Source organism: Eumetopias jubatus, unplaced genomic scaffold, assembly GCF_037043125.1.
Source record: "Eumetopias jubatus isolate StellerSeaLion01/CBP00866 unplaced genomic scaffold, mEumJub1_p1.0 scaffold_10, whole genome shotgun sequence".
NCBI classification, from domain to species: Eukaryota; Metazoa; Chordata; class Mammalia; order Carnivora; family Otariidae; genus Eumetopias; species Eumetopias jubatus.
In genome coordinates, this window is record NW_028274816.1 from 60,231,285 (window position 1) to 60,353,180 (window position 121,896).

General features: G+C 41.9%; 3 protein-coding genes and 1 pseudogene across 3 annotated transcripts; all 4 read right to left on the reverse strand.

Annotated features, from left to right (window-relative positions):
* Positions 1-2,170: 2,170 nt before the first annotated feature.
* Positions 2,171-10,656, reverse strand: LOC148163275 (uncharacterized; annotated as a pseudogene).
* Positions 10,657-26,540: 15,884 nt separating this feature from the next.
* On the reverse strand, positions 26,541-27,843 carry LOC114202396 (KRAB domain-containing protein 5-like). Its single transcript, XM_088027818.1, has 3 exons — positions 27,817-27,843; positions 27,145-27,271; positions 26,541-26,650 (listed from the first exon to the last, which is right to left on the reverse strand). The coding sequence occupies exons 1-3, from the start codon at positions 27,841-27,843 to the stop codon at positions 26,541-26,543; spliced, it is 264 nt and encodes an 87-aa protein (XP_087883944.1).
* Positions 27,844-58,047: 30,204 nt separating this feature from the next.
* On the reverse strand, positions 58,048-79,922 carry LOC148163276 (uncharacterized). The gene is given in 5 exon segments (XM_088027782.1): positions 58,048-58,143; positions 58,146-60,509; positions 76,110-76,205; positions 76,699-76,825; positions 79,838-79,922. Coding segments are annotated over 5 exon segments (2,628 nt in total). The 5' UTR covers positions 79,853-79,922; the 3' UTR covers positions 58,048-58,117.
* A 21,840-nt stretch (positions 79,923-101,762) lies between these two features.
* LOC148163277 (uncharacterized) lies at positions 101,763-121,083 on the reverse strand. The gene is made up of 4 exons (XM_088027783.1): positions 120,934-121,083; positions 114,834-114,960; positions 114,016-114,111; positions 101,763-103,993 (listed from the first exon to the last, which is right to left on the reverse strand). Exons 1-4 carry the CDS (start codon positions 121,048-121,050, stop codon positions 101,841-101,843), a joined length of 2,493 nt encoding a protein of 830 aa, XP_087883909.1. The 5' UTR covers positions 121,051-121,083; the 3' UTR covers positions 101,763-101,840.
* Between the last annotated feature and the right edge of the window lie 813 nt (positions 121,084-121,896).

Here is a 121,896-nt window from a genome sequence, read left to right on the forward strand (position 1 = left end):
GGGCCTGAAGCACATAGGACTCATCACTGCTGCGATATTGGTTACTAAAAAAAAAAAACAAAAAAAAAAACAAATAGGATTTCAAATGTGAAAATATAGCAGTTATGAAATTTCAAGCCACAGATTGTTCCCATGTCCTGTAATCTTTATTTCAAAGTCTTTCTTTGAAGCAATCTAGACAGCAAGTTTCTTTTTCAGAACATTGACTTATCCTGGGCACAACAGCCACCTGGTTTGTTCATGTTCATCTAGTTTCCAAAGACTCAGACCACACCCAGACAGAACCTAAATATTATATATTCTCCCCCTTCACTGGGGTCCTGAAACCCAACACATCCCCAAGTGAGAATCTTGAGTATCAACACATCCTCTTGTTGATCTGTCATAGTGGGAATATTTTCAATAGTACCATGTCATGAATTCATGGTAGGAATTCTTCATGCTGCTTAAAAAGCCCAGTTGGAGAAAATGGAGAGACAGCCCCAGGGATGTAAGAGAGAAATATCCTAAAGAGTTCACGTTGACTATCATTAAAAGGATAAATAGTCCAAAACAAAATCGTTAGGAAGGACAAACAGAGGTAGAGAAGTGTACGTGCAAATTTTACACACATGGCATTTGGGTAAGAAATGGGGACACTGCCCTGAGCTAAGTCAAGACAAAACTTACCTGAGAAGCAGCCATTTCTTCCTCTCCCTCCTGCTCTTGATTGTTTTCTCGGGTGAGAGTGTGTAGAGAAATCACACCTGTAAGCCTTTAAAGGCCTCAACACGGCCTCATTACCTGCTATCATCAGCTCAGAGGCAGAAGGATCTTGAACTGCACAAACGGCCGACCTCTCCTTTGTCACAGGAAAGATTCAGAAAAAAGGAGCTCCTATGTGGACACTTGTGTGTGTTTCTTCTTCCCGGTTTCAGATGTCCTCCCCTCCCACAGAAAACCACAAGTCCTGCCACAGCATGGGGAACGTGGGCTGCACTAACCTGCCCCTTCCAATCGCAGACCAAACAGTCTGTTATCTTCTCTTCACCAGAAAGCCGGACTCAGCTCTCACGAGTGTGTCTGCGAATCCTTGGGCTTCACCCTGGTCTACCCGAGAAGCACCTGAAGCACACGGTTAAAGCAGCACTGATGTCCTCACCCTGACCAATAGACAGACTCTGGCAGAGGGCCCAGGTGATGGTGGTTCTTAAAACTCGCCATGGGATCTTCTCTGTAAACCCCGGCTGATAAGCACTTAAGTGCTTTCAAGTTTTAATGTGCATAGAAATCATTTGGTGTTCCAGGTTCCATAGAAGAAATGGTGATTCTGAAGGTTTGGAATGGGGTCCGAGAATTGGCATCTATCACAAGTTCCTTGTTAGTGCTGATGCTGCTCCTGGAGACCCTCGTTTAGTGGCTACACTAGAGAATGCAGGCACAGCACACCTGAGCCCCCCACACCCACCATCTTACGTCAACACAAAAAACTCCTGGTGAGTTCCCAGGGAAGAGTTTACTATTTACTTTTCACTGTTGTGAGTTTACTGTCGGTTCCCAGCAAAGACCACCATCACCACCCTGAAGGACCACATGCTTATATAGCACCTTAAGGTTTACAGAAAGAAGGCTAGTGAATGCACTGATGTCTGAGCAAGTCTCTATTTGGAAAACAACGTGTATACACTGATTACTGCAATGTTGATTGAGCACTAATTTTGTGTTCACAAGGAAGTTATGGTGCACCGTGTTGGCAACTTCACATATATGATATTATTTCATCCCAATAATACCCTGCGAGCTGGGTAGGCACTAGGGGTCCTGTACTAACCATGAAGATGTAGATACTGGGCCCCACCTATCTGCCTCATCTTCTGTTTCCCTATTGATTAAAAAAAAAAGCGTTCGTATACTATAAGAGTGAAATACGGAAGAACAGAAAAATACAGAAAGGGTAAATTAGTAGTTCTGAGAGTTTTTGTTGTTGCGTTTACATTTTTTTAACAGGATAGAGAAATTTTTTTTTTTTTTAAGATTTTATTTATTTGAGAGAGAGAGAGAGAGCACAAGCAGGGGGAGCGGCAGGCAGAGGGAGAAGGAGACTCCCCCCTGGTTTTGAGTGATGGGATGTCTCAGGTCCGTGATGTTTCCTGTCTTTGTGCAATTCCATCTTTTTGCAACTTGAAACCCTTTACTTCTCTACCTCTGAGGTGTCCTGCTCAATGGGCTTCTTTTCATTGACTTGTTTTTCTTGTTCTGCTGAAGGCTGGCTCTCTGAATATTCCTCCCCTATATCATAGAATCTCCTGTCGGTTCTCACTTCTTTCTCCTCAGGCTTTTTACATGCCCTGAACAATTTTCACCATGAAATAATGACCTAGAGCTTTTGAGATGGTTTGCGATGGGGGTGGGTCAGCTTTGATGCCCAAGATCCTTTGGGAGTTGGCAGTTTCTGGATATCGAAGAGGACGACCACCTGTCGTGCTTAGTGGATGGACACTGGATACTCGGGCTGCTCCGTGTAGACCGGGATTAAAGAAACTGCACATGTAATCCAGGCGGGGTCAGTGGCCCCAAAAAAGTGCAAAGTACTGAAAAATGCAGAGTACTTGCCTCTGCCAGAACTTAAGAAACTCATTAGAGGATGAACGAGAGCATTACTGAATACCAAATACCAAATACAGGTGTTATAGGGAATAGCATAAATCATTCCATAACCTGCAATCAGTTCTTACCAACACTGTCTTTAAAATCATATGACAAACTTGATTTCTTAAAGAATAAAATTTTGGGGGCACCTGGGTGGCTCGGTCGTTAAGCGTCTGCCTTCGGCTCAGGTCATGGTCCCAGGGTCCTGGAATCGAGCCCCGCGTCGGGCTCCCTGCTCCGCGGGGAGCCTGCTTCTCCCTCCCCCACTCCCCCTGCTTGTGTTCCCTCTCTCGCCGTGTCTCTCTCTGTCAAATAAACAAAATCTTTAAAATAAAATAAAATAAAATTTTTAAAAATAGAATCAACCTAGATATCTAAAAACTGGAGGTCTGTCAAATAACATATACTACATGCATTGAACTGAAGGCCAGTTGTATATCGAATAATTGTTCTGGAGCATTCATTATAAATGAGAGAAAAATGCTTACAATTTAACTAGGAAACAACCTAGAACTTTGGCTTTGTGATCAGATGGACAGTTTCAAGTGTGGTTCCAACAGTTGTTACCAAAGCAACATTTCTTCTTGGGTAAATATTTCAAACACTTCTGAATGAGAAATAAATTATATTCTTTACTATTATATGTGCATTATGACTCCGTCTCTACAGAAACATACACTCGGATTTTCTAGCTGTATAATGTTAAGTCTTTTATAAATATAGATGGAAATTTAGTTAAAAAGACGCACGCTATTTTATGTGCATGTTGTGTCATACAATGTGATGCAGCTTTTCTCAACATTTGTGTGATCTACTTTAGAGATTTTCTTTAAAAAGATTTATTTGAGAGAGAGACAGAGTGCAACGGACAGACCATGAGCGGGGGGAGGGGCAGAGGCAGAGGGAGAGCTACCAGCCGGCTCCCCATGAGCAGGGAGCCTGACGCGGGTCTTGCTCTGAGGACCCTGGGATCGTGACTTGAGTCAAAGGCAGACGCTTAACCAACGGAGCCACCCCGGCGCCCCTAGAGATGTTTTATTAGTAAAAATGGAATTAGGACATACCTTAAAATATCCATGTAAATATTTTCTTATTGATCACCTATGTCATTATTAATTTCCTCCATATAAAGAAAATGTGATTTCTGTTTCAGACAGATTTGTATATATCGCATTGAGCTGTAGAATGTAAACTGTAATTACTGCTTCAAAGGTGAATGAATTCAAAATTTTTATAGCTACTGGACAGGAGCTGTTCCCCAAAGTGACACTTATATCCCATTTTATACACAGTGTATGTTCTTCCCCCTGGCCTCACCAACGCTCCTTATTACCACTCATTTTAATCTTGTCTGTCGTGAGGCTAAAAGTGATGTCTCTGTATTTATTTGTATTCTACTTACTAGCTGTGAAATTTGAGCAATTTTCATTATTGAATATTCAAGTTATTCTATCGATTAATTTTTCCTATACTTAGAAAAATAAGCTTTAAATTGCAGAGGTATTTTTTGTCTTTTAATCCTGTTTAATAATTAAAATATTTTCTCCACTAATTTTTATTTACTTATCTAAGAAAATGTGTATGTTCTTTACTATATTGTTATATATCTACCATAATTCTAATTTTGTCTTTGGTTGAAGGCATGCACTAGTGCTTGCTTGAAAATGCTATATATTCCCATATATTTCGTCAAAATATTCTAAGATGATGTTTAACTCTTTTTAGAAATTATTTGTATTTTTTTCCATTTCAAATCGTTTATATTAAAGTTGTATGCAAATAAATCCATACCACTCACTAGACAGTCTATTCCGGAGAACATAGTAATTAACTGTATATTCCAAAGATGCTTTTTCCTACTGACCTATGTCTGTTTCCAGACTGTCTTCAGATTCTCCAGCTTCAACATCAGCTCCTCCCTAGCCCTCTAGCCTGCTGGACTTCCTTGCAGACATCAGACTTGCCATCTTTCACAAGTGGGTTAGCAAATTCATTAAAGAAGTCTTTCCCTCTCTCTATATATGGAGAGATACAGAGAGAAATAGAGATCTATTTCTACTTTATGATATGCCTATATCTATTTCTGTATCTCTAGGTCTATAGAAATATATTGAAGATACAAAAAGAGATACATAGATATCCATTCTATTGATACTGTTTCCTTGGAGAAACCCAGATTTTAGCATCGGTACATTTTCTTCATCCAACATCAAAGTGTGGAACATAACTCATACTAATGTGTAATTTGACAAAACATCCTTCCCATGTGCTTCTTTTAAACTGTTTTTGTATTATCACAAAATTTAAAACACAGGAGAAAGTTAAATCCTAAAATTCTCTTTGAACTCTTACACATATATGTGTGTTTAATAGTTCAACTTATGTAGTCTTGATATAATACTAGGTCTTCTTATACAGGCATTTCTTATTTGGGGTTCTTTTTAAACAGCTTTATTTGCATAGAATTTACATGCTGTATAATTTACCCATTTAAAATGTACAAATGGTAGGTTTTTAACTGATTCACAATAGGTGCAAGGAAACCATAGTCAATTTTACCTCGAATCACCTCTTAAAGAGACTTCATATTCTTTAACTGTCACCATCCCCATTGTCTTATCCCTGCGGCTAGGAAACCCCTAATCTGCTTATTTCACTTTTTATCAGTTTCATTGAGATATAATTAACATATAACATTATTTTAAGGTGCATTATGATTTATGTATATATTGCAAAACATAGTTATCACCTCAGAGTTACAAGTTTTCGTGTGATAAGAATTTTTAAGAGCTATTCTCTTAGCAACTTTCAAATGTATTGTTTTTTTGTTTTGTTTTGTTTTTAAAGATTTTATTTATTTATTTGACAGAGAAAGAGAGAGCGAGAGCAGGAACACCAGCTGGGGGAGTGGGAGAGGGAGAAGCAGGCTTCCCGCTGAGCAGGGAGCCCGATGCGGGGCTCGATCCCAGGACCCTGGGATCATGACCTGAGCCGAAGGCAGACGCTTAACAACTGAGCCACCCAGGCGCCCTCAAATGTATTGTTAATTATATCTAGTATACATTGTACATACGTACCATATTATCTACTCATCTGACAATGAACAAGGTATTTCCATTATTTTGGCTATTATGAATAATGTTGCATGTTTTTCACATATTTGTGAATTTTCTAGTTTTGAACTTATAACTGACATCTATTTTCATGCCATAGTGGTTGGAAAAGATTCTTGGTATGATTTCAATTATAAATTTATTAAGACTTGTTTTGTGGCCCAGCATATACTCTATACTGGAGAATGTTCCATGTGCATGTGAGAAGAATGTGTTTTCAGATGTTGCTGGATGCAGTGTTAGACGTCTGTCTGCTTCATATCATTGAAGTCTGAGGTCCCCTTATTGATTTTCTGTCTGGATAATCTACCCATTATTGAAGGCACAGTATTGAAGTCCCCTTCTAATGTATTGTTGTCTCTTCCTCTGTTCTCGTCTGTTAATAGTTGCTAAATGTGTTAAGTGCTTTTATGTTGGGTGTGTGAATAATTATAAAAGTTATATTCATTTGTCAAATTGACCCTTTTATTTTTTTAGGAAAAACAGGTTATATATATTTGAAAAAGTATAAAAGATTACTATAGATCAAACAAAATTTGTTAAAAGTGACTGCTATGTATTCAAATTCGAACGAAACAACACAACAATCCAATGCACAAAAAGATTATTATATAGCTCAAGGAGCAGAAAGCAACAAAAAGAAATGTCTTGTCAATACAGACACTACATGAACATACAAACCTACAGCTTTAATGTAACACAAACAAATCATAAGTACATGTGTTATCTACCTTTCTTCAATATTAAGGGAGTAAATATTTTATATTTAGTAAATGCATATATAATGTATACAACTATTAGTCACATGTAAGCTATGCTAAAAACTTTGAATCAACTAGAATGTAAAGGTTTCTTGTGGGAAGATGTACATTTCAGAAAAAACCCAGCTTCAACTAAATCCACTATCACAACTATGGCAAAAGTGACCCGTATAAAGCCTATCATTTACAACTGTATATAAAGAAATACTGCCCTGAAATAATATCAGAAATCTTACTGAAGGGCATTATGGTAACCTGCTTGAAAGCACAAGTAATTTATTTAGGGATTTTAAATAGCAGATAACAACAGGGGCACCTGGGTGGCTCAGTCAGTTAAGCATCTATCTGCCTTTAGCTCAGGTCATGATCCCAGGGTCCTGGGATGGAGCCCTGCGTCGGGCGCCCCGCTCTGCGGGGAGCCTGCTTCTCCCTCTCCCTCTGCCTGCTGCTCCCCCTGCTTGTGCTAACTCTGTCAAATAAAAAAAAAAAATCTTTAAATAGCAAACAATGTTAATTAAAGAACGTGAAAAAAATATGCACTGTATAATACCAAGAGGTTAGACAACTGAATGCTGTGGAAAAGATTAGCCCTCTACAAGTTAGTTTTGATAAATTATTGGCTACTTGTTATAGCAAATTACCAAGATTTTCACTGCAACTGTATTTTTTCCATACACATCAAAATCTGAAAGCAATAGGTTTTCCTCAAATTGTTACTCAGTGTTTTTTTTTCCCCCAACCCTCAAAACACAGAAAAAGGATTTTGTAAATCAACTACTTGTTTAGGGGAATCCTAAGATATCAATGTTCACAAACCTTAAACAAGCTACAATCGAAGTATGTGGACAAACACCACCATTTATGGAAAAAGGTGTTGGTTTTGAAAGAGGTTAAGTACTACACGAGTTACATAATCATACTATTCCTGTCCTCCCAGAACCAAACTGGGGGAAATCTTTTTTGACATTCTGCCAAACACCACATAGTTAAAAACACTGCACAAAGTGAGCCCTTTATTTTAAATGACCTTTGCCGTGTTTTACTATACTCTCTGGCTTAAAGTTTATTTTGACTGATGTAAGCACAGCTAACCTGCTTTCTTTTGGAATCCATTTGCATGGAATATATTTTTCCACACCTGTGCTTTCAGTCTACGTGTGTTCTTAAAGTTTCCTAAACTCAGGGCACCTAGGTGGCTTAGTCATTAATCGTCTGCCTTCGGCTCAGGTCATGGTCCCGGGGTCCTGGGATCGAGCCCCACGTCGGGCTCCCTGCTCCGCGGGAAGCCTACTTCTCCCTCTCCCACTCCCCCTGCTTGTGTTCCCTCTCTCGCTGTGTCTCTCTCTGTCAAAGAAATGAAATCTTTTAAAAAAACGTTTCTTAAACTCTTGAAGACTGTACATGGTTGGGTCTTGTATTTCTTTCCATTCAGGCGATCTGTCTTTGGATTGGAGAATTTAGTCCCTTTATATTTAAAGCAAGTATCAGTACAACTATGGAGTTACGGTTGTCATTCTTTTCATTGTTTTCTGGCTGTTTAGAATTATTTGTCCCTTTCTTATTCATTTGCTCTCTATCTGTGATTTGATGATTTTCTATAAGGGTATACTTAGGTTATTTTCTCTTTATCTTTTGTGTATCTACTACATTTTTTCATTTTGTGATTACCATGAGGCTTAAAGAAGACATCTTATAGCAGTCTAGTTTAACTTCTTACCAGCTTAAGTTTGCTACTAAAACACTTTCAGGACTCTGGTAATTCTCTAAAAATGTGGATGTAGGGGGCGCCTGGGTGGCTCAGTCGGTCAAGCGTCTGCCTTCGGCTCAGGTCATGAACTCAGGGTCCTGGGATCGAGCCCCACATCGGGCCCCCTGCTCAGCAGGGAGTCTGCTCCTCCCTCTCCTTCTGTGCTCTCCCTCCCTCTCTCTCTCTTTCAAATAAATAAAATCTTAAAAAAAATTAAATTAAAATAAAATAAAATAAAAATAAAAATGTGGATGTACAATTGTATGTCATTTTACGGAAGAGCTAGCTATTCTCTGATATCTAGGAGGATTTCTTCATTTCAGCCCCATCAACTCATACTCTCTCACGATTACTATTATGAAGATGTATCAATAGTTTACTGGACTGCCATCCCATTTTCATTAAAGACCAATTAGTAAAACATTTAATTTGTAATATTCAGAATTTTTTTTAGTTTTAATAAGTGGAGAATGAAGTTCTGAACACCTACTTCATGGTGACCTATATCAATGTTATAACAAGAGGAATATTCATTTAGATTTTCCTCATATATTGTATGTTACATTGTCCTTCATCTTCCATGGAAAATTAGATATGCATGAATCCTACCTAAGAAAGAAATATACTTAATGCAACAATAATCACCTACATAGTTTCACACACCCACTAGGAATAAATGAATTTTCTGAGAGTTATGGGAGTAGAAAAAACATTAATAATTGCAAGTTACAAATCTCATATAGGGTCAATGGAAATAAAAACACATTGAAATTATACCTATCCAAAAATCCCTCCCTTCTATATTTTGAAGCATAGTAACACATTATCTGTGTATTATTACTTTTTTGATGTAATCTCTGAAGTGACTGATGTACTGCTTTATACTGTGGATTCTGTGATATTTATGGACATTTGAGGTTCAATGAAATATGTTTCTATGTATTTTTATCTTTCAAGTTACTTTTCTTCTCTGAACTCTCTGATGTTTTCTGAACTGTAAGAGAACATCTTTCCTCATTCGTTATGTTTGTACAGTTTTAACCAAGACTGCATTTTGGGAAACCAGTAAGGACTGAATTCCACTTAAAGGCTTGGCCACTTTCTTTACATGTTACAGTTTTGCTCCTGTATGGTAATGATGATGTTGAGCAAGTTATGACTTCCAGCTAGAGGTTTGCCACATACTTTCCATTTGTCGTATTTCTCCTCAGTATGAACTCTGTGATGCTCCGTAAGGGTTAAGCAATCCAAAAGCTTTACCACATTTTTAACACTTATAAGCTTTCTCTCTTGTATGAATTCTGTAATGCTGGAAGCTTGAGCACTATGAAAGGGCTTGCCAAATTTTTATATTTGTAAAATCACCTCTACTGTACATTCTCTGATAAGGAATGAGGGTTTAGCATTGCTTAAAGGTCTTGTAAAAAAGGTCTTGTTAAAAAAAAAAACAACAACATTCTTTACATGTGTATAGTTACTCTCCAATATGAATTCTCTGATGTGGAGTCAGGGTTCAGCAGTCCTTCCAAATTCTCTCACAGTCTTCAAATTTGTAAGGCTTGCTCCAGTATGAATTCTGTGATGTACGGTAAGGTATGACTGATAGATAAAGGCCTTGCCACACTCTTTACATTTCTAAGGTTTCTGTCTAGTATGACTTCTGTGATGTACAGTAAGGTGTGACTGCTGGATAAACCTTTTGCCACATTCTTTACATTTGTAAGGTTTCTCTTCACTATGAATTCTGTGATTTTTTTTTAAAGATTTTATTTATTTATTTGAGAGAGAGAGAGAATGAGAGATAGAGAGCATGAGAGGCAAGAGGTTCAGAGGGAGAAGCAGACTCCCTGCTCAGCAGGGAGCCCGATGTGGGACTCAATCCCGGGACTCCAGATCATGACCTGAGCCGAAGGCAGTCGCTTAACCAACTGAGCCACCCAGGCGCCCCTCTGTGATGTTTAATAAGGCTTGATGGATGGTTAAAGACTTTGCCACATTCTTTACATTTGTAAGGTTTCTCTTCACTATGAATTCTGTGATGGTGAGTAAGGACTGATTTACGGATAAAGGCCTTGCCACATTCTTTACATTTATAACGTTTCTCTCCAGTATGAATTTCTTATGTTCAATAAGGTTTAAATGCTCTTTAAAGGCCTTGCCACATTCTTTACATTTATAAGGTTTCTCTCCAGTATGAATTCTGTGATGTTGAGTAAGGTTTGAGTGCTGGTTGAAGGCCTTGCCACATTCTTTACATTTATAAGGTTTCTCTCTAGTATGAATTATGTGATTTTTGAGTAAGGGTTGAGCGCTGCTTAAAGGCCTTGCTGCATTCTTTACTTTTGTAAGGTTTCTCTCCACCACAGGTTGTCTTATGAATACATATTACTGAAGACTGACTAAACATGTTCCCAGGCTTATTTTATCTCTATGGGTTTTTTTCCCACATGAATTCAATGATGATCACCAACACTGGAGGACTGGTTAAAATCTCTTTCACATTCATTAAATTTATAAGGATTCTCTCTCATATGCATACTGTTATATAGAAGGTTGGACCTTTGATAAAAGACTTCCCCACCCTTAATACATTGCAAATGGTTCTCTTGAAAATGATTCCTTAGATGTTTATTACCATTTGAACCTTGATGAAATTTTTTTCTCACATTCACTGCCTTGAGCAATTCTGTCTCCACTGAAAATGCTCTGGTAATTTTGGAGTGTTGAGTCCTCAGTGAAGGACCTCTCAGATGGATCCCATTTAGCAGTTGTTTCTTCGTTTTTATTTTTTAAAGATTTTATTTATTTGACAGAGAGACACAGTGAGAGAGGGAACACAAGCAGGGGGAGTGGGAGAGGGAGATGCAGGCCTCCCACAGAGCAAGGAGCCCGATGCAGGGCTCGATCCCAGGACCCTGGGATCATGACCTGAGCCGAAGGCAGACGCTTAACGACTGAGCCACCCAGGTGCCCCAGTTTCTTCATTTTTCAATCTCTGAAGTTTAGAAATATTTGACTGAAAGGTCCATCCAATCCTATTTTCAAAATTGTTCAAATCATTATTTTCAGCATGTACTAGGTAACTTTCCAGGTTTTCCACATTCTCTATCCATATATATATATATATATATATATACATATATATATATATTTGAATATTTGATTGGATTTTCCTTACAGAAACACCCTGCTTTGCAGAACTAGTCGACTTAAAAAGGAAGGTTTTACAAAATATTTTATATCTTTCACCATTGTGGGCAGTGAGATTCTTATTATGGGCAGTAGTCTCTATTTGGATATAACCTTTATGATCATTATCCCAGTCTATCATTAAGTGTAACTTCTCAAGGACACTATGTTTATATCGACCCATTGATACAGCTGAAAGATACTGAATAACAGAAAAGTAACGTCATTCCACTTACAACTTTCAAATATACTGATGAGGTCTAACATACCGATGACGTCTAACATACAACCATAAAATCAATCAGAGAACATCAGCAAGATGGCTGAGAAGGAATCATCAGGACTTCATTCCTCCAGGGACACATAAACTTGCACACAACATACTGACCACATAGCTTAACAGATAATTCTGTAGAATTGTCAGGGTGTAACACAAATCACTCTTCTCTACCTCAAATAATCATGAAAAGTAACATATGAGCCCAAAATCAGCAAAAGGAAGGAATTATTTTTAAAGACTTATTTGAGAGAGAGAGAGAGAGAGAGAGGAGAGCATGAGAGGGGAGGGCCAAAAGGAAGGGGCAAGTAGATTCCCCACTAAGCAGGGAGCCTGACACAGGATTCAGTCCCAGGACCCTGAGCCGAAGTCAAAGAGACTTAACTGACTGAGCCATCTTGGCGCCCAGTGGAGAAAAGGAAATTTAAAAGAGAAATGAAAAAAATGATCTAGCAAAAATAGGAAAATAACAATAGGAGGATTTGGTTTTCAGAAAAAACAGAAATCAAAATTGACAGACCTATAAATAAATTAAGTAAGAATGAAAGAGAAGACCGACTAAAATCGGAAGAAGTGAAACAGACACAGTATAACTGATACCATAGAAATACAAATAATTATGAGGCAATGATACATAATTATATGCCAAGAAATAGATACCAACAAATGGGTATAAATAGCAAAAAACATATAACCAACCTGGACTCCATAATGAAGAAATATTTTTAAAAACCTCCACTGATCTACAACTACTTAGTAGATTGAAAAAGTAATTTAAGGGGCGCCTGGGTGGTTCAGCCGTTAAGCGTCTGCCTTTGGCTCAGGTCATGATCCCAGGGTCCTGGGATCGAGCCCCATATTGGGCTCCCCGCTCGGCAGGAAGCCTGCTTCTCCCTCTCCCACTCCCCCTGCTTGTGTTCCCTCTCTCGCTGTCAAATAAATAACATCTTAAAAAAAGAAAGAAAAATTAATTAAAAAAAAACGCCCAACAAAGAAAAGTCCTGTGCCAGAGGAGTTCACTGGATTATTTCTACATATATATAGTGAGAAACTGCTTCAAATCTCCTCCAACATTTCCAAGGAATTAAGACAAGGGAAACGGTAACTCTCTCTGTGACACCAGCATTAACATGTTGTCAAAGCCAAAGGGCAGATGCTACAAGTAAAGGCTACAAACTACTACTTGTGAGGAAGATTCATGCAAAATTGACAATAAAATAAAGCAAACTGAATCAAAAGCACACATTACCATTTTACAACATAATCAAGTGGGAATTTTTCCTGGAATTCAAGGCTGTTTCAACATATGGAATACTATCAATTTGAGACAGCACATTAGTATCAAAAATGGCATGATTAGGAGCACCTGGGTGGCTCAGTTGGTTAAGCATCTGACTCTTGATTTCAGCTCAAGTCATGATCTCGGGGTCATGGGATGGAGCCCACGTTGGGCTCCATGCTCAGCGGGGAGTCTGAGATTTTCTCTCTCTCCCACTGCCCCCCCCCCCCGTTTGGGAACTCTCTCTCTCTCTCTCTAAAGTAAATAAATAAATGTTTTTAAAATAGCATGATTGGGACACCTAGGTGGCTCAGTCAGTGAAGCGTCTGCCTTCCAGATCATGACCTGAACCAAAGGCAGACGCTTCACTGACGAAGCCAACTAGGTACCCCTCAACTTCTTCTTTCTTAACATTACACCACAGGGAAATAGAAAAAGAAGAAACTTAGCTGAAAATCCCTAGGAGGGAATACCAAAGAGAAATCAGAAATAAAATATGCACCAGAATAAACAATAACATTGAAAGCAAGGCCCAGTTTTACAAAGCAACAAACAAAACTGGCAATGGTTTAATGACACTACCCAAGAAAAAAAGGAGAGAAGACTCAAAAACCAAAATGAGATATGGAAAAGAAAATGATACAACACATAACCACAGAAATGTATACTGTGATAACAGATTACTATAAACAATTATATACTAACAATTTAGAAAAATTAGGGAAAAAAAAAGATAATTCCTACAAATGCAGAAGTTACCAAGTTTGAAATATAAACCTTGAACCTAAGAAATAGCAGGTCTTCTTAGACCAATTACAAAAATAAGAGTTGAATTTGGAATAAAGATCCTCCCAGTATAAAAAAGCCCAAGACTACATGCCTTCATTGGTCAATTTGAACATATACTCAAAATAATAATAATAATAATAATAATAAAATAATAATAATAATAATAATTAATAAAAGTAATAATGACAAATCTTAGAAATAGCAGAATAGAGGGAAAATCATTCTATGAGGCCAGCATTATCCTAGTACCAAAGCAGGATAAAGACAATACAAGAACAAAAATGTCTCTTTTGTCCAATATAAGTATTGTTACTCCGGCTTTCTTTTGACATCCATTTTCATCCCCTCTCTTTCAATCTGCAGGTTTCTTTAGGTTTAAAGTTAGACTCTTATAGGGCTGCCTGAGTGGCTCAGTCAGTTCAGCATCTAACTTCGGCTCAAGCCATGATCTTGGGATCCTGGGATTGAGCCGTGTCGGGCTCCCCATTCAGCGTGGAGTCTGCTTGTCCCTCTCCCTCAGCCCCTCATTCTGCATATGCTCTAATAAATAAAATAAATCTTAAAAATAAAATAAAAATGAGGCTTCTGTATGCAGCATATAGATGGGTCTGTGTTTTTTAACCCATTCAGACAGCCTATGTGTCTTGATCGAATGAAAATGTACTATATACTCCAAAGTAGTTATTGAGAGATACGTGTTTATTGCCATTTTATTCCTTGTTTTGTCACCGTTTCTGGAGATTTTCTCTGATGCTTTCTCATCCATATCACTTTTGCTGTCTTATCTGCACTCAAAATTCTGCTTTAACATTCCTTATAGGGCTGGTTCATTGATCAAGCTAATTCTACCCCTCCATGGTGAATTTGATCAGCCACTCTTCTGTGCCACCTTTTCTTTTTCCTTCTTCCCACCACCATGTCAAACATATTCTTGGAAAGAGCTCCCTCTTTGACAAGTAATGCAGGTACAATCTGCTTCTGGTTGCAATGCCGGATTTCTTAGCTTGGACTCCAGTCAATCCATAGCCTTCAAAAATATCAAGTTTTTCTGGGCGCCTGGGTGGCTCAGTCGTTGAGCGTCTGCCTTCAGCTGAGGTCATGGTCCCAGGGTCCTGGGATCGAGCCCCAATCGGGCTCCCTGCTTGGCGGGAAGGCTGCTTCTCCCTCTCACATCCCCCCTGCTTGTGTTCCCTCTCTGTGTCTCTCTCTGTCAAATAAATAAATAAAATCTTTAAAAAAACAAAACAAAACAAAAATATCAAGTTTTCCCTGTACCTTACTAGTTCCCACTGTTTCACGGTACAGGAGCTCTTCTGTTTTTAACTCAGTCTTCCTCCTAAAATTTGACTTTGCCTAATATGAGCATGGACAAAAAAATCCATTGCACTTTCCAGTATTCCCCAAAGAATCCACTTATAGAGAGAAGCCTGAGCGAACCATGTGGCCATTATTACATACACTTTAATGGTGAGAGATTAGAGAGAGCACTCTGCAGGGGAAACAAGTTAAGAAGCTCTCACAGAAATTACTGTTCTTCATGTGTCTTCTGGGCTGCTCAGCCTGTGAGGACTCCAGCATTCACTTCTGAATGCTGGGTTCCTGCTGGGAACTCTTACCTCTCTGCCATGTCTTCCCCTTTCTCTAGTGTTGTGTTACAGATTAATTTGCTTTCCTAAGTTTACATCTTACTATGAATACATAGGATTACCTTGATGTGCAGGGTAGGTTAGCTTGCGTTTACATGCAGCTTCTTAAAAAGTAGTTTAAGTGATACATGCTTGGGTATATCTGTATCTAGTTTTCTTTCTTTTCTATTAAAGTATACTCGACGTTCAATGTTACATTAGTTCAGGTGTACCACATAGTCATTTGACAACTCTCTAAGTTCTGCTACGCTCACAAGTGTAGCTACCATCTGTCACCATAGGACATTGTTCCCATACCACTGACTTTATTTGCTATGCTGTATGCATTATCCCCACGACATATTAGTTCCCTTACTAGAAGGTGGTACTTCCCATTCCCCTTTACCCATTTTGCCCATCCTCCCTCCCCATTCCACTCTGGTAGACAGCAGTTTGTTGTTTGTATTTATGGGTCTGTTTTTGCTTTTTTTTTTTTTTTTTTGGTGTTATTCTCTCCCATTTGAGACAACGTGAATAGACCTAGAAAGGTATTGTGCTAAGTGAGATAAGTTGGACAGAGAAAGACATATACCGTATGATTTCACTTTTAGGTACAACCTAAAAAACAAAACAAATGAACAAACAAAAGCACAAAAAGACCCATAAGTATCTACTTTGTTTTGAATAAAGTCCATGGATAGTGTCAAGAACTCCAAAAATTCCAAGATTCCACACATTCTATAATGTAACAAGTTGGCTTATAACAATTTTCCAATGCTCGTTGGAGACAGAGGACTCTCAGATCAAAGTCCGAAGGATCTTGTAGCTCATGACACAGCAAACACCATAAGCTTCTTCATCACACTAATTTCACTTGCCCCCTCCTCACCCCAAATCATACAGGTAGATGCTGCACATGCAGTTTGTATTCCATCTTTGAAATCCTGTGCATAGGAAACCCCAATATCTTAAAGGAAAGTCTATCTACCTGAACTTTTTTTTTTTAAAGATTTTATTTATTTGGGTGCCTGGGTGGCTCAGTTGGTTAAGCGACTGCCTTTGGCTCAGGTCATGATCCCGGAGTCCCGGGATCGAGTCCCACATCAGGCTCCCTGCTCAGCAAGGAGCCTGCTTCTCCCTCTGACCCTCCCCCCTCTCATGCACTCTCTCCCTCTCATTCTCGCTCTCTCAAATAAATAAATCTTTAAAGAAAAGATTTTATTTATTCATTTGCGAGAGAGACAGAGAGAGCACAAGCAGGGGGAGAGGGAGAAGCAGACTCCCTGCTGAGCAGGGAGCCCGATGCGGGACTCGATCCCAGGACCCTGGGATCATGACCTGAGCCGAAGGCAGACGCTTAACCGTCTGAGCCACCCAGGCGCCCCTCTACTTAAACTTTTGCCATGGAATGAGATATCTCTATTTTCCTGTACAGTAAACAAATCTGTGCTCTATCCAAGAGCAAGATACTATCACTATATTCCAAAGCTTTCTTATACACAAACATCAATGGAAAGACAAGAAGAAAAACTTACAGTGCCTCCATCCATAAAACATGGAGAAACATAAACCCATAGAGAATCGTCTCCCAACAATATCCACCACTCAGTTTGACCCCGGCCTGGCTCCTGCCTAATTTTCCCATGCGTATACCACCTCGTCAAATACTCCTTAATCTGACACAGGATCTGGGAGAAAATCTATTCAATTTACATCATGCACTGTGAAAGACTATGATCCACAGGATCCAATACAGAAGAATCGCATGAGCTGTAACATTCACTTCTCAATGTCCCTATAGGTCTTGCATGTGAACAGGTAAGGAAATCCCAATACTTACAAAAATCTACCTTAAATTTCTGTAGTGAGCTTTCTAAGGGAGAGGGGTGAAGAAACAACTGTGCAAAAGCATACAATTTACATGTATCTGAAAAGATGAGAGGATTTTATATCTCTTACCCAGGAAGAGTAAGCCCTGGATATAGTGGAATCATGGCACATTACAGTAAAAAGAGTGAGGATTGGGAATCACACATGAATTAGGGCAGAGGTGTTCAGGAACCGTCAATGGGGAATATTAACAAAAACAATGCAGACATAAAAGATTCAGGAGATGGGTTGCCTAGGTGGCTCAGCCGTTAAGTGTCTGCCTTTGGCTCAGGTCATGATCCCAGGGTCCTGGGATCGAGCCCCACATCAGGCTCCCTGCTCGGCGGGAAGCCTGCTTCTCCCTCTCCCACTCCCCCTGCTTGTGTTCCTGCTCTTGCTATCTCTCTGTCAAACAAATAAAATCTTAAAAAAAAAAAAACAAAAGATGCAGGAGATTGAATCAAATGAAACAGAAGCGTCACAATGACAAAAATACTTTGGGTGGCTCTGAACTTAGGTGAAGATCTGGAAGAAATGCTGATCTTATGAATACACTTGACCTACTGCTTCTGCCTCTACCGGATGAAAATCAAGGAAACACTGGTATAGACCATGAACTCACAACATGATTTCAAGGAATAGTAACAGTGCTGGATATAGCAAATGTATAATTTTCTTCTGATATCCACAATAGTATCCAAAATAGGTTTTCCTTCATGATGTTTTGCTGCCTGTTTGGCAGTGACATATGGAGGAAAATGAAAAGCTCATGTACTTGGAAACTTTTACTTTAGCTCCTTCCAAGCAGCGTACATATGGCTAATCCTAATGGTCTAGAAGACACCCAAGACCCACATTGCACTACAGTGGACACATCCCTGGTCACTCTGTAAAGATACCGAAGAAGTCTACATTTGAGATCATGACAGAAATCTCTTCACCCAAAATCTGTCACTCTTGGTGGGACTCCTTTAGAGACAATGACCAATGAGTTGACTATACTCATGTTTGGCAGTAAAATCTGTAGAACTTAACCTATGCCCAGTGAAGTAAAGAGAGAGAGGGATAATGGTAAAAACAGCTATCAGTTTGCCAAGATTCTAGCTACAGTTTATGACAAGTAGATTATTGCTATTGCCAAGCCCTTAGAATGCATTCTGCTATGGGAATATAGGAATAATCATTCATAGAGCAGATGGATGGCTCAGTTGGTAGTGCATGTGACTCCAAGTTTTAAGGTTAAGCCCCATGTTGATTACAGAGATTACTTACAAACAAAATCTTAAACAACAAAGACCTCAGTCACTACACAAACCACAGAAGACGTTGTTTAATACATTTCTGAACAAAACTGTAAGATAATTAATGATGTTATTAGAAAAACATAAAGGATTGTATTTCTGTGGTCTTGGTATAAGAGAATATTTCTAAAAGTGGCAAAAAGACCCTACCATGGGACGCCTGGGTGGCTCAGTCAGTTAAGTGTCTACCTTCAGCTCAGGTCATGATCCTAGGGCCTTGGGATCCAGTCCCGAATCGGGATCCTTGCCCCACAGGGAGCCTGCTTCTCCCTCTGCCTGCCACTCCCCCTGCTTGTTCTCTCTCTCTCTCCCTCGACAAATAAATATTTTTTTAAAAAAAGAATTTATCATTTAGAGAAAGAGCATGCGAGAGCATAGCAGGGGAGGGCCAGAGGGATGGGGAGAGAGAGAATCCTTAGCAGACTCTGCTGAGCATTGAGCCCAACGTGGGGCTCTTCCCAAGACCCTGAGATCATGATCTGAGTCAAAATGAAGAGAGAGATGCTTAACTGACTAAGCCACCCAGGCACACCTCTCTATCTTACCTTAATGTAAATAATGATTCCCTAAACACTTACTTCACCATGATTTATGTCACTCTTATACGTCAACCACAAATGGCATCTCCATAAAAAAAACCAAAAAACAAAATAAGCAAAAAAACCAAATGGCATCTCCATGTGGACTTTCCTCATACACTGCACACCATAGCCTCCTTAATCTTCCATGCAAAGTGGCATGAATGACTTCCCCATCATACAAGAGCCCCTCATGTCTCTGAGACAGCAACGACCAAACCACTTTGCATGCATACAAGCAATAAAGGCACAGCATGAGATTATTTAAGAGTAAAATAGTATTTGCCATGTAAAAAATCTCAAATATGGTTAAAAGAAAAAGAAGAGACACACTATTATCCCTCCCCAGACATCCATCCTCCCTCGATCCTTTCAGGCATATTAACAAATGCAGTTGAGGGGCGCCTGGGTGGCTCAGTCATTAAGTGTCTGCCTTCGGCTCAGGTCATGGTCCCAGGGTCCTGGGATCGAGAGCCGCATCGGGCTCCCTGCCCCTTGGGAGCCTGCTTCTCCCTCTGCCTCTATCGCTCTGTCTCTCATGAATAAATAAAATCTTAAAAAAAAAATACTTAAAAAAAAAAACAAAAACATGGCCTGGGTCCACTTATATATAGATTTTTTGGTTGTTGTTGACACATACTGTGCAGTATTGTAAAAATGTTTTCTGTTTGGGGCGCCTGGGTGGCTCAGTCGTTAGGCGTCTGCCTTCGGCTCGGGTCATGGTCCCAGGGTCCTGGGATCGAGCCCCGCATCGGGCTCCCTGCTCGGCGGGAGGCCTGCTTCTCCCTCTCCCACTCCCCCTGCTTGTGTTCCCTCTCTCGCTGTGTCTCTCTCTGTCAAATAAAAAAAAAAATGTTTTCTGTTTATGATTTCCTTAATATTGACTCTTCTTAAGCTTACTTTATTATAACCATACCGTATAAAATACAGATAACATGCTAAGAATGGGATATTGACTGTTTATGTTCTAGGTAAGGCTTCTGGTCAACAATAGGCTATTTTCATGGAAAAGCAGGTATGATTTTACTTCTGGGGACCCAAAAGTGAAAAGCAGATTTTCAACTGTGGGAGAGTTGACACCCCTAATATCTGCATTGTCCAAAGCTAAAATGTAATTGATTTAAGTGAATATTGGATTTTTCTCCATAATAAATTTATGGAGAATTCAGAATCATGTCTGGAAAATGAGACGGACTTATTGCGTTCTGCTGTGAATTCTGATTTTATATAAATTTCATTCCATTACGTAGTTTGCCAATTGTTCACGTCTTTAATGTTTTTAGCCTTCATGAAGACTTTTTTTCTGAAGTGTATATTAAAAACATAAGTTTTTCATCAATCATTACATTTCTGGCATTTCTATCCTGTATGCTTTCTGTGAGGTTGAGGAAGAGTAAGTTCCATGTGAAGACTTTGCCAACATTCTTGACATTTGTACAGTATCTCCACAGGATGTATTATCTCATGCTGAAGAGTTCTGATTATGAAATAAAAGCTTTGCCACATTTTTTATATTTGTAGGGTTTCTGTCATCATGCACTCTCTGATGTTTAGAAAGTTGTAGTGCTGCTTAAAGGCTTTGCCTTTTTTTTTACATTTTTTTAAAGATTTTATTTATTTACTTGAGAGAGAGAATGAGATAGAGAGAGAGAGAGCATGAGAGGGGGGAGGGTCAGAGGGAGAAGCGGACTCCCCGCTGAGCAGGGAGCCCAATGCTGGACTCAATCCCGGGACTCCAGGATCATGACCTGAGCCGAAGGCAGTCGCCCAACCAACTTTTTGTCAGCCTTCTAACCAGTATGTGTTACCTTATGTTGATAAATTTTGAGTGGGAGTCAAAGGCTTTGCCACATTGTTTACATTTGTAAGATTTCTTTCCAATATGAAATCTCTGCTGTTGACCAAGTTTTGAAGACCAGTTAAAAGGTTTGCCAGAGTTACTACACTTGGAAATCTTCTCTCCAGTAAGGATACAATGATGTACAGTAAGATTAGAGTTTTCACAAAAGACTTTCCCACATGTATTACTCTTATACTAGTTCTCTGGAAACTGAGTTCCCTGAGGCTTATAGGATTTGACCCTTGATAAATGTCTTTCCAAGATTCATTCCATTGATACATTCCGTCTCCATTATAAACAGCTCAGTAATTATGGAAGCTAGAAAGGCCTACAGTGAGGACTCCAAGTGCAGAACACCTAACATAAAAAAACTTGCTCCAGGGCGCCGGGGTGGCTCAGTTGGTTGGGCGACTGCCTTCGGCTCAGGTCATGATCCTGGAGTCCCAGGATCGAGTCCCGCATCGGGCTCCCTGCTCGGCGGGGAGTCTGCTTCTCCCTCTGACTCTCCCCCCTCTCATGTGCTCTCTCTCTCTCATTCTCGCTCTCTCAAATAAATAAATAAATCTTAAAAAAAAAAAACTTGCTCCAAGTTATGTATTATGGATAACTATTGAACAGTGATGTTTCCATAAAGACCTGCCCCCGTGTTTATCAAAATTAGAGACATTGGAAAAGGAAAGATTATGTGTTGACTGAAGGATAATGAACCTTCTGAAAAGGACTTCTCAAATCAATCACATTTAGAATTTTTATCTTCCTTTTTCAATGTCTAACTTTCAGAGGCGTTTCTGTGCATGACTGATCCAAACTTACATTTGAAATGGTTTGAATGATTATTTTCAGCATGGACTAGGGGGATTTTCCAGAATTTACAAACGCCCTTTCAGAGAATATGTATATGTATAAAAATGGATTTGGGTCTTTGGGTCAAAGACATTGTTCTGCAAATATAACTGACTTAAGGTGGGGTTTTCTCCCCCACCCCCCACTGAAGGTTTTATACCCTTGATCTCTTCTGGCAGGAGGGATTTCATTATGGGTAATTGTCCCAGTTTGGTTTTATCCATCATAACATCCTTTCTGCCCTTCCCTTCCCCCATCACATTCATAGTCATTCATTAGTATAAATACTCAGGGCCACAACTTCCATATCTTCCCATATCACAATCTTCTTTGCCTGTCTTTGCTAACAGGCCTAGGGTATTATGGAAAGACACAATTAAAAGATACAAAATAAGTTATCCCACTCACTATGCTCACATGCATATACACTAAAATGCTAATGTGCCCCATTAATACCTATCATAGGGCATCAGCAATGGAGGAATTGGAAGCACTTGGACTTTGCTCTGCCATGGAGACAAAAATGGACCAAATTACCTTTTAGAGTGCTCCAGAAGCCAGATAGGAGAACACAGCACACCCAGCGAGTACAAATGCAGAAGAGCCACATCAGAGAGACAAGGGAAGTTTTTGACACTTGCCCACTGCAGCAGCTCACCCTCCCTGACACTCCACAGCAACACTGTGAGAAAACTCTTACAAATGAGTGACCTGTGTGTTCAATGATCAGACTTCTTTGCAGCTGCCTGAGGAACTTGTTTCTGTCGTTAATGACATGGAAAAAAGAGGGAATGAGAGTACCCTTTGGAAGCAGTGTGGTAGCTACTCAGACAAAAGGTGAGTATTTGTTCAAACAATGGACAGCTAATAGAGCTGAAGGGAAACAGAGAGAGGAAGGTATCATGGGCTGTAAAGAAGTAACTGCACTTTTATAACCTGGGAAATTACAAAAATTTAGACATGACAAATGCCCAGAATGTATGTGACAGATGCCGTAAGTACTATTACCTGTGTTCTTTTCTACAAAGCAAGTCCATAAAACTGGCCCAGAGGCTTTTTTTTTTTTAATTCCAAAATGTCAATAAAAGATCACAAGCAAACAAAAGAAATAGAAAAATGTGTTTCAATCACAAGAACATAATAAATCCTACAAACTGACCCTCAATTAACAAAGCACTCTTACCTGCACGACAAAGAATTAATCATCATAAACGCGTGCATGGAGAAAGGAAGAGAAAACAGATATGTAACTAAATGATATCAGAAAACTGGGCATGACCAAAATGTAAACCCAAAGAGGCAAAGTATAACAATCAACCAACCACGAATTGGGAGCTGAAGAATTCAATGACTGAATTTAAAAACACACCAGTGGGTCACCCATAGACTTGCTCAAGCAGAAGGAAGAATCAGACAATCTAAAGACCCCTTGTTTTAAACTGTCTACTAAGAAGATGAAAGAAAAATGTGGAAAAGGACATGGTCTGGGGACTCATGGGAGACCAGTAAGTGGACCGATACGTGCACTAAGGGGACCCCATAAGGAGAGGAGAGCGAAGGGGGCAGAGAGTTGACGTGAAGAACTAAAGGCTTCTACTTCACACATATGTGGAAAGAAGAGACAAATTCAACAATCTCAGTAAATTCATAGTAGGATAAACGTCCAGACATGAACACCGTGACACATTATAATTAACCTATCAAAAATCAGAGGTGAGGGGCACCTCGGTGGCTCAGTTGGTTAAGTGTCTGCCTTCGGCTCAGGTCATGATCCTGGGATCAAGCCCCACATAAGGCTCCCTGCTCAGCGGGGAGCCTGTTTCTCCCTCTTGCTTGCCTGCCCCTGTCCCTGTTTGTGTGCACGCTCTCTCTCTGTCAAGTAAATAAATAAAATCTTTAAAAATCAGAGGTGAAAAGAGAACTTTGAAATGGCATGACAAAAGCAACTCCTCTTCTACAAGAGAGCCCGTATAAGATTATTACTGGAATGCTCAGTAGACCTTATAGGAAGAAGGGGATAGAATCATGTATTCAAGTACATGTAAGTTCAAGTACTGAAAGATTAAACAATCTACACTAAGAATAAGCTACCTGGCAGAACTGTTTTCCACGAATGTAGAAATGAAGACTAAGCCAAGTAAAAGACCCTCCGATTTACCAGCAGACCTGCCCTCAAGAAATGTGAAAGGAAGTTGTTCTAGTTGAAATAAAAGGATTCTGAAGAGTATGTGAAACCACATGACAACAAAAAACTCCTGCTAATATAAATATTTGCACAATTCTAGAAACCTGTAGTGCTGTAATGAGGTAGCACAAGTCACTTGTATTTCTGCTATAGAATTTTTTTAAACAAAAGCATAAAAATCATAAATAGATGTAATAAACTATACAACATAAAAGATAGAACTTGTGATAGTGGTAACATAAAGTAGGTTCAGGGGTGGAGAGCACTAAGTAGAAAACTTTCCTATAAAACTGACAATATCAGTTTAAAATGGTTTGTTATACATTTAAGATGTTCTAAGGAATCTCTAAGGTAACCAGAATGAAAATACATACAGACGACAGAAAAGTTAATGAGAATGGTGTCAAAGCATATCATGGGTGTAAGACCACAATTCAGATAAAATATAATACCTATACAAGATACAGAGGTATAGAAAATTTAAAAATTACTTTCGATTCACCAAAAGTGCTTCTCATGCAAAGAGAATATAAATTCAACAATGAATAGATGTTGAAATTAATGCTAGCAACTCACCTAGACATTGTAGAACATTCACAACCACTAACTAAGGAAAGAAATACACAAGATGAGTTACAAACTGTGTACGGGTAATATTTATACAGACACATACATAATGTTATTGGCAAAGGGCATAAATCTGATTCATATTTGAGGTCGCATATTGTTCAAAACTGTACTGTGTTGAAAATTGTCACCCTATAACAAAATACATAGGTAAAAACAAAACCACAACTGACTAATTTTGTGGAAAGTCCCAAACAAAAGGAAGCACATTATTATGGAATTGCAAAACCAGAATAAGCCAAAATTTAACTGAAACAATTCCACATAATAAAAGGAAACCTTCTATAAAACTATAACTGTAAGCTCTGTGTATCCATGAAAAACAGGCATTTTCCATTTTGGCATATGCTCATTGACAGTAAAATTGTAAGGCATATTCATTAAAATCAACCATGAAGAGGTGTAATGAAAAATTTTATGAATAAGGACTTAAGAAACATCAAAAAATGTATTCTGTTATTGATCTATTCCTCTTTTTACACAGAATTCAAGGGTATAATCCATTCTTTAGAACGAAGCAGAGAAGCAAAAAACTTTCCTTTCTAAATAAACAAATGCCATCAAAGTTGTAAAGTATGCTGACAATCATTTTATAAAAATAAATATTGGGGATTAAAACCAGATACATTCTGAGGAAAGTAGTAAAAAAAAAACCTTATGATTAATTTTTCCTGAAGTAAAATTCCATTTATGAACACAACATTTTTTCAAATTGGGAATTTTACTATCTACATCACTTCTTATAAAGCACATGCCCATGTCATATCAGAACTTTTGATCTAATAAATAAGAGATGAGTCTTACAGACAACTAATAAGAAAGTGAAAACATATGACAAAGTCACAGGAACCTCATATTATATGAGACAAAATTATAAAATGATGCAAGTATTAATAAGCTAAGAATTGAGACTTTATTGTAGGCTGTGGGTTCTAAAAGTTCTAAATCCCCAGGGCACCTGGGTGGCTCAGTCGTTAAGCGTCTGCCTTCGGCTCAGGTCGTGGTCCCAGGGTCCTGGGATCGAGCCCCGCATCGGGCTCCCTGCTCGGCGGGAAGCCTGCTTCTCCCTCTCCCTCTCCCCCTGCTTGTGTTCCCTCTCTCGCTGTGTCTCTGTCAAATAAATAAAATCTTTAAAAAGAAAAAAAAAAGACATCCCTTTTAAAAAATAAAATAAAATAAAATAAAAGTTCTAAATCCCCTATAACATTAATTTTTGTACTAAATCTAGGAAACAAATAGAGACATTACATTATTTCACCACCAAGGAATGGAAAATATGGAGGGAAAATTTCTTCTAGTTAATACAAAGGAAATGAATGTTTGAGGTGAAATAAAGGATTTTCTTTTCTCAATTTAGGGAAGTGTTTTGTTACCTGATGAAATTACTGAGTCTCAATTTTGTACGTTTAAGATTAAAGCCTCCATAACATTGGAAAGCATAAACCAGAAAACATGTGGCATCTGTCTCCAGTGTTCCGGGGGTTTCTGCACCAATCCCCAGTATGCCCACCACAACTCTGGCTCACTTTCTCACACGAAGCAAAACAGAACTTAGAAGAGGCTTAGCACAGAGACCCTCAGAAATAGGGAGATTTCCCAAGGCCCTCAAAGCAATGGAAAATCTCTCAGATTATGGAGGCTCTCCCACTCCAAGGCGAGTCTCCAGGCCCTCACTGTGGATGTGATGGGCCATCACTAGAGCTGAAGCAGAACCCTTAGAGAATATAAAAGCATGACAATGTTGGCTAGCAGATGTCCCTCTGAGAGAGACAGAGGCATGAAACTGGGCTTCTCCAACTGATTTTCATTCAAGCAGAGCGACTGGAACCACATTTTAAGGTCTACCTTCCTCCTTCAGACTTGGACCTCACCTCTGTCATCTGCTTCATTCATTCCCACCTACCTGGATGAAAGGCTACTGTCTTCTTTCTCTTCCCATCCCAAGGGTCCTTCGTTTGCTCCAAAAAGGAGACCAAATCAGGCTTTGACACAATGAGACCTGTTTAATAGAAAAACGGAATATAACTATTGCTGGAGATTCTTTCAATCCACTATTGTGCTCAGCAGAGACGACAGAACATTGTAGAATTCTAAAAGATGATTTCCCATCCCAAACACTGTTGACCAACAGCCCCTTTAGAACATGCAGGAGTTTCAAATATTCGCATCCTAACTTGCACTTCCAAGTACTACCGATGCAATAATAAGGACTAAAAATTGGAGTTTAAATGCGGGCAGTACCATTTTATGCCACTCCAGGTTTAGCATTGCCACTAATCTGCAGAAATGATGTTACCTTAAGGAAGGGGGAGCTAAAGCTGAAAAGCAAACATCAGGAAGATTTTTGTCTACAACTACAAATCCTTACTTTTGTTCCTTAGTGCAGTGATCTGAATTCCAGTTGTGCAAAGAAGAATCATCCAAGAGACAGTCTTCAAAGGAAGAACGAAACCCTGAGTGTGGTTTGGGAAATCTGGAAGGAGTCATCCTCACCCAGGAAGAGGAGGTGTCCGTAGTTCTCTAACATCACATCCCTGTACAGTTCCTGCCGAGTGTGGGTCAGGCATCCCCACTCCTCCTGGGAGAACTCTATGGCCACATCCCTGAATGTCAGCAGTGCCTGCAATAAATACCACAGTCACCAGGTGGCCATAGGCAGGGTTCATGATGGCCCCTAGATCAAAGAGGGAGTTAGTGTCACCGGCCAGACCCAAGACCTGGCCTTCACTGCCTGATTGTACCCACCAAACTTTATCCCACACTTGACTTAACCTCTTCTTTCCACCTTATCCTTTACTTCAACCAAAACACCCCATGGGCAGAGTCTCCTGTGGTGAAAACAGAAACTATCCAATAAAAGGTAATGACTGCCCAGGGGAAGTGCTTGGGCTGGCCCAGTTTGAGGCAGAGGGACCAAGGTGTAACCCATGGAGTGGTCTACAGTTACCTTTACCTCCTTATAGTACTAAAATTCTCCACCCACGGAGAAGCACAAACCTCATTTACGTAATGTGCAAAGGGATCAGGTTTTAACCCAGTTATCCGTCCCAGAGTTGATTGAAAAGGACACACAGGTCAATATACAGAGAGGACTCTAAACCATTGTTCATAGCAGGTGTCAAACATGACAAGAATGATGGAAACAAAAAAGTTATCCATGCAAACTTGATCTATCATCTTTTTGCGTTTCATGCACCCATCCATACATTTGGGAAGTGGTTACATACACATTAAAAGTGAATGAGTAGAAAATTGTCATGGTGATTAATTCAAGAACCATTTTCAGTGACATGACACTTATAAATCATGTTGTGGATGATGATGCTTCTGTCTTTTATTCACACGATCAACACAAACACATAGAGTGATACAGATGAAACAGCTATTATTTATGAGTCTAGTATGATGAAGGGTACAAGAAACATTAGAGTTGGTTTCTGGACAAGACTCCACCTCCTTCCCAAGTGGCCAGCCTCCTGAATAAACCTCATATTCCTTTTTTTTTTTTTTAAGATTTTATTTATTTGACAGAGAGAGACACAGCGAGGGAGGGAACACAAGCAGGGGGAGTGGGAGAGGGAGGAGCAGGCTTCCCACGGAGCAGGGAGCCCGATGCCGGGCTCGGTCCCGGGACCCCGGGATCATGACCCGAGCCGAAGGCAGACGCTTAACCAACTGAGCCACCCAGGAGCCCCCTCATATTCCTTTCTAATCAAAACTCATGCCTTGGGCGCCTGGGTGGCTCAGTCGGTTAAGCGACTGCCTTCGGCTCGGGTCATGATCCCAGGGTCCTGGGATCAAGTCCCGCATCGGGCTCCCCCTGCTCTGTGGGGAGCCTGCTTCTCCCTCTGCCTCTGCCTACCACTCCCCCTGCTTGTGCTCTCTCTCTCTCTCTGTCAAATAAATAAATAAAATCTTAAAAAAAAAAAAAAACAACTCATGCCTTGTGTATTGGCTTTTCATGAGACTGGCAGCCAAACTTGGGTGTTTCGGTAACAAAATTGTCATGGGATTGTTGAGTACACCCGTCAGGAAATAATTATTGAGGATGTTTTCTGGCGCAACTTAGTAAGTTTATTCAAGTAGCATGGGACAGGACCCAAGGGCAGAAAGAGCTTCATTTTGGCTGCATGAAGCTCATGGTTATATGTTTAGTGCTCAAGAGAGAGGGGTCATGTAGGGAGTATTAGATCATAAATGTTTCTTTTTTTTCTTTAAAGATCTTATTCATTTCTTTGAGAGAGAGAAAGCAGGGGTGGGGGGGGAGCAGAGGAAGAGGGACAAGCAGACTCCATCCTGAACACGGGCCTAATGAGCGGGGCTATCAATCCAAGGACCCTGAGATCATGACCTGAGCAGAAATCAAGAGTCAGATGCTCAACCCACTGAGCCACCCAGGTGCCCCAATCATAAATGTTTTTTTCAAATTTCTACTCATAAAACTATGGTATTATATTATAATACCATATCAATATCAATACCATAATATATTATGTTGTAAAATGGTATTGATATTAACTATGGGTGAGATACACAGGCAATCATGAGACCCTTTAAGGATGTACCAACCAGCATGTATTTGATCCTTATCAAAACTATGCAGGTTATAGGTCAGCCTTCTGGGTTAAAGGTGAATATTTTTCTGTTTCTATCTCTCATCCTTTCACCAATGACAATTTTTAGTCCTTCAATTTTTAAGGTTGTTGAAAGATGAAAGGCTCATCTTCTGTAACTTCTTCAGGGTGACAGGGGTTGTAGACATGTCCCTACATGTGGACTGAAATTCGTCACTCTCTGTCCCTACATGTAACTATTACAGAAGGCCACTCTTGTAGAGTCCAGAGGGGACCCTGGGATGAATTTGTTTTGAGTAGTAAGCATCATGTGTTCGGCTGGGTGACAGAGACAGGAACTGCTTGCATATACCTCAACAACAGAAGGGAACGAAGCAAAAGGGAGAACACATTACAATTATTACTTTAATGGAAAATCATGAGAGCAGTGAAAAGACCCTTTAGGTGACCATAATCCACCTCTCCACCAGGAATTTAAATCAATAAGTGACAGTGTAGGAAGAGAGACAAATCAAGAAACAGAGGCTTAACCAGAGAGAACAACCTTCAGGTTACCAGAGGGAAGGTGAGTGGGCAGAAGGCTTAAATAGGGGAGGGGAATTAAGGAATGCAACCTGTCCTGATGAGCATCAGGTGATGTATGGAATTGTGGAATCCTTATATTGTACATCTGAAACTAAGAAAACGTTGTGTGTTGACTGACTGGAATTAAAATAAAATCTTAAAAAGTAAAAGTGGTGGCAATCCGTGAAAACACTGACGTATCTTTATAATACCGAAAGCCACAAGTAGAGAATATTAGTTCGTGTGGTTCAAATAAAGAAAAGAAAGCAGGAGAGGTTAGCTCTTTCCTAAAGGGCATTGAAATGCACATTGACATTTCTTGATAATTACTTCAGGCCTGAAAATTATGGAAATTATTACACCTACGTCATTATATCAGAACAAGAATGCTTCTTGAATGCTTAAAATCTGTATTTTGAACAAGGATCCCACAGTGGATTTGAAATGCTTAACTTAGTCTCTGTGTGATCTAAATATATTTTAATGAATAGTGAGGCGCCTGGGTGACTCAGTCGACTAAGCAACTGCCTTTGGCTCAGGTCATGATCCTGGGGTCCTGGGGTCCTGGGGTCAGGTCATGATCCTGGGTTCCCTGCCCAGCAGGGAGTCTGCTTCTCCCTCTGCCCCTCCCTCGGCTCATTTTCTCTGTCTCTTTCTTGCAAAAATAAATAATTAAATAATTAAAGGGCGGGGGGGAAGAATGCTTCTTGAATGCTTATAATTTTTATTTTGAACAAGGATCCCTCGATGGATTTGAAATGCGTAACTTGGTCTACGTGTGATCTGAATGTATTTTAATGAATAGAACATAATGCTTTCTAATGTGTTAACACTGATATGTAATGAATGATGTATTATCCGGCCGCCAATAATTACCTACCTCACCTTATTTAAGAATGTAGACCACGTACAGTATCTGTCACCATCTGATAACAGAGTGACATAATACGACTAGTAATCCGTTTTCTCAGTGGCCTCAGACTTTATATGATGTATAGTTATATTTCCCACAGTTTATCTATTGCATCGTCTTCTCCTTCTTGGAACTCTTGGGACCTCAGGATAGATATATGACAGGTTATATCGGGGTGTTACTGGCCGTTTGGGTCAACTCCATGATGGTGCTACTTGGCATCCATTTTGTGTAGGCAGTTGGTTTGCAGGAGACTTGAACTGACACAAGACATTCTCACTAGGGCATCCCCTAAACAACACCCTGCGGAGTCACAAGTTAATATAACTTCTTAAACTGACACCTCAACCACGGCCCTTGCAAACGACCACCTCCCCTGGCACCTTAGGTATTCCCCCTGTGCGCACTTTAGAGAAGATCCCTGCAGAGATTACCTAAATGTGTTTTAGTGACAATGGCTCAATCTGGACTTCCAAGCACTCCACCCATGGATCCTAATAAAGGATTGAGCCCCGTGTCATAATGGAGGGGTTCTTTTGATGTTGCAATGAAGTGAATATACACACATGGCAGTACCTGGTGTGTGAGAGATACCCCTTGAGTAGGAGGAAAATATTTCAACATGAGGCAAGGCATGAGAGAGAAAAATTCCAGGAAGAAGACCTGCTTGAATTCTGCAGGTGGAGAGAGGACACCTGTTTCCAGTTGCACACCTGACTCTGAATACAGAAAGATAAATTGTATTTCTTTTATTTTTTTAGTTATCCCCAGTTCCTTAAAATAAAAAATAAAAAAATTATCCCCAGTTCCTCTGCATCTCCTCAATTTCATTCCCAGCTCCATATTCATCTCTGACAATTTTTTGCCCATGTTGTGTCTGGAGCGTTTGCACCGACCTCTGAATTGAGATTAGAGGGATGCAAGGCCAGTGGGCCAAAGATTAATTCAGATATTAAGCCCTGAGAGGGATGTGAAAATAGGTAAAACATGATGATGGAACACTCCCCTGAGAGAAAGATAAGACCTATTGCAAGCACCCCTGGAGAACTCTTTCGAAATGTTGGGAGGGAACTAGAGAGAGCCTGTAGTCACTCCAAAGTCCAAGTCAGCTCCTAATGGTGTTATCTGACAAAGAAACGTAATGGAAATGGAGACTTGGCAACTAGGATGAGTTCCTGAGGATCAGGGAATTCCAATTTTTCTTCATGACTTAACTGCATTCCTGGATGTTACTGACAAGCAGATGCTGTTGGGTGACTGAGATTACTGACCTTCCTCAGGCCTAGACTGGTGGCAGTGGATAGCGAGGAGGCATGAGATGATGGAAATGCTGTAGAGATTGCCTTAAGATGTCACACGGTAGAGTAGATGTGGGAGATGAAGAAACCTTTGGGACCCTGTAATAGGCAGGATCAGCAAGGCATGGGCTGTGGTTGCACAAAGCACTAGTATCCCAGGTGTGTAACCCCAACATAGGTTTGATCCCCTATAGATGGGTGCTCTTCCAGGGGCTGACTCATAGCTGACAGGTACCTCCCCCATTTCCACTTACCCCATGATAGGGTTGGCAATCACCTGCTCTGGGCTCTGTGCTTGTTACCGACTAGCGGAGTCCCAGGTCAGCGTTCAGAGACAGTGAGCATCTCTGCTTCAACGAGTCCACCAATTTTTGGCCAGAAATCACCATGGTCTTTCACAGCCCTTGCTGTTCTTACACTCATCCTGCTAGGAGTGGAAATAGGGTTTCTATCAGGTGTGGAATCCAGTACAACGAAGTTGGATAACAGGTTAATCACATTTAACAGTATTAGAATTGAAATATAATAATCCATATCAGGGGCGCCTGGCTGGCTCAGTCAGTCAAATGTCTGCCTTTGCCTCAGGTCTTGATCCCAGGGTCCTGGGATCCAGCCCCCCATCAGGCTCTCTAATCAGTGGGGCATCCACTGCTTCACCCTCTGCCCCTCCCCCTGCTTGTGTTCCATCTCCCTCTCACTTTCTCTCTCTCTCAAATAAATGTTTCAAAATAATAAAAATCCATTTCATTTTGTAGCTGTGAGCTTGTGTTCAGCTATACTAGGAAAGAGTAATACTTATAGAAAATACGATGTATATTTTATTTTAGGTACACATGAATACGTAGGAAGCCCATGTCTGATAAAATGGCATGGACATCATGTGGGTTACACTCTTTTTTTGTTTTGTTTTTGCTCTGGTGTTATCCATATGCAGCATTGTGCTCATCTTTCATCTCACATGGCCCCGAAATGGCTGTCCCACCACTAGGTACCAAACCATGATCTCGGGGCTGTGAGATGGATTCCACAGTGAGCTCTGTGCTCACCTGGGAGTCTACTTGACATTCACTCCCTCTGCCCCTCCCTCAGCATGCACTCCTTCTCACGCTCTCTCTCTCAAATCAGTAAATAAATAAAATCTTTTTTAAAAATGTAGGAATATGCTTAACCCAGATGCACAAAGATTTCATTTTGTATGCAAATAGGATGCTAATTTTGAGGTAGGCAGGTACAGATGTGGGAACCTGCACTTGTGTTATTTAGGACTTTATGGAAAAATTTGGAGGGAGTAATAATTTTCCTTTAACATTCAAGATTATTTTATCTGGACTAAATTTCAAATTGACTAAGAAATATTACAGGAGAAACAAATCCTAAACTATAATTACATGCACCCAAATCCCATAATGAAAGTGAGACCCATAGAAATAACTAAGGCAGATTGTTTTTATGCCTTTTAGAAAAAGAGAAAATACATCTGTGAGGATTTGACAGAAAAAGGAAAACCTCTTTGGGCCTTCAAATAGTATGGAATTCTGAACGGAATTTGGGTAGTGGTAGTAAAGTAGTGAAAAGTAACAAGGCTTGTTCATGCAGACTTCTCAGCTCTAAATTCCCTATCCCTGGTGATAAGAATACCGCCTTACCTTTCTGTGCAGGAAGTGTTTCTATTACTTGGCACACTGAGTTCCTGCTTTCTGGAGACAAATGGGGGTCAGAGTGTGGTTTGTGCATTGGCTGTTCCTTTTTTTTTTTTTTTAAGATTTTATTTATTCATCTGAGACACAGCGATACAGAGAGAGAAAGCATGAGCAGGGGGAGAGGCAGAGGGAGAAGCAGGCTCCTCGCTGAGCCAGGAGCCCGATGTGGGGCTCAATCCCATGACCCCGGGATCATGACCTGAGCCAAAGGCAGATGCTTAACCATCTGAGCCACCCAGGCGCCCCGCATTGGCTGTTTCTTAAGTAGCTTTTATTTCAGAACATTCAATACGACATGGGGCACATATTAGGGCAGCCTGCCATTGTCCCCAACACACACTCAGGAGGATGAACTGACAATCCACCATAGCAGGGAGATCAGAAGCCTAGGACCCTCGCCGTCCAAAGCCCTGCCCAGATCCAAGGTCTTCTGAAGATTTTCCAGGTCTGGCCCCACTCTGGGCTCCCCCCTCACTGAACAAATTAAAGGAGATCAAAATTTTGTTTGGCTGCTTATTCCCAGTCTAAATGTTAGGTGCTCACTTTTTGATGAAACCCCCACAAGGTATACGGGAGCAGAGAACTGCATGTTTCAGCGCCTAAATTTCTGTCTTTCTTATTTTTTTAAAAAAAATATTTATTTATTTGACAGAAAGAGAGAATGCAAGAGAGGGGGCACAAGCAGGGGGAGTGGGAGAGGGAGAGAAGCAGGCTTCCCGCCGAGCAGGGAGCCCGATGCGGGGCTCGATCCCAGGACCCCGGGACCATGACCTGAGCCGAAGGCAGACGCTTAACGACTGAGCCACCCAGGCGCCCCTCTGTCTTTCTTATTAAAGTCAGTGCTTCTTGTGTGTATGCATTCAGCACCTTATTTTCCATTTATAAACATTCAGTTATTGCTAACGGTTTAAACAGTGAATATCCATAGATATTGTGATGTTATACCTTGAAAATGATTTCACCTCTTGGATGTCGAGCCAAAGGATACCACCAAGCCAAAAAATAGGAAAAGACAGGTTTTACTTGCAACAAGTAAAGAGAACACCAGGGACATTTCCCAAACTAGCTCTCCAAACAACAAAACTGGGTGAATGTTAAGCTAAGGGCGCATGCATGTTGGTGAAGGCACTTGGCAAAGGATCTTTCAGTATAAAATCAGTCAAATGTCCTCCTAAATGGACAGAGTCTAGGTCCTAGTTGATTGAAGTCACAGGACCTGCAAGGGTGGACATCATCAGCTCTCTGGCTCCTTCAGTCAGTTACCTGGGTGCTCCTAGCACTTTAATTCCCACCAAATCCACTGGAGACTCTGTATTAAGGCAGTCTCTACTTTGGAAACAGCAGTGCCAGGTTTACCATGGATTTATTGTCTCTGATATGGTTAGACTATCTCCTGGCCTGGTAGTGGCTGTTTGTTTTTACATTCTTTTGCTGCCATGAACTACTGGTGTTTATTTTTCTGCAATTTGGACATACTGCAGGACATTCCCCAAACAGGTACTTGGGGAAATAGTGCTGGCATAGATCATAAAATAGATGGGGGGCTAAAGTGACTTCTCTTAAGGTAAGAGATCTTTGCCTTGTCTTCCTTTTCCTGTGGACCCTCAGCCTTATCTGCCTACAAAATGATTACCAAAAATCAAGCTAATGAACATATCCATCACGCCATATAGTTAAGATTTTTGTGTGGTGAGAATGCTTTAGATGCATTCTGCTAGCAAATTTCAAGTGTAGAATACATTAGCTATGGTCGGTGTGCTGTACAATAGAACTCCAGTATTTATTCATCCTACATAAGTGAGTCTTGTTATATTTAACATTAAAAATAGAGACTGCCAGTAATTTTTTTCACCAAAAGATGCGTTTACTCAGGAATAAGGAGAATTGTAATTAGGAACACACAGGCTGTGGTAAAACCATAGGCAAGTCCAGGGAACAAAGAAGGGGCATGCTTTTTGGAGCAGATACGGGGTAAGTTGAGAAGTCTGTTACAAATAAAAGTTCTTTGTAGTAAAAGGGTAGTTTGAAGGATGGTGGGTCTTCACTGGTGAGGCTGTTGCCTGGGAGCCATAAGAAAAGCCTCTCTTCCTCTGGCTGGAATAGTGGACTATAATCCTCTTCCAAGGTCACACTTGTGCAAGGTCAAGACCTTCCCTTCCTGTTGACCATGAGAGCTCCCCCTGCTGACACCTCCTGACTCCATTTCAGTCAGGGTTCCATTTACTAACTCAATCACCTTTAGACCAATATCTCAACATTTCCTTTACTCTCACCTGATGGCAGCAAACATTCTAATCTTCACTTTGATGGTGTTAACTTTTTTTTTAGATTCCATGTGATTTCATACAGTATTTTTTTTTCCCTGGGTGTGTTTTATTTAAATCAACCGAATATCCTCCATTTTGTGTGGGCCAAGTTCAGGCTGCTCCGTGATGGGTCACTTTGGCAGAAAGATTATTTTGACTTGAAAACCAATCAAAATCCAGCAGATTCAGGAAAAGTCTTTTCCACCCCCCTCACTACCTAAAAAGAGTTTAGAGAAAGAACCTGCCCTAGGATGAGAGCTATCCCCATATGTAACTACATTTATGCTATAAACTAGGTTTGAGAAACAGGGAGGAACCTAGTTAAGCCTGTTTGAGGAAAGTTCTCTATAGTCTATTGGGTTTTGTTTTGTTTTGTTTTTTTAAGATTTTATTTATTTATTTGACGGAGAGAGAGACAGCGAGAGCAGGAACACAAGCAGGGGGAGTGGGAGAGGGAGAAGCAGGCTTCCCGCGGAGCAGGGAGCCCGATGCGGGGCTCGATCCCAGGACCCCGGGATCATGACCTGAGCCGAAGGCAGTCGCTTAACCAACTGAGCCACCCAGGCGCCCCTAGCCTATTGTTTTTGAGTGGCCCAGAGAATATGTGTTTACCAAATATTTCCTCTTTTTCTTCTTCCTGTGAATTGTTTTCCCTTGAAGTTCCCAGACTTCTACCTTGTTCTTTCTCCTTCTTCTCTTCTCCTCATAGACATATATGCCTTACTTTGCCCGTCTTTGCAACTTTTCCATCTATGTGGAGTATCCACATGTACAGTTTAAATGTGATTTTCCTGTTTTCTCATGCCAATTTGATTTTTAGTCAACAATGAGAACTTCCTCTTATGTTTCAGTTCATGCTTTTGTATAATCTTCCAATTGATATTTAGCTTCTATTTTATACAGTCAATGTTAAGAAAGAAAAAGAAGGTGGCACCTGGGTGGCTCAGTTGTTAAGCGTCTGCCTTCGGCTCAGGTTCATGATCCCAGGGTCCTGGGATCGAGCCCTGCGTCGGGCTCCCTGCTCCGCGGGAAGCCTGCTTCTCCCTCTCCCACTCCCCCTGCTTGTGTTCCCTCTCTCACTGTGTCTCTCTGTCAAATAAATAAACAAAATCTTAAAAAAAAAAAAAAAAGAAAAGAAAAGAAAGAAAAAGAAACAGAAAGGCAGGGCCCAGCATTTATATTCTCAGAGAAAATATGAGATACTTAGTACCAAGTCCTAACGTATTATGAGGATTAACTCACCTACATATTCCTGAGGTCCCAGCACAGCACCATGGATCCTGTGTGTGTGCACAGAGTAAAAGCTCAATAAACACTGCATTAATGTATGTACATTATTATCCAAATACAGACTTTCTCAGACTATAACTGTTCCAAGCACTGTAATGACTACATACGTCTAACTCACTGACCTATGCTCTCTACTTTAAGGCTTGACTAATTGTAGCTTCTTTGAGTTTTCAACTGACCTCTGATGCTAGGGAAACCAGGAACCCAATGTTTCTAGAAGATCAAGCTTCACCATGCTAGAAAGTGGCCTTCCCTGAGTCCAGTGAGTCTCCTTGACATCATATTGGGAATGATGAAGCCCTGTAGCACTGCTTCCCCTGCATGTCAATGCTCACTACTTCTGTGTGCCTCCCCCTTAAGCACTTCCTGCATGGTCTCTGACTTTGTAGATTATCTGTGGACATGAATCTATCATGTTGCCCGTTGGCCAGCCTCCCAAACAAAGCAAATTTTCCCTTCCAGTTGTGAAAATTAGTCATGGGACACTTGTAGAATGGACGATTTTGGTGGGAAAAGCTCTCCTGCCCTCCCATTGGTAGTCAATTGCAGACCCAACAGGAAAGGAGGGACTTGATCTTATACGGACTTGATCTTGCTTATGGACACTAGTTCTCTATTCAGCCGAAGGAGGAGACACTTATGTTTGAGAAATACTTTCCCTCCTCATGGGCATTTGAACATAAATGGACTGATTTAACGAGAAGTAATTTAGAACTTCAGTGGCCATTACTGGATTCTTTGATGTTTCCAAAGGGAACTTTTATCAAAGATGAGTTGGACAACCATGGTTCTAAAATTGACAAAACTAAATGGGTCCCTACTTTTTGTTTTTAAAGATTTTTATTTATTTATTTGACAGAGAGAGACAGCGAGAGAGAGAACACAAGTGCGAGAGGGAGAAGCAGGCTCCCTGCTGAGCAGGGAGCCCGATGCAGGGCTCTATCCCAGGATCCCGGGATCATGACCTGAGCCGAAGGCAGAGACACTTAATGACTGAGCCACCCAGGAGCCCCTAAATGGGTTTCTATTTTAATTGGTATTTTGAAGGTTTCAAACCCTATCAAGAATATGATATTTCAAAAAAAAAATTTAAAAAGAATGTAATATTTCCTCATTACAACGTACCATTTTTCAAATAAATAAGGTAAGCAGATAATTACAAAGATGAAAAGGCAGATAATTACAAAGATGAAAAAAGCAAATGCTGGGGTGCTTGGATGGCTCAGTCAGTTAAGCATCTGCCTTCGGCTCAGGTCGTGATCCTGGGGCCCTGGGATCGAGCCCCAGATCCAGCAGGGAGCCTGCTTCTCCCTCTCCCTCTACTGCTCCCTCTGCTTGTTCTATCTCTCTCTGTCAAATAAATGCATAAAATCTTAAAAAAAAGAAAAAGAAAAGAAAAAAGCCAATGTAAAGAATTTGCTGAACTTTAATTATTGCTCAGACTTCCCTTGACATCAGAGTACACGTACTTGTGGAGAAACCCAACAAATGCAGACAATATGGCAAAGCCTTTAAACAGACTGACAACCTAAGTAAACACCTGTGCGTGCACACTGGGAGAAACCTTAAAAACGTAAAGAATGTGGCAAACCCTTGTCTGGATTTCAAGCCTTCCTTGACAGAAGACAATATATGCAGGGGAGAAACCCTACATATGTAGAGAATGTGACACAGTCATTAACTAGATTCACCACTTTACCACACATTAGAGAATACATACTGGAGAGATTACATACAAATGTAAAGAATGTGGTAATGTCTTTACCCTGAACTTAACACTTACTCAACATCAGAGACTGCATAGTAGATGCAGATAAACTTGTTTTAAATATACATGTTGGGGAAAAAAACAAGTTTATACAGGATAAAATCATTAAAGGTGTAATAAAAACGACAATCTATGTAATGGAAAGAGAAATCCAAATAAATTTCAGAGATTCACAGCAGAATGTACTAAGCCTATACCACTTTTAAAACATTAATCTGGGGCGCCTGGGTGGCTCAGTTGGTTGAGTGACTGCCTTCAGCTCAGGTCATGATCGGATCGAGTCCCGGGATCGAGTCCCACCTCGGGCTCCCAGCTGAGCGGGGAGTCTGCTTCTCCCTCTGACCCTCTTCCCTCTCATGCTCTCTGGCTCTCATTCTCTCTCTCAAATAAATAAATAAAACCTTTAAAAAAAAAAAACATTAACCTGGGGGTGCCTGGGTGGCTCAGTTGGTTAAGTGACTGCCTTCGGCTCAGGTCATGATCCAGGAGTCCCGGGATCGAGTCCCGCATCAGGCTCCCTGCTCGGCGGGGAGTCTGCTTATCCCTCTGACCCTCCCCCCTCTCATGTGCTCTCTCTCTCTCTCTCTCTCATTCTCTCTGTCTCAAAAAAAAAAAAAAAAAAACACATTAATCTGGTCCAGATTTTTAGTGGAAACTTGCAGGATTCTACATCTTATGTCATGATTTTTTTTTCCTTTACACCAGTGGAACCAGGGTGAGTTTGAGAGGTTTTTCTCAGTCATCTGAATGTGACCACCTATTGGTCATAATTTCTAAGTGGAATCCCAGAAACCTTGCAGCTTTAAACATTTTCTCCATGGTTTTGGATAGAGACTTCTTTTCTAGGTTCACCGAGAGTCCAGAGGTGTTTCCATTGACAACTTGTGGCCCCTCGAGTGGCTTCTAGGCCATTATCATCAGTCCTAGGACTCCAGGTGGGCAAAGCATTAAGCTACTGTGCCACATTCCATTGGCCCCTCCAGTATCCTGTGCCAGATTCTACATGAGCTGTTAAATATCACAGTTCCTATGCATGTACAAGACAAGAAAAACAACAGATACTTCACAAACATTATAGGCTTTGGATCCTGTTCTGATACACCCTGTGTGGAACACATAGACTTACCATGTACAGAATTCAGATGTACCACAGATGTTTTGTGTTTAGGACTCATTCTGGTTGTCATTCTGTGCAAGCACAAGCCTAGGAGCCAACACTCTCATAGAAAAAATATCTCCCCTAAATCCTCTCTGAGATAACAACTACCCCAAGCATTCTTGTCCTTGGGAGCACCTTTGGAAATTTTTATATCCTCTCTGCCATCATTGTAATTTTTCACTTTTTCATTAGACTATGTGGAGGAAGTGAACAACTCAGCCTTAATCAGTGCGTATTTCCCAAATGCCAGCCCCTTTTCTAAACAGTGTTTGTCAATTTTTCATGTATATACAAATCACTTGGGATTTCCATTAAAAACTGATTCTGGGGCTCCACACTCATTTCATGAATCCCTAGGTCTGGATGAAACACATTAATTCGTGTTTTTATTTTGTATTTTTAAAAAGATTTTATTTATTTTATTTGAGAGAGAGAGACAGAGAGAGCATGAGTGGGGGTAGCGGCAGAGGGAATGGGATAAGCAGACTCCCCATGGAGCATGGACTCAGACACGGGCTTGATCCCAGGACCCTGAGATCATGACCTGTGCCAAAGTCAATTAACCAAATGAGCCACCCAGGCATCCCTAATTTGTATTTTTAACAATCATTGAGGTCATTGTTCACAGACTTCATTTCCAGTAGCACTGAGCTAGAGAAAGCAGAGCACACCTGAGTCCTTTATATCCAACCACCCTATGTCAACACAAATACTGCCATTCCCAGTGAAGACTACTAGCAGCTCCAATAAAGATAAATTCTACTGATCTCCTACAAGGTGAGTTTGGGACTAGAAAAGGCAGTGGTGTCTAAGCAAGGCTGTTTGGGATAAAGAGTATGTGCTCATGCATCAAAGGAATGTTTATTGTGCATCTACTACATGCTCCGGACATATGAGGATGCACTGGGCCCAGGACACTGGGCTGGGAATCGTACATACATTATGTAAGTTAATCTTTCTAAAGCCCTGGGAATTGGATACCTTATGTGCCATTTTTTCCAGGAGGATTTGGATGCTGGGCATGGCACCCTGGGAGTAGTGTCTCCTTCTTTCTTCTTTATTATCAGTAATCTTAAAAGTAATGTTGGATGTGATGGCACATCTATAGAGAGAGCAGACTGGGAAAGAGAAAGGAAGAGTGGGTAAGAGGCTCTGAGGGAAATTTGATGCATCAATCATTCGCACTTATGTATTTGGTTAATTTTAATGTGTGGACTATCAGTGGACATCCCAGGAATGGAAGGTGGGATGCTGTGTGTTATCTTGGAAGCACTGTTTTAACTAGAAAGGCGAAACTGACCACCAAATTCTAAGTATTTTATTTTCCTTTATATGAGTCTGACCCTCAGGACAGTGGGAATGCCAACTTGGGCCACCCAGGAGATGGAGCTGACAGGAATTCTGTTTTCTGAACTGTTTTGAGAAGTGAGGATCGGGGATTGGCAGAGGAGCCGTGGAGAGCAGTTTTGTGGTCCGAGGTCATTTTCCACAGACTCTAAACTGACAAATCTCTGTTAGGCTGTGGCAGCCACCTTTAGCCAGAGGGACTATTCCCAGTGGAAATTCTGGGGCAGCTGAGCTCTGTGCCCATACTATCAGGGCCCAAAGTATGAAACAGGAATCCGGGGGCGTCAGAAGGTCTGCTAGAGAGGTGGGACTGACGGGCGCCTTATGCGTTCATATTGCGCAGGGTGAGGGTGGACGTCCAGTCCCTGATCCCCACCTGCTCTGGGGTCCTCTGCATTGTGGCAGGTGGCTGACTTAAGACCCTGAAGCGTTCACCTGCCTTCTCTTTCTGCGCATGTGTGGTTTTGGTACTAGGAAAGGCAGAAACTGGAGAGGCCATCCAAAACTCTGGATGTGATAACAACGTTGGCCAGCGGGAGGACCGGTCTGTCCATAGACTCTGGCCCCAGCTTGCCTGAACTAGGAACTCAGATGTCTGGGCTTGGTTGAGATGGGATTGGAGGCAGGTCCTCTGGAAACCCGAGAAGGTGAAGGGAGGAGCACATGACTGCGGGTTTTGGCCTTGAGAGGGGCTGTGTGTGTCACAAATCCTTTGTGCGCATGTGCCGCATTTGGTGGAAACTTCTCTGCCCAGGCCCGGTGAGGAGCCGTTACCGAGGGTGAACACTGAGGAAACAGGATGGAGTCGCGGTGGTGTGTTGTGTGTATGTGCAAAAGTGGGCAGAGCAGGACAGGGTAATATGTAATATTGGGTCTTCTGCCCTTTTGCAACATGGGCAAGATTTTAGGCCACATGAGAAAGTGCTCAAGATGAAAGGTGGTACTGTGTGGTGTTAAAAGATGAACTGATGTACATTCCAATATTCAGGAGTTACTTTGACCAGTTAATTGTCTATTCAAATGGTTAGGCATGCTCCACGTGAGCATGTTTACAGTGAGGTGTTTACAGACAGAATATGGAAGGAAAGCAAGGCCAGTATTTGATTGGATATACCTTAAGCAGTTGCCTTATTTCTGGAAGGCCTAGTTGACTGTAACCATTAAGTTCATTTTCTTCCATTCCAGTGCACTGACTGAATGAAGATATGGTTTGCATACAGAGGCTACAGAGAGACATTAGAGTCACTTGAGTCTAATGGCTTCCTTGTTTAATTTTTTTAAGAGTGGAAAAACAGTTGGTAGGATATTACGTTTTTGTTTCTTTGTTTTGTTTTGAATTGATTTGCAAGGGTAGTTCAGCAATTGTCCACTCACTGTAAGAATGCACAGTCATGGGGTACCTGGGTGGCTTAGTTGGTTAAGCTCTGCCTTAGGCTCAAGTCCTGATCCAGTCCTGGGTTGGAGACCCACATCTGGCTCCCCGCTCGGGGCGTCTGCTTCTCCCTCTCCCTCTGGCCCTCCCACCTGTTCATGCTCTCTCTCTCTCTCTCAAATGAATAAATAAACATTCTTAAAAAAAAAAATACAGTCATGATGGTGCAACAATCTCATGTCCCAGAACCACGCAGTTAAGTCACCTGTGTACAAATCAAAGATCTACATTTCATGATGTGTGTCACAGCAGGAGACGGATACATTTAACTAGGTTTGTGGATAAACAAGGGGGTGTTTCGCCAAGGGTGTTGTATTTACAATTACCATGGGAAATGATGTGTTTTAGGAATGCAGTAAATCCATTTATATTGATATGAAAACACTACCTTCATATAGCATTGGTTAAGGAAAGCAATTCAATTGACAGGAATTATGATATGACAATATTTATGTACACACTGAACCAAGAGCAAAATATTTTAGTGCCTGTGTGTTATACAATTTCAAACGGAACTGCACATATACTCTAAAATTGCAGAAGGAGGATACACCTTAAACTGATGAGTTGTTATGTCTAAAGATTAAATTATTACTGACCAGGGGCAATCAATGAGGATTTTTATTTTATTTAAATATTTTCTAAGTTTGTATTGTACAATTTTTATTTGACAATTAAAGTTATGCCTATGTGTAGATGTTTTCTATCTCTACTGTAACCAATTTTCACACATTTAGGAGCTAAAAAAGAAAACTTTGCTGTTTATATGTCTGCATTGCAGTGGGCTTGGCTGGGTTTTCTGTTTAGGGTCCAACAAGGTCAAAATCAAGGTTTCATGAGGGATTGGACTTTCTCTGTAGCCTCTAGCAGGGAATCTACCTCCAGGACTATTCAGATTGTTGACAGCATCCATCTCCTTCTCCTGGTTGACACATGCCCTCTCCATGGGGACCCCTTGTCCAGAGCATCCCCAAAGAAGAGAGGAAATATTGACTCTCATTGTTGACTCACAATTTTACCTGTGGTCCTTTACTGTATATTCCATTGAAAAGCTTACTGAGTATTTTATATAAGTAAGGCTGTTGCCTCATGGGCTGAAATTAGAAACTGTTGACAATTGTGAATCAAATGCAAATCAGGGAATTAGTGAGGAGGAGAATGACTTAGTGACCTCCAGTAAGACTCCTGGAACTTCCATCACCCCGGCCCCACCCCTCCCCACCCTCTGCCTCTGTCCCCCATGGTGACCTGAATCTCCGCACCCCCCGAGGACCTGCAGACATCCATGAACCCTGGCACTCTCCCTCCAAAAGACCCTTCTAGGCTTCCTCATGCTCTTCTCCGTTCATCTTGTGCATTTTAGACTTCCAAACCAATAAACCCCTCTTCACCTAATTCTAGAGCCCTCAGTCCAAACTTCCGCTGTCCCCAAATCCTCCCTTCTTTCCTCCTCCTCCATTGTCATTTATCACCCTCCCCAGAACATCATTCTAAGAACTTCAGCCTATTTATTCTGTCTTTTATGTCCGCTGCCCTCAATATCTCAGCCATCATTTATCAGGAGCCCTTAGTTTCCCCACGACCCTGAACCCATTACCCCCAACCCTACACTCCCTGACTCTTTCCCATGGGCCCTTAAGCCTACTGATGCCCACTATTCTCACAGCTGTGACGACCCCCTCCACCCACGTTAAAGCCCTATGCCCCTTGTGTTCCCCAGGCCTCAGCTTTGCTTCCCACCACCATTCATCTCTGCTTAGAGCACTGAATACCCCCAGGACTCCATTCGCAAGCAGCTATCTCCTTTGCACCCCCGTGTTCTGTAACCCTTCCTAGGCAATAAGGTTTGTACGCCTTTACCCCACATTGCCTTTTCACTCCCTTTTCCCAACGAATTCATCACCCTTATCCCTTCCTCCCCATGATTTCCTTCACTCTCTTATTCCCTCAACACACATATGCCTCACATCCTGAATACCCCTGCATACAGCCACCCTCAACCTTAAAACCCGTGGTGCACTTGAATCCCTCAGTGACATTTAACTCCCTAATGCCCTTCAGCCCTGTTGTGGGTTACATAGTGTGCCTCAAATAAATATGCTCAAGTCCTAATCCACAGTGCTGTAATTGTAAACTGACTGGGCAATAGGGTCTTTGCAGATGCAATCAAGCTAAAATGAGGTCATACTGGATTTGGGTAGACCCGAATCCAATGACTGCTGTCCTACTGAGAAGAAGAAAATTAGACACACACAGAGCAGTGTGTGATGATGAAGGCAGAGACAGAGCTGCATCTACTAGCTGAGGGCCAAGGACAGCTGACGGACCCCAGAAGGTAGAGGGAAGACTCAATTCCTGAGATGAAGTGTGGCCCTGCCAATAGCTTGACTTCAGACGCCTAAGAGCTTCCAGAACTGTGAGACAGAATTTTTTGGGTTGTTCAGCCACCCAGTTGTGCTAATTTGTGACAGCAGCCCTAGGAACCTAACACGGGTCCTATACTCTCTCCCCCTGCGGCTCTGTTACCCCGAGCGCCCAGACTCGGTGCCCTCCGTTTATCCCTGCGCCCCTCATCTTTACGCCACCGTGTTACTCCGTGTCTTCTTGCCACGCACCTCGACCTAAAGTGGCAGTGCTCCTTGTTCTTTCAGGGGCACATGTTGTGAGTATGGTCCCTGGGCAGGTTTGCTGTGTTGGAAGGAGGATAAAGAGGGCAAACAGCCTTTGTTTTCAGGCACCCAGAGTACTATGCTTGATCCCATTTCTTCCCTATACAAACGCTTCAGGGAGATACACTCCCTCATGTGACTAAATGAGGTTTTATTAATCCCAGTGTGACTCTGTGAGCCTATGTCCTCGCAAGTGTGTTTCATTATGAGTGCGTCTGCATGGGTGTCTGTGAATGTGGGACTGAGTGTGTTTGTATGGAAGTGACTGTGTGTGAGTATATGTGATTGTGTATTTGAATGTTTGAGTGTGTAGATGTGGTATCTGTGCGTGTGTATAGAATATAAGTTGTCCCCAATCATAGCTCTAATCCATGCTTTGGCAATTGTGGTTGCTCTGGGAAGGAGACAGGGGTCAGCTGTGGATCTGTTTCCTTGAAATATCAAAGGATCATGTAAGTTTTAGTATCTGTTCAATAATTAAGAAATTAATGCCTATTACAAAATTTAAAAAGTAGCAACCATGTTAACCATTCAGTGCTCTCTCCGTATAGAAATGACTTCACTGATATTTTTTTTTTAAAGATTTTATTTATTTATTTGACAGAGAGAGACAGTGAGAGCAGGAACACAAGCAGGGGGAGTGGGAGAGGGAGAAGCAGGCCTCCCGCCGAGCAGGGAGCCCGATGCGGGGCTCGATCCCAGGACCCTGGGACCATGACCTGAGCCGAAGGCAGACGCTTAACGACTGAGCCACCCAGGCGCCCTCACTGATATTTTTTTAAATGGCAGAATCTGCTTATTAAACTTTCTTCTCCTGGTCCTTTTGTTGTAAGAGGCTCTTTTATAACATTTGTGGTCTTCATGGATACTGTTCTGTTTAGAATTGCTATTACTCCTGGGATCGATATAGTGAGATTATATTTTCCCACCAAATTTCCTTCATATTTACTTTGCAAACTGATTTTCACTTATGCAAATTATCATGACAGAAATTATTGTCGGAACACTTGGGTGGCTCAGTCAGTTAAGCATCTATCTGCCTTCGGCTCCTGTCAGGGTCTCAGGGTCCTGGGATTGAGTCCCGCATCGGGCTCCCTGCTCAGTGGGGAGTCTGCTTCTCCCTCTCCCTCTCCTTCACCTGATGCTCACTCTCTCTCTCTCTGACAAGTCGATAAATTAAAAAAAAAAAGAAATTATTGTCATTTCATTTCAATTTTTCCATCACTGAGTCTATCAAGTGATTTGTCTGATTGCTTTTCTCTACTTATGAATTATGCACAACTTAGTGGTCTGAGGATTAGGAAGGAACGGAAATTACACTATAAGAATCTCTCAGGGAAACATAGAATGCAACAAAATACGCAAGCTTGGTGCCCAGCCCTCATGTGTCAGACTTGAGCACGGTCTGCTGTCCTCCATATGACAGCACCTTTGCTCTCCAGGGATGTTGAAAGAGAAACACTTTCTATTGAACACTCTTAACAGTCTGGTTGCAGGTGTATGACCTCATAATAGAAACTTGCAATTGGTGGTTAGCAAATGAGAAAAATACTTTAAAAAATACTCTCACCTCCACAAACCACCAACCTCATTGTTAAACAGGATCATAAATATATGTATCATATATATATATATACACATATCATTCTATCCTGTATATATATCATTATATATATCATTTTATATGTATATAATGTATATAAATATATATAAATATTTAGAAAATTACATAGATCAGTAGGTCAAAGTGAGCTGTCTACTTTCTTGAATGTTTAATATTTTGAATCAGGCTTACAATGTTATTACAGAGAGAGATGTATTAAAATGAATTCAAAGAGTGGAGGAAAATAATTCTGAAGAGTGGAGGAATATCCTTTATGTATGTTTATCACCTACTCCAAATTTAATGACTACTTCATTATAAACTTTTTCACCAGGTGGGTGAATCTAAAGGTCATAATACCAATATGGTCAATTGATATAATCACTAAATAAAGAAAAAGAATTACCTTTTATAGATCCCCAAATTATGCCTTTATCAAAGACTGTGTGTATACAAACTTTTCATGTACACTGGGTATCTTTAAAAGATCAGCAAGTACATCTTTTTTTTGCCCTCCACATTCAGTTCATATATGTCCATTTTCACATGAATTTAAATATACTAAGTTTCCTCCATAACTTCACATTTCAAATGAATACCATCTCTCTAGGATCCATTGTGCAAGGCTTGAAAGTAGACCCACGATTTCTCTGCTGCCCCAAACTGAATTTGCCATCCAGCTGCACCACAGCCTATTTCATTATTCTGTGCATCCACAGTTTTCTTCAGTTTCTTGAATGACCATCTCATATGTGCCTCCTCATGGATAAAATTGTCCTAAATTCCCATTTGTCACATTGAAATTTACACACTCCAATATTTCTCTATAATCTACAGATTGTTTTAGGACCTAACCCCCTTCATTAGCACATAGACTCTGAACTTTTCCACTGTAAACATTAATCATTTGAGTTATACAAGGCCACAATAAATACATAGCATTCCCCTTACACTTGCTATTACAGGTTACTTTTAATTATTGGGGCAGGGCTCAGTCTGCCTTGGTCACTACTTGCCTGTAATGTGTTGAATAACAGAGGTTAGGCCTCGGTGGGAGATGAATGAATAAACATTTTAACACTGTTAACATCTAGAATTTACATCTCTCTAATTATATTAAGGGTTTGTATTCCTTATCCAGTACCAGCAGAGCCCAGATAGACTGGAGTCATGACTCATGAGAAGAAAGGGGCAGACAGTTGGGAAACATGCAGCAAATAGTGCAGAGATGTTCGCCATCAACCAATTGGGGTTATTAGCAAGAGCACTACACACCTGGAAGATGGAGGGGAGAGCGTTCAGTGATACAAAGGTGCTCAGCACAACGAGGATGTTCTGGGTAACTGTGGTCTCCTGGGAGGATCTGGGGAAAACCCAATTTCTATGAATGTGTTGGACCCTTGCTTCTTTTTCCTGGGCAGCATGAAAATCAGGGAGCCACTGGCCCAGATCGTGAGCCCCAAAGGTAAAACACCAGAGAATAATAGCCATGCACAAATAGTGGCACTGTGATTCCTCCTTGAAATGTAGCAGAACGGCATCCAAAATCTTTCTTCTTTGTGATGTGTTTGCTGCTCAAATTGCCAGCCACATATATGGGAAAAATCACATCGATTAGCGTATATAGCATCCAATAAAGGAACATATTGAACTCAATGTCCTTGGGAGATTTCACTTTGAACTGTGCCCACCTGGAGTTCCAGGGACTGACCATGATAACCCAAAAGACACTCAGGAGGCAGGTAGTGCCAAGAGACACACACATTTTGTGAACAGAGAACACAAGTTTGTATTCAAAATCATTGAGAATGTCTTTTAGCCCCAAACCTGCCATTGTCTGGGTGACTCCTTTAGAAAGAATAAGCAAGGAGTTGGCTATGGTCAGGTGTTTGCGAATCAGATCTGTGGACCTTACTTGCGCCCAGTGGAGAGAAAAGGAAGGTATAATGGTAAAGAAGAGAGAAATTCCTTAGGTTTTCAACTATGCCCTGTAATAAAATATGTTACTCCTATAGTCAAGTGTCTGGAGGCTTCCTACTGGTTTCCAGATGACTGCTATTTATTCATCTTTGTCGCCAGAGATTCCTGCATGGAAATATGAGGCAGGAGTTATATGGAGCAGGTCAGCTGAAAGCCAATAGTTTGCATTTTTTACTAGTTCCTACACAGAGAAAATTATGAAAATATAGTTCCTTTTGTTAAAAGACTTACAAACCTCAACCACATTGGCCTTGAAAAAATAATTTGTATGCAACACTGATATGAACAATGTGCGTGTGTTACTTTTTCTTTTAAAAGATATTTTTTATTTATTTATTTGACAGAGAGGCAGAGAGCACAGGTAGGCAGAGGGGCAGGCAGAGGGAAAGGGAGAAGCAGGCTTCCCGCGGAGCAGGGAGCCCGATGCAGGGCTGGATCCCAGGACTCTGGGATCATGACCTGAGCCGAAGGCAATCGCTTAACCGACTGAGCCACCCAGGCGCCCCGACGTGTGTTACTTTTTAAAAATCTTCACGACTCTGTAATGTGGGCCCATACATAGTTTTAATTTGCAGAGAAAATTATGTGGACACACAATTTTAGCTACTGTGTGAAAATGTGCACACGGCTTAGGGGCAGAGTGCTGGGTTGTAACAGAGATGGTACTTTAACTGTGCTATACTAATAAATCATGACAGCTAGGTTTTGAACTAATTTAGATCTCCATTTAGTTTTGTTTCTTATACCTTGACATTTTAAATTAGATCGTATTTTTTAAATTTTGTTTTCATAATATTCTTAGGTAGAAATATTCTACAGGTCAGTATGAAGTATGAAGAAACAAAACATTTGGGTTTTTTATTATGTTAGGTGAACTACTGTAGTATAATAGGAAAAGGAATCTGCCCCAAGACCAACTTGGATTTCACGAAAACAGAATGACTTAATTATTAGACAGTACACATCTGTGTGTACAGCAGTGTCCAAGTGCGATGTGAGGTATCACAGTAAGTGAAGAGTATTCACATTATGAAACAATCAACGTGATACCGTAACTGTGAAACTTTAACCTTTGACACAATATTGGGTAGAAATGAATTTATTAGTGTTATCAGATCGCCTATTTCTCTATTCACACCTGAGTAAAATGAAACTATTATCAAAAGAGTGAGATGTGTGAAGTCTCGTGCATGGTAGAAAGTTGGGGAAAATGCACGCTGAGCTTGCGCTTGGTACTAAAATATTTTTTAAAGACAACAAAATGTCACAAAATGCATTTGAGCCTAACAGCTGCTCTATGAAACACACGATGCAAAGCTTTTTTAAATTTTTTTAAAGATTTTATTTATTTATTTGACAGAGAGAGAGATAGAGCAGGAACACAAGCAGGGGGAGTGGGAGAGGGAGAAGCAGGCTTCCCGCCGAGCGAGGAGCCCGACATGGGGGTTGATCCCAGGACCCTGGGATCATGACCTGAGCCGAAGGCAGACGCTTAACGACTGAGCCACCCAGGCGCCCTGATGCAAAGCTTTTTAAATACTTCTTACTTCCTCACATCAACAGTCTCTCGATAATCATGAGAAAGTGGATGTTAGAGTAGGGACAGTTTCAATGTCTCCCTGACATGCATCCTAACCCATAGTTAGAGAAAAATATTTCTATTTTTGAAACTTTCACTCAGAGACTGTTCTTTTTACAACTTGAAAACCTTTACTTCTCTTCCTCTGAGGTGTTCTGCCCAATGGGCTTCTTTTCATCGACTTGTTTCCTTATTTTCTCATTCTACTGAAGGCTGGCTCTCTGAATATTTCTTTCCTTTATCACAGAATCTCCTGTCAGTTCTCACTTCTTTCTCCTCAGGCTTTTCATGTGCCCCGAACAATTCTCACCATGAAATAATGACCTAAAGCTTTTGAGAAGTTTCACGTTGGGGGTGGGTCAGCTTTGATGCCCAAGATCCTTTGGGAGTTGGCAGTTTCTGGATATCGAAGAGGACGACCGCCTGTCGTGCTTAGTGGATGGACACTGGATACTCGGGCTGCTCCGTGTAGACCGGGATTAAAGAAACTGCACACGTAATCCAGACGGGGTCAGTGGCCCCAAAAAAGTGCAAAGTCCTGAAAAATGCAGAGTACTTATCTCTGCCAGAATTTAAGAAACTCATTAGAGGATGAACGAAAGCATTACTGAATACCAAATACCAAATAGAGGTCTTAGAGGGACTAGAATAAATCATTCCATAACCTGCAACCCATTATTAACACTGCCTTTAAAATCATGACAAACTTGGGGCGCCTGGGTGGCTCAGTCATTGGGCGTCTGCCTTTGGCTCAGGTCATGATCCCGGCGTCCTGGGATCGAGTCCCACATCGGGCTCCCTGCTCAGAGGGAAGCCTGCTTCTCCCTCGCCCACTCCCCCTGCTTGTGTTCCTGCTCTCACTATCGCTGTCTCTGTCAAACACACACACACACACACACACACACACAAAACACAACTTTAAAAAATAAAAAATAAAATAAAATCATGACAAACTTGATTAAAGAATTACTTAAAAAAATAGAATCAACCTAGATATCTAAAAACTGGAGGTCTGTGAAATAATCTATACTTCATCTATTGAACTGAAGGCCAATTGTATATCGAGTAATTGTTCTGGGTCATTCATTATAAATGAGAGAAAAATGCTTACAATTCAACTAGGAAACAACCTAGAACTTTGGCTTTGTGAGCAGATGGACAGTTTCAAGTGTGCTTCCAAGAGTTGTTACCAATGTTAACATTTCTTTGTGGGCAAATATTTCAAATACTTCCAAATGAGAGGTAAGTTATGTACTTTATAATTATATATGCATATGAATCCCTCTCTATGGAAACATACACTCAGATTTTCCTAGCTGTATAATTTTAAGTCTTTTATAAATATACATACAGATATTGAATTAAAAGTATGCATGCCATTTTACTTGCATATTGTTATATAATATGATGCAGCTTTTCTCAACATTTATGTGATCTATTTTAGAGATGTTTTATTCGTAGTAAAAATGGAATGAGGATATACCTTAAAATATCCATGTATTTTCTTATTGATCACATAGAAGTCATTTTTAAGTTCCTCCATATAAAGAATGGGATTTATGTTTCAGACAGATTTGTATCTATTTGTTTTTTTTAATTTGAGAGAGCGCACAAGCAGGGGGAGTGACAGACGGAGGGAGAAGGCTCCCTGCTGAGCAGGGAGTCAGACATGGGGCTTGATGCCAGGGTTGGGATCATGACCTGAGCTAAAGGCAGGTGCTTATTTGACTGAGCCCCCCAGGCGCCCCTATTTATTTCTATGAGTAGTAGAATGTGAGCTGTAATTACTGCTTCAAAGGTGAATGAATTCAAAATTTTTATAGCTACTGGACAGGAGCTGTTCCCCAAAGTGACACTTATATCCCATTTTATACACAGTGTATGTTCTTCCCCCTGGCCTCACCAACGCTCCTTATTACCACTCATTTTAATCTTGTCTGTCATGAGCTGAAAAGTGATGTCTCTGTATTTATTTGTATTCTACTTACTAGCTGTGAAATTTGAGCAATTCATTATTGAATATTCAAGTCAATTAACTTCTGTACTTAGAAAAATAATTCCATGGTTCAATTGCAGAGGTGTTGTCTTTTAATCCTATTTAATAATTAAAATATTTTCTCCTCGGCTAACACGAAATTTTTACTTATGCTATGAAAAATGGATATGCTCTTGATTATATTGTTAAACGTATACATCCTACCCTAATTCTGATTTTGTCTTTTGTGGAAGGTATGAACTAGTGCATGCTTGAAAATGCTTTATATTCTTACATTTAGTCAAAATATTGTAAGACGATGTTTAACTCTTTTTAGAAATTATTTGCACTTTCTTCTATTTCAGTTAGTTTGTATTAGTTATATGCCAGTAAGCCCATACCACTTACTAGACAGTCTGTCCTGGAGAACATAGTAATTAGCTGTATGTTCCAAAGGTGCTTTTTCCCTGTCTCCAGACTCTTCAAATTCTCCAGCTTCAACATCAGCACCTCCCTGGGTCTCCAGCCTGCTGGACATCTCTGCAGATTACAACTTGCCAGCTCTCAACCACCGGGTTAGCCAATTCATTAAAGAGATAGAGAAATAGAGATCTATTTCTATTTATGACATGCCTATTATCTATTTCTGTATCTACAGATCTATAGAAATGTAGATAGTGAAAATAAGAGAGAGATACACAGATATCCATTCTATTGACTTTTTCCTTGGAGAAACCCATACAGATTAGCATGTGTACATTTTCTTCATCCAACATCAAAGTGTTGAACATAACTCATACTAATAATTATGTGTAATTTGACAAAACTTCCTTCCTGTGTGCTTAAAACACAGAAGTTAAATCATAAATTCCATTTGAAATCTTACACGTGTGTGTTTAAGAGCTGAATTTATATAGTCTTGATATGTTATATTAGTCTTCTTATACAGGCATTTCTTATTTAGAGTTCTTTGTAACAGCTTTTGCATAGGATTTCCAGTGTATTAATTCACCGACTTGAAATGTACAAATGGACCGGATGGGGCACTTGGGTTGCTCAGTTGGTTAAGCGCCTGCCTTTGGCTCAGGTCGATTTCAGGGTCCTGGGATGGAGCCCAATGTTAGGCTCCCTGCTCAGCAAGGAGGGTGCTTCCCCCTCTCCCCCTTCAGCCCCTCCCCCTGCTTGTACTCTGTCAAAATCTTTTTTAAAACTGTGCAAATGTTAGGTTTCTGATTCACCCATAGGTGCAAGCAAACCAGTCAATTTTACACTGAATCATCTCTTACAGAGACTTGATATTTACTGTCGCCATCCCCACTGTCTTATCCCTGTGGCTAGGAAACCACTAATCTGCTTTTTCACTTTTCCTCAGTCTCATTGAGATATAACAGGTAACATTGTATTAAGATGCATTATGATTTGATATATATATTGCAAAACATAGTTAGCACCTCATTACAATTTTTCATGTGGCAAGAATTTTTAGGAGCTCTTCTCAAATGTATTGTTAATTATATCCAGTATACATTGTATATATGTACCACATTATTCATCTGACAATGAACAAGGTATTTCCATTATTTTGGTTATTATGAATAATTTCTCGTTTATTTTTCACGTATTTGTGTATTTTCTAGTTTTGTACTTCGTTTCATGCCATAGTGGTTGGAAAAGGTGCTTCGTTATCATTTTGTTCATAAATTTATTAAGATTTGTTTTGTGGCCTAACATATAATCTATACTGGAGAATGCTCCATGTGCATGTGAGAAGAATGTGTATTCAGATGTTGTTGGATGCGGTGTTGGAAGTCTGATGTCCCCTTATAAATTTTGTCTGGATAACCTACCCGTTACTGAAGGCGCAGTATTGAAGTCCACTTCTAATGTACTGCTGTCTCTTCCTCTGTTCTTGTCTGCTAATAGTTGTTTTGTGTTACGTGCTTTTATGTTGGGTGCACAAACAATTATAAGTTATATCCGTTTGTTGAATTGACGGCTTTATTACTTTTTATTTTTTTAAGGAAAAGCACATATATTTAATAGAAAAATGTAAATGTAAAAAATACTATAGATCAAACAAAATTAGTTTCTAAAAGTAAGTGATTCCTGGGGCGCCTGGGTGGCTCAGTCATTAAGCGTCTGCCTTGGGCTCTGCTCATGATCCCAGGGTCCTGGGATCGAGTCCCACATCGGGCTCCCTGCTCCGCGGGAAACCTGCTTCTCCCTCTCCCACTCCCCCTGCTGGTGTTCCCTCTCTCGCTGTGTCTCTGTCAAATAACATCTTTAAAAAAAAATAAAATCTTTAATAAGTGACTCCTATGCATCCGAATTTTTGAAAAAATCAACACAACAATCCAATTGTTTTTTGCTCAGAGAGCAGAAAGCAACTACTCTATATGAATATACAAACCTACAGCTTTAATTTAACACAAATCGTAAGTACATTAGCTACCTTTCTCCCAACATTAAGGGAGTGAATGCTTTATGTTTAATAAATGCATATATAATGTACACAACCGTTAGTCACATGTAAGCTATGCTAAAAACTTTGAATCAACTGGAATGTAAGGGTTTCTTATGGGAAGATGTACATTTCAGAAAAAACCCAGCTTCAACTAAATCCACTATCACAATTATGACAAAGGTGACCCATACAAAGCCTATCATTTGCAACTGTATTTAAGAAATACTGCCCAGAAATGATAGCAGAAATCTTACTGAAGGGCACTATGGTAACCTGCCTGAAAGTACAAGTAATTTATTTGGGGACTTTAAATAGCAGATAACAATGTAAATTAAATAACATGTGCAAAAACTATGCAATGTATAATAGCAAGAGCTTAGACAACTGAAAACTGTGGAAAAGATTTATTAGCCTGTACAAGTTAGTTTTGATAAACTATTGGCTACTTGTTAAATTGCCAAGATTTTCCCTGCACCCATACTTTTTTCACACATATCAAAATCTGAAAGCAATAGGTCTTTCTCAAATTGCCCAGTTTTCCCCCCAACCCTCAAAACACAGCAATAGGTCATTAAAAAGGTGTTGGTTTTGAAAGTGGTAAGTACTACACAAGTTACGTAATCATACTATTCCTGTCCTTCCAAATCTAAAATGGGGGAAATCCTTTTTGACATTATGCCAAACACCACGTAATTAAAAACACTGCACAAAGTGAGCCCTTTATATAATGACCTTTGCCGTGTATTACTATACTCTCTGGCTTAAAGTTTATTTTGACTGATGTAAGCACAGCTAACCTGCTTTCTTTTCGATACCATTTGCATAGAATATCTTTTTCCACACCTGCACTTTCAGTCTGTGTGTTAAAACTTGCAGTCTCTTGAAGACTATAGTTGGGTCTTGTATTTCTTTCGCTTCAGGCAATCTGTCTTTGGATTGGAGAATTTAGTCCCTTTATATTTAAAGCAAGTATCAGTACAAGTATGGAGTTACGGTTGTCATTCTTTTGTTTTCTACCTGTTTAGAGTTATTTGTCCCTTTCTTATTCATTTGCTATCTTTGTGATTTGATGATTTTCTGTAAGGGTATACTTAGGTTATTTTCTCTTTTCTGTTTTGTGTATCTACTACATTTTTTCGTTTTGTGATTACTATGAGGCTTAAAGAAGACTTCTTATATAGCAGTCTAGTTTAACTTCTTACCAACTTAATTTTGCTACTAAAACACTTTCAGGACTCCGGTAATTCTCTAAAAATGTGGATGTATCTCATTTTATGCAAGAGTTAGCTATTCTCTGGTATCTATGAGGAGTTCTTCATTTCATGATCCCGGGGTCCAGGGTTCGAGCCCCACATTGGGCTCCTTGTTCAGCAGGGAGCCTGCTTTCTCCCTCTCCCTCTGCCTGCCGATCCCCCTGCTTGTGCTGTCAAGTAAATAAATCTTAAAAATACTGACCAAATGTTTAAAAAAATCCCTCTCTTCTATATTATGAAGCACAACAGCATATACATTATCTAACTTTGTATTATTCCTTTTTCGATGTAATCTCTGAAGAGTGACAGATGTACTGCTTTGTACTGTGAATTCTATGACATTTACTGACATTTGATGTTTAAAACGTTTCTACATATTTTTATCTTCAAGTTACATTTCTTCTCTGAACTCTGATGTTTTCTAAATTGTTAAGAGGAAGTCTTTCCTCATTCATTATGTTTGTACAGTTTGAACCGAGACTGCATTTTGGGATACCCAGTAAGGATTGAATTCCACTTAAAGGCTTGGCCGCTTTCTTTACATGTTACAGTTTTGCTCCTGTATGGTAAGGATGATGTTGAGCAAGTTATGACTTCCAGCTAGAGGTTTGCCACATTCTTTCCATTTGTCGTATGTAGTATTTCTCCTCAGTATGAACTCCGTGATGCTGAGTAAAAGTTGAGCAATCCAGGGGTGCCTGGGTGGCTCAGTCATTAAGCGTCTGCCTTTGGCTCGGCTCATGATCCCAGGGTCCTGGGATCGAACCCCACATCGGGCTCCCTGCTCGGTGGGAAGCCTGCCTCTCCCTCTCCCACTCCCCCTGCTTGTGTTCCCTCTCTCGCTGTGACTCTATCCGTCAAATAAATAAATAAAATCTTAAAAAAAAAAAAAAAGGTTGAGCAATCCAAAAGCTCTACCACATTCTTTACACTTCTAAGGTTTCTCTGTAGTATGAATTCTGTAATGCTGGAAGCTTGAGCACTATGAAAGGGCTTGACAGATTTTTATATTTGTAAAATCACCTCCACTATATATTCCCTGATAAGGAATGAGGGTTGAGCATTGCTTATAGGTCTTGCCACGTTCTTTATACACGTGTACAGTTACTCTCCAATAGGAATTCTCTGATGTGGAGTTAGGGTTCAGCAGTCCTTAAAATTCTCTCACAGTCTTCAGATTTGTAAGACTTCCTCTAGTATGAATTCTGTGATGTAAAGTCAGGTGTGACTGCTGGATAAAGGCCTTGCCACATTCTTTACATTTGTAAGGTTTCTCTCCAGTATGAATTCTGTGATGTTGAGTAAAGCTTGATTGCTGGATAAACCTCTTGCCACAGTATTTACATTTGAAAGGTTTCTCTCCAGTATGAATTCTGTAATGTAGAGTAAGGGCTGAATGCCAGTTAAAGGCTTTGCCACATTCTTTACATTTGTAAGGTTTCTCTCCAGTATGAATTCTGTGATGTCGAGTAAGGCCTGACTGATGGATAAAGGCCCTGCTACATTCTTTGCATTTGTAAGGTTTCTCTCCAGTATGGATGCTGTGATGTTGCCTAAGGTGTACATGGTGCTTAAAGGCTTTGCCACATTCTTTACATTTGTAGGGTTTCTCTGCAGTATGAATTCTGTGATGCTTAATAAGGTTTGACTGCTGCTTAAAGGCCCTGCCACATTCTTTACATTTGTAAGGTGTCTCTCCAGTATGAATTCTGTGATGTTGAGTAAGGCCTGAGTGGTGGTTAAAGGCCTTGCCACATTCTTTACATTTATAAGGTTTCTCTACATGATGAATACTGTGATGTCGATTAAGGTGTGAGAGCTGGATAAAGGCCTTGCCACATTCTTTACATTGGTAAGGTTTCTCACCAGTATGAATTCTGTGATGTTGAGTGAAGCCTGATTTAAAGCTAAAGGCCTTGCCACATTCGTTACATTTATAAGATTTCTCTCCAGTATGAATTTTGTGATGTGTATTTAGGTGTGATTGCTGGTTAAAGGCTTTGCCACATTCTTTACATTTGTAAGGTTTCTCTCCAGTATGAATTCTATGATGTTGAGTAAAGCTTGAACGATGGATAAAGGCCTTGCCACATTCTTTACATTTATAAGGTTTCTCTCCAGTATGGATTCTGTGATGCTGAGTAAGTTGTGATTGCTTCCTAAAGGCCTTGCCACATTCTTTACATTTATAAGGTTTCTCTCTAGTATGAATTCTGTGATGTTGAATAAGGTTTGCTTCCTGCTTAAAGGCCTTGCCACATTCTTTACATTGGTAATGTTTCTCTTGAGTATGGACTCTGTGATGTTGAATAAAGTTTGACTGAAAGCTAAAGGCCTTGCCACATTCTTTACATTTATAAGGTTTCTCTCCAGTATGGATTCTGTGATGTACAGTTAGGTGTGACTGCTGGATGAAGGCCTTGCCACATTCTTTACACTTGTAAGGCTTCTCTCCAGTATGAATTCTATGATGTTGAGTAAGGGTTGAGGGCTTGTTGAAGGCCTTGCCACATTCTTTACATTTATAAGGTTTTTCTCCAGTATGAATTCTGTGATGTTGAATAAAGCTTGATTGAAAGCTGAAGTCCTTGCCACATTCTTTACATTTGTAAGGTTTCTCTCCAGTATGGATTCTGTGATGTTGAGTAAGTTGTGATTGCTTCCTAAAGGCCTTGCCACATTCTTTACATTTGTAAGGTTTCTCTCTAGTATGAATTCTGTGATGTTGAATAAGGTCTGGTTCCTGCTCAAAGGCCTTGCCACATTCTTTACATTGGTAATGTTTTTCTCGAGTATGGATTCTGTGATGTTTAATAAAGCTTGACTGAAAGCTAAAGGCCTTGCCACATTCTTCACATTTATAAGGTTTCTCTCCAGTATGAATTCTGTGATGTACAGTTAGGTGTGACTGCTGGATAAAGGCCTTGCCACATTCTTTACATTTGTAAGGTTTCTCTCCAGTATGAATTCTGTGATGTTGAGTAAGGGTTGAGGGCTTGTTGAAGGCCTTGCCACATTCTTTACACTTAAAAGGTTTCTCTCCAGTATGAGTTCTGTGATGTTGAGTAAGGGTTGAGCGCTGCTTAAAGGCCTTGCCACGTTCTTTACTTTTGTAAGGTTTCTCTCCACTACAGATTGTCTTATGAATACATATTACTGATGACTGACTAAACATGTTCCCAGGCTTATCATCATATCTGTATGGGTTTTTTCCCCCATGAATTCTCTGATGATCACCAACACCGGAGGACTGGTTAAAATCGCTTTCACATTCATTAAATTTATAAGGATTCTCTCTCATATGCATACTGTTATATAGAAGGTTGGATCTTTGATAAAAAACTTCCCCACATTTAATGCGTTCAGAATGGTTCTCTTGAAAACGAGTCCTCAGATGTTTATTAACATTTGAGCCTTGATGAAAGTTTTTCTCACATTCACTGCCTTGAGCAATTCTGTCTGCACTGACAATGCTCTGGTAATTTTGGAGGCTTGAGCCCTCGGTGAAGGACCTCTCAGATGGATCCCATTTGGCAGTTGTTTCTTCATTTTTCAATCTCTGAAGTTTAGAAATATTTGACTGAAAGGTCAATCCAATCCTATTTTCAAAATTGTTCAAATCATTATTTTCAGCATGTACTAGGTAACTTTCCAGATTTTCCACATTCTCTATCCATAAATATGTACGTTTGAGTATTTGATTGGAGATTCTGCTTACAGAAACACCCTGCTTTGCAGAACTAGTGGACTTAAAAAGGAAGGTTTTACAAAATATTTTGTATCTTTCACCATTGTGGGCAGTGAGATTCTTATTATGGGCAGTAGTCTCAATTTGGATATATCCTTTATGATCATTATCCCAGTCTATCATTAAGTGTAACTTCTCAAGGACACTATGTTTATATCGACCCATTGACACATTTTGAAATGAAGCTTCTTTGCACAGCTCTGGCAGGAAGCTCAGGGTGCCATGTGAAGGTACAGCTGAAAGATATTGAATAACAGAAAAGTAACGTCATTCCACTTACAACTTTCAGATAAATATACCGATGACGTCTAACATACAACCATAAAATCAATCAGAGAACATGCAGCAAGATGGCTGAGAAGGAATCATCAGGACTTCATTCCTCCAGGGACACATAAACTTGCACACAACATACTGACCACATAGCTTAACAGATAATTCTGTAGAATTGTCAGGGTGTAATACCAATCACTCTCCTCTACCTCAAATAATCATGAAAAGTACCATTATGAGCCCAAAATCAGCAGAAGGAAGGAATTTTTTAAAAAACTTATTTGAGAGAAAGAGAGATGGAGAGAGAGCATGAGCAAGAGGCGAGCCAAAGGAGAGGGGCAAGCAGATTCTTTGCTGAACAGGCAGCCTGACACGGGACTCAATCCTAGGACCCTGAGATCATGACCTGAGCTGAAGTCTAAGGCTTAAACGACAGCCATCCTGGCACCAGAAAGAAAGGAAATCTAAACATAAAACAGAAATGAAGAAAACAGGATTTAGCAAAAAGAGGAAAATATCAAAAATAGGAGGATTTGGTTTTCAGAAAAAAGAAAAAAAATCAAAATTGACAAGACCTATAACTAAATCAAGTAAGAACAAAAGAGAAGACCAACTAAAATTGGAAGACATGAAAGCAGACATGGTATCACTGATACCATAGAAATAAAAATAATTATAAAAGGAAATGATATATAATTATATGCCAAGAAGTAGATACCAATAAATAGGTATAAATATCAAAACACATATAACCTACCTGGACTCCAACATGAAGAAATATTTTAAAAAATCTCCACTGATCTACAACTACTTAGTAGATTGAAAAGGTAATTAAAAAAAAAAAAAACCTTCCAACAGGGGCACCTGGGTAGCTCAGTCGTTAAGCATCTGCCTTCGGCTTGGGGGGGGCTCGGGTCATGATCCCGCATCAGGCTCCCTGCTCAGCGGGGAGTCTGCTTCTCCTTCGCGCACTCCCCCTGCTTGTGCTCCCTCTCTCACTGTATCTCTCTCTGTCAAATAAATAAAATCTTAAAAAAAAAAAAAAAAAACCTCCAACAAAGAGAAGCCCTGTGCCAGACGAATTCACTGGATAAATCATACAAATATATAATGAGAAAGTACTTGAAATCTCCTCAAACATTTCCAAGGAGTAAAGAGAAGAGAGATATTGAAAACACTCTCTATGACACCAGCATTACCAGGTTATCAAAGCCAAAGGAGAGATGCTACAAGTAAAGAAGGGTACAAACCACTACCTGTTCTTGCAAAGTCAACAATAAAATAAAGCCAACTGAATCAAAAGCACACTTTACCATTTTACAACACAGTCAAGGAAGAATTCTTCCTGGAATTCAAGGCTGTTTCAACATACGGAATACTATCAATTTGAGACTGCACATTAATAGAATGAGTATCAAAAATGGCATGATCAGGAGCACCTGGGTGGCTCAGCTGGTTAAGCGTCTGACTCTTGATTTCAGCTCACGTCATTATCTCGGGATCATGGGATTGAGCCCTGTATCCGGCTCCCCTCTCAGCATGGAATGTGCCTGTACCTCTCCTTCTGCCCCTCACCCTGCTTGTGCTCTGTCTCTCACAAATAATTAAATAAAATAAAAATAAAAATAAAAATAAAACATGGAGAAACAAACCCATAGAGAATCGTCTCCCAACAATATCCACCGCTCAGTTTGACCCTGGCCTGGCTCCGCCCTAATTTTCCCATGTGTACACCACCTTGTCAGATACTCCTTAATCTGAGACAGGATCTGGGAGAAAATCTATTCAATTTACATCATGCACTGTTAAAGACTATGATCCACAGGACCCAATACAGAAGAATCGCATGAGCTGTATGTAACATTCACTTCTCAATGTCCCTATAGGTCTTGCATTTGAACAGGTAAAGAAATCCCAATACTCATGAGAATCTACCTTAAATTTCTGTAGTGAGCTTTCTAAGGGAGAGGGGTGAAGAAACAACTGTGCAAAAGCATACAATTTACATGTATCTGCAAAGATGAGAGGATTTTATATTTCTTATCCAGGAAGAATAAGCCCTGGATATAGTGGAATCATGGCACATTACAGTAAAAAGACTGAGGATTGGGAAACACATAGGAATTAGGGCAGAGATGTTCAGGAACAGTCAATGGGGAATATTAACAACACCAATGTAGACAAAGAAGTTGCAGGAGATCTGAATCAAATGGAACAGAAGCGTCACAATGACAAAAATACTTTGGGTGGCTCTGAACTTAGGTGAAGATCTGGAGGAAATGTTGATCTTATGAATACACTTGACCTACTGCTTGTGCCTCTACTGGATGGAAATCAAGGAACCACTGGTGTAGATCATGAGCTCACAACATGATTTCAAGGAATAGTAACAGTGCTGGATATAGCAAATGTATAATTTCCTTCTGATATCCACAATAGTATCCAAAATAGGTTTTCAATAGTATCCAAAATAGGTTTTCCTTCATGATGTTTTGCTGCCTGTTTGGCAGTGACACATGGAGGAAAATGAGAAGCTCGTGTACTTGGAAACTTTTACTTTAGCTCCTTCCAAGCAGCGTACATATGGCTAATCCTAATGGTCTAGAAGACACCCAAGACCCACATTGCAATACAATGGACACATCCCTGGTCACTCTGTAAAGATACCAAAGAAGTCTACATCCGAGATCATGACAGAAATCTCTTCACCCAAAAGCTGTCACTCTTGGTGGGACTCCTTTAGAGACAATGACCAATGAGTTGACTATACTCATGTTTGGCAGTAAAATCTGTAGAACTTAACCTACGCCCAGCAATGTAAAGAGAGAGAGATAATGGTAAAAACAGCTATCAGTTTGCCAAGATTCTAGCTACAGTCTATGACAAGTAGATTATTGCTATTGCCAAGCCCTTAGAATGCATTCTGCTCTGGGAATATAGGAATAATCATTCATAGAGCAGATGGATGGCTCAGTTGGTAGTGCATGTGACTCCAGGTTTTAAGGTTAAGCCCCATGTTGATTACAGAGATTACTTAAAAACAAAATCTTAAACAACAAAAACCTCAGTCACTACACAAACCACAGAAGACGTTGTTTAATACATTTCTGAGCAAAACTAAGATACTTAATGATGTTATTAGAAAAACATAAAGGATTGTATTTCTGTGGTCTTGGTATAAGAGAATTATTTCTAAAAGTGGTAAAAACCCCTAACCATAGTGGGTGAAATGACTGGAGTACATTAAAATTAAGAACTTCTCTTCATCACAAACTCAAGAGATAGAAGTAGAGGTATAATGAGAGAAGAAGACAGGGTCTCATTCTTAGCATATAGACAGTACTACAAAGCCTGAAGAAAAGGATATCACAACAGAAGAAAGGATCATAGTAACTAACTAGACATTTTGAAAAAGAGATTATCCCGGGGCGCCTGGGTGGCTCAGTCGGTTAAGCGGCTGCCTTCGGCTCAGGTCATGATCCCAGGGTCCTGGGATCGAGCCCCACGTCCGGCTCCCTGCTCGGCAGAGAGCCTGCTTCTCCCTCTCCGTCTGCCTGCCACTCTGCCTGCTTGTGCTGTCTCTCTCTCTGTCGAATAAATAAATAAATAATCTTAAAAAAAAAAAAAAGAAAAAGAGATTATCCCAAGGTTAACGCCCAACTCTGTAGTAAAAGGAAGTAGTAACAACAAAGGAAATAAAACCAAGACTTGGTTACATCACATACCAACTTGAAGCCTACTGTGAAAATGACACAAACCACCAAGGTTTGAAGGTTATGTGGATAAGCCAGATCTCCCATATGCTGCTAGCGAGTGTGAAAAATGATACAAAGATTGTGGGTTGGGGTTTGGTAATATCTGTTAAAGTTGAATATCCAAACTATTTAACGACAATTCACTCCCAAATAGAGAGACAGCAGATTTTTTTTTTTTTAATTTATTTGAGAAAGAGAGCAGGAGTTGGGAGGAGAGGGATAGGTAGAAGCTGGCTCCCCGCTGAGCAGGGAGCCCGATGCGGGGCTCGATCCCAGGACCCTGGGATCATGATCCGAGCTGAAGGCAGACGCTTAACCATCTGAGCCACCCAGGCGCCCCTAGACAGCAGATATTTATACGTGTTTCATTAAAAGACAAATTATAGATTTTACATGCCAGACCATCCACTTGCCTATTAATAGTAGAATGCTGCAGTCAATTGATATTCACACAATGGAAATGGATCCATCCAACTCTAATGAATGGTACACTGCAACGTGCAGTAATACAGATAAATTCACAAGCAATAGATGGAAAGAAAAAAATTGCCAATTACAAAAGAGTTCCAGTCAGTTCCCACAGCCTGATTGCATTTACATAAAGTACAAAAACCAGGAAAGGAATCCATTGCCTTACGTGTTAAAGGGATGCTGAGCTTTGCGGAAAAGGAGCACAAGGGGAATTTTAGAGGACAAACAATATTCTGTTTCTTGATCTCAAGGGACTATAGAGATGCGATCCATTTGTGAAATCCCACTGAGCTGTTAACCTACAATCTGCTTATCTGACTTTCCTTTTAAGAAAAATCATTAAAAAATAATGTATGTTAAAAGCTAAGTGTCATAACAGATATACTGACAAGTTGAAATTAAAGTTGGGAAATAACTTCACACTGTGACTAGATTTTCATGCTATATGTTAATAATAGCGAAAGCAATATGGTACTAGGTATACAATATTCACAAAAAGAATGAAATGTGGAATTATTTCCTTAAAACACATGAAGAATTAAAAAAAAAATAAGATAGGGTGTAAGGAAAAATATAAAAAAAAAAAAACATGGCACTTCCAAACCCCAGTATCTCCATTAGAATATTAAACATAAATAAACCAAATGTTTCTGGTAACACTAAACTTTCCTTGAATATATTCCATTGGAATTTTCCCAGAGCTGTAACTAAAACATGAGGATAAAATTGGAAAAACCAAAATGCAAAACAGACCATGTAGCGATAACCAATCAAACATGCAGCATGGCAAAAATAAATATCATAATGAATAATCTTTTTAACACCAGAGAATTTTTTCACTCTTCTTAGTAGTGTTATTTTTCAGTACCTAAATGTATACTCTTTTCTACTTCATGTATAACACAATTTGTGTGTGTGCCTATTTATACACATATATAAACATATATACATATACATACTTGTATATAGCAAAACATTTATTTTTCCCTTGTGAGACATTAACAATACTCATCACAGAGGGTTGACACCATCAAGATGGTGACGTAGGTAGATCCCACTTCCGTACTTCTCATAATAAGCTCTAGAGCAACTATTCACGTTAAGACATCACTGGGCAATTCTCAGGACTCATGGGTGAGACCGAAGCAAACCCCGGACCACCACAGAGATCAACAAGGACAGCATGAGAAAGTTAAGAGGAGCAGTTTCACTATGACCACACAGTGGGCCAGCAGTTTCCCACCATGAGGCTCCCTGCTTGGCAGGGACCACGGACACCTATGATTCCTCCACCAAGAAGAGAAGAGCCCAGAGTGCGCCTCCAACATTCCTCAAATGGCAGGCCACTACCTCGGTGGCCCACTCAGGTCTGACCTCATGGGGATCCCTGGGGAAATCTGGTGCTGCACCATTGTGGATCATATAGACACAGAGAAGGTGGGTAAGGCTTAAGGCAACCAGTGTTCAGATCTTGGAACACTGCCAGACCAGACCGTCTTCCACCTTGGAGTGACACCCAATCAGAGATCCCAGTGACTCTGTCCATTTGCAGAGCTGAGATGGACCTACCCAGTCAAGGAGCTCTGTCAGTAGGTGTACCTGACTTGGATCCCCAGCCAATAGGTTAAACTAGAGCATGGAGGCCATTTGTTTTTGTTTTTGTTTTTGTTTTTTAAAGATTTCATTTATTTATTTGACACAGAGAGAGACACAGCGAGAGAGGGAACACAAGCAGGGGGAGTGGGAGAGGGAGAATCAGGCCCCCTGCCAAGCAGGGAGCCTGATGCAGGGCTCGATCCCAGGACCCTGGGATCATGACCTGAGCCGAAGGCAGATGCCCAACTACTGAGCCACCCAGGTGCCCCTAGAGCATGGAGGCCATCTGATGGCCCTGTCTGGGCAGACATCCAAGTTGGAAGTAACTTCCCACTGCTGACCACAACCTCCATTGCTGAACATAGCCTATACTCCTGCCCCATCAGGAAACCTGAACAAATACCCTGGGAAATCACAGAGACTATCTTTCAGGTCTACTTAGGGAGAAAGCCAAGCCATCAGCGTTGCCCAACTATTGAGTACAACCTCTTACTCTTCATGACCAGGAATTAGAACCATGAACCCAGGCAGTCACAGAGTCTTGCCTATGGTACTGCCCACCAACAGAGAATGGCCTTCCATCCTGCAAACCTTTGAACATAGCCTCTGGTCCCAGTGGACCAGGGACTTGCCAGCATTGGCTTGGCAAACACCCAGGGACCCACATTGTCAACAGACACAGGTCTGGCCCTCTGTGAATGCAAAAAATAAGCTGACATTGAAATTATTGCCAATATTTTAAACCAGAAGCTGTCATAATCCCTAGGGTTCCTCTAGAAGGAATGACAAATAATTGGCTACATTCAGTTGACTGGGAATAAAACCCCTCAAACTTGGCGCATCTGGGTGGTGCAGCTGATTAACTTTCCGACTCTTGGTTTCTGCTCAGGCCCTCATCTCAGGGTCCTGAGATCAAGGATCAAGCACTGCCTTGGGCTTCATGCTGAGCAGAGTCTGCTTTGGATTCTCTCCTCTTTTCCCTCTGCCCTGCCCGCCTGGGCTCTCTCCCTCAAATAAACAAACAAATCCTTAAGGAAGGAAAAAAGAAACAAAAACAACTCAGACTTGCTTTCATTCCATTTAAGTAAAGGAAAATGTATGGATACAAGAGTGAGAAATTCTGCAGTATTCCAATGAAAATTTGGCCCAGTCAAATCAGTCCAATTTTCAAATGCACACAGGCTATTCGGTTCTTTGCCAAAGTTCAATATTCACATTCAGATAGAAAGGATTCAGCATGAAACATGACCTGTGGGCTTCCTTTCTCACAGAAAGTAAAATCCAAAATAGTCACTAAAGCCTGCTATGTTCCTTTGCATAGTAGGTACAATATTATGTCCCATGTTACTGATGCTTTATCCACTGTAAGGTATTCAAAGTTCTTGATTCTATGGGTTAGTGCTAATATTGTTGTCCTTTCACTAACACAAAGGATTTAGTTCAAAGAAGGTTTACTGATCCACTCAGTATCAGTAGAATCAGGGTTTGAATCTGGATACCCTACACATCAACATGATGCACAGAGGTCAAACGCCAGAACTTCCAGAAGGTGACCTGTGCTTGGGTTCTCTTTCTTCTTTGACAATGGTTCACCCAGACGTCTTCACACAGAACAGCCTCTGTGAACTGAGGCTGCAAAGTGAAATTTTCAGCCCAAACCACAGACATACAGCCTGAGTGGCATTCTGCTTGACTACTAAGAACCAGACACAGAGAGAACAGCCTCTGTGAACTGAGACTGCAAAGTGAAATTTTCGCCCAAACCACAGACATACAGCCTGAGTGGCATTCTGCTTGACTACTAAGAACCAGACACAGAGGGGCGCCTGGGTGGCTCAGATGGTTAAGCGTCTGCCTTCGGCTCAGGTCATGATCCCAGGGTCCTGGGATCGAGCCCCGCATCGGGCTCCTTGCTTGGTGGGGAGTCTGCTTCTCCCTCTCCCTCTACTGTTCCCCCTGCTTGTGCTCTCTCACTCTCTCTGTCAAATAAATAAATAAAATCTTTAAAAAAAAAGAACCAGACACAGAGTTCGGGTGTCCAAGGTATAAAGACAGGAAAGGTACAGCACATACATGAGTCTACTTTCACACCTGGAGAACCAGGACTCCAGACCCGTGTAACTGACTGCTGTCTACATAGGCTAATCTCCTTACTGAAGAACAGAAGCATACATATGTGCCCAGACATTGGTTCTGAAAGTGGGTTCTCTAGACAGGCACCTGAGAATGTGTAAGAAAGGAAATTTGGGAGACTGCACCCCAGAACTACTGACGTGGTAATGCGGTGATAGACCCAGCAATCCAACATTTACCATGTTCCTGCGTGATTCTGACACAGGCTAAATTTGAGTACCTCTGTGGTAACTAAGTCACAGCTCATCTGTGACTTATCCACAAATAAGTCACTCTAGAAACTGTCTATGCTCGTGGTCACACTAGTGTTGTGACAAACGCACACAACCTACACAACACACATTTTCTTTAATCATAAATGAATTTGACTCTCACACAGTCCATCTTGTGTTAAGAGTCCTTCCATCTCTCCCTTCTCTCAATACCTTCCTTGAGCTTCATGGGATCACCCCAAACACACTTCTGTTCACATTCTAGAATGAAAGCCATCCAAATTTAAGTCAACTGGAACTTATTTAAATATTTTATGAAGTTATGAAATGCATACAAGACATTAATACATGTTATATTATAATGGCATTGAATATAGCATTCTCAGTATAAAACTATACTTGAGAACTTGTACCCTAAGACCATAAATATTGCACGCTTAAGGACCTTTAATTAGTACTCCACTTGGATGCAGAATGCACGCCCTGTGCATTACGATTCGGATAGGCTAAATTTCAGGGCCTTTACGTAAGAGCTAGTTTCAGTGCCATGTGTGACTGCCTTTCTGTCATACGCTGTGAAACAGATCAGAGGACAAGTGCCATTCACAAACATCTTACATGGCCACCTGCGCTACACATATACATTGCTACTTAAACTGGCCCCTAGAAGGATGAGTTATACGCAATGACGTGGAGGGAGTAGTGCCGTGGGGAGGATGGCTTTCCCTGAATGAAAACAGAAAGGCTTCAAGTCAAACTCCCTAAGTCCTATCAGACTTACACTGCCTTCTCTGCTGCAAGGACACGGTTTGATGCCTGGTGGTGGGGCAGGTATCTTGGGGCCATGAGAGAGCAAGTATAAACACGATGCCTATAGGTAAACAATACCGGAGGAAGACATGGAATCAGAGTACACTCTCGGGTGTCTGAGTCGTTTTATCAAACATGAGCATCTACCTACTCGCTATGTACCTAACACAAAGTACACATCTTTTCTGTAAGTACACTTCAACTTTTTCATGGTTTATCTTCCCACAAAATAACAGGTACTGAAAAATGAATTATCATCCTTCAGTTGAACCACTGTGACATCTGAGTATAACATACTACCCAAATTTATCAGTTTCTGCAAATGATAAAATTCCTCTTGGGGCGCCTGGGTGGCTCAGTCGTTAAGCGTCTGCCTTCTGTTCAGGTCATGATCTCAGGGTCCTGGGATCGAGCCCCGCGTCGGGCTCCCTGCTCAGCGGGAAGCCTGCTTCTCCCTCTCCCACTCCCCCTGCTTGTGTTCCTGCTCTCGCTGTGTCTCTCTGTCAAATAAATAAATAAAATCTTTAAAAAAAAAAAATCCTCTTTCCCCTCAGATCAGGATGTATGAAGAACAGCATGGGCTACGGAACAACACAGGGACATTAAGACTAAAAACTGGGTGGGCTGTCTGAAGCAGACATGCTCACTGCAGGTGACTCGTGATCTGCTCCTCAGGTAATCAGTGCCTTGCCCACAGTGCAGAGTACGGGACTAGATTCATCAACGGGCTGAGTGGAAGTGAGGGAGGTCCCTGCCAGCTGTGGGTCAGCATCCCTGGAATGTCATTCACGTACAGCGAATCAGACCTATGTTACGGTTATATACCTGGGACACCAGGGTTTCGTGTGACCACAGCGCATGCCTTGCCGCGTCTGCCTAGTAGTATCCAAAAGCCTTCTTCACCTTCAACATCAACTCAGTCAAATGACATCTTGACTCTAGCCCCACAATGTTTAAATCATCCAATATCCTCTCTCCACCCACTTCCATGCCTATACCTGGAAAGGTACAGTTAATCTCTGTCATCCAATAGCACCTGGCCCTCAGGACCACCAGAGAATTCATGAAATCACGAGTAAAGGATCTGACATCCCTGAATCCCAGAAAACTACATTTCCCAAGTCCCCAACTCTGACATTTGTCATCACCAGAAGCTTTTTTTTTTTTTTTCAAGGTTTGTTTTGACAGAGAGCGAGCGACAGCGAGAGAGGGAACACAAGCAGGGGGAGTGTGAGAGGGAGAAGCAGGGAGCCCGATGCGGGGCTCCATCCCAGGACCACCTGAGCTGAAGGCAGACGCTTAATGACTTGAGCCACCCAGGCGCCCCCAACCAGAAGCTTCTTAAGACCGTGCAATGACCAAAGGGAGCTCTCTACCAGTTCTTCCCCCCCACATTACTAGAGTTTTCCAGGGGCACCTATGTGTCTCAGTCAGCTCAGGTCATGCCATCAGCTCAGGTCATAATCTCAGGCTCAGGGGGAATCCGCTTCTCCCTCTGCCTCTGCCTCTGCGCCTCCTTCTACCCCTGTTCTCACTCTCACTCTCTCCCCCACCCCACTTTCTCAAATGAATAAATAAAATAAAATCTCTTAAAATTGTCTATATTTGTTTTAGTAAGCCGTATCTCCCTCTCGAAGGATACGATTATCATGTTTTATCTGTCCTCACAACTCTTAGTACCAAGCGCCTGAAGTAATCCTGTGGCCCACTGATGGTGTTTTCCTATTCTACCAAGGATGTGGTGATGGTATACGATTTAAATCTTCCATACGGTCTCAAATGATCCAGTTACCAACCACTTCCCATTCAATTAAAAATTTAAAGCTACTCCTAACAACCTACAAGGGGCTGTGGAGCCTGTGTGGGACGGAGAGCGCAGTGACAATGCAGTCTCCGGAACACAGGAAAGGAGGACAGCTGTGTTGTCTTATGGTATAAAGACTGGAGAGGATTTGGAAGGAGAACAAGTGAAATTAATCTTTCCAAGTTTAGAGTCAGTAGTGCAGCCTCGGACAGGGGTCCTCTCCCCACATGAGGAATTCATGCCAGTTCTTTAGCCTAGATATTTTTCATGTCACCTTGGGCTGCATCTTCACTCCCAATACAGTTTGTTTTCTTCCTAAGTTTTAGAACATCTACTAAGCCTTGGGGCGCCTGGGTGGCTCAGTTGGTTAAGCGACTGCCTTCGGCTCAGGTCATGATCCTGGAGTCCCGGGATCGAGTCCCGCATCGGGCTCCTTGCTCAGCGGGGAGTCTGCTTCTCCCTCTGACCCTCCCCCCTCTCATGCTCTATCTCATTCTCTCTCAAATAAATGAAATCTTTAAAAAAAAAAAAAAGGAACATCTACTAAGCCTTGACCACTGTCCCATGCTTAGTCCCTTCAAATGAATGTTAAAACAACCCATGACTCATGAAGTCTCCAACCTTTCACCTAATCAAACTGTTAGAATAAAGTGACTACCTTAGATGATGTCATTTCCAAGAAGGGAAAAGAGTAGTAAGTGAAGAAATCTTACTTAGTGTTCTTCTCCACTTGAGAAGGAAGAAGTGAAATGGAGCAATGAAACTACATGGAATTTAATATGCTCAGTGAGGAATTACTCCCATATTTAGGTGAATTTTTAAACACCATTGTCTTTTCATGCAAACTCTTCTTTTTTTTTTTTTAAGATTTTTTATTTTTATTCATTGGACAGAGAGACAGCGAGAGCAGGAACACAAGCAGGGGGAGTGGGAGAGGGAGAAGCAGGCTTCCCGCCGAGCAGGGAGCCCGAAGCGGGACTCGATCCCAGGACTCCGGGATCATGACCTGAGCCGAAGGCAGACACTCAACGACTGAGCCAGCCAGGCGCCCTCATGCAAACTCTTCTTAAAATCCCTGAGTAAAACATATAAGCAACAGGTCCTTAACACTGGAACAGGGAAAACAGAGTAGATCCTACCTGAGAAATAGGGAGGTAGACAAGACATGATTTGCACAGGGCGATTTTCAAGCCAAGGTACATGAGACTTAGGAGAAATAAATTCAACCCAGTGTAGAGAAAATTCTTCCCATTATTAATCTATCCCATTTTTACTAGGGAATCATGAATTTTGAAATTTGGAAATAACCTACTTTGCTCCAATATTCCCTTTCCTTCTGAAGATATAGGTACACACACACACACACACACATATACGTACTTCTTCCTAATTATCCTTTTTTTTTAAGTATACCATTACATTTATTTTTTTTAAGATTTTTATTTATTTATTTGAGAGAGCGAGAATGAGAGAGAGAGCGAGCGAGCACATGAGAGGGGGGAGGGTTGGAGGGAGAAGCAGACTCCCCGCCGAGCGGGGAGCCCGATGCGGGACTCGATCCCGGGACTCCAGGACCATGACCTGAGCTGAAGGCAGTTGCTTAACCAACTGAGCCACCCAGGCGCCGCATTCCTAATTATTCTTTTATTCCAAAATCTATCTTTAGCTTAATATAACATTTTGCATTCTGTGCATTTCAAAACCATAAAATGTTGTGTTCTGTATACTCATGAAAACAAGCAATGAAAAATATAGCGTAAAATTTTATAAACAGTAATTGAAAATTCTGTAGATGTGGCTTGTAATTATGTATGTATTGACTTTGTACAATCAGCAGTTGTTAAGTAGGACCCCTAGGGATTGGGTGATGAGTTATGGTTCAATTAACAACAACAAGGAAAGTAAAATAAAGTTTCCTACTCATAGTTCCTGGAGGATGTACGTAATACGCCTTGAGGGAACAACATGAAGAGGTCAAGACTGAGTGCAGGCAGAGAGAATGGCAGGAACTGGGGCAGATGTCGTTCTTAGGGTCCATGGTTGAAGTGCTTTGGAGTTCCCAGGCTAAGGCTAGAATGCACAACTCAAACCAAAATGAGTGGAGTATGGTAAACTGTGCAGGGATCTTCTCTAAGGAGGGCTTAAGGTAAATATACTGTGGACACTCTCACAAAGGCTACTGAGGAAGTCACCTTTGCTTGTCATCCAGGGGCTTTTATCTAGTGTATTTGCTACTGGGTGGAACTAGAGTCAGCTCAAACCCCTGCAGGTGGTCTGGTTACACAAAATGCATTCCAAGGCAGCGGTATCAAGAAATTGTTTAGCCACACTCTCATAAAAAACATCTAGGGGCGCCTGGGTGGCTCAGTCATTAAGTGTCTGCCTTTGGCTCGGGTCGTGATCCCAGGGTCCTGGGATCGAGTCCCACATTGGGCTCCCCGCTCCACGGGAAGGCTGCTTCTCCCTCTCCCACTCCCCCTCTGTCAAATAAATAAATCTTTAAAACAGAAAACAAAAAACGAAAAACATCTGTATCATTCTTCTTAGAAGCATCACATTGCTCTAGCAATTAAAATAAGGAGGAAAATATGTATTACCTAAACTGGGGGAAAATAATCTCAAATAATTTGAGGTTAAAGGCCATAGAGAAAAAAGATTATTAGTGATATCACCCCACTGTTTTAACAAATACAGGTGACTCTTGACTCTTGAATAAAACAGGGGTTCAAAGTACCCAACCCCATGCAGTTAAAAATCCATGTAGAAGGTTGACTCCCTAACATTTAATTTCAATAGCCTGCTGTCGACAAAAAACCTTATCAAAAACAGTCAATTAGGGGCGCCTGGGTGGTTCAGTCGGTTAAGCACCTGCCTTCGTGTCAGGTCATGATCCCAGGGTCCTGGGACTGAGCCCCTCATGGGGCTCCCTGCTCAGCGGGGAGCCTGCTTCTCCCTCTCCCTCTCCCGCTCCCCCTGCTTGTTCTCTCTCTCATTAAAAAAAAAAAAAAAAAAAAACCCACAATCAATTAATATGTATTTTGTATGTTATATGTGATATTCCTACAATAAAGGAAGCTCAAGAAAAGGTTAAGAAAATCAGAGGGAAGAGAAAATACTTTTACAGAACTGTACTATAATTAAATCTCACTCTAAGTAGACCCACACAGTTCAAAAACCCACGTAGTTCAAGGGTCAAGTATACTTTGTGGGGGCGCCTGGGTGGCTCAGTCGTTAAGCGTCTGCCTTCGGCTCAGGTCATGATCCCAGGGTCCTGGGATGGAGCCCCGCATCGGGCTCCCTGCTCCGCGGGAAGCCTGCTTCTGAACCCTCTCCCACTCCCCCTGCTTGTGTTCCCTCTCTCGCTGTGTCTCTCTCTGTCAAATAAATAAATAAAATCTTTAAAAAAAAAAAGTATACTTTGTGTTTCCGTCTCTTTACGTACAGCGTTGATGAATTTGGGGCAGGCTAAGGTTTGAGTATGGTAACACTTCTTTCCAGATCAGTGTTAACACATTAAAATCCATTCAGTGTTACTAATTAAAATATTAATTTCAGATGCACTCTAAAGAAACCACTGCAGTATCACTGTATGATTCTTCTTCAAAATACGCATTACAAGCATTCAAGAACCATTCTTATTCCTCTGAGATAATGATCTGTGGGTTGTGCTTTTCATACTTTTCAAACTGAGGTTCATTATTGAGTAAAAGTGGATTTATGCTAATTTTACACCCTTTACAGAAGAGTTATCTATACTTTCCTCAGATGTCTGTGAAAATCTCTTCATTTCAGTGGGACAGCTAATGTTCTTGACTTCTATTACTTGCTAAAATGAAGATACGTCCAGATTTTAATGAATTGCCAGCATATTCTCCTTAATCAGCAACCGGCAAATTATTTTTTAAGATTTTTTATTAATTTGAGAGAGAGAGTGAATGAGTGAGCAGGAATGGGGGGAGGGAATCCCCAACAGACTCCACCTCATGACACCCGAGATCACAACCTGAGCAGACACCAAGAGTCAGATGCTTAACTGACTGAGCCACCCGGGAGCTCCCTGGCAAATCTATTTAAAAATCAAAATGTTTGGGTACCTGGGTGGCTCAGTTGGTTAAGCGACCGCCTTCAGCTCAGGTCATGATCCCAGGGTCCCGGGATCGAGTCCCACATCGGGCTCCTCCTGCTCTGCGGGGAGCCTGCTTCTCCCTCTCCCTCTGCCTGCCACTCCCCCTGCTTGTGCTCTCTCTGTGTCAAATAAATAAATAAAATCTTAAAAAAATATATCAAAATGTTCCTCTATCTTACTTAATTTTCATTGTATTTCTAAAAAGATCTTATCCCTTTATTTAGAGAAAGAGCGTGTGAGAGCATAGCAGGGGAGGGTCAGAGGGAGAGGGAGAGAGCGAATCCCTAGTAGACTCTGCTGAACCCCAATGTGGGGCTCCTTCCCCAAGACCCTAAGGTCATGACCCGAGCCAAAATGAAGAGATGAATGCTTAGCCGACTAAGCCACCCAGGTACACCTCTGTACCTTACTTTAATGTAAATGATGATTCCCTGAACACTTACTTCACCATGATTTATATCACTCTTATACGAGAACATAAAAGCATGACAATGTTGGCTAGCAGATGTCCCTCTGAGAGAGACAGAGGCATAAAACTGGGCTTCTCCAACTGACTTTCACTCAAGCAGAGCGACTGGAACCACATTTTAAGGTCTACCTTCCTCCTTCAGACTTGGACCTCACCTCTGTCATCTGCTTCATTCATTCCCACCTACCTGGATGAAAGGCTACTGTCTTCTTTCTCTTCCCATCCCAAGGGTCCTTCGTTTGCTCCAAAAAGGAGACCAAATCAGGCTTTGACACAATGAGACCTGTTTAATAGAAAAACGGAATATAACTATTGCTGGAGATTCTTTCAATCCACTATTGTGCTCAGTAGAGACGACAGAACATTGTAGAATTCTAAAAGATGATTTTCCCATCCCAAACACTGTTGACCAACAGCCCCTTTAGAACATGCAGGAGTTTCAAATATTCGCATCCTAACTTGCACTTCCAAGTACTATCGATGCAATAATGACTAAAAAGTGGGAGTTTAAATGCGGGCAGTACCATTTTATGCCACTCCAGGTTTAGCATTGCCACTAATCTGCAGAAATGATGTTACCTTAAGGAAGGGGGAGCTAAAGCTGAAAAGCAAACATCAGGAAGATTTTTGTCTACATCTACAAATCCTTACTTTTGTTCCTTAGTGCAGTGATCTGAATTCCAGTTGTGCAAAGAAGAATCATCCAAGAGACAGTCTTCAAAGGAAGAACGAAACCCTGAATGTGGTTTGGGAAATCTGGAAGGAGTTATTCTCACCCAGGAAGAGGAGGTGTCCGTAGTTCTCTAACATCACATCCCTGTACAGTTCCCGCTGAGTGTGGTTCAGGCATCCCCACTCCTCCTGGGAGAACTCTATGGCCACATCCGTGAATGTCAGCAGTTCCTGCAATAAATACCACAGTCACCAGGTGGCCATAGGCAGGGTTCATAATGGCCCCTAGATCAAAGAGGGAGTTAGTGTCACCGGCCAGACCCAAGACCTGGCCTTCACTGCCTGATTGTACCCACCAAACTTTATCCCACACTTGACTTAACCTCTTCTTTCCACCTTATCCCTTACTTCAACCGAAACACCCCATGGGCAGAGTCCTGTGGTGAAAACAGAAACTATCCAATAAAAGGTAATGACTGCCCAGGGGAAGTGCTTGGGCTGGCCCAGTTTGAGGCAGAGGGACCAAGGTGTAACCCATGGAGTGGTCTACAGTTACATTTACCTCCTTATAGTACTAAAATTCTCCACCCACGGAGAAGCACAAACCTCATTTACCAAATGTGCAAAGTGTTTGGTTAAGGTCCATGTGCAACTTTATGCCCAGTTCTACATAAGATGACAGGCTCCCCTTTCTAAATGTCCACCCTACCCCTAAATAAAAGGAAACCATTTCCCCTTGCTTTGAGAGTCTCTGCTTTGGAAGCTATCCCCTGTAATCTGATTTCCTACAGATCAAGTTTCTTTTGTGTTACAACCCCCACCTGGTGTAGTTTCTGTCTGTGACTCAACAAGGAGTCAACTCATACTAGTAGATTCGTATTAGGAGAACTGGTTCTCCTTAGGTGAGTTTCCTGCCATCTGCAGTAAGATAATTTTTAACACAGGCTATATGCTCTCATGTATCGTTTAACTTCGAGGTAAGGGGATGGCATATGATCCACAAAACCATTATAAATACTGTGTGTTTCTCCAAGAGAAGTTGTGAATTGAAGGCATAAACCCAGGCATACACATAATATTGAGTACTGTTGTTTATATCATACAGTGTAAGTTGTGTCTACTTCTTACATGCAAAGTGTCGGTGGGTTACGAACGTATTTATCAAATTCTAATGTGGTTAGAATTTCACAACAGTGCATTGGCAATACCATGAAAATGCACATTCTGTTCAACAGTTCTGGGGTGGAACACGACTCTGCATTTCTAACGAGGCTTTAGCCTATGGGCAAGGAACACATTTATGAATAACAAAGAGGTAGAACTCCGAAGGAAGGAATTCTTGGAGGACCTGGAACTGAATGGGTTTTATAGCAATCGGTTCTAGGTTCTACTAGAATAGCAAGAAAGGCCACAATGAGCCTTTCTGAGCATTTCATAGTAGATAGCATCTAACAGTTTTTCATAAAAAAAAATAATAATAATCGAAGAGAGTAAACACATTATTCTTATATGTTTTGTGAATATTTTGTCAAATATCCAGGACATCCAGTACATTCAAGGGATCAGGTTTCAACCCAGGTTATGGGTCCTAGAGTCAACTGAAAAGGACACGCAGGTCAATATACCGAGAGGACTCTAAACCAATGTTCATAGCAGGTGTCAAATGTGACAAAAATGATGGAAACAAAAGTTTTTCACGTGAAATTGATCTATCTTTTTACATTTCATGCACCCATCCATACATTTAGGAAGTAGTTATACACACATTAAAAGTGATAGAGTAGAAAACTGTCATGGTGACTAATTAAAGAACCATTTTCAATGACATGACACTTACAAATCACTTTGTAGATGATGATGCTTCTGTTTTTCTGTTCTCACCTTCACTTGATAAACTATCACTTGACCCTTTTGTGTCCTTGAGATTCATTCTTTCATCCTGCCACCAGACAAGAACCCTGCAACAGTTTGTTCTTCCCAGAGGCTGCTTTTAGGCAAACAGCCTTGAGCAATGGAATGCGGAAAGGGGCAGTGACCCCCCTGGCTGCACACCACAAGCCCATCAGGTGACACACCCTGAAATATCCATAGGCCCTAACCAACCAATGAACTACTTACAACCAGGTACGGTTCCCCAAAATGGGAAGCTTCCATCTGTACCCATACAGCCATATCTTTCCCTGAACAGCCCCCACTTTCTTGCGGACAGCCCTTCTGCGGTACTGTCCACAGCTCCCTTGCTCTGGTTTCAATCAACTTCTAGCTCCTTTGTTCAGCCTCAGGTCAATTCTCACTTCCGCTGCCAATAGCTTCCCCCTAATCATTGCCCTACATTTGGGGGCCCCCATCCGATCAAGAGACACCCCATTTAGGCACCACATCCTTGTGGCTCCTAAACAGTAAATCAGAATGTCAAATTATGAGAATACAGTTGATTTATACAAACTTCAATCACCTACACTTTCCCCGTCCTGCAATATCTAGTTTATTTTAGATACACTATCTTTTCCATTCTAAAGTATACGACAGCCCCCCCCTTTTTTTTTCTCAGAGAATGTTCCAAGTTATTCTGGGCCTCGTACTGTGTTTATTTATGCATTTTCTTACTCCTGGTCTACATAGAGCTGATAAAGCTTCCAGATGGGAGCTAAATAAGACCATTTTCCTTCACTGATACCGCAGGACCAGACCCTTTCAGCAACAGGGGTCTTTAACTCCACACCTTCCCCTTGGATCTGTCACCAAGGGAGTATTCTCACATACTGGCAGGCAGGTCTTTCAAAGTGACAACTGTTGATGGCCTACTGGAAGCCAGGTTGGAGAGAAGGGATAGAAGGCTCTGGTTTATAGGGCAGAAGTGCTCTAAAGACCTAATCTTGACTATCATTTCTGAAAAGATTTAAAAAATTAGGTGTAAACAGAAAGTAGAAACATCAGAACTAGAAAAATCCGTATTTGACATTTTTTTTTTAAAGATTTTATTTATTTCACACAGAGAGAGAGAGAGAGAGAGGAGAGAGCAAGCACAAGCAGGGGGAGCGGCAGGCAGAGGAGAAGCAGGCTCCCTGCTGAGCAACGAGCCCGAAGTGGGGCTCCATCCCAGGACCCTGGGATCAAGACCCGAGCCGAAGGCAGACGCTCAACCGACTGAGCCACCCAGGCGCCCCGTATTTGCAATTTCTAAATGTGAGGAATTTCAGGAGAAAAAGATGACAGGGCCTCTGAACTCAGAACAAAGCTTACCTGAGAACTGGCCATTTCTTCTTTCACTTCCTCCTCTGGAGTCCTTCCTCAGAAGAGTCCGGGAGAAATCACAGTGGCATCAGGAGAAAATGCTTTTAAAGCCACCAACAGAGCCTCTTCACCTGTAAACTGCTCGCCTGCAGGTAGGATTTTGAAATGCAGAAAAGGCCCAATTTCCTAGCCTTTTGTGTCAGGAGCTATTCAGAAACAATGAATTCCTCCTTGGAGATCAATCTTTGAGGTTTTCCTTCTCTGCTTTCAGGGTGCCTCCCCAACCACAGACACACACAACTTCTGCTGGAGCAGAAAGAAAGAAGAAAAGTGTGACGCATGGACCTGAAGCTTCCAAGATTCACGTACAGGAGACCATGTTACTCCCCCGTGAGCCAAAGCCTGCACTCAGCTGTCTTCTATTCATGGGAAGCCCTCCAATTAACCCTGGCTTCACTTAGAATCGCCTGGAGCATTTAATGAAGACAACACTGTTGTTTCCACCCACGCCGATTGGCAGAATCTGGGCTGGGGGCACCAGATACGATCCTTTCTTGAAACTCCACACATGATCCTACTGGGAAGCATTTGGGGAGGTGACCAGGCAAAAAGCAGTAATCGAGGCTATGGTTGATATTCCGATTTAATCCATGCCTTGTCCACTGATGAGAGGTTCTGGAGATTTACACTTTCTCCCTCTTTCTGCTACACAGAGGGAGACAGTCTTACAAATGGAGTTTTCCCTTAGAAATGCAAATGTCTCTTACAAAATAACCAGACTAGGTTCCAGAGCTTTTTCTTTGCTGTTTCCTTTCTTTTTTTTTTTTTAAGTTTTTATTTATTTATTTGAGAGAGAGAGAAAACACAAGGAGGGGTAGTAGCAGTGGGAGAGGGAGAAGCAGACTCCCCACTGAGCATGGAACCCATTGCGGGTTCCGTCCCAGGACCCTGGGATCATGACCTGAGCCAAAGACAGGCGCTTAAGTGACTGACCCACCCAGGCACTCCTGTCTGCTCTTTCTTTAAAATACCCAGCTGAGGGGCGCCTGGGTGGCTCAGTGGGTTGGGCGGCTGCCTTCGGCTCAGGTCATGGTCCCGGAGTCCCCGAATTGAGTCCCGCGTCGGGCTCCCCGCTCAGTGGGGAGTCTGCTTCTCCCTCTGACCCTCTCCCCTCTCGTGTTCTCTCTCTCTCAAATAAATAAATAAAATCTTTAAAGAAAAAAATTAAAACCAAAACCCAGCCTCAAATAATCCTTATGCTAAAGAGACAGAGTTTGGGGTGACAAAATGTGCTCCTTCCGTAGGTAAATAATTTTCCAAATTGAATGTCCTTTCTAAATTCCCGTTTATGTAGAATGTTGTGGTTTGGAGTTAATGGCCAAGAAAGGATTCTTGAGACATCTTTGATGCAAAAAGGTGGTTTTATTAAAGCATGGGGACAGAACTTGTGGGCAGACAGAGCTGCGCTTCGGTTGCAACAGGTTACTGATTATACACTTCAAGTTGGGAGAGGAATAAAGACAGCACAAGCCTCCAAAGTATTTTGGGAACAAGGCTTCCAGGATGTTGACAGGGCTAGCTATTTTTAGGAAAAGCTCATTTATTTCTGTTCAGTAAACCCTCAGTCATTAGACACTTTAGATGTATATTGGTGGGCCATTTGCTTGGGGGATAATTGCTAACATGTATCTTGGGAGGTAGAGATAAAGAAAGTCTCCAAAGGATTTTTTATACATTAACATAGACTCACAGGATCCTGGGAGGTAGGGATGTTATTGAAAGATTGGCTTTGCCCTTAGCAAAGAGTCAACAGCCAAGCAGTTGAGCTCCCAGAGGAAGGTCACTCTACCTGTTTCAAGGACTTGTCAATGGGCTGTTGGCAGTAAAGAGGTTTAATTTTTTCTTTTGCCTTTGTTTTCCACATCACCATCAGCAGTAAATGAGAATTCTAATTCAATATTTTCACTGAAATTTAGTCATTCTAGAAAATAGTCAGTGGTTTCTCACTGTAAAATATGAAGTAGTCTTACTATGGTTCTCCTGGTGACTGAAATTGAAACCACGTAAAAGCATCAAGTTGAACAAAATCAAAATGGCTGCATTAAAACATCCCTGAGGCATGATATTAAACTAAGTAGGCTTTTTTTCTCTTTTGAGAAACCTCCCCTCCTCCCTTCTTAGACCCCCCCCCTTCTTTTTTCTTTTAAGGAATCTGGTACCACACTGAAAAACATGATAAACAAGGCTGGTAGCACAAACACAATTCCTGTTGAAACCAGCTAGATCCTGTTGAGGTGGGAGTGTGAGGTTCTTGTCTCAGGGAGTCAAAGAATAAATCTCGAGGACAAAGGAGAGTGAATAAAGTGATAAGAGTTTTATTAAGCAAGGATACAGAAAAAGCTCTCAAGAGTAAGAGGGGTCCCGACAGGGTTGCCAACGTGGGCCTCCACTGACAGTCTCTTATTTAGAACTGACCAGGGAGCTTGTGGCCTTAACATTCCTGTTAAGTCTCGGTTTGAGTAAGGGCTGGTGATAACATCTTTAATGGCTCACTTCTTCTTTGGGGCCTGGTTATTCTTGGTCCCAATGTGACTGCCATAAAAAGACCCCACCTCTGATGCCCAAGGGCAGGATGGTCTGGTTTGTTTCCTCATCCCTGGTTTCCCTGTGCCTACGCATTTTGGGGATTTCTGTGAGCCTGATCACGTAGCCCCATACCTCTCTACCCCTACCCAGCCCCACATGTCCCTTACTCAATGGGACCCTTCAGATGTCTATCAGTGGGACAGATACTTGGAGGATGGTTGCCAACATGGATCTTAGGGGGAGGGGGAGCTAGAGATAAAGAAGTTTCCAAAGGAATTTTTATATGTTAAAGTAAACTTACAGGATCCTGGGGGGGGTCAGGCTAAGATTACCTTTTGCCCTTAGTGAAGTGTCAACATCCAGGCAGTTGAATGCCTGGAGGAATGTAACTGCCCACCTCAAAGACTTGTCAATGTCCTGCAAGTAGTAAGGAAATTTAATAATTTTTCTTTTGTCTTTGTTTCTCACATCACTGTATTTCCCTACAAAACCCCCTGACCCTTCCTCTGAGTGGGCTTGCAGTTTTGAAGGCCCTAAAAGCAAAGCAAGAAAGGTACTTTCTTCCCAAACTCTGCCGTCGCATTCTGTTTTGGCTTTGAAGCATGGAGGTCATTTTTTGCCAACAGAATGAAAGCGTAGGAGAGGAAAACATTTTTCTTCATCTGTTTTCAATTCTTTGTCTTTTTTTTTTTAAGATTTTATTTATTTATTTATTAATTTCAGAGAGTGAGTGAGTGAGAGAGAGAACACAAGCAGGGGGAGTGGCAGAGGGAGAGGGAGAAGCCGACTCCCCACAGAGCAGGGAGCCCAACATGGGGCTCGATCCCAGGACCCTGAGGTCATGACCTGAGCCGAAGGCAGATGCTTAATCGACTGAGCCACCCAGGCGCCCCACAATTCTTTGTCCTTCTGATAATTAAGCAGACACAAGACAGGTTCACAAGAGGACAAAAAATTCTTAATATGGGAACCTCAAAGATCCTGAGTAAGGGACAGGCGGGGCTAGATAGGAAGAGAAAGGTAGGCGGCTACACAACCAGGCTCACAGAAATCCTAGATGTGGAGAAATCCTGAGGTGTAAAGAAACCGGAGATAAGGGAACATAACCAGACCATCTCGTTTGTCTTAAACGTCGGAGATGATATATTCAAAAGAGAAGTAATCACGGTGCTATCAGTGGTAGAGACTTTAAAAAGATTTAAGTTCCCTGGTCAGTTTTCAATAAAATCTTAAAAAAGAATAAATAAATAAAAGACCAACCACAAAAGCCTTTGGTGGTAACCCATTATTCAGGACCCCTCTCACTCTAGAGAGCTTTCTCTTTCTGTTCTCACCTTCACTTAAACTTTCACTTCACCCTTTTGTGTCCATGAGATTCATTCCTTGACTCCCTGAGACAAGAACCCTGCAACAATATGAGACTCGGGGAACCGGAGTGGCTCCGCCATTAAGCGTCTGCCTTCGGCTCAGGTCATGATCCCAGGGTCCTGGGATCGAGCCCCGCATCGGGCTCCCTGCTCCGCGGGAAGCCTGCTTCTCCCTCTCCCACTCCCCCTGCTTGTGTTCCCTCTCTCGCTGTGTCTCTCTCTGTCAAATAGATAAATGAAATCTTAAAAAATAAATAAATAAATAAAAACACAAAAAACAACATGAGACTCAAAGACAGGTGATTGAAAGATAGGCGATTGATGCTTACATGCCCTTTTGACTCAAGGAGCAGGCGCTAGGGATTTAGAATTTCAGAAAGGAGGAAGTATATCCACAGGAAAAAGGAAAGAGCAAATGTTTGTCAAACAAATGCTTGCCACACCAGGCAGGCAGCTCTTTATACGAAGTTCATCCCTGGGGGGCGCCTGGGGGGCTCAGTCGTTGAGGCATCTGCCTACAGCTGGGGTAATGATCTCAGGGTCTTGGAATTGAGCCCCACATCGAGCCCCACATCAGGCTCTCTGCTCAGCAGGGAGTCAACTTCTCCCTCTACCCCTAACCCCATTCATGCTCTCTCTCTCTCTCTCTCTCTCTCAAATAAATAAAGTCTAAAAAAAAAAAAGTTCATCTCTGGTATTAGCTCTTTTCCTGGCAGAGGTACCTTATCTAATTTATTCTTGGTACATATATCAGCCTCCAAAAAGAAGGAAATCCTTCCTTTTATAGCAACAGAATAATCCTAGAGGACATTTTGTTGTTAAGCCACACATAGAAAAATAGATACTGTATGAAATCACATATATGCAGAATCTAAAAAAAGGCAAAATTATAAATGATGAGCATGTCTGTTCCCAGGGGCTGAGGATGGGGGGAATGTTCAGATGTTGGTCAAATGGTAAAAGAGTTCATGATGCAGGATGCATGAGCACTGAATGTTTAATGTACAGCATGGTGACTTAGTTAATAGGAGTGTATTGTACACTTCAAATTTGCTAGAAGAGGCTATCTTAAGTGTTCTCACACACACGCACACAGATCTTAACTATAGCAGGGGAAGGCTGTGTTTATTCCATTGACTGCGGTAATTGTTATTATTTTTTAAAGATTTTATTTATTTATTTGAGAGAGAGAGAATGAGAGCACGAGACGGAAGAGGGTCAGAGGGAGAGGCAGACTCCCCGCTGAGCAGGGAGCCCGATGTGGGACTCGATCCCGGGACTCCAGGATCATGACCTGAGCCGAAGGCGGTCGCTTCACCAACTGAGCCACCCAGGCGCCCCTGCGGTAATTATTTTGTAACCAGGACCCAAGGGTGCAAGAACACCTGGCCCCAGGGGGCCCAGACCTAGGTCGGCCACTCACGGCTGACAAAATCCAAAGGCAAGAAAGACGACTTTGGCCGCCTCAGTTTTGACCTCAGACTTTCTCGCTGGGTTCCTTCCAGCTTGTCTCTTGGCTCAGCAGGAAGACCCTGAGGGCAAAGCATCCCCTGAAGGGAACTGAAGCTACCGGGGACTGCCCTGAGTCAGAAAGACCCCACCCCTGATGGGCTCCCAGACAAGGACGGATTTAACCTTGGCTGCCTGCCTGCAGGTACCCCCTCACTTTTGCCCCCCCCATTTTTCTCATATAAACCTGGAAGTATTTCCAGCACTTTGGAGACAGTCTTTGAGACATTACTCAGCCGTCTTCCCAGCGTGGGCCTCCCTGAAAGATCTTCCTCTCGTCTCCCCCCGCCCATGTGTCTTTCTGCCTTGGATTTCGTCAGCAGTGAGTGGCCAAACCTGGTCCGTTTGGGACCCCAGGAGCCACGTGCTCTTGCACCCCTCCCTGCGCCCTGGCCAAGAGCAAACAGATGAGTGGTAGTGATGAGGGAGCAGAAGGCTGGCTGAAGACCAAGCATCAGCGGACACCCTGCAACCTCCCCCCACCTCTCACTCCTGGGTGGGACCTGTGTGACATTCTTCCAGGAATCTCCCGACTATCTTAATGTTAATGCCTTGTGGGGGGGGGGGGCGGGAAGACCTTAACTTGACAATGGCAAGGCCTCTGGTATCTTGTAGGTCCTCCTTAGCATATGAAATTTCTTTTGAAACCTCCCTTTTTCCTTCCCTCCCCCAACCCCATAGTATATGATCAGCCACCCCTCCCAAACCTGGGGCAGCAGCTCTGTCTGCCCACGGGCCCCGTCCCTGTGCTTTAATAACCGCCATTTTACACCAAAGATGTCTCAAGAATTCTTTCTTAGTCATTGGCTCCAGACTCCATGCCACTGAACCTCACCTATATTCCAAAACCCAATCAGTAGCAAAACAAGAAAGGAATTTACTTCAGGAAAGCCACCACGGAGAAGGCGGTGGAGCAACATCTCCAAGATGGTCTCCAAATTGCTGAATGTGCTTCCAGATCTGGATAAAGAAAATATAGGACGAAGGGTGGTGATACATACAGGTGGGTGGTAGAGGTCAGGCCGGTCACTGTATTGGTGTTAGGCATATGGGATCTTGCTGGCTCAGGGCAGGCCCTATTGTTTGACGGGTAGTTTCCTTTCCCTTCCTGGAATGCTTTGCCTACTGGGCCTTCCGCCTGAGCTAAAAGATAAGCTAGCAAGAAGAACGGAATCAATTACAGAGTAGAGACTCAAGGTCGAAATGGGGACAGTTGAAAAGTACTACCTGGTCCTCTTTCCATTTCACAGTATATATGTATATTTACTCTTTAAAACCTAAGTGACTACTAGATGTTCAGAAATGGAAAACGGGGCGCTGAACGAGTTGGCTCTTGAAGCTGTCATGGAACGAGGATGCCCTGTTCCCTTTTGGGGAGTAAGAATTCCCGTCCCTTACAAGGTTGTTCTAGCTGTGCTAAGAATTAAATTGACATGAGACAGAGTAACAAGAGAGAAGAAAATTTAATAGCACACATATGGGGACTCCACAAACACATGCAAATTCCAAAGTCAGGCAGGCAGAATTAGGTATGTATGTCATCCCGGGCCGAGAAGAAGAGGGTAGGAGTGTGGGGTTTCAAGACAAACAAATGCAACTGACAAGGTAGTGAGGAGAAGAGCCAGGTGTTTGGTGAAGAGGTTCCAGACCGCTGCCCCCACTCCCCACCAGAATGTGCCACTTTGGTGTAAGGATTATTTTGAGCTGAAAGCAGAAATGTTTGTCCCTCACTTAACCACACAGAAGAATCTAAATTGAAGGTCTTTTCCAGAATAAAGGTTATTAACAAGTTAATTTTCTCTGAGTGACTCATCTCTCTTGTAGGGCAAATGTCTACCAAACACCTGCTTTTCCTATTGCCCTGCGAATTACAGTCCTTTCCTCTGAAATCGCAGATCCCTACCTCCTTCTCCTCAGTTCAGAATCACATATATACCTCATTTTGCCTGTCTTTAAAATTTCCACGTCTGTGTAGATTCCTTGTACAAATGCCATTAACTTTGATTTTCTCTTGTTAATCTGTCTCATGTCAATTTGATTCTTAGTCCAGCTAGAAGGACCCTGGAAGAGGGCATGAGTTCTTGCTCCCCGACATTGGTAATTAGATGTTTGCTCTGCCACACAGAGGGATCACTCAAGTTAAACTTATCTCCTGTAATCACCCTTGTTTTGGAAAGGGCCCTCAATTTAGATTCCTCTCTGTAGTTAGTTAAGGAAGGAGCAAAAGTTTCTCTTGGGCCCACAGGATCTCGATTGCCTTCAGGTCCAAATAATCCACATGCCAAAGTGGCACGTTCTGGCGGGGCCTGTCCCGACCCCTTTCCAGGCACAGAATTCAATGAGAAAGAAAGTAAGGCACCAATCTTTGTGATGTAGTTTTGGAATGTTGGTGAGATCGAGAGCCAAGGGCCAAGAAGGATGTCTTTGGTGCAAAAAAAGGTTATTTTATTATAGCACAGGGACAGGACCAATGGGAAGAAAGCTGCTGCAGTGTGGTTGGGAGGCACGGCTGATTATACACCACGGAGTTGGGGGAGGTAAGGAAAAAGGAGGGTGTCCAAAAGGATTTTCATATGCCAAAGAAGACCCTCAGGATACTGGAGACCTTGCTACCGTCAGGCTAAGGTGGTTTTTCCCTCTAGCAAAGCATTAACATCAGGACTGTTGGGAGCTTCCTGGAGGAATGTCACACACATCCCACCCAGGAGTATGGTGGCAGAGAGGCTGTGGGGTTCAGCTTCTGCTCTTGGCCTTACCTTGCCTTCGGCTCCCTTATTATTTGCTCCCATAGATCTGATTTGGGCTGTCAGCCAAACATTAGCGCCTACCATTGAGATGTGGGAGGAGCAGTGAACCAAACCTCTGACCTGCTCTAATCTGTGCAATGAGGGGAGCACCCAGGGTGGGGCCAGACCTGGAAAAGCTTCAGAAGAGAGGGTTCTGGGTGGAGCCGGAGAGGCAGAGGGCTCTAGGCTTCTTCTTTTTTTTTTTTCTCTTTTTTTTTCTAGACTTCTGATCTCCTTGCTAATTGGATATTCCCAGTTCTCTTCATCCTAAATTTGCCTAGCAGAAACTTTTTGTATGATTATATTCTACTTAAGCCAATTCCCTGTTTATTTTGTAACATAAATAATAAGCAATTTAACATAAACACATAGAGATTTCTGGGACAATACTATTAGAAACTAAAGTTGACCCTTGAAAGACATGGGTTTGAAGTGCATGGGTCTACTTGCACAGAGATTTTTTTTTTTTTTTTTTGGATAAATACAGTAGAGCACTGTACATGTATTTTCCTTATGATTTTTTTCTTTTTTTTTTTAAGCTTTTATTTATTTGACAGACACAGGGAGAGAGGGAACACAAGCAGGGGGAGTGGGAGAGGGGGGGAGAAGCAGGCTTCCCGAGGAGCAGGGAGCCCGATGCGGGGCTCGATCCCAGGACTCTGAGATCATGACCTGAGCCGAAGGCAGACGCTTAACGACTGAGCCTCCCAGGTGCCCCTCCTTATGATTTTCTTAATATTTCTCTAGCTTACTTTTACTGTAAGATTATAATATAAAAATATATGTAAATATATAGCTATATAAATATATAGATACATAGAGTCAGTATGTAATTGCCTATGTTATTGGTAAGGTTTCCAGTCAAAGGTTGTCTGTTAAGAGTTAAGTTTTTGGGGTGTCAAAAGTGATACATGGATTTTCAACTGCATACCATTTGCTCTAGACTAAAAGTCTCTGGATGGTAGGGACCATAGCTCTTCATCTGTTTTTCTAATGACCAAATTAAACAGAAACAATCACTTTCTCTATCAGTATCTCTAAGCCTCCTCAGTGTTCATCACGGTAGCTATAAACAAATTCAGATCATGAGAAAAACATCAGACAAATTCAATTTTAGAGATAAAAAACACCTGAGCAGGCCTTCTCAAACCTGTCAAGGTTATGAATTTAGGAAAGCATGAAAAACTCGTACAGAGCAAAGGATATTGCAGGGGTATAACGACTATTAAATGCTATTTTGGATGGCATCCTCGTGCATGATGAAGGCTAGTTGGAAGGCAGGCAGGCAGGGACAAAGGGCCCCACCCTAAAGGGAAACCACCCTTAAAAGGATTTTACACCACCCTGGAAGGAGCCCTCCACCCTTTCCCATGTGATAGGTGACAAACACAGGATCGCAGGACAGGCTCAGGGAGGGTTAATCAGATTAAAACAGCCCCCCTAACAAGCCATTAAAAACTCCTAGACTTAGAAACTCCAGTGGCAATCCTCTTGGATCCCCTCCCTCCTCTGGAGCTTTGCATTGTCACTTTGCTATCGCTCAATAAACCTTGCTTTGCTGCCCACCACTCTGTCTGGTCTACCTCCTCCTTCTTCGAAGTGGGGTGACCAAGAACCATGAGCACCAATGAAGGAAAGAATCCTGTTACAGTGTATGGAAAAATAATTAAAATTTGTGAACTACTAATAATTCTGAAATATCTATAATGTTAATGTGCCATTCTTAGTTGTAAGTTTTGTCAAAAGGACCATGGTAATGTCATGGTAACAAGGGAACAGGGTGAGGACTCTATAAGAACTCTGTATTCTCTCTGCCACACTTCTGCAAGGATTAATGTATTACATGATAAAAATTTACATTAAAGGGGCGCCTGGGTGGCTCAGTCGGTTAAGCGGCTGCCTTGGGCTCAGGTCATGATCCCAGGGTCCTGGGATCGAGCCCCGCATCGGGCTGCCTGCTCAGTGGGGAGCCTGCTTCTCCCTCTCTGCCCCGCTCAGTGTTCTCACTCGCTATCTCTGTCTCTCACTCTCAAATAAATAAAATCTTAAAAAAAAATTTACATTAAAGTTATAACTTTATAATATAATTACAGTGTTACATTAAATTAATGTTAAATAAATATCCCCTTTTTAAAAACTGTGTCCATTGTCCTCCCTTAGATACTTCAAAAGCAATACAACTTCTTATTCAATAAAATACTTCATGCCTTTTGTTCCCCAGTTGCACTACTTTCATTTTCCAAGCTTGGTGAATATTTCCTCCATAAAATTGCTTGTTAAAATTGAAACTGCTGAAGACTATGCTTGCAACCTGTTTCTTTCCAAAAGAGTCCACTGGCATCAAAGCTTAACACAAACCAAGAGAACACCAACACATCACCAAATCCATTTAACTTGAACCTGGACACAAAATGACTGTTCATTATTTGTTCATTATTTGCTACCCACCATAATTCTTTTTATATATCAGTGACACATCCACCTGTATTTTCTTCTGTTCCCTGCAGTTCACTATTACAATTATAACTGAAAGCAGTTAAATATACTAGTGGATTTCCTTCAGCATCGTCATCTATCAAGACTTCCACATTTCTCCTAGGATACGAGACACAATATTCACCACTTAAGTCTCCGGTGCCTGTATTGCTGTACATACATCTTCATGGTTCTTACAGAACACCTAGTACCCAGCTCACAGGATATTATGGGGATTAAATCACATCATATATATGAAGTTCCCAACGTGGTACACTATAACTTCCTTGTGAACACAAAATTAGTCCTCAATCAACACTGCAGTAATGTATACACGTTGTTTCCCAGAGATCTGCTCAGATGTTAGCGCTCACTAGCCTTTCTATAAACTTTAAAGTGCTAAGACAGGATGTGGTCCTTCAGGATGGTGATAGTGGTCTTTGCTGGGAACTCACCAGGACAGTAAACTCACAACAGTGAAAAGTAAATAGTAAACTCTTTCCTGGGAACTAACCTGGAGTTGTCTGTGTTGACATAAGATGGTTGGTGTGGGGGCCTCAGATATGCTATGCCTGCATTCTCTGGTGTAGTACGACTAAACATGGGTCTATCTGGTTAAATTTAAAATGTAGACTATCAATGGACATCCCAGGAATGGAAGGTGCGATGCTAGGTATTACCTTGGAAGCACCGTTTGCACTAGAAAGGTAAACTGACTCCCCAAGTTGGAAATCCTTTGCTCTCTTTTATCCGAGTCTGTGCTTCAGGAAAGTGTGAATGGCACCTGGAGCAACCCAGGATATAGATATGCCAAGAACTCTGTTATCTTGGGCGCCTGGGTGGCTCAGTTGGTTAAGCGACTGCCTTCGGCTCAGGTCATGATCCTGGAGTCCCGGGATCGAGTCCCGCATCGGGCTCCCTGCTCGGCGGGGAGTCTGCTTCTCCCTCTGACCCTCCCCCCCCCCCCATGTACACACACTCTCTCTCATTCTCAGTCTCTCAAATAAATAAATCTAAAAAAAAAAAAAAGAACTCTGTTATCTGAGCTGTTCTGAGAAGGGAGGGTCGGGGAATTGCAGTGGAGCTGAGGAGGACAATTTCGTGGTCTAAGCAGTCATTTTTGACCAAATCTGAAGGGACAATTTTTTTTTTTAAGATTTTATTAATGTATTTGACAGAGAAAGACAGAGAGGGAGCACCAGCAGGGGGCGCAGCAGGCAGAGGGAGAGGGAGAAGCAGGCTCTGACGCGGGGCTCCAGCCCAGGACCCTGGGATCATGACCTGAGCCCAAGGCGGACGCTTAACCGACAGAGCCACCCAGGCTCAGTCCCTGATCCCCACCTGCTCTGGGGTACTCTTCATTGTGGCAGATGCCGTCCTCAGGTCCTTGAGGGGTTCACTGGCATTCTCTTCGTGCGCATGTGTGAAGTCTGAGCAGTAGGAAAGGGAGAGGGCACCAAAACTCGGGGTGTGACAACAATGTGGGTCAGCGGGACGACTGGTCTGTCCATAGTCTCTGGTCCCACCTTGCCTGCACTGTGAACTCAGGCTTCTGGGCCTGGTTGAGATGGAATTCAGGCGGGCTGTGGAGACCCGGACTGGTGAGGGGAGGAGCACGGGGGCGCAGGTTTCAGCTCTGAGAGGGGCGGTGTGTGCCACAAGTCTCCGTGCGCGTGTGCGGCACTGGCGGGAAGTTCTAGCTGCGCAGGCGTTGTGAGGAGCCATTACTAAGGGTTAAGTCTGAGGACGGGAGGGCAGAGTCGCATGGAGGTGCTGCACGCATGTGCCAAAGCTGGCCGAGAGAGGGAGGGAAGTTTGTCACCTTGAGTCTTCTGCCCACTGACAACGTGGGGGACGTTTAGGCCAAGAGAGAAAGTGCTCAAAATGAGGGGTGGTATTGTGTGGTGCTAAAAGATGAAATGATGTACCGTCCAAGTTTCCAAGAGTTAGTGTCACCAGTTAATTTGTTTTCAAATGTTGAGGCGTGCTCCACCTGTAGGAGCCATGAGTGAGGTTTTTGTTTTTATTTTTATTTATTTATTAAAAAAGATTTTGTTTTTCAGAGAGAGACACAGCGAGAGAGGGAACACAAGCAGGGGGAGCGGGAGAGGGAGAAGCAGGCTTCTTGTGGAGCAGGGAGCCCGACGCGGGGCGCGATCCCAGGACCCTGGGATCCTGACCCGAGCCGAAGGCAGACGCTGAATGACTGAGCCACCCAGGCGCCCCTATTTTTATTTTTTTAAAGGTTTTATTTATTCATTTGACAAAGAAAGCAAGCAGTTGGAATGGCAGGCAGAAGAAGCATGCTCCCGCTTGAACAGGTAGCCCACTGTGGGACTCGATCCCGGCATCCTGGGATCATGACCCTGACCCGAAGGCATGTGGTTTACCGACTGAGCCACCCGAGTGCCGTTTGAGCGCAGTTTTTAATGAGAGGATGTGGAAGGGAAGCAAGGACAGTGCTTGACTGGATATACCTGAAGAAGTTACCTTATTTTTGGAAGGCCTATTTGACGGTAATTGTTTGCTCCTAAGTTTTCTTCCATTCCAGGGTAATGACTGTGAATTAAGATGTGGTTTCCTTACAAACACTACTAAGTAAGGCATTGGAGACACTTCCCTCTATGGCTTCCCTGCTTTTTTTTTTTTTTTTTATAAAGATTTTATTTGACAGAGAGAGAGACACAGTGAGAGAGGGAACACAAGCAGGGGCAGTGGGGGAGGGAGAAGCAGACTTCCCGCCGAGCAGGGAGCCCGATGTGGGACTCGATCCCAGGGGCAGACGCTTAACGACCGAGCCACCCAGGCACCCTACGGCTTCCCTGTTTAATGTAACAGTGGAAGCATAGTTGGTAGGCCACTACAGGGTTGTTTTGTTTTTCATAGGTAATGTAGAAACTGTCCATTCAGTGTAAGAATGCAAGTCATGATGGTGCAACAATATTCTGTCCCAGAGCCACCCAGTTAAGATAGATGTGTACAGGTCAAAGATCCACACAGCCTGTGCATAATAGCAGATCTATACATTCAACTATAATTGTATAAACAGGAGAATGTTTCAACAAGGATGTTGTATTTACACTTACTACGGGATATGTGTTTTCATGTTGCAGTAGATTCATTTCTACTGATGTGAAAATGCCAGCTTCATGCAGCATTAAGGGACGCAATTTGACAGTAGTCTGATATGACAATATTGACGTAAACATTGAACCACGTACAAACTATTTCAGTGTCTGTTAGTCTGAAATTGCCTAAGAGGGAGGTTCCACTTCAACCTCACAATTTGTTATACCTGAAGATCAAGCCATTATTGATTGGGGGTGATGATGGAAATTTTTACTTTATTAGGTTTTTTTTTTAAAGATTTTATTTATTTATTTGAGGGAGAGAGAATGAGATAGAGAGCACGAGAGGGAAGAGGGTCAGAGGGAGAAGCAGACTCCCTGCCGAGCAGGGAGCCCGACGCGGGACTCGATCCCGGGACTCCAGGACCACAACCTGAGCCGAAGGCAGTCGCTTAACCAACTGAGCCACCCAGGCGCCCTTACTTTATTAGGTTTTTTATAAGTTTATAATTTTTTTAAGATTTTATTTATTTGAGAGAGAGAATGAGAGAGAGAGAGAGAGAGAGCGCGCACATGGGGGGGGAGGGTCAAAGGGAGAGGCAGACTCCCTGCTGAGCAGGGAGCCCGATGCGGGACTCGATCCCGGGACTCCAGGATCATGACCTGAGCCGAAGGCAGTCGCTTAACCAACTGAGCCACCCAGGTGCCCCAAGTTTATAATTTTAAGATTTTGTCAGAGAGAGGGGAGAAAGAGAGAGCACACAAACAGGGGGAGCATCAGGCAGGGGGAGAAGCAGGCTCCCCACTCAACAAGGAGCTTGATGTGGGACTGGATCCCAGAACCCTGGGATCATGACCTGAGTTAAAGGCAGACGCTTAATGGAATGAGCCACCCAGGCGCCCCAAGTTCGTAATTTTAGTTTTACAATTAATGATATGCCTATGTGTATTTGTTTTCTATCAGTTCCATAACCAATTTCAAGTATTTAGGAGCTCCTAAAAATATAATTCTGCTGTTATTAAGTCTGAATTTCAGTGAAGTTAAAATCAAGGTTTCACGAGGCATTGCATCTTCTCAGGAACCTCGATCAGCAGTCACTGCCAGGAGCATTCAGGTTGTTGGGAGAATCCAATTTCTTCTCATGGTTTTCACATGATCTCCTTCAAGGTCATACTCTGTGCATGGTATCCCCATGTAGAGAGAAACTGTTGACCCTCACTGTTGACTCAAAACTTTACCTATGGGGGCGCCTGGGTGGCTCAGTCGTTGGGCGTCTGCCTTCGGCTCAGGTCGTGATCCCAGGGTCCTGGGATCGAGCCCCGCATCGGGCTCCCCGCTCCGCGGGAAGCCTGCTCCCTCTCCCGCTCCCCCTGCTTGCGTTCCCTCTCTCGCCGTGTCTGTGTCAAATAACTAAATAAAATCTTAAAAAAAAAAACAAAACTTTACCTATGGTCCTTTACTACCTATTCAACTGAAAGGAGTACTAGGTATTATATATGAGTAAGGTTATTGGCATGGGCTGGACTTACAAACTGTTGACAGATTTGAATCAAGTGCAAATCAGAGAATGAATGTGTAGAATTAGTGACCTCCAAATGCACCCCTGCAATTTCCATCACCCCCAGCTCCAGCTGCCCTGTCCTTCCCCTCTATCCCCCATTGTGACCTCAATCTCTCCACCTGGGACCTTTAGATTTCCATGAAACCTAACTCTCTCCCTGAAAATGACCCTCCTGGTCTTCTTTGTTGCTCTTCTAAGTCCACCAGTAGCATTTTAGAGCTCTCTGCCGATAAACCCATTTTTTGCCTGATTCTAGAGCCCTCAGTCCAAACTTCCTTCCATGGTACCAAGAACCTCCATGCATTCTTTCCTCCTCCTCTATTGTCATTTATCCTCTCCCCAGCCCCAATTCCAGTAACTTTAGCCTATTTATTGTCTTTTATGTCCATTGTCGTCAATATCTGAGCCATCATTTATCAGGAGCCTTTAGTTTCCTCATGACCCTGAACCCGTTACCCCCACCCCTACACTCCCTCTTTCTCATGGGCCCTTTCACCTACTGATGCCCGCTATTCTCCCAGTTCCAATGATTCCCCTCCACCCCATTAACTCTCTATGCCCATTAGGTTCCCCAGGCATCATCTGTTCTTCCCACCCTTTATCTCTGGTTGAAACACTGAACACCCCCAGGCCTCCATTCACTAGCAACTACCCCCTTCCACCCCCATGTTCTGTAACGCTTCCTAGGCAGTAAGTTTTGCATGCCTTTTACCCAACCTTGCCTTGAACTCCCTTTGCCAATTCCTCATCCATTATCCCCGTCCTTCCCATGATTTCCTTCACGCTCTTCTTCCCTCAACACACATATCCCTCATAGTCTTAATGTCCCTGAATACACGCCACCCCCAACCTTAAAATCCGTAGTGCACTTTAAATCTCTCAGTGACATTTAACAACCTAATGCTTTTTAATCATGTTGCGTTACATAGTGTGCCTCAAGCAAATACGCTCATGTCGAAATCCTCACTACATGCAATTGTAACCTTATGGGGCAGTGGGATCTTTGCAGATGTAATCCAGCTAAAGTGAGGTCATACTGGATTCAGGTAAACCCCAATTCAATGACTGCTGTCCTGTTGAGAAGAGGGAAGTTTATTTTTTATTTTTAAAAAATATTTTGTCAGAGAGAGAGAGCACAAACAGGAGGAGCTGCAGGCAGAGGGAGGAGGAGGCTCCCGGCTGAGCAAGGAGTCCGAAGTCGGGCTCGATCCCAGGACCCTGGGATAATGACCTGAGTCGAAGGCAGACAGTTAACCAACTGAGCCACCCAGGCATCAAGAGAAGAGGGAAATAAAGACACAGAGTGGTGTGTAAAAAGGAAGGCAGGGACAGAGTGATGCATCTACAAGCCAAGGAAGGTCAAAGATAGCTGAGAGTCCCCAGAAGTTAGAAGACTTAATTTTTTTTTTAAAGATTTATTCGAGACAGAGAGAGAGAGAGAGAGAGAGAGAGAGCATGAGCAGGGGAGAGGCAGGGAGAGAAGGAGAAGCAGGCTCCCCGCTGAGCCGGGGGCCCGATGTGGGGCTCGATCCCAGGACCCTGGGATCATGACCTGAGCCGAACAAAGGCAGACGCTTAACCATCTGAGCCACCCAGGCGCCCCAAAAGACTTCATTCTTGAGATAAAGTGTGGCCCTGCCAACAGCTTGGCTTCAGACGTCTAAACACCTCCAGAATTGTGGGACCAGAATTTTTCGGGTTTTTTAAACCAGCCAGTTGTGAAATTTGTATAGCAGCTCAAAGAAACTAACATGGACCCCGTCCTCTCTTCCCTTGGGGCTCTGTTACCCCAAGCTCCCAAACTCCGTGTTCTCCATTTATTCCCTGGCCCTCATTCTTACCCCACTGTATCACTCCACATCTTTGGGCCATGAATCTCAACCTAAAGTGGCAGTGCTCCTTACTCCTTTCAGTGGCATACACTGTGAATATGGACCTTGACGATATTACTAAACAATATCATTAAACGTCTACCATAATTCTGGTTTTCTATCATTTGTGGAAGACATGTACTAGTGCATGCCTGAAAGTACTGTATATTATCATACACGTAGTCACAATATGCTAATTTATAAGATTATGTTTAACTTTTTAGAATTTGCATTTTTCCATTTAGTTTAAAGTTTTACCCAAATAAGGCCATATCACTTACTAGACGGTCCATTCTAGAGAACGTAAATTACCTGTATATTTCAGAGGTGCTTTTTCCTACTCACCTATGTCTGTCTCCAGACTGTTTACAGATTCTCAAGCTTCAACATCAGCACCTCCCTGGGTCGCCAGCCTGCTGGCCTTCTTTGCAGACTTCAAACTTGGCAGCTCTCACAATCATATTAGCAAATTCATTAAAGGGAATCTTCCACTCTCTCTAATTTCTATATATTATAAACCTTACCTATTTCTCTATCTGTGGATCTATAGAAATATGGATAAAAAATATACATAGATATGTGCATGTCCGTTCTATTGATTCTTTGGAGAAAGCTAATATAGATTTTAATTCCGCACATCTTCTTCATCCGACATCAGCCTGCTGAACTTAACGCTAATAACACTTTATGTCTAATTTGACAAAACTTCCATACCATGTACTTCTTTGAAAAATTATCTTTGTATTATCACAGACATTAAAACAGAGGAGAAAGTTAAATGCCAAATTCCATTTGAAATCTTACATGTGTGTGCACATACGTGTGTGTTTAATTAATACTTGAATTCATTTAGTCTTTGATATCTGTCATTAATACTTGGTCTTCTTATGCAGGGATTTCGTATTTTGGTTCTTTTTAAACAGCTTTATTTGGATATAATTTACATGCCACATAATTTACCCACTGAATGTGTACAATTGATAGCTTTTTAACCAATTCACACATAGGTATAAGCAAACCATTGTCAAACATTTTATCACCACCTAAGAAACTTCATACTCTTTAGCTATCACCACTCTCATCTTATCCTCATACCTAATCTGCTTATTTAACTTTTTTCCAGTTTTCTTCAATATTACTGACATATAACATTATATAAGTTTAAAAGTGTACAATTTAATGATTTATGTATAATTTTGCAAAACATTTACCACAGTTAACATCCATTACCTCACAGTTACAATACTTTGCATGTGTGATAATTTTTAAGAGCTACTCTTTCGCAACTTTCAAATAGGCAAGACAGTATTGTTAATTATAGCCAGCATATATTCTAGATGTGCACCTCATTATCTACTCATCTGACAAAAGACACAAGTTATTTCCATGTCTTGCCTATTAGGAGCAATGCTGCTGCACGTTCTTTATTTTTCACATGGTTGTAATTTTTCTAGGTTTGTTCTTGTAACTGACTTCTAGTTTCATGCCGTTGTCGTTGAAAAAGATGCTTGATATGATTTCAATCAAATCTATTAAGACTTGTTTTGCGGCCCAATATATAATCCATACTGGAGAAATGTTCCTTGTGCATGTGACAAGAATGTTTTTTTGCTGTCGTTGGATGGAATGTTGTTAAGCCCATCTGCTAAATGTCATTTAAGTCTGATGTTTCCTTATTGATTTTTTTGTCCATTATTGAAGGTGCAGTATTGAAGTCCCCTATGGTATTGCTGTCTCTTTTTCTGTTCTTGTCTATTAATAGTTGCTTTATATATTTAGGTGCTTTAATATTGGGTACATAAGTATTCCAAAGGTGACCCTTTTGCTGAATTGGCTATTTTATTTTAGAGAAAGCAGGTTATATTTTAAAAACATAGATTACTACTATATTTATCCAACAAAACTGGTTTTTAAAAGTGACTCCTATGCATCCCATCTTTGACCAAATCAACACAACAATGCAGTGCACAAAAGATTATATAGCTCAAAGTGCAAAAGGCAATACACGGAAGTAAATTTCTTCTTAATAAAGACACTACATAAATATACAAACCTACAGCTTTACTACAAGCAATTCATAAGTACACGTGTTAGCCACCTTTCGCAAACAGGAAACGAGTGTTTTATATTTGGTAGATGCATATATAGTGTATGTATAAAACCTTTAATCACATGTAGTCTAAAAATCAAGGCAGAATGTAAGGTTTTCTTATGTGAAGATGTACATTTCAGAAACAACCCAACTTGAGCTAAATCCACTATCAGAAGTATTGCAAAAGGGACCCATACAATGCCTACCATTTGCTTGTATACAAAGAAAAGCTGCTCAGAAATAGTATCAGGACCCTTACTAGAGGGTATTATGATAACCTTCCTGAAAGGACAAGTTAGTTATTGGGGGGCTTTAAATAGCAGAGAACATTGTAAATTAAATAAAGTGTGAAAAAGTATGCAATGTATAACAGCCAGAGGTTAGAAAACCGAATACTGTGGAAAAAATTTATTAGCCTGTGCAAGTTGGTTTTAATAAACTACTGGCTACTTGTTACAGTACATTACCAAGACTATCATTGCAATGGTACTTTTCCACACACATCAAAATCTGGAAGCAGTCAGTTTTTCTCAAATTGTCATTTAGTGTTTTTTTCCCAACCCTCAAAACACAGAAATAGGTTTTTGAATATCAACTAGCCATTTAGGGGACACATTAAGATACAGAGGTACATAAACATTACACAAACCAGAACAGTGGAAATCCTTTTTTGCTATTCTGCAAAACATCACATAATTACAAACACTGCACAATGTAACCCCTTTATTTTATAATGACCTGTGCTGTGTCTTACTACAGTCTTTGGCTTAAGGTCTATTTTGTCTGATGTAAGCATAGCTACCCTGATTTCGTTTGGTTTCTTTTGCATGGAATAGCTTTTCCCACACCTGCACTTTCAGTCTGTGTGTGTTCTTAAGGCTGAAGTGAGTCCCCTTGAAGGAAAATATACTTGGGTCTTCTGTTTCTTGCCATTCAGCCAGTCTATAACTTTTGATTGGAGAATTTAGTCCCTTTATATTTAAAGTAAGCATTGATATAGGTATGTAAGCATTGATACAGGTATGGAGTTACTGTTGTCATTCTTTTCACGGATTCCCGTCTGTTTTAGAATTATTTGCCCTTTCTTATTCATTTGCTCTGTACTTTGTGATTTGATGATTTTCTATATGGGCATACTTAAGATTCTTCTTTCCCTATCTAATGTGTATCTACTACAGGTTTTTGCTTTCTGGTTACCATGAGGCTTAAAAGAAGGCATCGTGTAGCGGTTGATTTTAAGTTTTTAACAGCTCAATTTCCATACTAAGACGTTTTTAGGCCTGAGGTAACTCAAAAAATATGAAATGTACAATTGTATGTCATTTTAGGGAAGAGTTATCTATTCTCTTTCTGGTATCTGTGCTGATTTCCTCATTTCAACCACATCAACTGATAGCCTCATCTTACAACGATTGCTATTATGAAGGTACATCAGTAGTTTACTGGACTGCCATCTCTTTTCCCTTAAAGGCCAATTAGTAAACCATTTTATTTATAATATCTAGGACATTTTTTTAGTTTTAATGAATGGGGAATGATGTTCTGAACACCTATTTCATGGTAATTTACATTAATGCTATAACCAAGAACAGCATCCCCATTTAGATTTCCCTCATATACTGTATATCATATTCTCATTCATCTTCCATGGAAAATTAAGATACTCATAAAACCCACCTAAGAAGGGCATATCGCATCTTTGATGCAGCAACATTCAGCCACGAAATTTCACACACCCACTAGGCATTAATTAATTTTCTAGCGTGATCTGGGAGTAGAAATGCATTGATATTTACTAGTCACAAATCTCACGTAGGGTCAGTATAAAACAAAAGCACATATTGAAATTAATTGTCCCTATGCAAAAATCCATCCCTTGTAAATCTTTTTTTAATTATTTTTTATTTTTTTAAAGATTTTATTTATTTGACACAGAGAGACACACAGGGAGAGAGGGAACACAAGCAGGAGGAGTGGGAGAGGGACAAGCGGGCTTCCTGCTGAGCAGAGAGCCCCATATGGGGCTCGATCCCAGGACCCTGGGATCATGACCTGAGACAAGGCAGATGCTTAACGACTGAGCCACCCAGGCGCCCCCCCCTTGTAAATCTTTTGAAGCATAAGAGCATATATGTTATCTAAATGTTTAACTTTGTATTATTCCTTATAATTAAGTATTTTGATGTAGAGAACTGTCTAAACAGAATAACTGATGTACTGCTTTCTACTGATTTCTGTGACATTTATTGACATTTGATGTTCAATTAAATACATTTCTAAATATTTATGTTTTTGAAGTTACTTTCCTTTCTGTACTCTCTAATGTTTTCTAAAAGTGTATATTTAAAAAGGTCTTCCCTCATTCATACGTCTTTGTAGGATTTGAATCTAGTGTGCATTTTGGGATACTGATTCAGGACTGAATTCCAGTTAAAGGCATTGCAACTTTTATACTTTACGGTTCCTATCCTGTACGATAGCTCTGACGCTGAGTAAGTCCCTCTAGAGGTTTACCACATCCTTTACTTTTGCAATGTTTCTCATCAGTAGGAACTCTCTGATGCTGAGTAAGGCTTAAGTACTGTAAGGGGCTTGCCACATTCATCGCATTTGTAAAATGCTCTCCACAATACATTTTCTGATCAGGAATCATGGTTTACCATTGCTTAAAGGCCTTGACACATTCTTTACATTTGTTAAGGTTTCTCTCTAGTATGTATTCTGTAATGATTAGTAAGGTGTGAGTGCTGTTTAAAGGCCCTGCCACATGCTTTACATTTATAAGGTTTCTCTCCAGTATGAATTCTGTGATGTCGAGTAAGTTTTGAGTGCTGTTTAAAGGCTTTGCCACATTCTTTACATTTATAAGGTTTCTCTCCAGTATGAATTCTGTGATGGTAAGTAAGGCTTGAGTTGTGATTAAAGGCCTTGCCACATTCTTTACATTTGTAAGGTTTCTCTCCAGTATGAATTCTGTTATGACTAATAAGTTGTGAGTGCTGGATAAAGGCCTTGCCACATTCTTTACATTTGTAAGGTTTCTCTCCAGTATGAATTCTGTGATGCTGAGTAAGTGTAGAGTCATGTTTAAAGGCCTTGCCACATTCTTTACATTTATAAGGTTTCTCTCCAGTATGAATTCTGTTGTGGTGAATAAGGCTTGAGTGCTGGTTAAAGGCTTTGCCACATTCTTTACATTGGTAAGGTTTCTCTCCAGTATGAATTATGTGATGTTGAGTAAGGTATGAATGCCTATTAAAGGCCTTGCCACATTCCTCACATTTGTAAGGTTTCTCTCCAGTATGAATTCCGTGATGTCGAATAAGATGTGAGTGCTGGCTAAAGGCCTTGCCACATTCTTTACATTTGTAAGGTTTCTCTCTAATATGAATTCTGTGATGACTAATAAGGTGTGAGCGCTGATTAAAGGCCTTGCCACATTCTTTACATTTGTAAGGTTTCTCTCCAGTATGAATTCTGTGATGCTGAGTCAGGCTTGAGTCATGGTTAAAGGCCTTGCCACATTCTTTACATTTATAAGGTTTCTCTCCAGTATGAATTCTGTGATGCTGAGTAAGGCCTGAGTGGTGGTTAAAGGCCTTGCCACATTCTTTACATTTATAAGGTTTCTCTCCAGTATGGATTCTGTGATGGCTAATAAGGTGTGAGCGCTGGATAAAGGCCTTGCCACATTCTTCACATTTGTAAGGTTTCTCTCCATTATGAATTCTGTGATGTTCAGTGAGGCTTGACTGCTGGTTAAAGGCCTTGCCACATTCTTCACATTTGTAAGGTTTCTCTCCAGTATGGATTCGCTTATGTCTATTTACTGATGAGCAGACCTTAAAGGTTTTACCACATTCTTCGCATCTGTACGGTTTCTCTCCAGTATGCATCCCCTGATGTTGAGGTAGTGCTGAGTGCCAGTCAAAGTCTTTGCCACATTCCTTAAAAATGTAACTTTTCTCTCCAGTATGGATTGTCTTAGGTATATTTAGTCCTGATGACTGACTTAACATGTTCCCAGGTTTTTCGCATCCAAATGGGTTTTTTCCCACATGAATTCTCTGATGGTCACCAACATTGGAGGACTGGTTAAGAGTATTCACATATTTATTATACGGATTCTCTCCCATATTCATACTCTTATGTATAATAAGGTTAGAGTTTTGATAAAAGACTTCCCCACATTTATTACATTCATAATGGTTTCCTGGAAAATGAGTCCTCCGATGTTCATCAACATTTGAGCTCTGCTTAAATGTTTCCCCAGATTCAATGCATTGAGCAATTCTGTCTCCATTGAAAATGCTCTGGTAATTCTGTAGGGTCGACTCCTCGGTGAAGGACCTCTCATATGGATCCCACTTAGCACTTTGTTCTTCGTTTTTAAATTTCTGATTTTCAGAAATATTTGACTGAACAGTCAATCCAATCCTTTTGTCAGAATGGTTCAAATAATTACTTTCAGCATGGACTAGGTAACTTTCCAGATTTTCCAAACTGTCTTTCCCTAAATAGGTATGTTTGAATATTTGATTTGAGATTTTACTTGCAGAATCACACTGGTTTTTGGAAACAGCTGACTTAAAAGGGGAGGTTTTCCAAAATGTTTTATATCGTTCACCATTTTGGACAGTGAGATTCTTATTATGGGCAGTTGTCTGAGTCTGGATATGTCCTTCATGATATCTTTGATACCCTTCACTCTTCCCATCATTGTCCCGGTCTATCATTAAGTGTAAATCCTCAATGTCACTATTTTTGTGTCTACCCATTGACACTTTTTGGAAAGAAGCTTCTATGCTCGGCTTTGGCATGAAGCTCTGGATGTCATGTGAAGATATGGCTGAAAGATATCAAATAAGAGAAAAGTAAAATCATTCCACTTACTACTCTCAGATGAATATGCTGACAGCTTCTAATATACAACCTGAAAATCAGTCAGAGAACATCAGCAAGATGGCTGAGAAGGAATCATCAGGACTTCATTCCTGCGTGGACACATAAACTTGCACACAACATACTGACCACATAGCCTAACATACAGTTCTATAGTCTTGTCATGCTGGAGCACACATCACTTTCCTATACCTCAAAAAAATCAGGAAAAGTCCCCTACGGGCTCAAAATTTGCAGATGGGAGGAAATTTAAACATACAACAGAAACGAACAAAATAGGAAATAGCAAAAATAGGAAAATACCGACAATTGGGAGAGTTGGTTTTCAGGAAAGATCAACAAAAATTAACAGACCTCTAACAAAATCAAGTAATAATGAAAGAAGACCTGAAGCCTCGGTGGCTCAGTTGGTTAAGGATCTGCCTTCAGCTCAGGTCATGATCCCAGGGTCCTAGGATCGGGTCCCACATGGGGCTCCCTGCTTAAGGGGGAGGCTGCTTCTCCCTCTTCCTCTGCCCCTCCCCCCTGCTTGTGCGCTCTCTCTCTCAAATAAATAAAATCTTAAAAAAAGAAAAAGAATGAAAGACCAACGAAAATCAGAAGTGAAGAAGTGAAAGCAGACAGTATAAGTGATACCACAGAAATACAAATAGGCAGTGACAATGGATAATTATATACCAAGAAATAGATACCAAAAATGTGTACAAATTTCAAAAAAGATGTAAGCGACCTGGCAGACCCCATCAAGAAGAAATATTTAAAAATTCACAACTGATCTCCAACTACTAATTAGATTGAAAAAGTAATTTAAAAACTCCCAACCAAGAAAAGTCTTGCGCCAGATGAATTCACTGGATAATTCAGAGATTTGATGAGAAAGTACTTCAAATCTCTTCCCACATTTTTAGAGAGTGAACAGAAGGGAAATTATCAAAACACTTTCTGTGACACCAGCATTACTAGGTGATCAAAGACAAGGGAAGACACGACAAGCAGAGAAGGTGACAAACTACTACCTGTAGTCACACAAAGTCCACAATAAAATAAAGCAAACTGAATCAAAAGCACATTTTACCATTCTACAACATAATTAACAGGAAATTCTTCCTGGAATTTGAGGGTGTTTTAACATATGGAAAACTATAAATTTAAGACTCCACATTAATGAAGATCAAAAATGACATACTGATACAGAACAAGAATATGAGCATACTGGACAACGTTTCATTATTAAAAATACTCAATAAAGTATTTATACTTTATAGAAGGAAACCACCTCAACCTAAAAAAGGCCATATATGTATGAAAAGCTGAAATCTAATATATTTATAGTAAGACTATAAGCTACTCCTATATGATCAGAAACAAGGTAATGAAGGGACTTCACTTTCAGTCAACACAGTTAACGAATATTCTAGTCTGAACAAATGGTTAAGAAAAATACATAAATGGAATCCAAACTGGAAAAGAAAATGCAAATTTATCTGTTTACAGATGATATGATCTATACGATCTACCCCTAAAGAATCCTTATTTTTTTGATATTTTGTTGGTCATCACTAGTATTATTTATTTCTGCTAATTTTTTCAGTTAGACACTCCATTTTCAATTTTTTTCTGCTATAAATGTTTGAGTTAAGTTGCTTTTCTCAACTTTTTTTTTCCTTAAAAGTAGGTTCCATGCCTAGCACGGAGCCTAACCAGCTCACCCAGTCCTGAACCCAAGACCCTGAGATCAAGAGTCAGATGCTTAACCGACTGAGCCACCCAGGCGCCCCCAACTTTTCTTCTTAACATTATAAGACAAGGAACTAGAAAAAGAAGAAACTTAGCTGAAATTCAGTAGAGGAAGGAAATAACAAAGAAATACCAGAAATAAATAAACCAGAGACTGTAATAAATAATAACATTGAAATTAATGCCCAGATTGTCCAAAAAATAGACAAAAATTTAACTATATTAACTAAGAATAAAAGAGAAGTCTCAAAAATCAAAATGAGTAATGGAAGAGAAAACACAACAGACAACTACAGAAATATATAGCGTGATAACGTTAGATTGCTACACACAATCATATACTAACAAATCAGGTAACTTAAAAAACCCCCAGATAATTCCTAAAAATACGTAAGTTACCAAGATCGAAATATAAATCTTAAACCCAAGAAACAGGAGATCTTCTCCAACCAGTAACAAGAATGAAAGTTGAATGTGGAATAAAAAAAAACTCCCAGCACAGAAAAGACCAGGACGACATACCTTCATTGGTTAATTCTATCAAACTTAAAAAAAAAAAAAAAAAAAATTACTGCCAATCTTCATCAACATCTTACAAATGGTGGAATGGTGGGAAAGCATTCAAAATCATTTTATGAGGCCGAGCATTGCCCTGGTACCAAAGCAGGATAAACACAATACAAGAACAAAAAAGGCTAGTTTATTCCATACAGGTGTTGGTAAGTCTGGCTTTCTGTTGATGGCCATTTGCATCAGAAATGTTTCCCCGCTAGCACAGCTATCATCTGGCACAACACTATTGCAATACCACGCACCACATCCCTGCTGCTGTATCCTTTATCCTCACGACTTATTAATTCCACAACTGAAAGCCTGTACCTCCCGTTCCCCTTTACCCAGTTTGCCCATCATCCCTCTCCGTTCCACTCCAGGAAGCGGCAGTTTGTTTTTTTGTTTTATAATGGGTCTGTTTCTGCTTTTTTTGTTGTTGGTTCTTACCATTTATGACAATGTGGAAAGACCTAGGAAAGTATTGTGGTAACGGAGATACGTTGGGCAAGAAGGACAAATACCATGTGATTTCATTTATAGGTGCAATCTAGTGAACAAATGAACAAATAAAAGCACAAACAGACCCAGAAATATCCATTTCATTTTGAATAAGGTCCATGGATAATTCCAAGAAGTATAAAAATTCCATGTTCCACACATTGTATAATGGAACTTGTTTGCCTCTAACAATTTTCCGCTGATGGCAGAAGACAGGACTCCCAGATTCAAGTCCAGGGATCTTATGGCTCACGGCACATCAAATGGCTTAAGCTTCTTGATCACACTAATTTCACTCGCCAGCTCCCGACCCCCAGCTGATACCGGGAGATGCTGCACATGCAGTGGGTTTGTGTCACATCTTTGAGACCCTGAGCGTAGGAAACTCCAGTATCTTGAAGGAGCATACAGGGTACCTTCCTGAACTTTTGCCATAGAAGGAGACATCTCTGTTTTCCCCTGCAGTAAACAAACCTGTCTTCTACCCAAGGGCAAGATATTATCACTATATTCCAAAGCTTTTTAATACACGCACATCAGAGGAAAGACAACTAAGAATAAAAACTTTCAACACCTCTATCCTTAACACATGGAGAAACTTAAAACCACAGAATTATCTCCCAACAATATCCACCACTCAGTTTGACCCCAGCTTGGCTCCTGCCTCATTTTCCCGTATGTACACCATCTTGTCAAACACTAATTAATCTGACACAAGACCTGGGATAAAATCTACTCAATTTGGGTCACCTGGGTAGCTCAGTCGGTTAAGTGTCTGACTCTTGATCTGGGCTCATGTCATGATCTCAGGGTCATAGGGTCAGGTCCTTCAAAAGACTCCGTGCTCAGTGCGCATCATGAAGGCTGCTTGAGATACTCTCCCTCTCTCCAACCCACCCACCCCCCGCCATGTGCTCACGCTCTCTCTCTCTGTAAACTAAATGAAAACTTTAAAAATTTTAAAAATCAGTTTACATCAGGAAACATTTTTCAAGGCTATAATTGGCAAGATACAATGCAGAAGAACTGGGTGAGCTATAGCATTCACTTCTGCTCTGTCCCTGTGGGTCTGGGTAAACAAATCCCAGTACCCATGACGGTCTACCTTAAATTTCTGTAGTGAACTTCCTAAGGCAGATGTGTGAAGAACACCTCAACTGTGTGAAAGCATCCTATCTACACGTATCTGATGAGAGGATTTTGTACACCTAACCAAGGCAAAGCAGGTCCTGCAAACAGTGGAATCATGGCTCATGACAGTAACAGGGCTGAGAATTGGGAAACACATAGGAATTAGGGCAGAGGTGTTCACCACCCACCAACAGGGAATATTATAAAGAGCAATGGAGACATAAAAGATGAAAGGGAGGGCGCCTGGGTGGCTCAGTTGGTTAAGCGACTGCCTTCGGCTCAGGTCATGATCCTGGCGTCCTGGGATCGAGTCCCGCGTCGGGCTCCCTGCTCAGCGGGGAGTCTGCTTCTCCCTCTGACCCTCCTCCCTCTCATGCTCTCTCTCATTCTCTCTCTCTCAAATAAATAAATAAAATCTTAAAAAAAAGGAAAGAAAAGAAAAGTGACATTGGGTGTGCGGTCCTGGGAGATGGCTAAATATCACTAGAGGCAGGAAAAGATGGAGACAAATCACAGGAGAAGTCTGCTCCAAGATTGTGGTGATGTTAATCCATGTGAAGAAATGACTAGCTAGAGCAAATGAAAAGAAAGCACAATATAGTATTTTTGGAATACACTTCAATTTGTTATCCATATGGGGAAAAAAAGAAAAAGAACAGAAAACCTCAGTCACTACACAAACTAGAGAAGATTGTTTTTTTCTTAATTTATTTACTTGAGAGGAGAGAGAGCAAGAGAGTGGGGGTGGGGAGGCAGAGGGAGACGCAGACTCCCCGCCGAGCAGGGAGCCCGATGCGGGGCTCGATCCCAGGACCCCGAGATCATGACCCGAGCCGAAGGCAGATGCTTAACCGATGGAGCCACCCAGGAGCCACCCAGATGCCCCTGAGAACATTGATTTTTAATACATTTCTGATCGATATTGTAAAGACAATTATGTTTTTAGAAAAACACAAAGGATCCTATCTCTGTGGACTCAGTATATGTGAAAATTTATTTTTTGTGTGAAAACTTCTAAAAATGGTAAAAAAAAATCAGCCATAAAGGGTCAAATGGCAAACTGGATTACATTAGGAACTTCTCTGCTTCACAGCTCAAGAGATAGAAATAGAGGTACAGTGAGAGAGGAGACAAAGGACTCATTCTCATAATACACACAGAACCACAAAGCCTGAAGAAAAAAATACCAAAACAGAAAAAACAGTCACAGTAACCCACTAGACACTTTGAAAAAGAGATTATCCAAAGGTTAATGCCCAAATCCAGAGTGGTAAGAAGTAACAACAACAAAAAAGCAAATGAAACCACGACTTTGTGACGTCATATAACAAACAGGAGCCCAATGTCAAAATCACATAAATTACCACATTTTGGAGAGTATGTGGATAAACTAGAAACCCCATACACTGCTGGTTGGCACAAGCGACTGAGGAAGGGCTTGGTCATATCTAGTAAAGCTGAACACACGTAAACATATTTGCCAACAATCCTCCCACATAAATAGCGAGCAGATGTGTGCATGTTCCACTAAAGGACAAATTACAGATTTTACATACCAGTACTATTCATGACAGCCCTCCACTAAGACCTACCCCCTCCCATTAACACCAGGATGATGTACTCATTTGATATTCACACAATGCAATTGTATCAGTCCATTCTAATGAAGGATGCACAGTAACATGGAGGAATACAGATCAATTCACAGACAGAATAAAGGCTGAATACAAGAGTTCCCATTGCCTGACTATATTTATATAAAGTACAAAATGAGGACCGCAATCTCTTGCCCTCCATGTTAAGGGAACTTGGGGGAATGTTACTGGGGAGCTTGAGGGGAAGTTTAGAGAACAAGTAATATCGTTTCTTGACCTCAATGGCTTACAGATATGTGATCAGTCTGTGAAATTCCACGGAGCTGTTCACTTGTGTTCTGTACGTGTGACTTTACTTTAAAAAATATTCAACAGGGGGGCGCCTGGGTGGCTCAGATGGTTAAGCGTCTGCCTTCGGCTCAGGTCATGATCCCAGGGTCCTGGGATCGAGTCCCGCATCGGGCTCCCTGCTCCTTGGGAGCCTGCTTCTCCCTCTGCTTCTCTCTCTCTCTGCTCCTCTGTCTCTCATGAATAAATAACTAAAATCTTAAAAAAAAAAAAAAAAAAATATTCAACAGGGGGCACCTGTCTGGCTCAGTTTGTGGAGCAGGCAAGTCTTGACCTAGGGGTTGTGAGTTTGAGCCCTGTGTTGGGGGTAGAGGTTGCTAGGAAATGGGGTCTTAAAAAAAAAAAAAAAAAAAAGATGTTGACCTCCTAATCTTAAAAATAAAAAAATACAATTCAAATAAAAAAAAATACTCAAAAGCAAAGAAATAGATGTATGTGAAGAGTGTCACAAAGTACATATATTGACAAGGTGAAATTAAACGTAGGAAGGGCCAGATTTTCAAAGCATGCTTTAATTTCTAGCTAAAGCAATATGGTATTGAGTATACAACGTTCACAGAAAAAAGAAGGGAATGTAGAATTATTTTCTTAAAATGCATATAGGAAAACACAAGAAAAACATAGGGAGGGTGTTAGGAAAAACACAGAAATGTGGTACATCCAAGCCCTAACATCTCCATTAGAGTATTAAACATAAACCAAATGTTCCTGGTAACACTAAACGTTGCTTCAATATATGCCACTGGAATTTTCCTAGAGATAGAACTAAACCATGAGGATGAAATTGAAAAAAAGAAAACAAAACAATCCGTGATAACCAATCAACCGGCATGGTAAAATAAATATCTTACTGAATAATCTTTAAAACTAAAGGAGTTTGGGGGCGCCTGGGTGGCTCAGTTGGGCGTCTGCCTTCGGCTCAGGCCGTGATCCCGGGGTCCTGGGATCGAGCCCCGCGTCGGGCTCCCTGCTCGGCGGGAGGCCTGCTTCTCCCTCTCCCACTCCCCCTGCTTGTGTTCCCTCTCTCGCTGTGTCTCTCTCTGTCAGATAAATAAAATCTTAAAAAAAAAAACAACAACAAAAAACTAAGGGAGTTTGTCACTATTATTAGTAGTGTTATTTTTCAAGATCTAAATGTACATGATTTTGTCTACGGCCATACCACCCTGAACACACCCGATCGTGTCTAAATGTACATGATTTCAATAATGTATTTCATGGACGCACATATATAAACATATGCATATGTACATAGGGAAACATTTATTTTTAGCCCATGAGACATAACAAATTTTATCACAGAGGGTTGACATCACATTTAGAATTCTTATTTTCATTTTTAACTGTCTAAATTTCACAAATATTTGATTGCTTGATTAATCCAATTTTATATTTGAAATGGTTTGAATGAAGGGCGCCTGGGTGGCTCAGCTGGTTAGGCGACTGCCTTCGGCTCAGGTCATGATCCTGGAGCCCCGGGATCGAGTCCCGCATCGGGCTCCCTGCTCAGCGGGGAGTCTCCCTCTCCCTCTGATTCTCCTCCCTCTCACGCTCTCTGTCTCTCATTCTTTCTCTCTCAAATAAATAAAATCTTAAAAAAAAAAATGGTTTGAATGATAACTTCCAGCATGGGCTAGGTGACTTTCCAAAATTAACAAATGTCCTTTCAGAAAATACGTATGTTTAAAAAATGGATTTGGGTCCTTGCATTCAAAGACATCGTTCTGCAAATATAACTGACTTAAGGTGGGGTTCTCCCCCAATTGTTTTATATCCTTTATCTCTCTGGCAGTAAAAATTTCATTATGGGTATTTGTCCCAGTTTGGTTATATCCCTTATGACATCCTTCCTGCCCTTCACTACCCCCCCAACACCTTCGCAGTCATTCGTTAAGTATAAATACTCAGAACCATTGCTTCCACATCTTCCCGTATCGTTCCATGGAATGAATCTTCCTTGCTTGTCTTTACCAACAAGCTTAAGGTGTTATGGAAAGACACAACTAAAAGATTTAAAATAAGCTATCCCACTTACTGAACTCACATGCATTTATGTTAAAATGCTAATGTGCAAAATTAATACGCATCCTAGGACAGCAACAGAATGGAGAAATAGGAAGCATCAGGACTTTGCTCCTCCATGGGGACAAAAATAGACTAAATTACCTTTTAGAGTGCTCCAGAAGCCAGTTAGGAGAACACAGCATCCCCAGGCAACTACAAATGATGAAGAGCCACATCAAAGAGACAAGGAAAGTTTGTGACACTTGCCCACAACAGTGGCTCACCTACCCTGACACTCGACGGCAACACGGTGAGAAAACCCTTACCTCTCCTCAGGAGAGAACAAATGAGTTGCCTATATGGTCATGATTTGGATTCTTTGCAGCTGCCTATGGGACTTGCCTCCGTCCTGCGTGACATGGGACACAGAGGGAATGAGACCACCCGCTGAATGCAGTGTGCTGGCTGCTCAGACAAAGGGTGAGCCTTTGTTCAAACAATGAAGAGACAACAGAGCTGAAGACAGAGAGGAAGGTATCATGCATTCTAAAGAAGTAATCCCACTTTCTTAAACTGGGAAATTACGAAAACTCAGACAAGACAAATGCCCAGAACATGCATGACAGGCCCCAGAATTACTATTATTCGTGTACTCCTACTAAAGAAAGCAAGTCCGTAATTCTGGGCCCACCGGCTGTTTTTTAAATTCCCAAATATCAACGGAAGTTCACAAGGCATACAAAGAAATAGAAATAGGTGTTCCAACCAGAGGAATGAAATAAATCTCCCAAACTGGCCCTGAGTTATTAAGAATTATTGTCAACAAACAATTAATTGCCTGACAAAGAATTCTAATAACCATCATAAAGATGCTCATGGAGGAAGAAGAGAAAACAGGTAACTAAGTGGTATCAGGAAAACTATGCATGACCAAAATGTAAACTCAGAGACAGGAAGTATAACAATAATGAACTAGAAATTGGGAGCTGGGGCGCCTGGGTGGCTCAGATGGTTAAGCGTCTGCCTTCGGCTCAGGTCATGATCCCAGGGTCCTGGGATCGAGTCCCAAGGGGCAGGGAGCCTGCTTCTCCCTCTGCCTCCCTCCCTCCCCCTCTCTCTCTCTCTCATGAATAAATAAAGAAAATCTTAAAAAAGAAAATACGGGGATTTTACTAATTATCTACCTCACTTCTTATAAAGCACATGCCCATGTCGTATCAGAAATGTTGATCTGAAACGTGAGAGATCACTCTCTCATATAACTAATAAGAAAGTGAAAACAACACATGACAAAGTCAAAAGAATACAAAATTATAAAATGATCCAATTACTAAGAAATAAGGTAACAATTGAGAATTTAATATAGAATGTGAGTTCTAAGGTTGTAAGGTCTAAATGTTCTAGTTCCCCTGTGGCATTAATTCAGGTAGGAATTCTAGGATACAAACAGATACATTACATTATTTCACCATTGAGGAATGGAAAACACAGTGATAATTTCTAATTTCAGTTCATAGAAAAAAATTCACTTTTGAAGTGAAATAAAGGATTAGATTTTCCTATTTTAGGGAAGTGCTTTGTTATCTGATAAATTACTGAGTCTCAATTTTGTACAATTAAAATTAAACCTTCCATAACATTGGAAAGCATAAAACAGAAAACATGGGATGTCTGTCATCAGTGTTCCTGGGATTTCTACACCAAACCCCAATATGTTTACAACCACCCTGACACTTTTCACACGAGGCAAACAGAACTTACAAAGGGCTTAACACTAAGGTCCTCAGATTTATGGAGACTTTCCCAGGGCCCTCACAGCTGTGGAGAAGCTCGCAGACTATGGAGGCCCTCCCGCTTCCAGGAGAGTGCCCTGGCCCTCCCTGCGGATGTGACGGACCATCACTGGAGCGGAAGGAGAATCCCTAGAGAATGTAAGAGCTTGAGAATGTTGACTAGCAGGTATCTCTTTGTGAGAGGAAGAAAAATAGGTTTCTCAAGATTATTTGCATTCAAGGAGAGCTACTTAAAACACACTTTAAGGTCAATCTTCCTGCTTCACATTTGGACCTCACCTCTGTCATCTGCTTCATTCATTCCCACCTACCTCGGTGGAAGGCTACTGTCTTCTTTCTCTTCACATCCCAAGGCTCCTTCTTTTGCTCCAAAAAGGAGACCAGGTCTGGCTTTGACACAATGAGACCTGGTCATCAGAAAAAAAGGAATAAATAGGAGTATTGCTGGAGATTTTCAATCCAGTATCATGCTCAGTAGAGAAGACAGGACATTTGTAGCATCTAAAAATGACTTCACAGATGCTCTTGATCAACAGCCCCTTTAGAAGACACAGGAGAGATTTCAAATGTTCACATCCTGACCTCCACCTCCAAGTACTAGACAATAGTGAGTGGAAATTGGAGTAGTAGAAGATGCGGGCAGTACCATGTTTTGCCACTCACTGTTTAGAATTGCCACTCAACTACAGAAATGATGATGTTCCCTTAAGGAAGGAGAAGCTAACGCTGAAAAGGAAGCATCAGGAAGATTTTTCTCTACATCTACAAACCCCTACTTATTTCCCTTACTGCCTGGATCTGAATTGCATTCATTCAAAGTGGAGTCTTCCAAGAGACAGTCTTCAAAGGAAGGAACGAGCGGTGTCTGGGTGGCTCCGTCAGGTAAGTGTCTGCCTTCAGCTCAGGTCATGGTCCCGGGGTCCTGGGATCGAGCCCCACATCAGGCTCCCTGCTCAGTGGGGAGCCTGCTTCTCTCTCACTCTCTGCCCCCTCCCCCTGCTCATGCTCCGCCTCTTGCTCTTTCTCTCTCATGTAAATAAATAAAATCTTAAACAAAACAAAACAAAAACAAAGAAAGGAACAAAACCCTGAGTGTGGTTTGGGGAAGCCTGGCAGGAGTTATTCTCACCCAGGAAGAGGAGGTGTCCGTAGTTCTCTAACATCACATCCCTGTACAGTTCCCGCTGAGTGTGGTTCAGGCATCCCCACTCCTCCTGGGAGAACTCTATGGCCACATCCCTGAATGTCAGCAGTGCCTGCAATAAACACCACAGTTACCGAGTGGCCATTGGCAGAGTTCACAATGGTCCCTAAGATCAAAGAACAAGTTAATGTCACCAGCTAGACCTAAGACCTGACCTGCCCTGCTTACCTGCTTGTACCCTCCGACCTTTGTCCCACATTTTACTGAACCTCTTGTTTCCACCTTATCTTTTACTTTATTCAAACATGTGCAGAGTGTCCTTCCAGGGAAAGAGAAACTATCCAACAAAGGGTACTGACTGCTCTGAGGAAGAGCTGGGGCTGGCCCAGTTTGAGCTTAACTCCCAATGACCCCTAAGCAGATGGCCCACGGAGTCACCCATGGAATGATCTACACTTCCTTTTATCTCATTATAATATTAAAATCTCCACCCGAGGAGGAGGAGCACAAAGCTCATTTACATTAACACAAAGCACGTAGTTAAGTGTCTTTTCTTTTTTTTTTTTTTAAGATTTTATTTATTTATTGGACGGAGACACAAGGAGAGAGGGAACACAAGCAGGGGGAGCGGGCTTCTCGTGGAGCAGGGAGCCCGATGGGGGGCTCGATCTCGGCACTCCGGGATCATGACCTGAACCGAAGGCAGACGCTTAACCAACTGAGCCACCCAGGCGCCCCGAGAAGTGTGTTCTTGGGGCACTTGTGCCACCTTATGCCCAGCTCTACATATGACAAGCCTCCGCTTTTTAAATATCCACCCTAGGGGCGCCTGGGTGGCTCACTTGTTAAGTGTCCGCCTTCGTCTCAGGGCATGATCCCGGGGTCCTGGGATCGAGCCCCGCACTGGGCTCCCTGCTCAGCGGGAAGCCTGCTTCTCGCTCTCCCGCTCCCCCTGCTTGTGTTCCCTCCCTCGCTGTGTCTGTCAAATAAATAAAAAATCTTTAAAAAAAAAATATATATATATATATATATATATCGGGCGCCTGGGTGGCTCAATCATTAAGCATCTGCCTTCGGCTCAGGTCATGATCCCAGGGTCCTGGGATCGAGCCCCGCATCGAGCTCCCTGCTCGGCGGGAAGCCTGCTTCTCCCTCTCCCACTCCCCCTGCTTGTGTTCCTGCTCTCGCTGTCTCTCTGTCACATAAATAAATAAAATCTTAAAAAAAAATATATATATATATATATATCTCCACCCTAACCCCAAATAATAGGAAATCATTCCCCCTTGCACTGTGTCTGCTTTGGAAGTTATTCCCTGGGATCTCCTTACATGCTGCAAATCAAGTTTCCTACCTGTTTGTAGTTTCTATCTGTGATTCCCCAAGGAGTGAACTCCTTCTAGCTGAGTTATATTAGAACTGGTTCTGGCTTAGGTGAGTTTCCTCCTGGATGCATTAAGATAATTTTTAACACAGTAACATGCTCTAATGTGTTCTCTGCGTGTAACCTAAGAGGATGGCATATGATCCAGAAAACTGTTCTAAACACTGTGTATTTATCCAAGATCATTTGTAAAATGAAGGCGTCAACAGAGGCATAACAAATTATTGAGTACTGTACTTATATCATACATTATAGGTTATGTCTTTTTCTTTTTAAAGATTTTATTTATTTATTTGAGAGAAAGAGAGCGCGAGCGCAAGCAGAGTGGGAGGGGCAGAGGGAGAGGGAGAAGCAGGCTCCCCGCTGAGCAGGGAGCCCAACTCAGAACTCGATCTCAGGACCCTGGAGATCATGACCTGAGCCAAAGGCAGACATTGAACCAAGTGAGCCACCCAGGTGCCCCTAGTTCTGTCTACCTCTTAGGTGGAATGTTTGAGGGGGTTACAAATGTACTGATTAGTGGGTTACAAATGTACTGATCAAATTCTAAAGTGAATGAGAATTTCACAACAGCGCACTGGAGATCTTGGTTTTCTTTTTTTTTTTTTTTTTAAGATTTTATTTATTTATTTGAGAGAGAGAGAGAGAATGAGAGATAGAGAGCACGAGAGGGAAGAGGGTCAGAGGGAGAAGCAGGCTCTTCGCCGAGCAGGGAGCCCGATGCAGGGCTCGATCCCAGGACCCTGGCATCATGACCTGAGCCGAAGGCAGTCGCTTAACGACTGAGCCGCCCAGGCGCCCTAACAATTACAGGTTCTACTGGAATAGTAAGAAAGCCAACAACAATCCTTTCTCAGCATTTCCTCCTTACAAGAGAGCATCTAACAGTTTTTCATAAATTCGTAGAAAATATGAAATATTACTCTAAGAGAGCAAACACATTGTTCTTCTATTATTATGAGAAGATTTTGTCAAACAACCGGTAACAGATCAGAAGGGATCAGGTTTTCACGCTGGTTGTCTGACCTAGAGTCGATCTAAAATGAAATGCAGGTCAGTATACAGAGAGGACCCTATAAAGCATATTCATAGCAGGTGTCAAACCTGAGAAGAATGAGGGAAACAAGAAGGGATCCACACAACACTCATGTACTGTTCTACAGTTCATGCGCACATCCATACATTCAGAAAGTAGAGATACACACATTAAAAGTTACAGAGTACAGAAATGTCATGGTGACTAATTTAAGAAACATTTCAAAGACATGACACTTATAAAGCTCCTTCTGGATAAAGATGCTTCTGTCTTTTATTCACTCTCAACACAAACACATTGAATGATACAAATAAAAGAGGTATTACTTCTAAGTCGACTGTGATGAGGGCCAGAAGCAGAAAAAGATTCACTGTTAGCCAGAAGGCCCACCTAGAGCCTGCATACTTCTAGTAAGGATCAAATAAGGGCTGGTTGCTACGTTCTTAAAAAGGGTCTTTTGACTGCCTGTACCTCTCACCAATAGTATCGAACTGAATAAGCACCAGAGAAATCTTGCCAAAGTAGTTTTACAAGTAGAAATTCAAAGAAACACTTACGATCTAATACTCCCTGCATGTCCCCAGCCCCTTGCACACTCTGCATGTACCTAGCAGCTTCCTGCAGGCTGAAGTGCATCTTTTTCTGCCCACAGGTCGTGTCCGTATGCTTCTTAAATACAATTACTAACTGGTGCCTTTAAAGGTAGCAAGATTTCCTTCTTGACTGTTGTGCTCAATAACCCCACACCATAGTATTTCACTGAAAACACAGTCATCGTTTGTGCTCTGTATTATTTCAGGATTTTAAGACACTCAAAACATGTTAATGATGTGATTCTTGTTTTCTTTTTCTGAAAATACAAAGAAGTAAATAGAAGAGTATGTTTGTGGGGTGCGCCTGAGTGGCTCAGTCGTTAAGCGTCTGCCTTCGACTCAGGTCATGATCCCAGGGTCCTGGGATCGAGCCCCACATTGGGCTCCCTGCTCGGCGGGAAGCCTGCTTCTCCCTCTGCCTCTGCCTGCCACACCCCCTGCTTGGGCTCGCTCTCTCGCTGTCAAATAAATAAAATCTTTAATTAAAAAAAAAAAAGAGTATGTTTGTGACATGAGTGTGGAGCAAAATAAAAACCCATGGGATAGAGGTCTGGCTGATTTAGAACCTCCAGTCCCAGAAGTCACTCTCTAGTACACAAAGGTAGAGTCTTCATTGTCCAGTGGAAACTGATGTGATATGAGCCAGGGACCAAAGGTCAAGAAAGAATTTTTGAGCTATCTCCAGTGCAAAATCTGTTTTTTTGTTGTTTAAGTAGGCTCTATGCCCAGGGTGGAGCCCAACGTGGAGCTTGAACTCAAGACCCTGAGATCAAGGGCTAAGCTGAGACCAAGACTCGACTTAACCCAATGAGCCACGAAGATGTCCTGCAGAAACCTGTTTTTAGTATAAAGCTTGGGGACAGGGCCTGTGGGCAGGAAGAGCTGCAGCGTGATTATGAGGAACCACTGCTTGTATACTTTTAAGTTAGTGCGGGTAGAGATGGAATTTGAAAAGGGATTTTCATAAGGTCTGGCTTTTGTCAGGCTAAGGTTGCTTTTTGTCTCTAGCTGCAAGTAGTAAGGAAATTTCACTTTATCCACATTTCTTTTGCCTTTGTTCTCCTCAGCAGAAACGACAAGTGAACAGAAACTCAGGAGAAGTCTCCAGTTTAAATGGGATGGTTTCTGCACATCGCTCAGTAAATCCATCTAAGATCCTTACAAATGATAAGGGGTTGGGGAGATATGAACAATATGGGGGAAAAATCTGGCAGAGAGCCCCCAAGCCAATGAAAGGTAACACTAGCTATAAGGAAACAAATTGATATCAGTGCCTAATGATGTGGGAAAGAAAGGCAGGAGTAAAATTGTTACTTTTCCTTTACTACCTACAGCCCACTGACAAGTCCTTGAAACAGGCAGAGTGACATTCCTCTAGGGACTCAACTGCCTGGATGGTAACACTTGGCTAAGGGGAAAAGGCAAGCTTAGCCCGACCCCCAAGATCCTGTAAAAGTCTACTTTAACATATAAAAATTGCTTTGGGGGGGCGCCTGGGTGGCTCAGTCGTTTAAGCATCTGCCTTCAGCTTGGGTGGTGATCCCCGGGTCCTGGGATCGAGCCCTGCATCCGGCTCCCTGCACAGCAGGAAGCCTGCTTCTCCCTCTCCCACTCCCCCTGCTTGTGTTCCCTTTCTGTCTCTCTCTCCGTCAAAAGATAAATAAAATCTTTAAAAAAAAAAAAACCAAAAAACTTTAAAAATTGCTTTGGAAACTTCCTTTATCTATAACCGCCCCCCCCCCCCCGCCCCATGATACCTGTTGGCACTCATTCCCCAAGCATATGACCCACGGATCTGAAGGGTCTCATGACTTAGGTTTTATTAGACAGTAATAAACGACCTTTTCCTAACAAGAGCTAGCACTAGCACCCTCAAGGGTCTGGAAACCTTGCTTCCAAAATTCCTTAGAGACTAATGCTATCCCTAACCCCCTCCCAACTTGAAAGTATATAATGGGCCACTCCTCATGACCCCCGTGCAGCACTTTCTGCCCACAGGTCTTGTCCCCGTGCTTTAATAAATCCACCTTTTTGCACCAAAGATGGGTCAACTTGGCCATTGGCTTCCAACCATGTCTTTCCTACATCACCTAAGGCACACTGAAGGAACTATTATTACTGCTGTGTTCTCCTGGCCCCCAAACAGTATATCAGAATATAAATCGAAATTATGAGAATACAGTTGATTTATGCAAACTCCGATCACGTACAGTTTCCATGTCCTGTAATATCTAGTATTTTTTAAATAGAATACCTCTTTTCACATTCTAAAGAGGAAGAGTCCCCCTTTTTCCAGAACATTCAGAGTTGGTCTGGTCCTCATATTCAGCCTGGGTATTTGTGCATTCTTAATCCTGGTCTACGCAGAGCTGATAAACCAGTTCGGGCCTACATGGGAATTGGCTTCCTTCACTGACATCCCAGGACCAGACCCCATCAGCAATAGGAAACTTGAACTCCACACTTTCCCCTGTGAAACTATCACCAAGGGAGTACTTGCAGGACTTCAATTCAAACTGCCGATTGATGGGGCGCCTGGGTGGCTCAGTCGGTTAAGCCTCTGCCTTCAGCTGGAGTCATGATCCTGGTCATGCCACTGGGATCCAGCCCAGCATCGGGCTCTCGGCTCAGCGAGGAGTAGGCTTCTCCCTCTCCCTCGGTCCTTACCCCTCCGGCTTGTCTCTCAAAAAAAATCTTTAAAAACAGGTGCGAAAGAGTGGGGGGTAGGGACGCGGGCCAGGCAGGGCCTGGGCCTGGGCGTGCTTGGGTTGAAGCGGGTGGTGAGAGTGGAAGGTTGAAGGGGAGATTGGGGAGGATGGAGCAGCAGGGCCAAGGTGGGCGGGCCTGTGCAGCTGAGACCCCAGATGCGGGCGGCCTGCCCTCTACCGGCTCCAATGCGGTCCTTTGTTCCTTCCTAGGCGATGTCCCGCTTTCCCCAGGGGAGCCGATGGGCCCGCGGAGGTCGACGAGCACGGCCTAGAGCCCGGGGACTCGCCTTCCCGCCGCCCCCCACCCCCGCCCGGCAGCCGAGAGCAGAGGCCGCACTACCCGCCGCGCTGGCGGGGCGAGTACCTGATGGACTAAGACTGCAGCCGGCGCGGCCTGGTGTGCGTGGTGTGCGGGGGCGCGCTGGCCACGCTCAAGGTCAGCAAGGTCAGCACCATCCAGCGGCACATCGTGCAGGTGCATCCCTTCTCCACGCGCCCGAGGAGCGCCAGACCATCCTGGAGGCCTACGAGGCGGCGGCGCTGCGCAGCTACGGCCAGGAGGGCTTCGGGCCGCGGGCCCTGACGCCGCAGAGGCTTCGCGGGGCGGGCGGGGCGGGCGGGGAGGCTCCGCCCCCTGCTCGCGGGTTCGGCCGGCCCTCGGGGGCTGACACCTTGCTTCCCGGGGCGCTGGCCGCCGCCGCCGCCGTCCCCCAGCTGGCCGGGCCGGGCGGAGACAGGAATTGGGTGGGGTCGCCGGCTTCCGCTCGGCGCCCCGGAGCCCCCCGGCCTGGTCGGTGCTCTGCGGGAAGCGCGCGCTCCCCTCTCGGATCTGGAACCCTGGCCCGCTCCGCGCGGGGACCCACGTTTCCCCAGAGGTCACCAAGCGCGTGCACGGAGGGCTGCCAGCCCCAGCCCTAGCGAGGCCAGGGTGGGGGTGCCGACAGCCAGTATGAGGGCCCCAAGGGCCGGGGGAGGGCAGGAGGGCCGCGCCGACCCCGTCCCCTGGCCGGGACCGAGCTCTGGGCGGTGTCGCACGGGTGGGGGGCGGCTGCTGCCCGGTCCTCATTGGTCTCCCGGCCACTCGGAGGCCTGAACTGCTCCCGCGGAGGGCGGGGCTCAGGGGCTCACGGTCCCGCCGGGGTGGGGGGGGTTGGTTGTGGGGGGGGGGAGGACGCCAGGACCGCGGGCGGGAGGGCGGCCGGGAGGCCCGGGCGGAGCTGGGCCAGCCTCCCAGGCGGGCTCTGGGGACCGCGCGCCCCGCGGCCGCTCCCGCCTCCCCGGACCCCGATCTTGGTAAGGCGATTGGCACTTTTCTCCCTTGCTCCTC

Coding starts and splice junctions, on each gene's coding strand:
- LOC114202396 (XM_088027818.1), bottom strand. CDS start 27,843: ATGAAACGCAAAAAGATGATAGATCAA. Junction 27,272..27,816: donor GCAAAAAGATGATAGATCAA/GTTTGCATGGAT, acceptor TATTTATTGCAG/GCACTGCTGACATTCAGGGA. Junction 26,651..27,144: donor CGGACACCTCCTCTTCCTGG/GTGAGGATGACT, acceptor TCTATTAAACAG/GTCTCATTGTGTCAAAGCCT.
- LOC148163277 (XM_088027783.1), bottom strand. CDS start 121,050: ATGCACCTGCACGATGTGCCGCTGGATGGTGCTGACCTTGCTGACCTT. Junction 114,961..120,933: donor CTGCAGTCTTAGTCCATCAG/GTACTCGCCCCG, acceptor TGTTTATTGCAG/GCACTGCTGACATTCAGGGA. Junction 103,994..114,015: donor GACAGTAGCCTTCCACCGAG/GTAGGTGGGAAT, acceptor GATATCTTTCAG/CCATATCTTCACATGACATC.